The following is a 121,896-nucleotide window of genomic DNA, read 5'->3' on the forward strand; positions in this document are numbered from 1 at the left end:
TAAATGCACTTTTGATAGATGAGTCACAAATAGGGCCAAGTTGTGTACTAGCTACTGTGAAAAGAGAAAACTGATTCTCTACAAATTTCATATTGTTTAAGATTAAAAGAAAGGGGCTGAGGTTGTAGCTCAGTGGTAGAGCACTTGCCTATCAAGTGGGAGGCACTGGGTTCAATCCTTAGCACCACATTAAAATACATGAATAAAATAAAGGTATTGTGTACATCTACAACTAAAATTTAAAAAAAAAGAAATACAAAAGATTTTTTAAAAAATTAAAGGAAGCTAGGCCCAGTGGCACACATCTGCAATCCCGATGACTCATAAGGCTGAGGCAGGAGGATTTGCAAGTTTAAGGCCAGCCTGGGACATTTAGTGAAACCCTGTCTGAAAATAAAACTAAAAGGGGCTGGGGATGTAGCTCAGTGGTAGAGCATTCCTGGATTCAAGTCTCAGTACCAGTGGGGAGAAAAAAAAAGATTAAAAGAAACTATTTGTTTAGGAGAAATAGATATTTTCAAAAGCTTTCCAACATCCTTCCTGATATGAAAAAAAGAACATAGTAATATAACATATTGCTAAAAAGTAGAAAATTATCTTGATTCATGTAATCAAGCTTTTGATGCTCATTGACTGGAATTAGAGGAATAAAGTAGGAAATACTGTTGGCTCTTCATATCTTCAAGTTCCACACTCACAGAGTCAAACAACCACAGATCAAAATACTCTAAAAAAATTACACTTTTGATGAACATGTACATCTTTGTGCTATTATCCTCTAAACAATACAGTGCGACAATTATTTACATAGCAGTTACATTATATATTAGAAATAACATAGAGACGATTTAAAGTATACAAGAAGATGTATATAGGTTATATGCAAATACAATGCCATTATATATAAGGGATTTGGCATGGATTTTGTCATCCAAGGGGGAAGGGAGTCCTGAAAGTGATGCCCCTTGCAAACACAAGGGATGGCTGCATTTTATATTCATATCACATGAGTTGTTTTCCTAGGCATGTAGGTGAGTATTTCTAAAAAAGAATAGATAACAAGAGTAGGTCACACATAATTTCCCATAAGAGGATTTTATTTATTTAAAAAAACCCAGAAACTGACCCTGATGTTTAAAAATGGAATTATCAGTATGTATTTTGTATGCCAAGTTCAATGATGGTTTAACAAGAAAGTGGTGTTAAGGAGTCTCTTGCTTTCTTCATGCTCTCTTGGAGAGCCCTCATTCTCCTGGGCTCAGCATGGGCAATGCTTCCTCTGAGGGGGTTTCAACTTGGGCTGACGTATCACCTATCATGTATCATGGTCCGATATGAAGCTCCATTTCCAATTTGTCTGGGATCCAGCTATCAATGGCTTCTGAGAAAATGCTTCCCACTGGAGCTCAGAGATAGCAATTCTTGTCAGGGGAACACTAAACATTAAAACTCCCTATGATCTGAACCCCGAAATAGTCTATAATTTACATTCAACCTCTATGAAGATTGAGAAAGAGAGAGAGAATTTGTTTTTTCCAATTTTGTTGAAATACTAAGTCACATTGCTATGGACTGAATGTTTGTGTATTCCCAAAATTCACATGCAGAAGCCTAAATCCCAAAAGCAATGATATTCAGAGGCGGGGCCTCTAGGAAGTAATTAAATAGTGAGGGTAGAGACTTCATGAATGTAATAAATGCCCTCATAAGAAGAGACACAAGACAGATAACCTCTGCTTTCTGCCATGTGAGGATACAATGAGAAGCTAGCCAACTGCAAACTGGAAACAGGACCCTCATCAGATACTAGATCTGTCAGCACCTTAATCTTGGACTTCTTAGCCTCAGAAACTGTAAAAAAATAAATTTGTGTTGGTTAAGACACCATCCAGTCTATGGCATTCTGGGATAGCAGCCTGAACAGTACTGAGATACATACATAAAGTGTAATTGGTCTGGTTACTTTTGTCTACTGAAAAGATAGTGTTTTATACATGTTCTCTTTGCAGCAAATTTAAACTTAAAATTCAGTGCTTCAACTCAACAAGCATTTATTGAGCCTCCACCATGCTCAAGACATTCTATTAAAATGCTGTGGATTACACAAAGATAAGAGCACAAACAAGTGGGGGCTGGATGTACATCAGTGGTAGAGTGCCTACCTGGGTGTGATCCCCAGCACCACAAAACACACACACACACACACAATAGGGCCCAAGTTGTCTAATAGCTACACATACATATGACTTTCAGAAACAAAGTGATTTTTTAAAAAATATAAATGCTGAAAGAAATTATCAGGTCACACCATGCATGCTATGTTCAGTTTCAGAGCCTCTACATTCACATGAGGTTTTGACTCAGAAGCATGTGTTACCCTACATAAATGAATAGCATTAACTCATCTTCAGAGCTTCCCTGAAATAGCAAATCAGTTTTTTAAGCAATGTAAATCCCATCCAAATTGTAAGGAACAATGAAGTGAATATTTCTTATCAGCTGGGATCCTAGTGGATGCTCTTTAAGCTTCATAGTGGTTTTCAAGCTGGATCCTAAACCTGCATTGGATTACACACAGGTGAGACACAAGATATAAAGACATGCTTAGGTCTCATAGCTGGTTAGCCTTCAGCTGGATAACAAGTTAGTCTCTCAAGTTTTGGTTGCAACAGTATCAACATGATCTGAGAAGTCATCAGAATGCAAATCTCAAGGTCCATCCAATATCTACCAAGTAAGAAACTCTGGGCTGGGGCCCAGCAATCTGTGCTGTAAAATACTCTCCAGATGATTTTGATGGATGCTGAAGTTTTAAAGCCACTGCAATAGCATGACATGGAGAAAGATTTTAGCTGAGACATGATTTTCTGAACTCTTTCTGATGCTACTCGCATCTGAACTCTAACAGCCAATTATAGTGTGACTTCTAATCCCATATCCTTCTCTACAACTCTTGGAAGAGTTCATTTTAGCTTCTGAGAAAGAAAAAAAAACTGTTCAGTATGCCAGTTTTTATTCTTAGAACTAGGCCTGCATTGAATTATCTGAAAAGATCGCAAAGATCTTTACTATTCCACCAACACATGGGAAAATAAACCACTGACAATGTGTCAATGCCCCCCCCCTTTTTCCTTTGCTTTTGTGTGATCAAGTTATTGAAAAAAATTCATAGCTTTTGTAATCCTGAGACCTTTGGATTTACAGGAGATCTACTAAAAATGTCATAAACTCAATTTGGTAAATGAAAATAAGAATTCAACGAGGGTACAAATGCCAATGGCCCAAGTGGCTTATGATTAAAACATGACATTGGGTTTTCACGATTTTTACAGCTAATTAGAAAGATTTATCAGCATCCAAAAGAAGCCCCCTGGAGGAAACAGGGCTGTACATAGTGATTAATGATAACAAGTTTCCACTTGGAGTGGAAAACTACCGCACTCCAGTGGCTCTTGTATGGCAAGGCAAAGCACTGATACTTCTGAAGGAAAGAGGTATCAGAGATGAGGGTATGACAAGGCCATAAACGACATTCATTTGTTCACCTCTCCCAACCTCCTTCATGGACAACTCAAAGGTGATGAACTCAACAAATCTCTCTTACTGGCCTTTTATTTCCTCCTTCTACAATTCAAATCACCATGGCCTTCAAGGTTCAGGATAGTGCTTAGTTAGCTAGTGGGTGGCAGTCAGACCAGCTTGACTCTTCACTTAGTAGGTATGTGGTAAATGAAAATAAGAATCATTTTTTAGCAGGTTAGCAGGTTAATTTCTCCAAAACTCAGTTACCCCATCTGTAAAAATTAGAATAGTACTACTAACATCATAGACTTGTTTTAAGAATTCAGTGGGATAACACATGTAAGATGCTTAGTACAATGTTTAAGTAAATGCTGATTAGATGGTGCTAGTATAAGGTGATCAGTGTTCAAAGTTGGTGTATGTGTGATGAAATCACTAATCAGAATGTAACTTCTTGGAGAATAAGCAGTGGGTCTGTTTTTATAGGTAAGAAGGGAGGAAGGGTGGAAAAGGAGGGAACATTGGAGAAAACCATTCCAAACTCTCCACCAATTGGCTGATTTCTTGGAATTCTACCTATTGAGCTCCACTCCTCTATTTTAGGGTTCTGATCTCATGAGAGTCCATCTGGTTTTACAAACACTTCTCTCTTAGGATGCATGTAAGATTTGAAATCATTTTTTTAATTTAAATTTGGAGAAAGAGTACACATGAGAATACCAGGGACATGAGCAGTGACAAAAAGAAAAGAAGTCAGAGAAGAAGGTGTCTAAGCAGCCTAGCATAATTCTATAGTTCTCTGAATTCTGACAACCAGCCAAACACTGGAAACCCACTTGTCTCTTGATCCTGATATGAGAATCTCAGACAGAAAACAAACCAAAAAAAAAAAAGAAAGAAAGAAAATTCCTTGGTGCATATTTCAATTACTTGAGACACTGGTCTCTCTTTTCCTGCACTTAGCTTCTAACCAGAAAGCTCAGAAAAGAAAGTAGTCCGTGGCTACTACTTCATGTGTCATCTGTGTGTTTGGTTTTATTTTGACTCATGTTTTTGCTTTTGTGGGACCCTCTAATTAACTCAAATCATCCCCAAGGGATCAATTGGAAAATGGTCATGTCTTTAAAAATAAAGGTGTTTGGGGGGCTGGAGTTGTAGCTCAGTGGTAGAGAACTTGCCTAGAATGTGTGAAGCACTGGGTTCAATCCTCAGCACCACAAATAAATAAATTAATTAAATAAAGGTCTATAAAAAATCTTTAAAAATTAAAACATAGAGGTGATTTTAACAGGGCATTCTTTCAATTAAAAATAGTAGAAATCTCCATCTACAGAAATTAAAAATGGAGCTGGGGATGTAGTTCAGTGGTACAGTGTTTGCCTCACACGTGCAAGGCCTAGATTTGATCCCCAGCCGAAAAAGAAAAAAAAAGAAACCAAACATCCTCTCACCTTATGTTCACAACCTTCAAAAACAAAGGGAAACTGTTCTTTATAGTCTCCAATAACCACAGAAGATGATGCCTCTGAATGCTGGCAGGTCTTGGACTACAGATTCCGGAAACAGAGACACTTTGCTGGCAACAGCTAATGGAAAGTTGCCAACATGAAGCTGTTAACAAAGAGGAGTTGGAATAACATACAGCCTTGCAACTTGATGGCTATTTCCAAGTTCAGGGTTTGAACAAGGGTATAAGCAACTAAACCAGCAAGAATGCCGGGTATAATTCAATGCTGAAGTTTTCTTGTATTCTTTTAGAAGTTTACTTCATTTAAGAAAAGAAATCTAGATAGAAACCAGAGATATCCAAATGATTACTGCTTTGAGAATATTTTTCAGAAACAGTAAAAGTAAGGCATGGTAAGTATAGGGGACCCATACAAAAGGACAGTTTTGTCTCTTTGATGTCAAGAACATCGTGGCTGTTCAAAAGGAATTCCCTGTCCTGGATCATGAACCACTGAGCCCTTGATTAGCTGCTTTAGCTCACTGAGTAACATTTATAGGCCAGATCAGCTGAGTTCTCAGTCAAGTGCAGTCTTATGGGTAGTTAGGGCAAAGCAAGGGAAGGGAAGAGGGGGACTCATTTATTAGCATATTCTGAGACTTGGCATTGTTTGGAGCTCATAGAAACCCTTAATTATTTAAATTATCATGGAACCAAAATGATTGCATTTCACCAGACTCAAGGTATAAACCCTTGATACCCTAAGTTACAATGACTCTGAGTCATGCCCTTTCTTACAGTCACCTTCTTATATATCTAAGAATCCCCAAATACACTGACTCATCTGCTGAATCTGGCTCCTCTCATAGATCACAAATCCAGATGGCTCTCAAACCTAGACAAATCCCCAACTGCTGGCCCAGGGGCTGGTACCCATAGAAACCAATGCCAGACTACAGGAGGCAACATCTTCTCCCATGCCCAGCAGTTCAGCCATCAAGCAAGTCACCCTTGTTTTTCATGGTGGCCAGTGGAGCAAGTGTTCTGGCTGGCTGGGTGATGGGTCTACACCAGACCTCATTCTTGCTTCCCCACTACCCTGCCCTTGGGGCAGGTTTAACAGTTCCCCTACATTTACCCACATCTCTAGGCAACAGAATATAACATCCTGAGTGGTTATAATTCAGTCTGTGTTGTAAACTACATGTTTGTGTCTCCTTTGCTTTCCTTCCAAATCTATGTGTATAAGAGGTAGGGCCTTTGGGAAGTAATTAAAAACCTTTAAAATAAGATCATGAGGGGGGAACCCCTACAATGTTATTAGTGTCCTCACAAGAAAATTTAAGAAAACAAGATTCATCTCTTTATCTATCTGTCTATCTATCTATCTATCTATCTATCTGTCTATCTCTTGCTCTCACTCTCACTTTTGCTCTCCCTCTCCCTCTCCATGCACCCAAAGAAGTCCATGTGAGGAATATAAACTGGAAGGGGGCCCTCATCAAGAACCAACCATAAGGGCACCTTGATCTTGGGCTTCCAGACTCTAGAGCTGTGGGAAACAAAGGTTTGTTGTTTAAGTTACTTGGCCAATTTATTCTGATACAACACTCTTTCATGATCCATGAAAGGTCACAGCCAAATGTCCTGAAGCTATTATTTCCTCATAGCCAGGTCTGGGCAGGATGTGTTCTGACCCTAGAGCAAACCCAGGAAGCCCTGGCCTTGGGGCAGAGGTCAGCCTTGATCCTGACCTATGAAATGATCATAGGTCATAGTTCCTGCAGAGGATTGCCTTGTTTATCTGCTTCCACATCTGACCTGGATCATTGATCCTCCCATCTATCAAACAAGGGAAGGGGTCAAAACCTTAATCCATTTCCCTAAGAAGCTTGTTTCCATGTAAATGTAAATGGCTGAGCAAGCTGAGCAAGGTCTTCCCAACTCTTCTGAGCAATACCCAAGCCCCGCCTATCCGCAAAGTCTAAGTATCTGTCTTAGCATTTATCCTTCAATATCACACAAAAACTAATGAAATAGGTACTATTATCCTGATTGTTTTTTAATTATTTTTTTTATTTATGTATGACAGCAGAATGCATTACAATTCATATTACACATATGGAGCACATTTTTTCATATCTCTGGTTGTATACAAAGTATATTCACACCAATTTGTGTCTTCATACATGTACTTTGGATAATAATGTCAATCACATTCCACCATCATTTCTAACCCCACTGCACTAAACTCACAGTCTTGTTCCCTGATGGCCAGGCTCCACTTGGGGGACAGCTTCTGCTCCCACCCTGCTCCATGATAACAGAAGCTGTGTAGGTCTCCTCATGCTCAGGCTTGGCACACCACCAGATGAAAGAACAAGGTTATCTGGCCAATTATCTTCTCTAGCCCACATAGTCCCTTTTTTAGTAGATGGTCTTATTGAATTGAGCTATTAACAATAAAAGGAAAAACTTTCATATTGAGGTATTTATTTCTTTGCTTTAGAGCTCCTTTTCATAAGCAAATAGTTCACAGGGTTGTGATCAGAATATTGTCAGTGGTCCTTAAGCTTTAGGAACTACCCTTCCCTCTTATTTTCTTCATTGGTTCTGTCTCTGTCCTCTAGTGGAAGCAGTGACTCCATGTATCTCTCTTGATAAGGATTTCAGTAATTTTATTTAGTTAGTTGTATTTTACTTGCATTTGTACGCATGATAGTCACATGTGCTGGGGATCAAACCCAGCACCACTCACATGCAGGCAACTGCTCTACCACTGCACTAAACTCACAGTCCCTCAGCAATGAATATGAATGTTCCTATATTCAAACCCGGGCCCCATTCCTGCCTGGGTTTCAGTCTTCACTTCTAAAAAAAACCTAGTTTCTAGTATCAAGTAATGATAGCTAATAATTTTTTTAATTATCCCTGTTCCATATCAAAGTTACTAACTAAACAAACATACGACAAGCTTGCTATACAGATGGAATAGAGTTTAAAAACTATCTCTAGGAGTAACAACTTACCATCGGATTTTTAAAAGAAATATTGACCTTAGGATACAGAGAGTTAACCAGTGATTTGATGGTATCATTAGTCCACAAGTCTGGAGTCTGGAGTCCAACTCCCTTTCCCATGGATCTGGGCCTAACTTACATGATTTTTTTGACCTACAGAAATTATATTTTTTACTTAATATCTGCTCTTAAAACAGAATTTGTACTTTATGGTTTATTGACAGCTATTATCTTGTCATTAATTGTCACAGTTTGTTAAATATGCAGTTATTAAGATTATCTCTAATCTTTGATCATGACTTTTTTGGTATCTTGGAGACAAACTGATCTTTTCTAAGACTGCCTTTCCAGCTTCAAAATGCAAGTTTTTCAGACTCTATTAGCTCCTGCCTTAGTGTCCCCTGGGCAAGCACAATCCTGGAGCCCACAGCTGTGGTATTGTTTCTTTAAAATAGAGAATAGAGACAGTACTAATCTTTCTGGAACTGTTTACAAGTACATCAAGGGTGTCCACAGACCTCTGGTTTCATTAGGGTATCTGTGGACACACAGAAAGATTTTCAGAGACCCCTGGGCTGCTCTCAGACATACTAGAGGTCAAGGGTCTCAACTTTTTTCATGTGCCCACATCCACCTCTGCATCAGCACCAGCGGACAGACCCCACCACCTCCTCTCCCTCCCAGGCTCACAAGCTCACCACCTCTGACTTCTCTCTCTAAAGGCTGCCAACTGCTAACTCTTTCTAATCCCTGAGAGAAGGAGGCCAGCAGTGCAATGTTCAGAAATATAATATTAAATAATATCATCAGGCATAACCATGTCATCGTGGTTTTGTTCCCTGAGGTCCCTCCTTGGCCCACCTCCATGATCTGATCCAGCATCCCATCCCTCATTCCTCCTCCTAGATCTCTGACCTCTGTTCCTCTCTGATGAAACATTTAAGTCCTAAACTCAGAAGGCACAAATCCTCCCAGCTTTCTGCCCCAGGCTGTAAAAGCTTTTGCTCACCAATTGTTTATTTTTTCTTGGCTCAGCATAATTTCCAACATCATTAAGAATGACAACTTCTGTCCAGAGACCATTGCCAGTCAAAGTGTAGCCCATGGATCAGCAGCATCTGGCTCCACCTCGGAGCATGATGGAAACACAGACTCTCAGGCCTCACAACAGAGCCATCTGCATTTTCACAAGAGCCCCAGGGGATGTGCCTGCACATTAAAATTTGAGAAGCTCTGTTCTAGAAAATAGAAATCTGTTATAACACAAAGTTTAATTCATTCCTTTTTCAAAATCCCCAACTGTAAGGCATCTTTATAAAATCAAACAGAACTGTTACAGAAATATTTTCTTAATATAAGTTCCCCTAGATTTGTTTAATTGAAAATAAAAGCTAATACAATGTTTCTCACATTCTCGGGGGAAATTGAGTATTTCTATACCATGTTTGCATCATACAATAAGTTTTATTCTGAGTATCTAAACTTTAGCATGTTTCTATATTAATTTATGCACAAAGCCCACTGAATCTCTAATCTATTTTCAATTAAAAATAACATTTCCCTTTATTTATGTTATGGAAGTGTTTTTGTTTGTTTTCTTTGATTTGTTTTGCTGCTGTGACCAAAAGATTTGACAAGAACAGTTTTAGAGGATGAAAAAGTTCATTTTTGAGCTCATGATTTCAGAGGTCTCGGTTCATAGACAGCAAACCACATTGCTCTGAGCCAAAGGTGAGGGAGAACATCGTGGTAGAAGAGTATGAAGGAGGGCTGGGGTTGTGGCTCAGTGGTAGATTGCTTGCTTCACATATGTGAGGCACTGGGTTCAATCCTCAGCACCGCATAAAAAATAAATAAAACAAAATAGACACATTTTGTCCATCTATAACTAAAAAAATATTTTAAAAAAAGAAGAGTGTGGAGGAGGAAAGCAGCTTAGGACATGGCAATCAGTGAGCTACCTCCTCTAGCCACCCAGTTAATCCATATCAGTAGTTAGAATCTCATAATTTAAACATTCTACTTCTGAAAATCCTTGCATTGTCTAATGCATGTGCTTTGGGAGGATACCTCAAATCTATAACATAGCAGAAAGCAAACATGTTTTTATAGAAATATCAGAAAATGAATATTGTTGGAATGAAAATTTTAAAAATCAATAAAATAAAATAAACAGTCAGGGCATGTAGTTCAATAGTAGAGTGCTTGCCTAGCATTGTGAAGCCCTGAGTTTGATTCCCCTAGTACCACAAAAGCATCAACAACACCACAAATTAAAATTACCTAATGATAACTACTGTAAGACATTACAATAGTTTCATGTACATTATTATATATAATGTACTATAGAATGTGATCACATGGTACATAATGAACATATGTCCAATAAATATTTATCTATAAGAATTAATGGATGAAGAGTATTGATTATTTTGGACATTCATTTAGGCAATGTGTCATCATGACCCATTTCAAAAGGCATTATGTAATATAATAAGAGATATATATTAGTTATTCTTAGGGTTAAATTCAATGTTTTTTAACAAAGAAATATATTTGTGAAAAAGGTGTGTCAATTTTTTTTTCTACTGAAGACTGAACCCAGGGGAGATCTACCAATGAGCTAGACCCCAACCTGTTTTATTTTTTTTATCTTGAGACATAGTCTCAGTAAGTTGCTGAAGGTGGCCTCAAATTTGTCATCCCCATGCCTCAGCCTCACAAATTGCTGAATCATAGGCATGCACCACTATGAATTTTTTTTCAGCTCTATGAATAGGTAAAAGTAAAGCCTGCCAATTAAACAATATCCTTTAATCATAATTACATTGATAGGACTACGATAATGCTGTTTTCTATGTGTCTGATTGATAAATTATACATGTGTTTTTTTCTTATTCCAGGGCTAAATTTTAACTCTTTAAGGATGTCCCAAGAGCACCTGAAAGCCAAAGTCATAAGTTTAAAAACTAACTCACAAAAAAAGCCACAGTGAGGTTACGTTTGAAGTTACCATAAACTATGGACTACCCATATTCTGATGATATTAATTAATATTAGCCTTTTCACAGATATATATATATATATATATATATATATATAAACTAAGGCAAAGTAAGGGATAAAAAAATTTGAAAAGCTTTCAAATCATTTATAACTTACTGTGGAACACAACCCAAACAAGGAAACAAAATGTAAAGCTGTGGTGACTCATAAGGACACTCCTTCTTCAATAAGAATAAACTTGTGATTTCTCTACAATATGAACCATATTTACATTGCTCTTCTCAGCTAGTGTTCTTTGCTTTGAACCAATGGTAAAGGATGCTGGCTATGTTGGGCAGATGAAAATGGACTGTATGGTAAGAATATGCAATAAAACAGAAGGAAAAGCTGAATAGCCAGGTTTTGAGCAGGATGATTATCCAGAAGCTCCAGATCTAGATGGCCAATGGAACTCCCAGCTCTTGTGCTAGAGTGAGCTTTAGTTTCATAGTCAGAGAGCATCTGACTGGCCCCACTTGGGTCACATGGGAACCCCTGGCCATTGGAGGGAAGCAGATCTTGGCTGACAGCCCCACCCACCTGAAGACTTCTAACATGGATGGTGCCACTTCCAAGTGAAGAAGAAATAGTTTCTGGGCAGACAAGACAAAGAGCTGTCCACAAGAGCCACTATTTCCATAGCATTATGGCTAAACACTGGTTTAGGCAACAAGGATGTCAACATATTCAAATATCAACTTGAACTGGTCACTGATATCTGTAGTTAAAAGAAGGCACTGAATCTTAATTCATTCTGAGAATTGTCAAGCAAGAAGGAAAATAAGAAAATCTGAATTAAAAGAAGTGATTTACTGATAGGCCCAATAAATGGTTTCAGAGGAAGAAGATATTTTAGCTTAAATAAACAAACAATTAACCTTGATAACAAAAGTTTAAGAACTATGTTAATGACTTTAATCATCTTTCTTCTCTGCAAGCTGACATGTAACATATGTGGTACCATTTAATGTTTATATAAATCTGATCCAGGATCTCATTAAAGTACAGGTTCTATAATCCCAGCTATTCAGAAATCTGAGGCAGAAGCATTGCAAGTTCAAAGTCAGCCTGGGCAACTTAATGAGACCCTCTATTGAAATAAAAAAGGCTGTAGACATAGGTCAGTGGTAGAGTGACTTCCTAGCATGCATGAGGCCTTGGGTTCAGTCCCCAGTACTAAGTAAATAAGTAAATAAATACAGGTTTCAATTTGGTAGATCTGGCATGTGGCCTGAGATTCTGAATTTCTAAAAAACTTGAGGCCATTCTGCTGATCTGGTCCACAAAGGACACTTTGAATTAAGTACTAGAGGACTGAGACTCCCTACTGTGCAGATCTGTGATTGTTCTTTTACATTAAGCCATCCTTCATTCAGCCACATATTTCTCACCAGCACATCCCGTGACAAGAGGTCACTTACCTTTTGGCAGCTATTAAAAAGTGTTGGTGGGGAAGAAGCTTGAAACCATTCAATACTAGTTTTGTTGGTTTCATTTATCCAAGTGATCTTATGTCTCTGAACACAGAAACAAACAATGCTTTTGTCCTCTGATCTGAAAGCAGACAAATAGTCTATTTTGCATTTTGAGCAGCATTCTCAAAATGCTGCTACTCAGAAATCACACTGAGCCCTTCAAAGGAGGTATTGTCATCAGAGTTGGGAGAGCTCATTTCTCAATCAAAAGGAAAAAGGAGAAACTTGAAAACTAATCCATTATATGTCTGCTGGGTAGACCCCAGGCCTTGTCCTCACTACCAATAGTGACTGGCCACATCCTGTAAGCAGGGCCAACCCAGCCACTATGGATGCAGTGACATTCTTTTATCTGTCAAAGATGTGCTGAGTGATGGAGCAGCCCCGTGAATGGGCTTTTCTCTCTGGAGAGAACTTGCCTGAAGGAGAGATGGGGGACCACACCACCCCTCTGGCATTTCACTTCTCATGGTGGACAGCTTGAGTCCAAGAGCCAGTGATAAGATAAAAGTTAAAAAGGAACAGTGGATGTCAGGTTCTGAGAGGCTGTATTTTTAGAGGCTGTAGGTAACAGAGCAGCTAACCCTTAAGAGTAAACAATTCCTCAATATCTACATTTGGATTCTTGACCTAAAGTTCTGAATTTAAGAAATGTTATTAAAAATTCTGCAACCAGTCTAGGGTAGATGTACAGCATGAAGAAAGGCAGAAGAAAACAGACCTGCTCTTGAAAGAGGAAAAGTTACCGTGCGTGCTATTGAAATACATCCTCAGGGCACTTGACAGTCCTCCTCCGGTCACTTGTATAGAATGATCAAATGTGAAGGACTTGCCATGGTTACCAGAAATAGTTCTTGACCATGTTCCCATTGATTATGATTTTTCTCCCTTCCTTTTAGATAAATATTTTCCCAGAGCTATTTTTGGACATGGCCACTTGCAGGTGCATGTCAATGGACACCTTAGAGTTTTGGAAATATAGGCACTGAGAAGAGTAAGATGAATGAGCCAGAGCCCTAATCCTAGAGAAACCTATAGTCTAGACTGCAAGCTACTGGTAGTATAGCACAGTGGTCAGAGGCATCAATCTTATCAGTCAGATGTGTGTTCAAACCCCATCTCCAACACGGCTACCATTAAACTGCTTGCATCGCTTCATCTCTAAATTTCAGTTCCTTCATCTCTACAATAGATACAAGGATTCTAAAGGCATAAAATAATTTTTAGAGAATCAGCTGGGTGTGGTGGTGCACACCTGTAATCTCAGTCATGCTGATGGCTTAGACAGGAAAATGCAAGTTCAAGGACAGCCCAGGCAACTTAGCAAGATCCTGTCTTGAAATTAAAAGGGGGTGGGGCGTGCTGGGGATGTAGCTCAGTGGTAGACTACCCCTGGGTTCAATCCCCAGTACTACCAAAAAACAACCACAAAAAAATTACAAAAATTAAACATTACATAAAAGGCACAATGCCACATATTCAGTATATACTAGTAATTATTATTCCAAGTATTGCAACTAATTGAATCCCCTCACTCCCAGTCTCTGCCAATAATCGATTTTCTTACCATTCATATTTTTATTCTGTTCATGAAAGCTCTCACAGATATTTTCTTTTAGCTAAATGATACCAGCTCTGTAATGTTTTGGTAAGGTAAGGAGGAATGCCCTGAATAGTGTGATTTGCTCTTGGCTTGCAATTCCTCTAAGATCCTTCTGGGATCTAAAATCTTAGAAGTGGATAGAAATATAAAAATTCAGTAACTTAGCCAACCTACCCTCGAGTTGTTACCTGTTCATCTTTGACCATCAACAGGGAGACAGAATGTGCCAATAAAGAGAGCAAAGGTATATGGAGCTTGTTCATTCTGTGATTCATTCTCCAAAGGAGTATAAGAATAAATTCAAGATCCAAGACCTGTCTGAGGTACAGTAACAAAACCCAGAGAACTCAGTCATCTCCACGGGCTCTATCTTTTTGAAATACTACTGTGAAGACAGGGTTGCCTTGCTAAGCCCCTCAATTTTTGCCTGCCCTTTAGCAAAGATGCTCTAGTAGAAAGACTCTCAAGACAGCCAAGGTAAAAGGGAGGTAATCTCTTAGGCCATTAGGTCCTGACCTAGGACCTTTGAGTTGCACTGCTGTCAAAACACTAAAACCTTCTCCCATGCAGAGAGTGGCTTTGACTAACTTAAGTTAATGTTGTAGCTGACACACTTTCTGTATTTTCCCTAAGACTAACTGCTGCCTGGGCATTTTAAAGTAATTAGACCAAACCCATTACCAAGTTCCTGGTGTCATTGAGCTTTAAGCCTGTTTGGTTCATTGGATGAATTCTCCTAGAGTTACAATATTCAGAGCTCTGATTTATATTCAATACTCACCAAAAAGCCACAAGTTCCTTCCAGGCCTTGAGGCATACTAAGCTTAATCTCGAGATTCTTAAATAGAGCAACTCATAGAATCAGTGCTTTCCTGCAACCAGACAGTCCAACATAATTCACCAAAAAACACTCTTCAAAAAGTATCTGACTTTTCCCTAACACAGAAGATAAGTACTTCAAAGATTACCTTCAAAGATTACCTACAAAGATATAAACATTCAATTCCTGGCATCAGAAAGTCAGAAATTCAGGGTAACCATAGACAATATCAGACAACACAATTATCTATCATCTTTGCTTCTTGCCACAGAGGACTGATGGAGAAGGAGGAAGGAGAGAAGAGAGTCACAAACGCCTCCAAACCTTGGACATTCTTTCAGGAATCCTGGGGCTGGGCTTATACTGCTTCATATAGTAAAAACAATGCACAAAATAAACTTATGATTTATTGACTCTCAGAAAACAAAATAAGTCACTTAAAAAGGAAGACAACTATGGATGGCACAAGCTTAAGATTCCTTTGATAAAATTGCACCAGAATTCACAGAAGAGCACCAGTCTCTTCCTAATTACTGCACCATGCAAGACTAAATGAGCCAGACCCAGAGTTCCTATCTCACTAGGGCCAGGTGGAGGCATGCAGATGTAAGAGCCTGTGTTATCTCCGTCCCCTGCTTCCTATCTTCTGTGGATAAACAAAGGCTCCAGCCCCTGGCTATCAGGCCATTTCCCTTCACACGTGCACAATTAACCGCACATTGGGGTCTGCATTCCTTCCCCAAGTACAACTTCCTCTGAAGTAAATGACAAGCTTTGCCTCAAGGACAACTGGGGACATGGATCCTGGAGCCCATTGACTGTCTATATTTTCTCCCAACTCACATGCCTTGACCATATCTATACTCAGTTGGAAACTATTCCGTAAACCAGAAAAGAATCAAGCAGGCACAACACAAGCCTCTACTGCCCCCATAGGTGGTAGACCAGGTAGCTAAAAAAGGCCCAGAATTCTTTGCAGGTAGGCTCCTAACAGGGAACCACTTCTGGCTGTATGATTCCAGAGTTCAAGAGAGGACATGAAAACCAACAGGAAATAAATCCACGTTCTATGCTTCCTTCCCTACTGAACCAATATCCTCTAGATATCTCTGAAGTGGAAGCTTTGGAATCAAATGAAAGGGCTTCTTGGCCAAACTTGTGAATGATTCAACCCTGTGACTGAATGATTTAACTTTATTCTCTGGGGTTTCTCTTCCCTGTCTTTATAACCCTTTAGTAACAACTCTTTAAAATGTATTCATCCACGTCATCTCAACAGACTCTTAGTCCAGCTGGGCATCAGTGGTGCACACCTGTAATCCCAGTGACTTGGGAGGTTGAGGGAGAATTGCAAGTTCAAGAAAAACTGCAGCAACCTAACGAGATGCTGTCTCAAAATAAAAAATAAAAAGGTTGGTAGAGCACTCCTGATTTGAATTCCCAGTGTGGCGGGGTGAGCAGAGGATGACAAAACAGATTCTTATTCCAAAGCAGAAAGCTAAAGAAAGCTTATTTTGATGTTAGCAATAAGAAATAAGACAGATGAGTTCGGAGCTGCCCTTCTAGGATTAGATGGCTGGTTCTTCATTCTTGCTCTTGCTCTACGTGAGTATTGCAATTACAGCTTCACATATGGACTGTGTATTACTTGGCATTGAGCTAAGCCATCTATGAGAGTGGTTGTCTCAAGACATGGAGCTGGGTGGCCAAGGAAGGGGAAAGGGAGAGAGGGAAACTTTTTTTTAATCTGGAGCATACTTTTGAACTACTTTGAATTTTTAACATGCAAATTTATTGCCTGATCAAAATTTTTAAATTAAAAATTTCAAACAGACTATAGAACTTTATAGAACACAGAGGAAGCATGAAAAAGATGGCTGTAGAATTTTATGGGAGGAAATATGAATGAACATTTAAAGAAAATGGTTTGGGTGTAAAAAGAAATAGTGTATACTAAAGGAGAAAAATTTTCAATTCATTTAAGATTGAATGTAGCACCCCACCTATCCTCCACCACTCCCAGCTCACTATACCTCATCCAGAGAACAGTATATGGAAGGTGACATAGTATTGCTTTTTGTTTTTGCTTGTTTAAGTGTCAGCTTGGAATTTGGAGTACAATATTTCACAATTGAATGAAAATTAGTTTAGTCAAAGACTATGCATAGCTTTTAAGCCTTCCATTCATTTTTGTGTCTGCATTCATTGGCAGTTTGCATATACTGGACAAGCAGTAAATGGTGAAAAGGAGGCAGGGAGGAAGAGAGGGTGACAGCTAGAGGAAAGACTGACAAGTGAGGAATAGGGGTCTCCATCCTGCCTCACTCCCATCCTCACTCGAATACAAGATGGCCCACATATGGTGACTCAGAAAAGGTCGGCTGCTCTTGCCAGGTGCCTTTAAGGAGATAGAAAGAGGCGCTGGGAGTCCTAAGTCACATTTTTTCAGGGAAGACTGCGACTTGGGAGACAGCACAATGGGTCTAAAGGCAAAGCTCTGAAATAGGCATCAAGGACCATTTTTTAACTTATGACAGATTCCTTGAGGTTGATCAGTAAAACATCCTGTATGTATATTGCTACCATTTCAAAATCACGACACTTCAACAGCTCATTTGTCTTGGAGTAGAGAAGCAGCTCCCTGAGACAGTGTTTGTGTTTTTCCTTGGAGATAAGGGCAAACACGAGCTGGCAACCCACAATCTTTATTTTCATCAGCTTGCTCTTCTACAGGCCTATACTGTCAGCTCGGTGTGAAGAGCAGAATCAATAAAAATCATCTTTCTCCCTGCAGGAGGCCAACTCTCAAGACTGTTTCTTGGCTGTGGAGCAATTATCTGTCAGTCAGGGTCAGGGAAGTTTCTGCTGCATTTATCTGAGAAAGCTCTCACACGGTATAATGGGGAACCTAGGAGGACTTTAGAGATGGAGAAATGGAGGTTCCAAGATGGTAATGCTCTGCTGAAGGCAGTCTTAAGTGTATGGCAAGCCCAACTCAGAAAAGGGTCCTTAACTGGGACCTAGAATCCAGGGTGAGTCAGTCCCTAGGGCAATGGCAGACCACAACTCCCTCTCCACAGGATATCTTAAGGGTCAAGGAAATCAAGCACTTCTACAAATGACACCATTTTGATCCTTGACATCACCACAGGACAGGGAACCTCATAGGGTGTGAGCTTCGCAAAGGATCAAGTTCAGATTCTGTACCAAGGCATTTGAGTCCTTTATGATGTGCCTTCATGACTTCTCTGGCTTATTCTTCCTTTTCATCACACACATTTAGCTCCAGGCATACAACTACTTAAATTGTTGGCCAAATGAACTTGTCTACATGCTGTTCACTTGGCCTGAAATTCCTTTCTTCCACTTCACCCATTCACATCACCTGGTAACTTCCGCTTCTTCAATTGTTTCTTTGGATGTCTTCTCCCAGAAGTCTTCTTTGATCTAATCCTCTCCCTCTCCCAGAACTATACTTTAAAATGTAAGTTTTGTTATGATTCAGGTATGGTTTAACCAACAGATTAGAAGATAATTGCCATTGAAAAGATAGTCAGTTCCCAAGAGGAGGGGGCACACCATACACTTGGCCACACAGAGAAGCAGGCAGTGGGGCGAGAGGGGGGAAAATATTGGCAATAAGATTTTGTTGTGGCTTCCATAAGAGGGAACAGGTGATACAGGGCAAGCAGATTAAGCTTTAGCTGGTTTGAATAATTTCAGCAGGTTCTGAGATGTAAGGGCTGTTCCTTGGAGCCAGATACGTGGCCCTAGAGTAATTAGGCCTGGGAAATGATGGCCCATAGTATAAGTGTAGGCCTATATAAGAAAAGGTAGTGTGCAGGCTTCTTCAAACTGGCTAGCTTGCATATGAAAGACAAAGTGAGTCCCTTATTATCTCCAGGAATTGGCTGGCTTTGAGAGGGGTAGTCTCTCCAGGGGCTTTGAAGCACTAGTCCAAATGACAGAACCAGGTGGTTAATAGGTGAATTATTTTGACTACCGTGGGTAGTGGTCATGTGTGCCTCACCCACTCACTTGGGGCTTCCTATGGAAGGATGCACCACACTATTTTATTTTGTTTCTTGCCATCCTCAACTTCTAGACCATAAGCTCACTGAGGACGAGGAGTGTGTCTTATTCATCAATGAGAACAGGAAGAAAGCACAAAGGGATCTACCTGATAGGCTCAGGGTTCAGCCCTAGGTCCCAATACATGAGTGATACTCCCTGTTGCAGGACTGGGTCTCCTGCACCACTCCACCTGGGAGGAATGGATCCTTTCACCAAAAGCCTGATTCATGACACAGCAACACTTGTTTCTCTTCTCTGTGAGAAAAGGCTTAACATCATGAAGGGTCTTCTCTTTGGGTTCAGAAAGCCAGACTGGAAGCAAAATCAAGGTTCTGCTGTTTTCAAATTCTTGATCCACTTCTTCAAAACTAAGAAAGAAAACAAGCTAACAGATGCAAGATGAAAAACTACATTTTTATTCATTTATTTGGCTCCAAAAGATAAGAGTACTAAATTAAATGTCAAGGGACCTTATGACATTTCTGGCAGCATTTGTGTTGTGAAGCTTTTAACCAGTTTAATCCAAATTAGTAGGAGCTTCAGAGGCGGCTTTTGGCTGGCCCACAGCTGCAAAGAGGTTGTCACATACTCTGCCAAATGCATAAGGATATATAAAAAGAGGGGCAGAAGGAAACTGGGATTTTTTTTTTTGGCTTAATATCCTTTAATAAATGAAAACACAAATGAAACCCCAGATTTAATTAAAAATTTCCCCATATTCTGGCCTACCCTGTAATTTTTATGTTGCTGCCCCAAAGCTATTATGTAGTTACTTAAGTAGGAGAAAGGAAAGGGAAGTATTTTTAATTTTAAAGGATAAGGAGAGGAAAGGAACCCCATTTGAGTTTTTCCTTTTTCTGCACCCTGAGTCCAAACAGTGGTGGCCTGTGTATTTCTGTAGCAGGCTTTTCTTAGAGACAATTAACAATAGCTAATCCTTTTCACTTCTGACTCTATGATGTAACAGGCTCACTTTTACATAAATGGAGTACATTTACCCACACCGTGTAGGCGGGCGTACACCGCTCCAAAGTCAGTACCGTACTCAGCAGTTTCATGTATGGCAGGGGAGCAGTCCCATGCCATTTAGTGATTTTAGTATAAAATTCTTGTAATAAACTTGGCCTTGCCTGATCTGGTCTCATGAGTGTTTAGTCATGTCACTCTACCACTGACCTACGGCCCTAGTCCCAGCTTTCCAGCTTCGATCGGTATCTTCCTCCATCCCAATCACTATCACCAGAGTAACCGTCAGACCAACCCTGATATGGGTCCCCCAGTGAAAATGCTGGGATAGCTCTTCCTCCATCTCTGCCCCCCCATCACCAGAGGCATTTATTCCCTGAAAACCAGAGGTGTTCAAGAAAACCAAAGTCCTTCCTGCCACACCCTCTCACCACACTTTGTTCATTCCTCAGTCCACACTTGATACTCCAGCGACTGAACTGCATGTAGCTCCCCTACACACCATGCTCCTCGATGCGTTTGCTAGGCCACTGCCTCACCTATCCTTACCTTCCTTCCTCCCATGTCTTTCCCCAGCATAACCTGGCTAACTCCTACAAAACCCAGTTCAGGGACGGTGGTATACAGGGATTTGTTTTAATCATTCATCAAACCGTTCTTATTCTCCATGCGCTTTTCTGTATGAATAATACATTTCTTGAAAAAGTTACCAAGAACCTAAAAAGATTTAAAAAAGGCAAGTCAGGCAACACCTCCTCCGGGAGCCATAACAGGCAGGCTGGGATTGCTATCTTCATGTTCCTACAAAGCCCCCTCTATCTCATTGAATTTGGTCCAATGCTAGGATTACCCATCCATCTCTCAAACACTGAGTGTCCCAAGCCTCTTCAGGGCAGTCATGATTACTTATCTTTGGAGTGCCTAGCACATTGCTTTATTCTTTATTCTTCCTCTCCTCTTCTTCAGACTCTGCTAGGCACTCCAGAGTCAGAGATAAGTAATAAGTGTCCCCTAAAATTTCATGTGTGAGACAATGCAAGAACTTTCAGAGGTGAAACAATTAGATAGAGAGTGGATTAATCCATCTAATTAGTGCATTAATCCATTCATAGGGATTATCTGGGTGGTAACTATAGACCTGTAGGGTGTGGCTGGAGGAGGTAGGTCACCAGGGGTATGAGACGGTCATACCTAGGGGGTTTATATTTTGTCTCTCATAATTGAAGTTTTCTCTCTGCTTCTTGATTGCCATGTGCTGAGCTGTTTTCCTCCTCCACAATCTTCTTCTATGATGCTCTGCCTCATTTTGGGCCCAGAGCAATGGAGTTAGCTGACTATGGACTGAAACCTCTGAAACCATGAGCCCCAAGTAAACTTTTCCTCCTCTAAGTTGTTCTTGTTAGGTCTTTTGGTCACAGCAACATAAAAGTGGACTAAAACACATATAAATGAGGACTGATTATTTGCTAAATGAATAAATAGATAAGTAATACATATTCTATCTGTCACCTGGATTATTCATTTCCCTCCTGGTCTGACTCAAAACACTCTGTATCTCATTGCCAGAATTTCTTTCTCTTCGTCTCCTCTTTTCCTCCTTCCTCTTCTTATTTTTATTAATTGTGGTACTAGGAACTGAATCCAGAAGTGCTTTACTGCTGAGTTACATCCCCCAGCCTTTTTATGTATGTATTGATTTTTTTTTTTTTTTTTTTTTTTTTTTGAGACAGGATCTCACTAAATTGGTCAGACTGGCCTTGGACTTGTAATCCTCCTGCTCCAGCCTCCTTAGTCTCTGGGATTATAGGTGTGCACCACCACAGCTGGTTAGTGTCATCTTTTTAAAACATCATTCTTTATTCTCAAATCTGCAGTCCTACATCCTCTTTTTGTTGACTACAGTTGATAATACAAATTCCTTGGATTGGCATTCAAGGTCCTTCATAATTTGATCCCAGTCTACATTTTCCACATTCTCTCCCACCATCACATACATAATATCTTTCTCTGTGGTTAGTCTGGTGTACATTACCTCCTAACTCATATTCCCACACCTGAACTGTCCTCACAACTAGTAGCACACACACTTAATCTGGAATGTGCTTTTTTTCCTTTTCACCACCAAACAGAATTATTTTAATACTTAAAAGAATTAGTTTACTTTCTAATGGTCTAGAATAAGCATCATATCTGTGAAATCTTTATTAAATTACCTGCTCTCCAGAAAATCTCCTCCTTCCAAACTCCACTGATGCTTCTACTGCTTCCTAATCCATTCTGCCTTGTTTTGGGGCATAGGTCTCATCTCCACAAACAGACTGCAAATTCATTTGGATTACTTGAACCCATGTGTGGAACTCCTTTGTGGAGCAACCAATCACCAATAGAGAAGCCTTAGATTATTAGAGTAATACATATAACCAATTCAGAGGAACAACAGTTGCAACTAAAATAAAATAGAAGAAAAAAACTTTTTAATTTTTCTATTTTTTATTTGTTCTAATTAGTTATACATGACAGTAGAATGAATTCTGATTCATTGTACACAGATGGAGCACAACTTTTCATTTCTCTGGTTGGACATGATGTAGAGTCACACCATTCATGCAATCGTACACATGCCTAGTGTATTGATGTCCATTTCATTCCATGATCTTTAATTTTTAATACTTCTTGGAACATATAGCTAAATACAAAGAAAGAAAAAAGATAATAAATCCACTAGACTATTGATTTATCTGCTTCAATAGAAATAATAAAAGATACCTGGTAAAGAGATCCTTTTTCATCATATTACCACAAATCCCTCTTGAGTGCTAGTTTTGGGGAAGCTTCTCAGGCTGAGTCTCAAGCTATGAATCCCAACAATTAGAAGACTTAGGTACTCGACAAAGGAAAAAATATTGCACTATTCAGAGCTAATTTTGGAGCAATGTGCTGAGCCTTTTTGAGAAGGCTTTGAAAAGGACTTCCAGAGAAAATACAGAACAAATGCAGAGCAAATTTACAAAGTTCAAAAATTCCAGAAGTCTTTGGAATGGTTGCAATCCTGGGAAGTCTATCAGATACCAAGGTTGAGTGGCTTTTGCAATAAAAGCTATAGTGCTGACATACCAAATGGTCCCAAAGGCCAACCACATGACATAAATTAGTTTCAAGGGCCAAGGTAGTGTGGCTGGAGTCAACTGATCTGACTAGAATAGCAACACTGTAATCTGAGAACGTGTAGATAGCAATGATGCACAACCAATAGCTCTGGGGGCAGGAGAGAATGTGTGAGTCGGGGGAGCCTGAAGTAATCAATCTGCCAGAAACGGGAGGGAATAACACTGAGCAGTGAGGACTCCCTTCCTGCAAGGCTACTAGGTCAACTTTCAGCAGGAGTCACAAGACTGGTACCAACCGGCAGCCTCTGTATCAGAAACACAAATCCTTTACTTTGTGTCCCATCTGTAACAGTGTGTTGCCAAGTCCAGTACAATGAGGGACCAGGCAGGTGGGGCATAGTAGCTCACTAAGGGCATGCCCTTGGGAATTATGTATCTTGTCCCTATCTCCTTGCTCTCTGCTTCTAGGCTGCCATGAGCTGAGCAGCTTTCCCCTGCCATGATGTTCTGCCTCATCTCAGGCCCATAGGAATGGAGGTGGCCAACCATGGACTGAGTCCTCTGAAACCAAATTGAACTTTTCCTCCTCTAAGTTGTTCTTATTAGGTATTTTGGTTAGTCATGTAAAGATGATTAACACAGAACCCAAAACTCCAAGGGCACATCTGGCTGGAGGCTGCCCCCAATCAGCAAAATCATCAATCATAGGAAATTCCATATCTCTAAGGGAACATTACCTCATGTGGCATCTAAGATACTGGCATTATCTAAATGGGGATCTTTTTGGTTGGGAAGATCCCCTCTGGCACTTATTGAACAAAAAGTTTAAGCATATGATTGGTCAATATAGAGGGAACAATAGTACCCTGAACTGGTTCAACGGTCATACTCACAAGATCATATTAACCTTGTTTTCCTACTGTGAACCATGCCTAAGCCCAATCAGCTGAATTAGAGTGTCCTGTCCTCTTCCCCATAGGTCTGGGTAAGATGGTAAATTGGCCACCTACATCCAATAAAGCTATAAAAATTTCAGTCCCTTTCCTCCCTCAATTCCCCCAGGATTCTCATTCAGGTAGATGTGGCCTTTGATCTTCTTTTAGGACAAAGAGATTTGGGGCCCACTCCTAACAACTTCCTTAAAGAAAATGAGGTCAGGTTAAAGGAGGAGGGAGAAATGAGGGGAAAAAGGGTGCCATATGCAAGGATTAATATCTCCTTTCAGTTTTGAGTAGTATGGCAGCTGCTTGCTACTGAAAAGGAGGGGCAGGGAGGGGAGGGGAGGGGAGGGGAAAGGGGAGGAGAAGGGAAGGAAAGGGGGAGGCAAAGGGAGGGGAAGGGAAGAGAAAAGAGAAGAAAAAAAAACAAATTAACAACAAAAAAATAATAATTCCAATAATTTTGGTCCAACCAAAGCAAGATCATCTGACAATATCTATTTTAACTTTGGTAACTCCTTTTCCTTTTTTTTTTTTTTTTAAAGTTCATCTTAATCAGTAGCATCTTCCCCATTACCAAGAAATATCACCTAAGTTCTTATCTGGTTTTTTTTTTTTTTTTTTTTTTTTTTTAATTTTTTATTGTGGGTTGTTCAAAACATTACAAATTTCTTGACATATCATATTCCACACTTTGATTCTAGTGGGTTATGAACTCCCACCTTCACCCCATACACAGATTGCAGATTCAAATCAGTTACACATCCATTGATTTACAAATTGCCATACTAGTGTCTGTTGTGCTCCGCTGCCTTTCCCATCATCCACCCTCCCCCCTCCCCACCTCTCCCCTCCCCTCCCCTCCTCTCTCTCTACCCCCTCCACTGTATAACCCTGAGGGTCTCCTTCCATTACCGTGCAATTTACCTTCTCTCTCCCTTTCCCTCCCACCTCTCATCCCTGTTAAATGTTAATCTTCTTCTCCTGTTCTTCGTCCCTACTCTGTTCTTAGTTACTTTCCTTATATCAAAGAAGACATTTGGCATTTGTTTTTTAGGGATTGGCTAGCTTCACTTAGCATAATCTGCTCTAATGCCATCCATTTCCCTGTAAATTCTATGATTTTGTCATTTTTTAATGCAGAGTAATACTCCATTGTGTATAAATGCCACATTTTTTTTATCCATTCGTCTATTGAAGGGCATCTAGGTTGGTTCCACAGTCTTGCTATTGTGAACTGTGCTGCTATGAACATCGATGTAGCAGTGTCCCTGTAGCATGCTCTTTTTAGGTCTTTAGGGAATAGACCAAGAAGGGGAATAGCTGGGTCAAATGGTGGCTCCATTCCCAGCTTTCCAAGAAATCTCCATACTGCTTTCCAAATTGGCTGCACCAATCTGCAGTCCCACCAGCAATGTACAAGTGTACCCTTTTCCCCACATCCTCGCCAGCACTTGTTGTTGTTTGACTTCATAATGGCTGCCAATCTTACTGGAGTGAGATGGTATCTTAGGGTGGTTTTGATTTGCATTTCTCTGACAGCTAGAGATGTTGAGCATTTTTTCATGTACTTGTTGATTGACTGTATGTCCTCCTCTGTGAAGTGTCTGTTCAGGTCCTTGGCCCATTTGTTGATTGGGTTGTTTGTTCTCTTATTGTCTAATTTTTTGAGTTCTTTGTATACTCTGGATATTAGGGCTCTATCTGAAGTGTGAGGAGTAAAGATTTGTTCCCAGGATGTAGGCTCCCTATTTACCTCTCTTATTGTTTCTTTTGCTGAGAAAAAACTTCTTAGTTTGAGTAAGTCCCATTTGTTGATTCTAGTTATTAACTTTTGTGCTATGGGTGTCCTATTGAGGAATTTGGAGCCCGACCCCACCGACTGTAGATCGTAGCCAACTTTTTCTTCTATCAGACGGCGCGTCTCTGATTTGATATCAAGTTCCTTGATCCATTTTGAATTCACTTTTGTGCATGGCGAGAGAAAGGGATTCAGTTTCATTTTGTTGCATATGGATTTCCAGTTTTCCCAGCACCATTTGTTGAAGATGCTATCCTTCCTCCATTGCATGCTTTTAGCCCCTTTATCAAATATAAGATAGTTGTAGTTTTGTGGATTGGTTTCTGTGTCCTCTATTCTGTACCATTGGTCCACACGCCTGTTTTGGTACCAGTACCATGCTGTTTTTGTTACTATTGCTCTGTAGTATAGTTTGAAGTCTGGTATCGCTATACCGCCTGATTCACACTTCTTGCTTAGCATTGTTTTTGCTATTCTGGGTCTTTTATTTTTCCATATGAATTTCATGATTGCTTTCTCTATTTCTACAAGAAATGCCATTGGGATTTTGATTGGCATTGCATTAAACCTATAGAGAACTTTTGGTAATATCGCCATTTTGATGATGTTAGTTCTGCCTATCCATGAACAGGGTATATTTTTCCATCTTCTAAGATCTTCTTCTATTTCTCTCTTTAGGGTTCTGTAGTTTTCATTGTATAAGTCTTTCACCTCTTTTGTTAGGTTGATTCCCAAGTATTTTATTTTTTTTGAAGATATTTTGAATGGAGTGGTTGTCCTCATTTCCATTTCAGAGGATTTGTCGCTGATATACAGGAATGCCTTTGATTTATGCGTGTTGATTTTAAATCCTGCCACTTTGCTGAATTCATTTATTAGCTCTAATAGTTTCTTTGTAGAGCCTTTTGGGTCTGCTAGATATAGAATCATATCATCTGCAAATAGTGATAATTTAAGTTCTTCTTTTCCTATTTTTATGCCTTTAATTTCTTTCGTCTGTCTAATTGCTCTGGCCAGTGTTTCGAGAACTATGTTGAAGAGAAGTGGAGAGAGAGGGCATCCCTGTCTTGTTCCAGATTTTAGAGGGAATGCCTTCAGTTTTTCTCCATTCAGAATAATGCTAGCCTGAGGCTTAGCATAGATTGCTTTTACAATATTGAGGTATGTTCCTGTTATCCCTAGTTTTTCTAGAGTTTTGAACAAAAAGGGATGCTGTACTTTGTCGAATGCTTTTTCCGCATCTATCGAGATGATCATATGGTTCTTATTTTTAAGTCTATTGATGTGGTGAATAACATTTATTGATTTCCGTATATTGAACCAGCCTTGCATCCCAGGGATGAATCCTACTTGATCATGGTGTACAATTTTTTTGATATGTTTTTGTATCCGATTCGCCAGAATTTTATTGAGGATTTTTGCATCTAGGTTCATTAGAGATATTGGTCTGTAGTTTTCTTTCTTTGAAGTGTCTTTGTCTGGTTTAGGTATCAGGGTGATGTTGGCCTCATAGAATGAATTTGGAAGTTCTCCCTCCTTTTCTATTTCCTGAAGTAGCTTGAAAAGTATTGGTATTAGTTCTTCTTTAAAGGTTTTGTAAAATTCTGCTGTATACCCATCGGGACCTGGGCTTTTCTTAGTTGGTAGTCTTTTTATGGTTTCTTCTATCTCCTCAATTGATATTGGTCTGTTTAGGTTTTCTATATCCTCCTGACTCAATCTGGGCAGATCATATGACTTAAGAAATTTATCTATGCCTTCACTATCTTCTAATTTATTGGAGTATAAGGATTCAAAATAGTTTTTGATTATCTTCTGTATTTCTGAAGTGTCTGTTGTGATATTGCCTTTTTCATCCCGTATGCTAGTAATTTGAGTTCTCTCTCTTCTTCTCTTCACTAGCATCGCTAAGGGTCTGTCGATTTTGTTTATTTTTTCAAAGAACCAACTTTTAGTTTTGTCAATTTTTTCAATTGTTTCTTTTGTTTCGATTTCATTAATTTCAGCTCTGATTTTAATTATTTCTTGCCTTCTACTTCTTTTGCTGTTGTTTTGCTCTTCTTTTTCAAGGATTTTGAGATGAAGTATGAGATCATTTATTTGTTGGTTTTTTCTTTTTTTAAGGAATGAACTCCAAGCAATGAATTTTCCTCTTAGAACTGCTTTCAATGTGTCCCATAGATTCCGATATGTTGTGTCTGTGTTTTCATTTATCTCTAAGAATTTTTTAATTTCCTCCTTGATGTCTTCTATAACCCATTGATCATTCAGTAACCTATTGTTCATTCTCCAATTGATGTATGCTTTTTCCTTCCTTCTTTTATCGTTGATTTTCAGTTTCATTCCATTATGATCAGATAAGATGCATGGTAATATCTCTACTCCTTTATATTGTCTAAGAGTTGCCCTGTGACATAATATATGATCTATTTTTGAGAAGGATCCATGTGCTGCTGAGAAAAAAGTGTAACTGCTTGATGTTGGGTGGTATACTCTATATATGTCAATTAGGTCTAGGTTATTAATAGTGTTATTGAGTTCTATAGTTTCCTTATTCAACTTTTGTTTGGAAGATCTGTCCAGTGGCGAGAGAGGTGTGTTGAAGTCTCCCATGATTATGGTGTGGTGGTCTATTAGACTCTTGAACTTGAGAAGAGTTTGTTTGACGAACATAGCTGCACCATTGTTTGGGGCATAAATATTTATGATTGTTATGTCTTGTTGGTGTATGGTTCCCTTAAGCAGTATGTAGTGTCCCTCTTTGTCTCTTTTGATTAACTTTGGCTTGAAATCTATTTTATTTGATATGAGTATGGACACGCCTGCTTGTTTCCGAAGTCCATATGAGTGATATGATTTTTCCCAACCTTTCACCTTCAGCCTATGTATGTCTTTTCCTATCAAATGCGTCTCCTGTAGGCAGCATATTGTTGGGTCTTGTTTTGTGATCCATTCTACTAGCCTGTGTCTCTTAATTGGTGAGTTTAAGCCATTAACATTTAGGGTTATTATTGAGATATGGGTTGTTCTTCCAGCCATATTTGTTTATTTCTGTTACTAAACATTGTTTGTTTTCCTCTTTGATTATTCCCCCCCCCCTTTACTGTCCTACCTCCCACTGTTGGTTTTCATTGTTATTTTCCATTTCCTCTTCCTGTAATACTTTGGCGAGGATGTTTTGAAGAGATGGTTTTCTAGCTGCGAATTCTTTAAACTTTTGTTTATCGTGGAAGGTTTTAATTTCATTCTCCATCCTGAAGCTTAATTTCGCTGGATACACAATTCTTGGTTGGAACCCATTTTCTTTCAGTGTTTGAAATATGTTATTCCAGGATCTTCTAGCTTTCAGAGTCTGTGTTGAAAGATCAGCTGTTATCCTGATTGGCTTGCCCCTAAATGTGATCTGCTTCCTTTCTCTTGTAGCTTTTAAAATTCTCTCCTTATTCTGTATGTTGGGCATCTTCATTATAATGTGTCTAGGTGTGGATCTCTTATGATTTTGCACATTCGGCGTCCTGTAGGCTTCTAGGATTTGGGATTCTGTCTCATTCTTCAAGTCTGGGAAGTTTTCTTGTATTATTTCATTGAATAGACTGCTCATTCCTTTGGTTTGGAGCTCTGTACCTTCCTGTATCCCAATGACTCTTAAGTTTGGTCTCTTAATGTTATCCCATATTTCTTGGATGTTCTGCTCATGGTTTCTTAACAGTCTTGCTGAGCTGTCTATGTTCTTTTCCAGTTGAAATACTTTGTCTTCATTGTCTGATGTTCTATCTTCTAAGTGTTCTACTCTGTTGGTAGTATTCTCCATTGAGTTTTTAAGTTGGTTTATTGCTTCCTGCATTTCTAGGATTTCTGATTGCTTGTTTTTTATAACCTCTATCTCCCTGTATAGTCGATCCTTTGCTTCCTGGATTTGTTTGCGTAATTCGTTGTCGAAGTGATCTTTCATTGTCTGATTTTGCTGTTTAATGTCTTCCTTGATACTCCAGATCATCTGAAGCATGTATATCCTGAATTCTTTATCTGACATTCCATCTGCTGCAGCTGTTACCTCTTCTAAAGTTGCGTTGACCTGCATTGCTTGTGGTCCTTTCTTTCCTTGTCTTTTCATACTGCTTGCGTATCTTTCCTGCAGGTGCGGGCGGCGGCTCTGCTCTCTCCTTATTCCAATTGGGGTGTCGTGGCTACCACGCCGGCAGGTCACTGGGCCTGTTCTGGGAGCTGGTGGCGGCTCTGTTCTGCCCCTACTCCAATTGGGGTGACGTGTCTGTCGTACCAGCAGGCCACTGGGCCTGTCCCGCTGGTCGGTCGCAGATCTGCCCACCTTTCGGGCACGGGTGGAGGCTCTGCTTTGCCCCTACTCCAATTGGGGTGTCGTGACTACCCCGCCTGCAGGACGCTGGGTCTGTTCCTGGCAAGGGAGGCGACTCTGCTCTGTCACTACTCCAATTAGGGTGGTGTTTGTACCACGCCGGCAGGCTCCTGGGCCTGATCCGCCGGTCTGTTGTAGGTCTGCCTACCTTGAAGGCGCGGGCGCGGATCTGCCCTGCCCCTCCTACCACGCCTGCGGACCCCTGGGCCTGATCTGCAGGTTGATCACTGGTCTGCTCACCCTGCGGGCACGGGTGGCGGTTCCGCTCCGCCCCCACTCCAATTGGGGTCACGTGACCACCACACCGGCAGGGCCTGATCCGGGCGTGGGATAAGGATCTGCTCTGCCCCTACTCGAGTTGGGGTGACGTGTGTACCACACTGGCAGGCCACTGGGCCTGACCCGCCAGGCTGTCACAGGTCTGTTTACCTTGCAAGCGCGAAGGGCGGCTCTGCCCTGCCCCTCCTACCACGCCCATGTACTACTGGGTCGTGGGTCTGCCCACCTGGCGGGTGTGGGTGGCGGCTCCGCTCCGCCCCCTCTCCAATTGGGGTCACGCGGTCACCACGCTGGCGAGCCGCTGGGCCTGCTCCGGGGGCTGGCGGCGGCCCGGCTCCTTCCCTCTGGCTCGAGGACAAATTGAGGAGACTCGGGTGACTGAGCCTCACCCCCCTTACCAGGAGACCAACTGCTTATGTCACCGCTGGTATTGATGAAGATCTCTCCTCCACCGCTTTCTGCTGACATCAGATCTCTGCCATGTTGGTATCCTATGCGAATGGCAGCATTTCTTTCCCCTTGCCGGGCAACCCAAGCAATGGGTGAGTCCTGACCAGCCCTCAGCAGGACCCGGACCGAGACACAGTTTCCACGGGCTCCTAGCCCCGGTCCAGGGAAGTTCCGGGAGCCGGAACTCGGCCGCTCCGTGCTCGGTGTAAGCTCCTATAAGTGTAAGCTCCAAGAAGCAGTCCCCGCGGGCTCAGTTCCGGGAGCTGGAATTCGGCTTCTTGGTGCTTGGTGTTTGCTCTGATAGTAGCAGGGTCCAAGAAGCAGCCTCCGCAGGCTCCGCAGCCCTGAGCCAGGGCGGTTCCGGGACGGTTCCGGGAGCCGGAACTCGGCCGCCCCGCGCTCCGTGTTCACTCCGATAAGATCAGATTTTAAGAAGCACCCAGGCGCTGAACCCTAGCAATCTGTCTGCGAGCCACAGGCGAATTGCAGCCTGAAATTACCTGTTCTATGGCTGAATGAGCTGCGGTCAGTCAAAAACAGGTGTGGTGACGTCAGTTTACCAACATGGTGGCTGCTGGCCTCCTCTGTGGTCTGACCGGTGTGGAGAACCGAGATGGACCGCTTCCTTCCCCCGTCTCGAACCCAGAATTCAGCCCTGAGTGCGGTGCTTGCGCGTCTGGCAGAAGCTGCAGCGCTGTCTTATCTGGTTTTAATAGAAAAGTTACAGCAGTTTTCTAAGGTAGTGAGACTGACTGAAAGAATTTATCTAGAATTTTGGGGGGACATTCTCCACTAGGCCTCCTTCATCAGCACTGTAAACTCAACTTAGAGTAGTAAAAGACCAAATACTACTCAATGCCTTGCCTATTTCTTTCTACAGGGATAGCTCCCCAAAAGGCTGCGGTTCCCTAATCATAGCAAGGACCCAGTTTTAGAGGGTAGTTACTAATATCTCTAAATGAATCTAGGGTTCGCATGATAGACAGCTAGGAGGGGCTGAATCATACAGGGCCAGCCAATATATTTATATATTTTATATATATATATATATATATATATATATATATATATATATATATATAAATAATACTGAACAAGTATTATATACCTTGCCTCTTTACCTCCCTAGCAAGATGGCCTAAGCTCTACCATTCACCTAGTTTCTGCCTACAGGGGTTGTGAATTTCCTTCTTCTGGTCTTACTGTAAGTTCGTGTCCCTGCTACTATTATATAAAATAAGGCAGAACTTTCTGCTTACTCAAGATATATCTCAGTACTAACTGTTCCTGTGGATGGACCTGGAGCTAACCAGCAGATTGGAAAGGAAATTCCCATCCCCAACCCATCCCAATCAGAAAAAACAGCAACACCCCAGAGGCCACTTGGGTCTCTAAAACCTTCTTTCTGATATTTGAAATGTAATCATGGCCCCAATTATTCATTAGCATGCAATAAGGTTGAAGACCATGTAAAATCAGGTTGACCCTGAAATTTGGTCAACATGTTTGCGAGCAATTCCTATGATCTTCCTTTAAATGCTGCTAATGGTCCAGAGTCTTCATCTGCTCCCAGAGAGTCCTATCTCAGTCAGCATCCTCTCCTAATTATCAAAACTGCCAAGAGAGAAGTGTTTGAGATTTTTTTCTAATACAAGCTAACAAATTGATCTGCCAGTTTCATGGGCATCAGTAGAAGACATGAGACTCCTGAGTCACATACAAAGCATTATAGCACTAATGACACAACAAGCAGCATGATTATCAGCATAATTTCATTAGTTCTTCCTAATACCCAACACCCAGAGGAGTGCCCTAGATAGGCTCAGATGGGAGCCCACACATGTGACAGGTTCCGTACAAGGGAGAAACCTTGAGCTTAGAGAACTCAAATGTCTTTTATCAATGACCAGTAAGCACACCTTTTACTCTGGAGATTGTATGCACACAACCTCTGCTGGGGGAGGCGGGGTGGGAGAAAGGAAGATACTCTCTTCCAGGACAGCTTGCTCACTATAAAAACAAGCAACTGAGTGAGACCCTGCCTCTAAATAAAATACAAAATAGGCCTGGGGATGTGGGTCAGTGGTTAGTGCCCCTGAGTTGAAAACTTGGAACCCCAAAAAAACAAAAACAAAAACAAAACATCCTGAGTAGGACAGTCTAAGACACAGGGACTACAGTATCTCACTTAAAAAGACATACAGAAATGCAAGAGATCTACAGAGACTTGCTTCTCCACAGGCTTACATTGTAGAAAATGCAAACAAAAACAACAAAATTTTGCTGTTTGTACTGAAAGCTCTCAGACTTATGGTGAAATACTTAAGTTTACGACTTACACAAAAATATTACAGAACTCTTACAGATTTTTAGAGCTTACCAAATACCAAGTCTAACCATCTCAACCCACTTCGCCAACTTCATTAGATAAAATACTCAAGTCTGCTCTTCTTTCTTTTTTTAAATTTGACTAACTTCACACATAAGTCCACCTAATCTTCACTGCTGGATGTTAGCCAAAACAGAGTTCTTCTGATAAACCCTCAGGAGAGTCAGGGAGGCTTGATTAAAGGGGAGATTTTAAAGTCATAGATTAAAATGTCAAAGTAGATTTCTTCTGAGGCAATTCAGTTTGGCATGACAACAACATGATTATCTTAGTAAGAACTTTCAAATTCTAGAACAAAAATATACTAAGCGCATCTTAATAACCCAAGAAATAGGACTGCAGTTATGTAAGGGAAGCTGGCTTATCTTAACATTCATCTATTAAGCCCCATTTTGTTCCATGACCCAGGCTTCTTAACAGACTGCCATGACAATTAAACCTCCATCCTCCTAAGAGCCTGTCTACAATGGCCTACGAAGAAAGGGATAAGAGCCAAATTCCAGGTTGGCCTCAATTATGTCTAAATGCCAACGTGTTTTCCCACACAGTGAGACATATGAACATCCTGAAGCAGACCTCTTTTAAAGGAACAGGGTCAGGTTCCCTAGTAAGTTTTTTCACCTCAAAGGATAAACAGGAATGTGCTGTCTTTCTGATTCTATGGTAAGATAGAATCACAGATATGTTTATCATTCCATTATAATTCCGTACACCCTTAGACTGTATGTTCTCAAACCACTCTGTTTTAGAGAAGATCTCAAATGTTTTAGTAAAGTACAAACACCATCAGTCTAGTGTTATTGTGTCCATGTGTATGTCCTGGATTAAGGCACTTTTTTTGTTTAGATTACAAACCACATTACTTGATAAATATCTGAGAAAAATGGGAATGGGTGAGTTGGAAATGAAAGTAAGCTTCACTTATTCTATCATTCCAATCCTTCTAAGAAAAAAGACCCCTACAAGTGTTTGGTTTTCTAAATAGTTTATAACAGAACAAAATCATATTCTTGCAAAAAAAAGAGAGCCAAGATTCTTATTTTGGTATAATTTATTCTCTTTGGGTCAAAGAGATCAACAATAAGGTCCTCAATTTCCTTGGCAGCACCCACTGCCATTCCCACCCCTGTGCTGTGCTACATGAATGAATTCATTTATTTATGTCCTGCTTTATCTACAAAAGATTTCTTTTTTTTCTTTTTTCCCTAGAACTATTAACATCAGGTTAGTTCCACTGTGCTTTTTCAAGGGAGATTTACTAAAAAGGGATAGAAAGATCATTTTCAACAAACAAACAAAAACTTCATTTTCAATAATGAAATATTGTGCTTTATTTCATAACTCTGGGTTAAAAAAAAATGCTTCATAGTATGTCCATAATAAGATTCAGTAGTTCTAACACCAAAGGACTATGGCCTTTTACCCAAGAGACAGATTTGCTTATACTGGCATGGAGGAAACACACCTTAACATCTCATTTCCTGATGTTAAAAAGGTCAAACACTTGCTTCTTTAATCTACAGTGAATATAAAACACCTTAAAAGCTATTTTCACATGCCAAACTTTCACAGCACATTTTCTACCCAAATAAACACACACAGTATAATCCATATAGTGATATTAACTCATAATCTATTTCCTCTACCAAACCTGAAGCAAGTCTTTTTAGTATTAATTACCATTTTTCCAAAAAAAGATAGGGGATCTCAATATATGAATGAATATTCTCAAAATGGAAATTGTGGCAACATCAACTTATCTCCCAGAGCTTAAACTGTTCAACATTGCTCAATGCTTAAAGAGTTAGTCATAAGAGAATTGGTGGTAGTGAATTAACTCAAAACCGGGTCACCCTGGGCAGGAAGTGGCTGAGAAAATTTTAGCAGATTTTAAACTTATTTAAAATTAGTTGGCCACTTTGGCTAAACACACCCAAGACCACCTACTCTACCATTCCCTCCCAGCTCTCACAGCAAGAAAAGTACTCACCAGAATGGACAGGAAGGAGGCCCTTCTGATGAAACACCACCAAGGTAACTGTCTGGATTTTATGGCCATTTAATATATTCCAGAAACAAAATTATAGATTTTGTCATATTATAAACATTAAATAGGCCAGTCCACAGACCACCTAGGCTTTTTTCCCAGATTATACTGTAAATTCACAATGCAGGGCTATCTGAAATGCAGGCATCTTGCGAGGTGATATTCCTGCTATTAAGTGCATGAGGAGGAATACAGTGGTCACACATAAAACTAAAGCAATCCTGGGAATGAACTCCTGTAAATTATGTAGAAAGTATTAAGATCCTGATGCCAGAAAAGAAAGTCTCTCTTTTTAGAATGAGAGAGCTTGAGATCTATACAATAAAATCAGAATTGGTTGAAAGTGATCATGTTTTGTTTTTTTTCATTTCTGAATATCAACTTTAAAAATAATTCCACAAATTTTACTGAGTCTATTAACATTTCAGTTAAGTGAAACTGAACTTACTGATATGAAACTAAGCCTCACAATAGGAAGTTTACTTCAATTACTAATTGAAGACCTCAATTAGTATAATATTTTTTTTTTACTTTTTAAAATGTGTTATAACACAGATAATTTTTAAGAACAAAGTGACTAAAATTAATGTTGCAAATTTCCAGAACTAGTTGGACTAATATTTTTGACAATCCAAAAAAAGGGCTAAGCTAAAATCTCATATTCCAATTGAGTCAGCTACAAAATTTCATACTTACCCCCCATATAACCTCAAAAAATTTTAAATAAGATGGTTTATAACAGAAATTCTGAAAATAAATCATCCTCAAATAGTTTTAGATTTTCCCCATTGGCCACAAATCACATCCAGAAACCCAAACAAAACAATCTCTGAAATGTCTGAGATCTGCAGCTGAAATCCAGAGCTGTGAGACGAGAAAAGGAGTATGAAGAAGATAGCCTACCCTCGCTCTCTGCTTGGACAGCACTGGTTTTTTGAGCTCCTAAGCCATGTAAGTGAATATTCTGAGTTCATAAAAGTCAGCAGTAACACTAAAATAATAATAATAACATAAATAAAAATAGGCTCTGGTTAGAGAGAGGGGATCCATTTACTGCTGCCCTGCTGAGGTACATTTGACCACCAAAGGCAGGAAAGCTATTAGCATCCTGAATTAATGGGTGTAGTGGTTTTCAAACAAGATATTTCCATGATGGACACAATGTGGACTCAGCAAAGTTTCTCCTTCAAGAAAAATATAGCTTCTATTTCAAAGAGCACTGATTAGGCTTAATACCATTAGGGAACCATCAAGGATTTGTGTTGTTGTTACTGCTTTTAACCATCAGTTACTTTCTAAACCAAAAATTGAGGGTAGTTAACTTGACTGATAGTCAAGATTTAGGAATGCAGGAGCAAATCCAAGGTACAGACGAGCTTCAGATGTTCAAGGCCTTAATGCTTTGGAACCTTGTTAGGTTGTCAGGTCTAGCTGTTCTTGTGGATTTTGTCAGTAAAAATTCATTTCCCTCCTGAAAAGCACTGAACACTATTTGGTTTTAGAAATTATCAATACAGTTTATTGGTAGCAATGTAAATCAATTACAATTAAAAACCAAACTAAACAGATTTTCCAAATGAATAAATCTTAAGCACTATTAATTGCCTATAACATATCTGGCAAATATGTTTAAAAAATTCAACAATATTAATTTTCTTTGTAAATTAACTGTAAAAAACTATAACTGTTGAGTCAATCTCCATTAGTACTTGAAAGTACAAATACAAGTCAAATAAGGTTCAAAAGACCTCATAAAACAGAATAGTCTAAAATACAAAGACAATTTTTAAACTGCTTGATTTACTTCAAAGCATTTTTATACAAAATAATAATAACCACCTTAAAATAGTACATGTTTTCTGGATTGTACACGAAAGTTCACTTCCAGATGTCTTTTCTGTCAAATATTTAATCTTTCTTCATTGTCAGAATCTTAATTTTCATTCCTGGTTGGATTTTTCTTCCTTAATAATTCTTTTTGTTACTCCACTGAAATATTTATCACGGAAGGAATTATGACCTTGATATGGCAGAAAATGATCACTTAGCAGATGTGAATACTGGTCCCGGTTCTGGTTGGTAAAAAAATCCAAAATATAAAGATGTGCAAGTTATTTCTTTAGTTTGTCTGCAACCAATGCAGTCATTTACTCTAAGCAAAATCTCACTCTGACATATATTCGCATTTCTTTATTAACTGAATGAGAAATATGCAATCATTTTTTATCTGGATTATGCTTGGTTATTCAAAGTGTTTTCACTTACTTCATCTCATTTAATCTTCACAATACTCTGCACAGAGGACAAACTCTTTAATTACCCAGAGAGGACAAAGAGACTTATTCCAGTTTTCACAGTCAGAACTACAACTTTCTTCTGATTCTTAGTTCAGTATACACTGAAATCATCTGTAGGTATGGATAAGAATGAACAAACCAAGAAGCTTCTACTCAAGAGAAAGGTATGTACCAGAAGATTACTGAATGCGTATGATGTTATATAAAACTCTCGAGGGCTATGCTTGTATTCAGTATGAAATAAAGGATCCGCAGTACAGCAGATGAAGATTCAGGCTACACAAGAAATTTCTGCACTTTTAGACTTCACATATAAGTAAAGGCTAATGATCACTGGAAATATCAATCTAGGTTTTAGAATATCAAACATATTTTGGCAGAGAAAACGGGGACAGGAAGACTGGCATGAAACATTGAATCTCACACAATTTCACAACCATTACAACCCCGTGGGGGGAAAAATCTAATTAGAAATAAAATATTATTTCTCATGTACTTCTGAAAATTCATATTGAATATGCATATATTAATGTAATTTTGAGAAAAGATGTGAGGACTCAATGATAAAACATGATGCCTAATTTTCTATCCTGATTTCAGTATTAAACAGGTAGCTAAAAATAACATCTGAAATATGAGTCCTCAAAATGTTTTTGAATTTTTGCACATTCCTCTGTGAAATAATTTCATCCTTCCCTTCATATCTAAATTAAAAAAAAAAAAAAAACAATGTTGTGCCAAAACAATGATTCATTTGTTCAGAAACTATTTTTACAACACATATTTTTTTTAAATCACATAGAAATTATTAAACATTCCCAGATGTCTTGGTTCATCAAAAATAAACAGGTGGCTATTTAAATTTTAAGGCACTAAGTATGTTATAACAACAACTGCTACAAGCACGTGAAAACATGCCACTGGTTACTAACTTCAGTCTATACAAAAGAAATCAATAAATTTTATGTAGTCAACCTGTAGGCATATAACTAAAGAATACCAAATGAAAGTACAGTTTACTAATTATTTATTATGGACCCAAAACTATACTAAATGCTTTTTATGCACTATCTGACCAAATTTGTCAGCTCTAGATGATATGTACACAATCATCACCATTTTGCTGATGAGAAATTATTTAAGAGTCTAGGCCCAAGATATTATAGCTGATAAGTGGCAGAGCTCAGCTTTGAGAACAGTTCTGTTTGATTCCAGAGATTATATGCTTAACTACAATTTAATGAGGAATAAACAGGTGATGAAGTAGCTTAGCTGCCTACCAAGAAAAGCATGGGAGGATTAGGTGAACTCCAGATAGGGCAAAGGGTGGGAGGGGAAGGAAGGGGATATGGGGGTAGGAAAGACAGTGAAATGAGATGGACATCACTACCTTAAGTACATGTATGAAGACATGAATGGTGTGAATATACTTTGTGTACAACCAGAGATATGAAAAATTGTGCTCTACATGTGTAATGTGAATTGTAATGCATTCCGCTGTCATATATAACAAATCAGAATAAAAAAAGAACAGAATTAAATCTGAAGTATTATTAACTTCATTCCATTAACTAACAGAACATATTTCAAGGAGATACAAGGAGCCACAGGAATGCTCAGGGATATTATAACCCTAGGAGTACAGCTGACTCTGCAGGTCCATATCTCAGGACTGTATTCAGGACAACAGTAGTAGAAAACAATGTTCCAGCATCTATCAACTTGCTCGTTTTATCAAAGTCTGACTGAAGGAAAGGAAGTGATATGCCATCAACTGCTCCACCAGGTATTCTAAATTCTGTTCTTATGTCAAATAGGATCACTGGAAAACTCGGCCACTCTGTGAGCTACATCTGCTTAATCCAGCAGAAAGGTTTTTCCTTGGTTATATATTTAAGTTCATGCTCAGATGCCACTATCTCCATCTTCTCACAGTTCTCTGCTTCATTCTCTACCCTGTCATCACAATCAGAAACCTGGATCAAATTCCTCTTTCTCTTCACCCCAATTTTGGTCCATCCTAAAACCTTAGCTTCTATATCCTAAATATCTCCAATCCACTTGTCTCCACCCAGAATCCCTGTACTCTAGTTTAGGCCTTCCTCATCTCTCCTCTTTTTTCTCTAATTGGCCAGTTATCCTGCCTTCAGTGACTCCTTCTTCAGTCTGTTTGCCACACTGAGATCAAACCCAATTTATTAAAGCACAAATATAATATGCTACCCCTTGGTGAAAATCCAAACTTAGTTCACATTTTCCCCAACCCTCAGGCTTTCCCCTAACATTTGGCTGTTATATTCAATTACACATCAGTTTGCTGAATGACATCTCACTCAATGGCCTTTCCTGTACAAGAGGAACTAGAACAGTGAGGCAACCAAGTCCCTCCCAGCTGTGTCCTACAGTCCTCTGTTCTCCCCAAGGCTCCAATAGGCCATGCAAGATCACCTCCTGCTCAAAATACACTGTAGATGATTGATTCCATGGAATATCCTAGAGCTACAGGAGTGAAGATGAGGTAGGACAGAATCATGAGGCTCTGGGGGAATGATACAGCTCAAGTACTGACTTAGGCTGCTGGTATGCACCTCCCCAGAAGGAAGCAAGGGGACAAAAGCCAAAGCACAATTAAAGACAGTCTTCCTTCGTGGACTAAAGAGAGAACTTGGTAAAATTGCTTATCTTTGACATGAAGGAGAGAAATAGGGCAAACAACAATAAAGAACATGGAATATAAAAGATCAGAATCAGAGCCAGGAAATGAACAAATAGAAGCCTAAAAAATCCCCAAATAACAAAGCCTATGCTAATGATTATCAAGGAAACATTATACACACACACACACACACACACACACACACACACACACACACACATATATATATATATATATATATATATATATATATATATATATATATATCCCAAGATTAACTTAGAATACAGCAAAAGCAAAATAACAACTTAATAGACTATGTGTTTTGTTCAGTGCCCCAGAGACACAGTGGCAAAGACACATGTGCTACTAGAAAAGACAGGGCAGACCATTAACCTTAGAACTTCTGGGAGGAAATCTTACTTGCTCTCTCTCCCTTTCTCTCTCAGGTAGTACAAAGTATCAGAGTGAATATCTGGGTCCTGTGCTAGAATGTCATTATCTACAAGACCCACTGCCCCTAGTGTGAAGCAGGACATTCATAAAGAAACTCCTGTACAATCCAAAGGCTCCAAATCCCTTGTTCAGCCAAGGATCTGCCAGGAACCAGTCTATTATCTAGAAGCATAAGTCCTGTTTCCCAATAAGCCAAATATTCCAGGGACTTTGGCTATTATTGCCATCTGGGAAGAAAAGCTATGGTTCATAAAATGTTCCTTATGAAACGTTTAGTGTATATTTGGTTTCACACGTATCATCACATACATACTATTACACACATAAATATCATATACCTATTACCAATACACATTCAAATATACCCAGGCCGTATGAAATATATATTCGATGATGCATATAGTATACTATATTTCATACGGCCTGGGTATATTCTGAATGTGCATTGCTACCTCAATGCTGGAGGGAACAGCAAACTCAATTTGTTCTCTTGTTTCTCTTCCTGTCTTTCATCCTATCTTTAGCCCTTTGACCAAGGCTCACACTTAAGATGATGATATTCAACTCCACATATCTTTCATCACCTTTTCAAGACTTTTCTCTATTCACATTCCCTGCCCATCTCCACTAGGAATGTCTGCATTTTTTTTGTTGTTGTTGTTGTTCAATTCAGTATCTCCAAGGCAAAAGTGTCTACTTAAAAGGAGAAGAGCATCCTCAAGCAATGTAATCTTTGATGTCCTTCCTTCATCCAAGTTGGTCCCAGTATTTGACTTTCTCTAACATTTCCAAATTTGTCTATCACTATTATCAATCATAGTATCATCTATGTACCATAGAGCCTGAGTTCTACCCATTTTTAGTAAACAAGATATGTTTGATATAAAATAAAAACACACATGGAATTAGGAAATGCCACAAGAGGAAACTATGGTGATGAAAGATTAAAGATCATCTTCCCCAAATTTCTTAACTATTGGTAGTAATCAAGAATAAGTGAATAAAATATCAATACTGTTGTTTATACTATATTATCATCCTTTAACCTGAAATCAATAGTTTTTGCAGGAAAATCTGTACTACCCACAAATGGCTACATAATGGGAATATGCAGCTTTCAGACTTCTCATTTATCCTCGTAAGACAACCAGCAATTGCAAATATTGTAAGAAATATACAAGTTCTGATTCAAGGAATGAACTAATATATATATATTTGCTACAGCTACATATTTTATATACATTGATTATTAATTTTCTGTATCTCTTCATAACATTTTATCTTCTACATTTTGTAGATAGGGAAATAGAGACTGAGGACTTTTAAAGAATCTGCCACAGGTCACATAGCTAGTAAGCAGCATTGCTAGAAGTGTGGCCTAAATCAGACTTCAAAAGCTCATGCTTTTTTTTCATTACATTTTTCTTTTCTTTTCTTTTTTAGCAGAAACTACATCAAAACGATGGCTAAAGAGTTAATCCCACATGCTAGATTAGTGGGTCGTTCAAAATGAAGTTTGACATTTAGAGGACATTCCTCACTGAACAGCAACATTATGGTAGCACGTCCTTCAGATCTAAACTTTTAGACAGAACTCCTTTAACCACTGTCCCACCCAACCAATTTCCTGTCCTATCAGTACGACTAATTCTAAACATAAACCACTCTAGGAATCCTAACACACTTGCCAAAGAAACCAAAGGAAGCCTCACAAAACGCTTGATCACTTTTATGTGTACACCACCCTCTGCTGGCTGAAGTAGATAAATTCTTCTTTGTAAGATTTTTCTAATGTGGACTAAAATAAGTTTATAGCAGAGTAGACCATACATCTAACAGAAGCACTGTTTGCTTATCTTGACTGCTATAAACTTATTTCACTCTTTGCAAATTTTGACTGCTATAAACAACCAGAGTCACAGCTCCCACATGAGCAGTATGGCCTATTCCCTTAGCATTTATTTATAACATTTCATGTTTAAAGAACGATGCAGAAATATACAAATACACATTTAACTCAGTGATTCTATAGCATATCACTCATCTGTATTCAACCTAGAATTACAGTCATTCCCCAGAACATGAAAGAAAAAAATGCATGAACTAGTCTGTATTTAGGTTAATCCTTTGTTTTTACAACTAACTCTACATCAAAAACATAACATTAAAAAGAATTTAAAAGACACCCAAAAGACTGTACTTTAGTCACTTATAATATACAAATTTTAATCTAAAAGAAACAAAAGTATGTTCTGTAGTACCTTCTGTAGTACCTTCGAAACTGACACTGAACTAAAAACACTTTGGATTATACATAATAATATTTTTCTATGCGTTTCTCAAACTGAGTATCATTAACTGCTCAGACTATAAAGAAAGTAGATTCTTCATGGAGAACTCCACTGAAGTAGAACTATCTTTCTAGTTACTGCCTCCTCTCAGAAACTTGCCATTCTCTTGTATTACCTTCTCCTCAAATAAATGAATAAAGGACGGTGTTAGGTTTTCCAACTGTCAATTCAGCTGCGGTTGTGGTTTGCCTCAGGTGAGAAATGAATCCTGGGTAGACCACAGGATTAAAATGGTTCTGCCCCACTGATTTTTGAAGAATAATGTCAGGGTAATGATAAAATTCACTGTATTTCAAACAGGAAATGTCTGGATAATCATAACTACCTGTTCCTAGTCTTTCTTCAAATAGATGACTTAAATACTGCTGAATAAGATTGTTTTTATTCTAGAAGAATGCAAAATAATCACTGAACAGTTACTATTCATTCCATAAATATTTATTTAGTGGTACACTAAAGTGTCAAGGTTTGTAAGTTTACAGAGCGTATACACTGATGGGAAAGACACACATTAAGCAACAAACATCCAAACATGCATTCAGAAACTGATTGCACACTGGGATGAAAAGGGTATTATTTGGGAGCAGTGGCCAGGAAGGGACAGGAAAGGCTTCCTAAAAAAAGTGACATTTATCTGAGACCTAAATGATAAATTAAACTTACTTACAGAAAGGGAAAATATTCAGGGAGATGAATCATAATCTAAAATACTCTGAAAGAGATGAGTCCATTCTGGGAACTGAAAGGTGGCTCATGTGGTTTAGGCTCGATGCTCAAAAAGGAAGGAGGTACAAAAATGAAATTGGAGACAGAACAGAGTAGCCTGGAGATTAGATGAAGAATCTGGAATTAAATTCTAAACTTCACAGAAAGTCATTGATAAGATTTAAGCAGAGGAATTTCATTATCTACTTACATTCTGAAATATACTCTGTCCACTGTGCAGAAAATAAAGTAGAGGGAGAATCTGCAGAAGCAGGGAAGTCAGGTGGGAGGCTATTATAGCAGTTGAGGAAAGTGGCACTGTATCATTGTTCTTGGGCGAAAATACATATAAGAAATCTACCATCCACTTAACTATTCCTGAATTCTGAAAAGTCGTTCTCAACTGCTATCTCTTTCACCCTAATTACTGTCCAATCAGTCACCAATTTCTGCCACAACTACCTCTCTCCAATACTCCCAATTCCATTATGTCCTTTACAATCGCCAATTTCACCTTTCTTGGATTACAACTTCTTCATCTTTAATAACCATGCCAGGCACTTCCTCACTAGTATTACAAGTATCCTTCCACAATTCAAATCTACCTACACATTCAAGCTAGGGTAACCCTTATAAAACATGACTTTCTGTTACTATAATATCCCTCCTGGGCTTGCCATCCCTGGCCGTATAAACCTGAAACTAGTAAGCACAGTCCTTAACTGGGCATCCTGGTAGCTTTCCAGGTCATCTCTAGCTGATTCTCTTTCAAACACTCAGCATTCTAGTCTGGAGAAAGTATCCAAGGTTTACTACTCACACCTCAACCCTTCTTATGACTCTACCTTTCTTAAAATATGGCTTTCCCACCAAATTACTTACCTCTCTTGCCTCAAGTACCAACTCCTCAAGTGAGCACTTTTTTCTGTTCTCACAGGTAACTATAAGACTCAGCACAAAGGGTTGGACCCGGCAGGGTGACCATTCCTGCTGATGTACTCTAAGGATAAGGACTAAGCTTAGTGTATTTAGTCTCAACACCTGATTCAAATGGGCCCATGAACACATGAGAAGTGGTCTTAGCCATGGCTTTCCCCTAAGGGAATATATAGTCAAGGATAAGAAGGTATATAAATGCAAAAATTGTTAAAACAACATAGCTTTCTTTCCCATTTCTCACAGAACCACTTTCCAAAATTTCACCTGTCCTCAAATGGCTTACAATATGTTTACTCGCAGTCATCAAAAACTTAGTCATCAGGTATGAATTTCCTGAACTTTCTCCCCACTCCCACATTTATCCTCTACTATAAACTGCCTCCTACTTGGTTCAACTCTCAAGCCTCATCTCACATCACTTCCTACTATATTCTGACTAAGGCCAAAATTCTACCTTATGGTGTCCCTTTATTGCTTAGAGTGAATTTTAGAAACCCCAAAGTTTCAGTGAAAATACCAAGATAATCATCAGTTTATAAAATTACTGTTGTATGTAAACAATGGATCTCCTCTTCCTAGGAGAAGAAGGTGCAAGATTCTAAAGTCACTCAGCTTCTATTTTTATTAATAGGTCAGGCTTTAGTTGTCCTTTTACTCACTGACAATTATTGATAATGAGATAACGATTTCTTCTACTTCGCTTGAATTAACCTTAAGTCATTTATATTCACAAAGTGACAACAGTTTATACAAAACAGCAGTTTCACTGAAAACAGTTGAATACAAATGGCTTATGAAACATATTCCATGTTAAATGAAAACCAATGAGGCTGTCACCAACGTGAAAGCCACCAAACTGGTGGTATTCATCTCCTTTTGTCAGCAAGACTTTAGGGTTCATGAAACAGATTTAAGCTATAATACGCAGTCTTCAATAAAGTGCAAGGAAGAAGGCAAAGAGATGGAAGAGAAAAACAGCAGGTTGATTTTCTTTCTTGTAATCACCAGAGAGTAAAATGAAATGTAAATGATAGTGCTGAATATAATGGACCTCAGTTCAACTTCAGGGTAATTACCCATGTCCGGCTTTTGTTTAAAAATTCTGCTCTCCTTATCAAAGCTTTCCACTGTTCTACATCTGGTATTGGACAGTAGCTATAGAAACCACTGTGCTAAAAGTTACACAACTATAAACAGCACTGGGCCATTTCCAAACCAAGGACAAGCAGGTCAAAAGTCTGGCATCCGATACTATTAAGAGAAATCTCTAGCCTTATTAATGAGAACAAGGTGAGGTTAGAAATCTTTGACTCTATATTAGGTACTTACATTTATTTTACTCTTAAAAAAATCTACTATTCTGAAATATATTAAGTTATCTAGAGTCTATGAAAATATGTTAATACATATTAAAATCATCACATCAAGAGTTCTGGAAAAGACTAGCAATTAACTATTGCACTTTGACATCTAGCACTCAGCATAATTTCTAATTATAAAAAAAACATTGTGCATATTAATGCTTATCATGATGATACAGAAATATTAGCATATACAGAAATATTGGCATCTTTTTGGAGGGTCATGGAGTGGGAACAGGATACAAGTTCATGTTTAAATGTAAAAAAAAAACCTAGAAAAATAATTCTAATTAAAGAATCATTAAAAAAAAAAAAAAAGAAAAAAATACAAAGTGGAAAACCTGTCACTCATGTAAAACTTATAAAAGCCTCAGCAGATTAGAGTGACTCCACACTGAAATTTCTCATTTCCCTAAACCATTCATACCTTGGAGTATCTGAACCATATGTATATTTTGCAAATAATCTATGCTCAAGATTCTTTTACACTGTATTTTATTTATTTGGCAATGCTGAGGATTAAACCCAGAGTCTCATGCATGCTAGGCAAGTGCTCTACCACTGAGCTACATCCTCAGCCCCTATGTTATATTTCAAAAGCAAATTTTAACTATGATTGCCTAAAAACACAAGTGTTAGAGATAGAGTCATAGGCTTTCTCCACCTTCAGTGAATTGCTTGTTCCTGCAAGTAATCATATCTAAATAACATCATAGGTTGCAGGAACTAATTATCTTAACTGATTGCCCTTCCTTATGTTGGTAAGGAAAAGGCTTTTACTTTTTCTTGATTTACCAGAAACAGTAATTTAAAACTATTATTATGGCCATGAAGTCCAGTCTGTTTGGCAAAATCATTTAGTTCCAGGGGTATGAAAGAAAAAATGATAGATCCTTCAAGATTTAAACTCAAGAAAAAGTATCATTAGCAGCAAAAGGAAATTCATTTGGGCTAAAGTAGACCACAGTAACCTGAAAGCTGAATTCAAGCAGGCTGATATGCAGCATCACCAAGCTCCTACCCTGCTTCCATGACACTTCCAAATACCTCAAGTTAAAACACAATTTAAGGCTGGAGTTGTGGCTTGGCAGTAGAGTGCTTGCCTAGCATGTGCGAGGCCCTGGGTTCGATCCTCAACACCACATGAAAATAAGTAAAATAAAAGGTATTGTGTCTAACTACAACTAAAAAATAAATATTAAAAAACCACAATTTAATATTATAATAAATTAAATATTATCTATAAATTTAATATTAAAATTAAAATTAAATCTGTTTCCTTCTGACTTTCTATGCAAAATACTTTTTAAAAAGGTTCTCTCTCTCACACACACATCATGATTTGATGGTAATAAGTAAGAGACTGTATGAAGACCCAGACTGGGTTTACATTCAATTACTAATTACATTACTAATGTTCTTAGTGTCATCTTGACTTATTTTTCTCATCAATAAGTATCATCTACATCTTATTAAATGTATTATATAATTTAAATACTTCTACCTAATCTTTAATCTTTCATAGTTCTACTCAAAAGGAAAATGTGCACAGTGCTGGCAAGAGATAGGCAAAAATCACAAAATACTTCAGAAGCAAAAGTCAATTAGATGAAACTATCTTCAGTTCAAATTGCTGCCAAAGAAAACCCAAACTAACAACATTCATCCTAAGTTAGGATAATGTATAACGAAAACAGGCACAAGCATTATGTTAGTAAAACACCACAGTTTATGATGTACAACACTAATATTATTTTAATACCTAGCCTAATTCACATACTCATTTCTTCCACTTTGAGTCATGCAAAATCATTTTCTCAATGTCTATTCTCACCTTTCCTCATTTAAAAAAATATTATTGTGCTATTGGTTCTTTTCCCCTTTGCAGTTCCAAAAATTTTCAGTCTTTATTCAGAAACCTAAATTTTGTACACCCTCCACTCTCATTAATGCATGCAGCAGCTTCATGTTACTAGACCCTTTAATTCAACCCGAAATAAAAAATTACATGAATTTTTATCACCTGCCACTATGACCTTCCAATGTTCCTTATTTTAAATTACACTATACTTGGTGGCTATAAAAAACAATGAACACTGACTTATACAATATAATACTTGGTGGCTATAAAAAACAATGAACACTGACTTATACAATATAATAATTTTAATCTAAATTAATATCTATATAATATATAGAATTAAATTTACCTTGACTTCAGTATTTCTCAAATGACTACAAGAATAAGGTAGCATGTAAGGTAAACAAGTCATAAAAAAAGACGGGGGTGCTCATAATGGCCCATTTAATTCAATGGCAATTAAAAGTAATTGTACTTCAACAAACATCTATTATAGAGAAGACTATAAAAGTTGCATAAATTTTTTAAAAAGACCTCAAAAGAGTCTTGAAAAGGGCTACTCTGGGTACTATTTCATCTGCCCAAGTAGATTCTGGCAGAAGGGTTGAGAGAATATTGTTTTTAGGAGACTTTCACTGAAGACATAACTATCATACTTATATCCTGAGCTTTTCTAGACAACTTTGGAGATCAGTACTTTTATCTGATGAATTTTATATGAAAAAAATTTTTTTACAGCATAACCACTGTGACCACCACCATATATAGCAGCATTCAGTACATGCAAGAGGGGAAATAAATTCCAATAAAACATTCTGCCATGTCCCCATGAGAAACATGAGTTTAAGGGGAAAAAAAGACTCTCTTTAAAAGAAATCAGCAACATGATGTTCACAAATATTTATCTTTTGTCTATTTACTTATTTTTATGGATGGGGATTAAATCTACCAGCATCAACCAGGAGCTATATCTCCAGATTCTAAAATATTTATCTTTTAATCTTGGTATATTCTAAAGAGAAGAATATGTTTTGGTAGAAAAGCAACATAATGTAGAAAAAAAAAGTATCAAATTTCAAGTGCACAGAGTATTTGGGGTCTTAATTTTGCACTTAACTATTTAAGTGTCTGGGATAGGCTTAGGCTACTTCATCTTCTCTGAAATGGGGAAAATAATAAGCTCAAAGTGACACAATAAAAGTGTCACGTTTCATTCATTTAGCTTCTAGGATATATCAGTTAAGAAGAATGACAACAAACAAGATCTTATCAGGCACCTTCATAATTTTAACAATGATTCTCAAGAATTTTCTTCTTCACTTATGTACATATATAAATACACCACAGTGACATCATGTATAATCACAAGACTGGGATCCAAATTAGAATAAAATGTACTCCATGTCTGTGTAAATGTTTCAAAATATACTCTACTGTCGAGTAACCAAAAAGAACAAATAATAATAATAATACTGATAACAGCAATTTTTAATAACAAAAAATAATTTCTTCCTTCACTGCTTATATAAAATAAGAAAACTACTGCCAATAATAAAGTTGTATACAATATCCATATTCTTTAAGTAACTTTTATAATTTATGTCTACATTTTAAATGAGAGAAAGGGATAATACTCTATAACAACATATTAAGTGGGCCAAAAGTTATACTGAAGTTAAAATTAACAAGTGATAAATTAAAAATGAAGAGACACAATACACAAAAGTGTAAAAGTCTACAATTAATAGTCTTCCATTGCCAAAATCAACAATGTTGAGAAAGTCTGAGAATAATTTGTTAGATACATGTGAGAACTGTTTGACAATTTCATGTCATCACTTACATTACAAAGAACTGGGATCTTGCTGCAATTATATACACTCCTCTCTACACAAACAGAAGGTAGAAATGAAGTAATTAAAAATCAAACATGATTAATTTAATATGACAAAGTATTTTCAGATATAATAAACTCCTTAGTTAAAATTCACTGACTAAATTTGATGTCATAATGTGAAGATCATTTCAAAACATTGAGTATTAGGCTTTTCCTTATTTTTAAAATGCAATTTCAAAATGACAAAAGTAAAATGATAAAAGGAAACCAAACAAAACTAATGCTGCCTTTATAGGTTTAAAAATACTAAAGGGGAATGGCCTTATTTATCAATTTAATATAGAACAAAAAAATCTCAAAGGCCTAAAATACTTGAGTTTGAGATACATTGCTTGAGGAAATATTATCAATCTGGGGGAAAATATTAGACTTAAAAAAATTAAACTCAGTCAAAAGAAAGCAAATATAAAATTAGCCCACAATGAATATTAATTTTTAAATTTTCATTAGCATAGAAATGTCTGATTTACTATTTCCTTTATTAATTATTAAAGAATCTCCTCCATATCTGTCTTATTCTTTGGAACACTATACGTATATGCCACTATAGAATCTAAAAGTAATTATTCTGCTTTTTCTGAGTACTGCTCATGTACCTTGCACATAAATGTTATTTACTGTTATTACTAACTCAAATGATTTACATTGAATGCTATGATTTCTAACAGCTGTAATATTGCTATTTGAATTATCAAATGCCTCACTTTCTTCTAAATATCAGAATCAAGTATAAAGTAGCTGACTGGAAAAAGAGAAAAAAAGCATACTCTTAACATACAACAGAAGCCTCTTATTCTGTGTGATCAACACTGATAATGGCATAACTTATATCCCCCCCCATAAAATTCACATGTTGAAGCCCTAATCCTCAATGTGACTACATTTAGAGTTGGGGGTCTTTAAGGAGGTAATTATGGCTAATAGAGTACAGAAGGATATGGCTTTATCCAATAGAATTGGTGTCTTTGTAAGAAGAAAGGCAAGAGGGAGGACTGCCCAGAAGATAGGCCATGTGAGGGCATGCAAAAGGGAGGACATCTGCAAGCCAGGAAGAGATGTCTCATCAGAAAACAAACTGCCAACACACTGATCTTTGAACTTCCAGCTTCCAGAACTATGAAAAAATAAATCTGTAATTTAGGCACACACATTTGCTTTGTAAATATATAAACATCTTAATTTAACTTTAAAAAGTGTATATTGATTTTTAAATCTTTTTGATATAAAGTAGGCCTATAAAGATTTCCAATTTGACTTCTATAAGATGATACTGGAACCTAAAGATTCTTTCAAAGCAATCTGGGTCCAGTAATCACTATTTTCCAACACTTTCCCAATTTGTGTTTTTTTTTTTTTAGCAACTAACTTTATCCTGTCTTCTAAAGCACTCAATTTAGTTTTTATAAAAATGACAATTTTAGAGGATCCAACATGGCGGCGAGAGGGGAGGCAGCGCTTTCAGTACCTCCTCAACAACGGGGTCAGAGAGACGCATGGATACGCTTAGATTCGACCTGCTGAGAAACTCCTAGCAAAATTCCACTAAAGAGAGATCGGCCGGGAATCGGTAGGATTTTTGGAGGTGACAGTCTGCGCTAGATGAGTGAATCTCTGCCACGCAGCGCAGAGGTCCAGACCCGCCAGCCGCTGCCCGAGCGACTCCGCGACTGTCGGCTGCCTGCACGCGGCCCCCGCGTCAGGGCGGATAGCCTCCGAGGCGCAGCGCAGCAGGAGCGGTGCAGGGACTCTAGGAAGAGGTCTCTCGCCAAGCCTTCATGAAATAGCAAACCGGGAGCTGAAACCAACCAGAGACAGACCAGTCCCACCCCTCCCTTCAGACACAGGCAAGGAGCCTGGGGCCCGCCATAGCAGAGTGGTGACATCACCAGAGTTCCGCCGACAGAATTCCTTCCCAGCGGAATCCACATTAGCAGGTGTGTGACTCCCACCCCCTCCAGATACAAGCAGCCAGGAAACCACCAGGGGCGTGTCTGTAGGGAAGCAGAGGGGATTCCAGATCCCCACCTCCCCTTAATACCAGCGGCGACACCCAAGATCTTAGCCGCTAGTTTCTGGGGGCGTGCCCACCAAAGGGGTCCTGAAAAATTAAACTGTTGGTTCCCAGATCACCCCACCACAGCACTGGAGCTTAGATGAATGACAGAGAGGGTGTTCATCGTTCGGGATATAGGACACGCGGTGGGGCTGCAAGTGTAATCAGATCCTTGGGGAACCGCCTCTGGTGAACAGGACCTGGCTGGCTGGCTGGGAGGAGGAACAGGGGGAGGGGCCAGATAAGTGAAAGGACTAACAGGATTGAGAGACTCCCAGGAACCACCGTACAGGGATTTCTGTCAGCACATAGGGGGCAGAAGATCGGCTCAGAGGGCACAGCTCCGCCTATTGGAAGAGAAGAAAATGGGATTCAGCCATTGAACAGGGGATGCCAGCATGGCAGAGATCTGATGTCATCGGAGAGCGGCCGAGGAGAAAACTTCATCGGTGCCAGCGGCGACGGAAACAGTTGGTCCCCTGGTAGGGAGGGTGAGTCACAGATACCCGAGTCTCTCTCGCTTTGTCGTCGAGCCAGAGGGGAGGAGCGGGGCCGCCGCCCGCGCCCGCAAGGTAGGCAGACCTGCGACCAACCTGCAGATCAGGCCCAGCAGTCTGCAGGCGTGGTAGGAGGGGCAGGGCAGAGCCACCACCCGCGCCGGCAAGGTAAGCAGACCTGCGACAGACTGGCGCGGATCAGGCCGGCCTGCCAGCGTGGTACACACTTCACCCCAACTGGAGTAGGGGCAGAGCAGAGCCTTCGCCCGCGCCCAGATCAGGCCCAGCGGCCCGCCTGTGTGGTGGTCAAGTGACCCCAATTGGAGTGGGGGCGGAGCGGAACTGACACCCGTGCCCGCAAGGGGGGCAGACCTGCGACCAACCTGCAGATCAGGCCTAGCGGTCCCCGGGCGTGGTAGGAGGGGCAGGGCAGAGCCTTCACCCCCACCTGCAAGGTAGGCAGACCTGCGACAGAACGGCGGATCAGGCCCAGGGGTCCGCGGGCGTGGTAGACACCTCACACCAATTGGAGGAGGGACAGAGCAGAGCCCCCGCCCGCACCTGCAAGGGAGACTTTTCAACTATACAAGAGCAATATAAATATATAGGGGGGGAAAATTTTCAAAAACACAACAGTTTCACCAAGAAGAAAGAAACGCAAGCAGTATGAAAAGACAAGGAAAGAAAGGACTACAAGCAATGCAGGTCAGCTCAACTTTAGAAGACGTAACAGCTGCAGCAGATGGAATGTCAGATAAAGAATTCAGGATATATATGCTTCAGATGATCTGGAGTATCAAGGAAGAAATTAGACAGCAAAATCAGACAATGAAAGATCACTTCGACAAGGAATTACACAAACAAATCCAGGAAGCAAAGGATCAACTATACAGGGAGATAGAGGTTATAAAAAACAAACAAACAGAAATCCTAGAAATGCAGGAAGCAATAAACCAACTTAAAAACTCAATTGAGAATACTACCAGCAGAGTAGAACACTTACAAGATAGAATATCAGACAATGAAGACAAAGTATTTCAACTTGAAAAGAACATAGACAGCTCAGCAAGACTGTTAAGAAACCATGAGCAGAACATCCAAGAAATATGGGACAACATCAAGAGACCAAATTTAAGAGTCATTGGGATACAGGAAGGGACAGAGTTTCAAACCAAAGGAATGAGCAATCTATTCAATGAAATAATACGAGAAAACTTCCCAGACTTGAAGAATGAGACAGAATCCCAAATCCTAGAAGCCTACAGGACGCCGAATGTGCAAAATCATAAGAGACCCACACCTAGACACATTATAATGAAGATGCCCAACATACAGAATAAGGAGAGAATTTTAAAAGCTACAAGAGAAAGGAAGCAGATCACATTTAGGGGTAAGCCAATCAGGATAACAGCTGATCTTTCAACACAGACTCTGAAAGCTAGAAGATCCTGGAATAACATATTTCAAACACTGAAAGAAAATGGGTTCCAACCAAGAATTGTGTTTCCAGCGAAATTAAGCTTCAAGATGGAAGATGAAATTAAAACCTTCCACGATAAACAAAAGTTAAAAGAATTTGCAGCTAGAAAACCATCTCTTCTAAACATCCTTGGCAAAACATTACAGGAAGAGGAAATGGAAAATAACAATGAAAACCAACAGTGGGAGGTAGGACAGTAAAGGGGGGAAAAATAATCAAAGAGGAAAACAAACCATGTTTAGTAACATAAATAAACAAATATGGCTGGAAGAACAACCCATATCTCAATAATAACCCTAAATGTTAATGGCTTAAACTCACCAATTAAGAGACACAGGCTAGTAGAATGGATCTCAAAACAAGACCCAACAATATGCTGCCTACAGGAGACGCATTTGATAGGAAAAGACATACATAGGCTGAAGGTGAAAGGTTGGGATAAATCATATCACTCATATGGACTTCGGAAACAAGCAGGAGTGTCCATACTCATATCAAATAAAATAGATTTCAAGCCAAAGTTAATCAAAAGGGATAAAGAGGGACACTACATACTGCTTAAGGGAACCATACACCAACAAGACATAACAATCATAAATATATATGCCCCAAACAATGGTGCAGCTATGTTCATCAAACAAACTCTTCTCAAGTTCAAGAGTCTAATAGACCACCATACAATAATCATGGGAGACTTCAACACACCTCTCTCGCCACTGGACAGATCTTCCAAACAAAAGTTGAATAAGGAAACTATAGAACTCAATAACACAATTAATAACCTAGACTTAATTGACATATATAGAATATACCACCCAACATCAAGCAGTTACACTTTTTTCTCAGCAGCACATGGATCCTTCTCAAAAATAGATCATATATTATGTCACAGGGAAACTCTTAGACAATATAAAGGAGTAGAGATAATACCATGCATCCTATCTGATCATAATGGAATGAAACTGAAAATCAACGATAAAAGAAGGAAGGAAAAAGCATACATCACTTGGAGAATGAACAATAGGTTACTGAATGATCAATGGGTTATAGAAGACATCAAGGAGGAAATTAAAAAATTCTTAGAGATTAATGAAAACACAGACACAACATATCGGAATCTATGGGACACATTGAAAGCAGTTCTAAGAGGAAAATTCATTGCTTGGAGTTCATTCCTTAAAAAAAGAAAAAACCAACAAATAAATGATCTCATACTTCATCTCAAAATCCTTGAAAAAGAAGAGCAAAACAACAGCAAAAGAAGTAGAAGGCAAGAAATAATTAAAATCAGAGCTGAAATTAATGAAATCGAAACAAAAGAAACAATTGAAAAAATTGACAAAACTAAAAGTTGGTTCTTTGAAAAAATAAACAAAATCGACAGACCCTTAGCCATGCTAGCAAAGAGAAGAAGAGAGAGAACTCAAATTAATAGCATACGGGATGAAAAAGGCAATATCACAACAGACACTTCAGAAATACAGAAGATAATCAAAAATTATTTTGAATCCTTATATTCCAATAAATTAGAAGATAGTGAAGGCATAGATAAATTTCTGAAGTCATATGATCTGCCCAGATTGAGTCAGGAGGATATAGACAACCTAAACAGACCAATATCAATCGAGGAAATAGAAGAAACCATCAAAAGACTACCAACTAAGAAAAGCCCAGGACCGGATGGGTATACAGCAGAATTTTACAAAACCTTTAAAGAGGAACTAATACCAATACTTTTCAAGCTACTTCAGGAAATAGAAAAAGAGCGAGAACTTCCAAATTCATTCTACGAGGCCAACATCACCCTGTTACCTAAACCAGACAAAGACACTTCAAAGAAAGAAAACTTCAGACCAATATCTCTAATGAACCTAGATGCAAAAATCCTCAATAAAATTCTGGCGAATCGGATACAAAAACATATCAAAAAAATTGTGCACCATGATCAAGTAGGATTCATCCCTGGGATGCAAGGCTGGTTCAATATACGGAAATCAATAAATGTTATTCACCACATCAATAGACTTAAAAATAAGAACCATATGATCATCTCGATAGATGCGGAAAAAGCATTCGACAAAGTACAGCATCCCTTTATGTTCAAAACTCTAGAAAAACTAGGGATAACAGGAACATACATCAATATTGTAAAAGCAATCTATGCTAAGCCTCAGGCTAGCATCATTCTGAATGGAGAAAAATTGAAGGCATTCCCTCTAAAATCTGGAACAAGACAGGGATGCCCTCTCTCACCACTTCTGTTCAACATAGTTCTCGAAACACTGGCCAGAGCAATTAGACAGACGAAAGAAATTAAAGGCATCAAAATAGGAAAAGAAGAACTTAAATTATCACTATTTGCAGATGATATGATTCTATACCTAGCAGACCCAAAACGGTCTACAAAGAAACTATTAGAGCTAATAAATGAATTCAGCAAAGTGGCAGGATATAAAATCAACACGCATAAATCAAAGGCATTCCTGTATATCAGCGACAAATCCTCTGAAATGGAAATGAGGACAACCACTCCATTCACAATATCTTCAAAAAAAATAAAATACTTGGGAATCAACCTAACAAAAGAGGTGAAAGACTTATACAATGAAAACTACAGAACCCGAAAGAGAGAAATAGAAGAAGATCTTAGAAGATGGAAAAATATACCCTGTTCATGGATAGGCAGAACTAACATCATCAAAATGGCGATATTACCAAAAGTTCTCTATAGGTTTAATGCAATGCCAATCAAAATCCCAATGGCATTTCTTGTAGAAATAGAGAAAGCAATCATGAAATTCATATGGAAAAATAAAAGACCCAGAATAGCAAAAACAACTCTAAGCAGGAAGTGTGAATCAGGTGGTATAGCGATACCAGACTTCAAACTATACTACAGAGCAATAGTAACAAAAACAGCATGGTACTGGTACCAAAACAGGCGGGTGGACCAATGGTACAGAATAGAGGACACAGAAACCAATCCACAAAACTACAACTACCTTATATTTGATAAAGGGGCTAAAAGCATGCAATGGAGGAAGGATAGCATCTTCAACAAATGGTGCTGGGAAAACTGGAAATCCATATGCAACAAAATGAAACTGAATCCCTTTCTCTCGCCATGCACAAAAGTGAATTCAAAATGGATCAAGGAGCTTGATATCAAATCAGAGACACGCCGTCTGATAGAAGAAAAAGTTGGCTACGATCTACAGTCGGTGGGGTCGGGCTCCAAATTCCTCAATAGGACACCCATAGCACAAAAGTTAATAACTAGAATCAACAAATGGGACTTACTCAAACTAAAAAGTTTTTTCTCAGCAAAAGAAACAATAAGAGAGGTAAATAGAGAGCCTACATCCTGGGAACAAATCTTTACTCCTCACACTTCAGATAGAGCCCTAATATCCAGAGTATACAAAGAACTCAAAAAATTAGACAATAAGAGAACAAACAACCCAATCAACAAATGGGCCAAGGACCTGAACAGACACTTCTCAGAGGAGGACATACAGTCAATCAACAAGTACATGAAAAAATGCTCACCATCTCTAGCAGTCAGAGAAATGCAAATCAAAACCACCCTAAGATACCATCTCACTCCAGTAAGATTGGCAGCCATTAGGAAGTCAAACAACAACAAGTGCTGGCGAGGATGTGGGGAAAAGGGTACACTTGTACATTGCTGGTGGGACTACAAATTGGTGCAGCCAATTTGGAAAGCAGTATGGAGATTTCTTGGAAAGCTGGGAATGGAGCCACCATTTGACCCAGCTATTCCCCTTCTTGGTCTATTCCCTAAAGACCTAAAAAGAGCATGCTACAGGGACACTGCTACATCGATGTCATAGCAGCTCAATTCACAATAGCAAGACTGTGGAACCAACCCAGATGCCCTTCAATAGACGAATGGATTAAAAAAATGTGGCATTTATAAAACAATGGAGTATTACTCTGCATTAAAAAATGACAAAATCATAGAATTTGCAGGGAAATGGATGGCACTAGAGCAGATTATGCTAAGTGAAGCTAGCCAATCCCTAAAAAACAAATGCCAAATGTCTTCTTTGATATAAGGAGAGTAACTAAGAACAGAGTAGGGACGAAGAGCATGAGAAGAAGATTAACATTAAACAGAGATGAGAGGTGGGAGGGAAAGGGAGAGAAAAGGGAAATTGCATGGAAATGGAAGGAGACCCTCAGGGTTATACAAAAGAACATACAAGAGGAAATGAGGGGAAAGGGAAAAATAATACAAGGGGGAGAAATGAAGGTCAGTAGAGGGGGTAGAGAGAGAAGAGGGGTGGGGAGGGGAGGGGAGGGGGGATAGCAGAGGATAGGAAAGGTAGCAGAACATGACAGTCACTAGTATGGCAATATGTAAATCAATGGATGTGTAATTGATGTGATTCTGCAATCTGTATATGGGCTAAAAATGGGAGTTCATAACCCACTTGAAGCAAAGTGTGAAAGATGATATATCAAGAACTATGTAATGTTTTGAACAACCAACAATAAAAAAAAATAAAAAAATGACAATTTTATTCTTATATTCCTATTTCACTAGTCTAAGTATTTCACTAGATTATGTAATTACTATAACAAATCTATTTGGAATTAACAGCTCTGGGAACACAACTGGCTCTTTGTAAACAGACCATTCAATTAGTAGGAACAAAAGCATATGGATACTGTAGAGATGAAGCAACTCATCAGCTCAAAGCATTCAACACATTACAGGGCATCAGGCAATGGGTTTTAGAGCAGCAGTGGTCGATCAACTGACTTTAAAATGTGTAGTAAGAAAAGAGGCTCTAATGTCCAGCCAAATAAATGCTGGTATTTAAAACTGTCATTTTGAAAGACTGTCACTGTGCCAAACAATATGGAAACTACTTCTAGAATTTCTGATATACAATGTTCTAAATGTTTAATGGTAAATCATTATCCTTGGAACATGATTTAATTTTCAAAAAAACTTAATAATTAAGTAAACTGTCTGATATAAAATTTCAGCAGCAAAGTCCAAATTTTTAAAAAGGCAAAGCAATAGTATAAAGCAAAATAACTATTTAATATGAATGTATTTCTTTAAAGGTAAACAAAAAAGATAAATTTTAAGAACATGCTAAATAATTATGACATTAATGAAATGAGTACAAAGACACCATCTCAAGTATGTCATTTGAATATAAACTTCTAGTATTTTTACTTTAAAAACTACTATCATACACACTCATTTTGATCACATTACATATATCTATATGTCTACGCATGTAAACATGTATATGAATGTATGTACTCGGGCTGGGGATGTGGCTCAAGTGGTAGCATGCTCGCCTGGCATGCGTGCGGCCCGGGTTCTATCCTCAGCACCACATACAAAGATGTGTGTCCGCCAATAACTAAAAAAAATAAATATTAAAATTCTCTCTCTTTCTCACTAAAAAAAAAAAAAAAAAAAAAGAATGTATGTACTCATAGACACACATATCAACCACTTCCATATATGTATATCTTATTTTTCTGAAAAGCTTTGATATTGAAGCCTAATTACTGAGGATAATTATGTCATACTAGAAATTGTGAACATTATTCAGTCATAAAAACAAAATATTCTGCATACAAAAAAATCACTGAAATATTTTGCATACAAAAGTGACATAATAAATGCAGCGTTTTCAGAAAATTTATTTAAGAATGAGGTGTGAAGGACAGAGATCATTTGGGAGGAGTTGGTCAGCATAAACCAAGTGTATAGAACTAAGTGTAAGGACAGTAAGTGGAAATAAGGACAGAAATAAGAATGACTTAAAATAACATACATTAACAGCACTTTACAAATAATAGTTTTCACTACTATAAAAGATCCTTAAGATGTAAATTAAATGAAAATAAAGATAGAGATGGGTATGACAAATATTCAGACACCACCATCCTGCACTTCTGCTGACTCTGCCAACACAAAGCAAAGGTGGGTTCATTCATCTAGACTGTTGTCAATCCAGAGAAGTGAAGCCCAAAAAGCATTTATAGATCTAAACTAAGCTCCATTATGAGGCATTACTCATATCAATTCTGATCTGGATAGAAAATAACATGTTTTGTTCTTTCTCAAGGTTACATGAGTTGTGTATATGAGAGACAGAAAGAGAGAAGAGGAGGAGGAGGAGGAGGATGAAGAGGAGGAAAGAAGGGAGGAGGAAAGAAGGGAGGAGGAGAGGGAATGAATATAAACACTGAGCCTTAACAAATTAGGCCTTACTTTCTTCCTCACATAAACAAATATCTTCTCTTTATTATAGTCTGCAATTAAATAGGTTCTACTTTTGCAACAAGGATGTCTAATAAAGCTTGAGAATTTAGGGTCAACTTCTATTACTCTTCTATTCAATTTCTATATTCTACTCCTACTCTCTAACCCAAACCAAATGACACAAATCTCTCTCTCTCTTTTTTTTTTTTAAAGAGAGAGAGAGGGGGGAGAGAGAGAGAGAGAGAATTTTTTAATATTTATTTTTCAGTTTTTATGTGGTGCTGAGGATCGAACCTAGCACCCTGCACATGTTACCACTTGAGCCATATCCCCAGCCCTGACACAAATCTCTTTAATCTCTTCCTGAACTCATCAGGGAAACTCAAGGACTAACATTTACAAATTCTACTATGGAAAAGCAACTTTAAAAATTCTAGTTTTGATTCCTCCAAAATTTATTTTAAAAATACTCCAGCAATTTACCTCAAATTTCTTCACCTTTTCCATTGTGATCAAGCGCCTTGATGTGTGACTAGAAAGCTTCTGCTCACAGTTGCTGATGAGTTTCAGGCAAGGGTGCCAGGGTACCATCTCTTCAGTGTACCTGAAGAAAGAATAGCTAACTAGTATGAACTCACATGTGCAATCCACACAGGATCATCATGGGGGTATAACCAGTGTGGTGAGGGAGGTCTTTCCTCTACATGAGGTACCATTTTATTCCACATATGCTAACTGTCCACAGAATCCATAAATAGCCTACCTGTATTTCAACAGCAAAGTATTTAAATATTACCACATCAAAAAAATGCAGTTTATTTTTTACCCCTTGAAAAGAAAATGAGAAAGGATATAAGTACGTTTTTTAAAGAGCACCAAACATTTAAATCACAAATATTATTTCATACTAAATGATCCCACAATAGTAGGTCTTACAGAGAGATGTACATCCTACAGTCCCCAGACATTCATGACATACTGACTGGTTTGGAGACTTTTATAAATTACCAAAATATAAAGTGCACTATGGCATATACTTTCCCCTATAAAATGAAATGCACCTGCAAAATTACAATGACATCTTGAGATCTATGTTAAATTTGTAAATACTAGACTAAAGTTATTTATACAATTATTCAAATAAACTAAGCACGTAGATTATATCAGTCATCTGGTCACATTAACTAGGAAATAATACTGAAGCCATGACAATGGGTGGTGGAGACTGTGCTCTTCAATACATGTACCACATGAAAGATGCAATAGTTTGTGACCTGGTATCTCGCAGGTTGTTGGTACCAATCTTGGCAGAGGAAACAGGTGACAAATATGGAACAAAGTTCTGAAGCAGAATGTAGAATAAAAGCAGGGAAGAAACTCACCAGGTATGAGCATCTTTAGAACACTGATTAACAGATTTTTTTTTTTCCTTTGCAAATCTTTACGCCTTTCTGGATAGTCTCTACACACATTTATTATAGGTAACCTTAATGCTCTGATCCAAAATGAGAAAGGTACTGACTAAAAACCAAGATCTTAGCTAACTATTCTAATGTGTCAACACCGCCTTCACCATCACTCTTTCTGACTTTGCCAGATCTCTGACCTTCAACAAGCTCTCCCTTATTACCTCAACCAAATGCTCAGAACCTTCACCACCCACTTACCAAGCAACATTCATACCGCAACTTCACTTTATTATCAGTAGGAGCAATTCTCTTGAAGTCATTCTCTGACTCTTTCCTTAGAGCTTTACAAGAAGTTATAACCATTTCAGTTTCACTTCATATAAAAATTCTTTAATATTCTCTAAATAGTCAGAAATGTACTTCTTATAGAAGTACATCTCTCTGTAAGGCCTGCTGTTGTGGGATCATTTAGTATGAAATCATATAACTACAATTAAAAATGTCTTGCCAAATCTGATGAGGGAATTTTATTAGGCTTCTTAGTCATCATTTTTAATTTTTTAATTTTTAATTGAACTTGGGCAAACAGCCACAGTTTCACTCAGTAGCTTAGTGACTCCTATTATCACTTCCAGCACACATGAGCCAACCTTATGCCCTGTCTTAAATGAACAGAACACAGATGTTCAGGATCATTTGAAAGTAGTCAAAATTCTTAATAAACCCCAAAACACCAATAGATTATAGTGATATCATATAGTAAAGTCTCTTTGAATGGTAAGTATCGACCACAGAGTACAGAGGAAGGATAGATTATTTCGGCTGAGAAGCAATAGAAAAGTGTCAAAGAAGGGGTGACAATTAAGCCTCATCTTGGAAGATGACTAGAATTTTACTAGCAGAGGAAAGAAAGGCCATAACAGAATAAGCTAAGATGAAAATATAAAGATTGTGACAATGGTAAAATATCTTATATACTGGATTAGGGAGAGTCTAGACAAGAGGAAAAATAGCAAAAGTTTGCAAGTTTTAATTTCTTTACTAGAATTAAAATCATCAAACAATGAAAAAAATCTTTATAATTAGTTCTGACAACTTTTCAAATGCAACTGAGCTTTTAGGTAGTATTTTGTTTTTATTATATCTAACTGAATTTTCAAAATGCCCTGTTTCAATAATACCTTAACTTAATCATAATATGTACTTCTTAATTTTGAACTTGAGTCATATAACAGGATTTGATTAAGTAAGTTAATTCTACAGCAGGACTAAAAGTCCACATTCACCATACTAGAAACAAAAAACTCTTAAAACCAATCTATGCTAAGTTAAAATTTTTGTACTTAGTCTAATAAAAAACTATATTTTCAATAGAAGATAAATAGACTAATTCTAAACTGTTTAATTTAGAAGCAAGAATATTATTTAAAACCTATAGATGACTTTGGTCTTAAATTCTTGCTACTGTGTTATTTTACCAAAAAAAAAAAAAAAAGAAGAAGATTTTTGGATTATATATACTACAAAAGTAAAAATGGTTCATTTTTCTAGCATAAACTCAAGATAAACTACGATCACTGTAAGCTAGCAATTAATAAAAATAATTTGTTGAAAAGATCCTTTAAGACTTAAGGGGAGAAGAAACAATAGAGGTCTAGTAACGAACATTAGAGGATCTAGAAATAATGCTCCAGATTCAGATAAGAGAAATAAACGCCACATGGTCTTCCCATGTGTGCTAGCCACACACCTGGAAAAAGTCTATCTATCTCTCAACATAATCTTCCCATGTCTGCTAGCCACACACCTGGAGAAAGTCTATCCCTCAACATAAAATCTAAGGCAAAAAAAGAATCAATTAAAATATGTCTCCCATGTTTATTTCTAAAACATTCCTTTGCTTATGTGTTTGAACATATCCTTTTGTGCAAAATTGTTAAAATTTTAGAAAAGTCACTAAAAAAATATCTAGTGTCAAACTGGTCTTTACAAATAACATTTAAAGTACCTACAAATTTAACTTTTCTAAAGGAATAAAAGAACTTCAAAAGAAATTCTTAATCACATAAAATTTCAATTATATTTAAATAAAAAACTACAAAGAGTGGACAATCAGGTATGCTAGAACATAAGGATGTGTACAAAAACAAATAAGGAAACTTTTAAAGTACAGAAGAGCCAGCCCACAGAGATTCCCACTAGTTAAATCTGGGACAACTGGAGCAACAAAATAAATAATAATAAGTGATAATTCAATGAAAAATACAGGAATACATGACTCTATGCTACTTCAAATAAAATCATAAACAAATGAGAGAGAAGGAAAGGGACAACTCTCCTTTATAGAATGCCAATGTACAAATGCAGAAAAAAATGATGGAATGCAAGTCATCATTTGACAACCACCATATTTGTGGGTATAAAAAATGGGTTTGTCAACTGAGCAGGGTCTGATAAAGTACAAGATATTTTTGTAATCTTTGGAAATTCTAACCAAAGAAAACTACCACTTTGAATTGAGACCTAATAGACAACAACATGACCAGATGGTCAAAGTTAACATCACAAGGCAGACTATATGCCCCATGATGTGCTGCACAAAGAACATTTTCTGTATTATTCCTAGTACGAAAGCATTACTTCAGTCTTTTCATAGAGGAAACATGTATCCTGCTTGAGGGTCAACCCTCAGAATATGAATCACATACTCTATAATTAAACTGTTGAAAACACAAAAAATAAAGAAAAATTGAAAAATATTCCAGACTGGAAGAGACTGAAAAGATAATGTAGAAAAATGTAGCATATTTTCCTGTATGGATTGAAATTGGTAAAATGTGAATCCATGAATATGACAAGCAACTGTTATCAATGCAGATTTTCAAACTTCTATAGCTGACGGTGGTAGCCAAAAATACTAGTTTCTAAAAAATACAATGGAGTAAGTACAGGTGATAAGGCATTATGCCTGCAGCTTTACAAATGTGTCAAAAGAGACTAATGATATGGGTATGTGCAGGAATAGAAGGTAAGGGTAAACAATGGCTAATATTTTGAAAATCTGAATGAAGGTAGAGATGGGAGTTTTATATTTATATTTGATACTTTTTTGTAAGTTTGAAGTTACTTCAAAATATTTTTTATTTTTTTTAATTTTAGCTCTGCAACTTAAAATAAAAAGCAGGTGGCTTGCTTCTATTATGGTCTCAAGAGGAAGAGCTGTGGAAAAGGAGACAGGAAACAAATATTTCAAGCAGCATTTTGGCAAAAGGAAGAGGAAAACAAAAGCAGTAGCTAGAGGACCCCTATAATATGGACAGAAAAGGTGTATTTGTTGTTGTTGTTGTTTATGTTAAATATAAACAAGGCTTTAAATATATGCATAACTTTTTTTAGACCTTTGCTTTAAAAAATATTTATTACATTTAAGGTAATCATAAGAGACAGTATTTATGAAAGTTAGCATTCTTTAACACATGAATATCTCAGCTAAATTGCTGAAAATTACTATGTGCAGACTGCTAAAATAGCTACCGTATAGCTATGATACACTAGACACTGAGGTAACTATGGTGTAAAACAGGCATTGGCAACTTTTTCCTGTGAAGGGCCAGAAAATAAATCATTTCAGTTTTGTGGACTACATATATTTTGTCACATATTCATTTCTGTGCACGTTTAACAATCCTTTTTAAGTGAAAAAACCAGTCTCAGCTCAAGAACCTTACCAAAACAGACCGAGAACCATATCTGGCCCATAGGCTATGGTCTGCCCACCCCAAATATAAAAAGGTCAAAACAATCCAATCAATAATAGGAAAGGGATTATTTTTCATACTTATGTAGGTAAACAAAAGCTATCAATACATATTAAATAAAAGATACCTTGAATAAAATTAAAGGTAAGGGGAAAATTATGTTAGATATGCAAACATTTTAAGAAAAACAAAATTAAAATTACATACTCTGGTGTATACACTGGTAACCAATAGACTAGTCTTCCACCTAATACGAGGGTCTCAGCTGCAAAGTTCAACAGGTCAAAAAACATATCACTCAAGTGATAACTCAAGGAAACAGGAACATGGCTTTCTGGACTATATAAAGAAAACAAAATTTCAAAATCAGTGAAAATTTTAAGACTACTGAAATTAACTAAAGAGAAGAAGCATGCTTCTCAAAGTAATAACTCCTCATATTTAAATTTCACTTACCACTTCTCTATCCCCCTTGGTACTTCTTTCTGTGAACCTGTTCTTCTTGTAGATTCTCTGATACCATATGGAGCTAGAGAGAAAATAAGTAATAGTGAACAAATCACCAATGAAGGGCAAATAGATACAATGTGCCTCCAAATGTGACACCAGAGGATACAACATCGCCTACGCACTATTCCAACTGAGAATAACTAACATAAAAAGTTGACTGTATTTTCAAAAATGTCTATGTCATAAAAGACATAGTAAGGCCATGAAAGTATCAGAAATAAAGGAAACCCCAAAGATATCATTACTAAATCCAATAACTGACTCTGGAGTGGTTCTTATACTCAAGAGAAAAAATATGCTGTAAAGGATATTAATAAATCAACTAACAAAATTGGATGACAATCTGTAGATTAAAGTATTGTATCAGTATACTGAAACTGAGAACTCTTTAGCTTTCTAAGACACTCCTTATTCTTAGGAAATATACACTAATGCACAGAGGTAAAGGACCACAATGTACACAACTTATTCTCAAGTTCATTAAAAAAAATTAATATACATACATAGTGGTGAAGCAAATAAATTGTTAATAAAAAGCCCAAATTTTCATAAAATATATTAACTCTGACATTGTTTTTTCCTTTGTTCTTTTTAGTTATACATGACAGTAGAGTATTACACCAACACTGTAATGCCTTGATAGTTTTTCTTTTATTAGAATTGAAGCCATCTAAGTTATTAAAAAACTAAACAGGGCTGAGACGGTTCTTGACTTTTCCACTATTTATAGATTACTGCCAAATACTATTTAAAAAGGTAGATCTAGTCTTAGATAGACAACCTAAAAATCCTAAGATTTCACAAGGCATAGAAAATAAGTTCTCATTCATATTTCTGAAACTTATTTCACAGAACCCCAAATTTATTCTAAGTCTAGAAAGGAGATACCAGTGAAAAGGACAAGACAAAACCTAAGAGGCTTGCAATATGTGACACCTGAAACTCTCTTCTCTGAGATTTGCTACAACGACTCTAAACAACATTTTAGTATGCTAACAACCAATTAATTAATTAGTCAATATAAAAACAAATGTCTCAAAAAACAATATGCTGAAGGGAAAAACAGGTGGTAAGTTATTATATTTGTTTAAAAAAAAAAACAGAAAACCCATAGTTACTTAGTTCAATTATAATCATAATTAGTTCAATTATAATTATTACATTAATAATTTTCTCCTTTCCTATGTGAACAAATTGGGAGAAGGAGTACTACTTGTACAAGTTGGCATTCTGTGTCTATGATGACACATTTTGTACTTTACAGGGAAATGACTAGACAACTAATCCCACTACTATTTTTGTATAAAAATAAACTTACGGTCAGTGATAATGGCATCAAAATATGTGCCCTTCCTCCAGGAAGGTTTAGATGCATCTGAAACCAGTACATCAAGGTAATATTTCTCTAGACCATACTGACGAAGATTGGCTCTGATATTTTCATCTGGTCCTCTCCATTTCTGGTTTTTCCGACTAGCCTTTCCTTAAAGAAAAAAGAAAAAAAAAAGAAAGAAAAGAAAGGTAGAAAGTATTAGATAAAACAGAACATTCTTATTTCCTGTTGTTTAGCTAAAAGTCACGTTTTAACTCATCTAAACCCACACTTAACTTATATAAAATTTGCTTTGATTTAAAACCTTCATTTTCTTTTTTTCCAGTCAAGCAACCACATATTCATACTAGCTTAACTGCTATGAGTTATGAGGAATTTTATTTTTTAATTTATTTTTTATTTGTTCTTTTTAGATACACATGACAATAGAGTATACTTTAACATATTATAAATACAAGGACTATAACTTAGGATCCCATTCTTGTGGCTGTACATGATGTAGAGTTTCACTAGTTGTATATTCATATATGAACACAGGAAAGTTACATCCAATTCATTCTACTGTCTTTCCTATTCTCGTTTCTCCCTCTTCCCTTCATTCCCATTTGCCTAATCCAATGAACTTCTCGCCCCCACAATACACCCACCCTTATTGTGTGTTAGCATCCACATATTAGAGAGAACATGTGGTCTTTAGTATTGAGGGATTGGCTTATTTCACTAGCCACAATAGTCTCCACTTCTATCCATTTACCAGCAAATGCCATAATTTCATCTTCTTTATGGTTGAGTAATATTCCATTGTATATATGTACCGTACTTTTTTTAATCCATACATTTGTTAAAGGGCACCTAGGTTGGCTCCATAGCTTAGCTAGCATAGACTGAGCTGCTATAAACATTGATGTGCTGTGTCACTGTAGTATGCTCATTTTAAGTCCTTGGGATATATATCGCAGAGTGGGATAACTTGGTCAAATGGTGGTCCCATCACAAGTTTTGAGGAATCTCCATACTGCTTTCCAGAATGGTTACACCAATTGTAGTCCCACCAACAATATATGAGTGAACCTTTGCCCCACATCTTGTCAACATTTATTGTTACTTGTATTCTTTTTTTTTTTTTTAAGTTATTTTGTTTATTTATTTTTATGTGGTGCTGAGGATTGAACCCAGGGCCACACACGTGCTTCACAAGTGCTCTACTGCTGAGCCACAACCTCAGTCCCATTCCTTCTATTCTTGATACTTGCCATTCTGATTGGCGTTAGATAGAATCTCAGTGTGGTTTTAATTTGCATTTCTCTAATTGCTAGAGATGTTAAACTTTTTTTCATATATTTGTTGACTAGTCATATTTCTTCTTCTGTGAAATGCCTGTTTAGTTTCTTTGCTGGTTTATTGATTGGGTTATTTGTGGGGTTTTTTGGTGCTAAGTTTTTTGAGTTCTTTGTATATCTTGGAGATTAATGCTCTATCCAAGGTGCAAGTGGCAAAGATTTTCTTCTATTCTGCAGATTCTATCTCACATTTTTGATTGTTCCCTTTGCTATGAAGAAGCTTTTTAGTTTAAAATCATCCCATATATTGAATTTTGCAAGTAAACCATTATCTTTATTTCAATTTGTTATTAAAAATATATTTTGAACAATAAAACACACTGATATCTAACAGAACTCCAAGTAAAACTGCCTTAACACACTCATTAAACACTTGCCAATTATGAAGCATTTACTGGTAAAAACAGAGTTGACTAGAACATGGCCATTTCCTCCAGCAGTAAATAGTCCCACATAGAGATAGTGCTGAACAGATAAATGAAACAGAAATGAAGAAAGCTAACTTGGGAAATGCAGCAACTGTGGCCATGGAGGCTAAATGCAGACATAGCTGATGAAAAGTCAAAGTGGGAGTTGAGGGAGGGCCAAAAAAGTTCAAAAGTTTCTAGTTTAGGAGACCTAAGTGTATGGTGATCCCAGTGATTAAGATCAGAGAAACTAGAAGGTAAAACAAGCTTAAGTGGAAAGTTTGAGATACATAACCATGATAAACCTGAGATACTTACAGAACCTTCAGAAAGAGATATTCTGCTAAAAGAGATAATCAGCAGGTAGCTGAAGGTCAGAACACATGCATTTGGGAGATATCCGTACATGTTGCTGCGTTCATGAAAATGAATGACTTTTTTTGTTGGCCTAGGTGCCAGTCACATTGAAGTTTGCTCTAAAATTACTCTTAAATATTTATACATGGTTCTATGTGATCTAAAATTCACAATAAAAACAAAACAAAAAAATAAAAAAGAGAATGACATAACTCAGAACAACATGCAGTGTAATATGAGCAGGGGTCAAAGATAGATGCCTGGAGAGAGGCAATATGTAAACAGAGATCAAAGAAAATTGCAACATCTTAAGGAGACTGAGATAAAACAGTCAAAAAAAAAAAAAAAAAAAAAAAGTCAAACCACAGAGTGAGACCACTATCTAGGAAACCAAGGAAGGTTTGTGAGGGTCAACACTGCCAAACACTGTTAGTTTTGTGGCCTCACTAAGCATTTCCAGCAGATTTGTGGACATCGAAGCTGAAAAACAAGTGCTAAAGAAAGAGTAAGAAGAGTAAGAAATGAGGAAAAGGAGACAGCAAGCAAATACTAGTATTTCAGTAGATTTTGGCAAAACCCCCAACAGGATTGATAGGAAAGGTTTTGCACTTTTAAAGTAGGAGAAACTTGAAAATATTTTAGAATACAGTCTAAGATGAGAAAAATAAAGTTTAGAGGATATAAAATAGCACTACCTTTGATAAGATCTGAGGAAACAATATTCCAGGTAGAATGACTATCACAGAAATTTTAAAATCTTAAAAAATAAAAATTCAAATAAATTATATAGGACAATATCCTTAAAGCAGGCACAATGCTTCTACTGAAAGCAAACTGGATACTTTTTAGCATTTTGTTTATTCTAATATAATGCAGACAAAGAATATACTTTTCTGGTTAGCCCCTTTATGTAAACCATTTAAAAATAAAACTCATTTTTCTTCCTCATAAATATTACTAAATTTCTTAGAGTCAAGGTAGGAAAAAAGACAGGACATCAGTACAATACATCAATTGCTTCAGTAAAAGAAAAGAAAGCATAATAAAATCTCACCTATACAACGACTTATAGCAAATAGGAATAACCAAAAGGAAGAAGTGTTTTAAGAGCTGATTTAAGTTACCATAGTGAAATACAAACATAAAGATCAATACTTTCAAAATTATGAATAAAATTTAACATTTGTAATACTATTTAGCTATAAGAAAACACTTTTTCAATTTGATTCAATTCCATCAAAATACACATCATCAGTGAAGCTTTTAAAACTTAATGCATTATCCAAAACTGCTGGATGTGGTGGCACACACCTGTAATTCTAGTGACTCAGGAGGCTGAAGCAGTTGGATTGCAAGTTCAAAGCCAGCCTCTGCAACTCAGTGAGGCCCTAAACAACGTAGTGAAACCCTGTCTCAAAAAAAAGGCAAGGGGGGTGCTGAGGACATGGCTTAGTGGTTAAGTGCCCTTGGGTTCAATCCCTGGTACCAAAAAAAAAATTTCCAAAACTGCCCCAAAAGTAAATCAGATTCTTATCTCAAGTTACTCTCACTTAAAGGTAGAATCTTTAAAGTTACTGTCCCCTAAGTGTTTCAAAGATGCATTGGTCAGTTATGAAAGTTAAAATTTACATGATACTTCAAAAATTAGGTATTAAATACTAATCCAGTATATACTCAATATATGATTACTGAATAAATGGATAGTTACAATCTTAAATAATATAAACTATATATATTTTCATAATATGTATTTATGGATTACAAAATCGCTATTTCCTCTTTTTCTCTCTTAAACTTCAAGCTCATGAATCTATAGTTTGCCTACTTTTTTTTAACCTCTTTTATTAAGACTACAAATACCTCTGGGGAGAGGTATTTTTCTTATTCATCTCTGTGTTCCTCCAAATCATTATGCACATACTCTTATCACTTTGTAAAAAATAGATATTCGATGAGGTCTTACTTGTAAAAAGTATAATTATATTGCAATTTTGTATTTTAAACATAAAAAGTCATATAAGTCTATTTTATTATTATTTGAAAGGCACATTTGGTTCAACAACAAAGACTGTGACACTGTCTGTAAGTTCTACTCACCCAAGCCATGAACTGTATTATAGTCTATGTCTGTCCCATATACATATGCACCAAAATGAGCAGATGCTATCAGGAGGCCACCTGAAAAATCACACAATTATGATCTGTTAAGCAGGAAGTCCCAGACTATTCTTTCTCTCCCTACTTAATGTGATCCAGAATTTTACAAATTAGCCACAGGCAGAGTACCCTGTAATGATACTGATCCTGTCCTATTTTGCAAGACACAGAACTGGGGTGCAGGTGGGGGAGACAATATCTTTTGTGGTCAAAATAACGAATATTTAGACATTTTTTTCTTATTTTAAGAAGTTTATACAGAAATGACTTGCTTCTTTATTTAAAATGAGTATGTACAGCTGCTTACACAAAGAGTTAAAAATACATAAATTCTGATAATTGGATTTTAATCTCACTAAAGTCAGAGTTTCAAACAACTAAAGGAAACATAATGCATATGTAAGACATTCATTCCTACAAAATGTAATCTATATCCTATTTTAAAATATTGTTACACCTGCAACTAATCAAGTAATTAGCTCTTGGTTTAAACTATTAATTTCTAGGTAACTATTATCAAACATAAAACAATTAATACAATTATTTTTCTGTTTAGTTAAAGTTATGACCAAAGTAAGAATAAATGCCCTAATAAATTTGATAAGACTACATTTTGATAGATGTTATCAGCTCAAAAAAGAAAAATCCTAATAATGATTTTTTTTCAAGTGAAACTTTAAAAAAAGAGAGAATAATAGTATTTTGGAATCCTTGAAGAAAAAATTAAATTTTTATAATTATATTTTCATTAAGCTTCACATTTTTATTCAAATTAAAATGCTTTTAGTTCTTGTTCAAGTCCTAATTAGCTATAATATAGAAAGTTCTGTCAGTCAAGCTGAAATCAGAAATATATTCTTAAGACTAAAAAATATGCACAGACTTGGCAGAGAAAAAAGCTAGGGTTCTTATATCCTTTTGAAATCAATCTTTAAAATTAAGATGGGTAGTGCCTCCAGAGGGTCAAGATCTACAAAGTAATAGTGTTCCTCCCATATCCATTTAAAACACAGTCTGATAACATTACTTAAAAATATTCTGCTCAGGAAAATATTATACCTGACTAATCCCTATTGGAGCCTTTGAAGAAGAGAAGTGGAAGGGATTCAAAGTACAGCAAAACCTATGGCTTCTCACACTAACTGCTGAAAGCATTTGTGTAAGAGGTAAGGCAAAAAGGAGCTCATAATTCTTAGTCTAGAAATGGAGCAGGCCATACTTAGGAAAGGTACTGTATGTGATGACCTGGAATACTCACAAAGTCACTTCACCCAAATCATGAGGAATTACTACAATTCTGCCAATTAAGGCAGATACTCACCTAGAAGAACTAGTTGTCAAGGGGAACAGAAAAGCTTTCCTGTGCTTCCTTAACAGAACCTTATCCATTTGGTTAGAATGAGTTTTGAGAAGACTCAATTTACAGTACACTGCTGAAAGGAGATGAATAATCTGTTAGACTACATCTGTTAGTTAACTCTGTGCCTTTTAAGCTTTTAGTTTTTAAAAATAAAATCATAATAAATTGGTTTCTCTGAACTGGTTACTCTTCATTCACTGCTAATCATCTAGTTCTAGTGGTTCTTTCCTTAACTTGAAGCATTTTTGCATTTAGTTATACCTTGGTTGGAATTTTCTTGGAGGCTTTTTGGTGAAAAAAGAGGCACTTAAAAAGAAGGGTGAAGTGTTGAGAATATAGGTAACATGACTCACCCACTTCTTTTTATGCTATTTGAAATAAAATTACTGCATAATTAGTCTAGAATAGCAAGTTGGTGTTTTAATTTCTCATTACAATAACCACTGTAATTTCAATTTCTCAAAACAGTAGCCCCTTTAAGGTTAGGGTAATATCTTACAAGTAAAAAAATATAATAAGTAGAATTTATTCCATGATAAAGAAACTAATTCAAGATTGGCATTTTTAGAGAGCTAAATGGAAAGCTTTGCTGGGCTTTGCTTTTGCTAAGAGAAAAAGAGAAAAGCTGGTAATACTGCATCTATTTGACCTTAAAAAAAAAAATAAATAAAAAACTACTTAAATAAACTTGCAAAAGAATACTGCTAAAAACAGAAATTCTACTAGACAAAAATCTATAAGACTCAGAAAAAGGAGACTACAAGAATTATGGGAAAATGGGAAATAGAGAATATTACAAAGATGTATAAAGATCCATTCTCTCACTCTCCAAACTTCTCTTTTCCTCCCCATAGTCTCCTCCCAGGACTGAAAGAGTCAGTTTCCTAACACCTAGAATCCATGCCTCTCTTTTCCAGTGACAAAATTTCTAACAGAGCTATCCTTACACCTAGCAGTCATCTGAAGAGTAGACAAGGCCAAGGATGCTGAATCATAACTAGAAGAACTGACTCATTTGAGAAGAGAGGATGAGAAAGAATCATAGTTATGACTTCAGAGCTCTATGGTACCTTCAGCAATCAGCAGACACTTGCACCAACTATTATAATTATGAATAAAGAATTAACATTTATTATTTTTAAACCCCAATTCCTTAGCTCACTGCAATCATTGTAAACTATAAATATTTTGAAAATTAGTCAAAGAGAAAGTGAATTCATGGTCAAGTTACTCATCATCACCATTTACTATTAGCTATATGTAACATCTTTCACCAAAAAGGCATCTAAGTTCGTAATAAAATAACAATGATAAACATTACAATTCACTCAATGTCTACCATGTGTCAGGTTAACAACCTAAGAATATTGTATATACTTAATCATCACAATATATTACTATTATCAATTTATACAAATAATGAGCTGCAACTCAGACAAGATTCTTGCTCAAAGTCATCCAGTAATTGGTAGATATATTAAAGCTCACTCTACATGCTCTTTAAAAAAAAAAAAAAAAATACCATACTACCTCCTTTGAGGTCAACACTAATTAGAGTAAGTATATATTGGTTTATATTACATTAACTTATTGCTATCATTTGCATGTGAAACACCCCTAAAGGCCCATATGTTAAAGTCTTGGTCCCAAGGGTGGTGCTACTGAGAAGTAGTGTAACTTTTAGGAGGTGAAGCTTAGTGATTTAAAGTCCTTAAATCCTTGAGGGTGTTCTCTGGGGCTAGAACCTAGGCCCCTTCCTCTTCTGCTCCAGGCTGTGAGAAGAGCAGTTTGCTCTGCCATGTGCTCCATGCCATTACCATCCAATACTTCCACCAGAAGTCTAATAGCAATGGGTTTGTTCAATCATGGAATGAAATCTCTAAAACTATGAGCCAAAATAAATCTTTTTTCTTCATAAGTTAATTATCTCAGGTAGTTTATTATAGTGACAAAAAGCTTACTAACACACTTACCAGTTAAACAAAAGAAAAATTTTATCACTAAACAAATTAAATAACATAAGAAAATCTGCATACTCAGTAAAAATTGCATACCATTTACAAGCCTTGTAGCATATCACAGGCAGGGCTTTGCTAATCACTCTGTTGGCTATACTCATTCATATCAGATTATATCCTAACTACTGAGAACTAACCCAGTGGCATGTGTCTTCATTTGGACAATTCTTACACAATGTAAGAAAAATTACTAAAACAAGAATTGACGTGTTTGCTAAAATAGAAAGGAAAGTATATTTCTGCAGCTTTTAATGCAATTCTAAACAACAGTAGCAAACTGTCTAAAAGAAAAAGGCATTTAGGCAGGAAAAAGATTTATAATCTTAAGAAAATCACAAGTTAGGAGTAGTTTTTGAAAAATCCATTTGGGAAACTATATAAATTTCAATTATGTTCCTTTAAAATAGAAAACAGATTACGTAAACTTAACTGTATAAAAAAAAGTTAAAGAAAGGAAACCAAAGGTAGAAACATCATCAAATATTTTGTGAAAGCTAAGGCTACAGAGGAGGGCACAGAGCTATTTATTATTCTAATCCTTCAGAAGGTACTACCCATCAATGAGGCAAAAGGCCCAAGAGAGAGGACAAAATGTGCTTAAGAACTCTCTGGTCACAATTTTTGGTTATGATCAATTTCAAAACAAAAGTACCAAAACTGACTTATTTCCTAAAACTACATTCAAACTACAAACACAAGCTATGAAATTATATTTTAGCAGCATCTTTGTAAAGAACCTCTTTTCATTTTATATTAATTCTTCTAGATGAATAGTCAGAGGATATACTAGGGATATAGATATACTATTCACTGTAAGGAGCTGCTCTAAAGCAAACACAGCACATGTCCTTGCTCCTCACTACACTAAAGGCAGTCAACATCTTGACCACAGTGATATTAGCACACTATAATATACCCAGCTTCACCTATATCAAGAGAAGGAAATTTTACATGCAGTGACAATTATTTTTTTAACTCTATGGTCTCATCTATGATATATGTCTGTACAAAACTTATTTTGTACATGTATTCATTTCAAAAAATTCTTCACAAACATTTTTAAAGTCCAAGAACAGATTAAGGATTTATAATAAAGAGTTTAACATTTGGAAAACAAGATAAATCAGATCAATTCCTCAGATCATACAAGGAAATAAACTCTAAAAGAACCAAAGATATAAAAGAAAAAAAAATAAGACTACAGAGGAAAACAGAGAAATGTCCCTGTAATATGAATATAGGGAAAGTGTTTTCATGGTAAATAGCATTTACAAGCAAACTCACAAGATAAATTAGAAGCTGGGAGAAAATATTTGCAACATATATCATGAATAATGGGGTGGGGGCTGGGTGTGTGTTGCACTAATGTCTAACAAAGGACCTTTAAAAATAAAGGGCAAGGTCAGGCATGATAGTGCATGCCTTTAATTCCAGTAGCGGAGGCTAAGGCAGAAGGATGGTGAGTTCAAAGCCAACTTCAGCAACTTAGCAAGGCCCTAAGCAACTCAGTGAGACCCTGTCTCTAATAAAATACAAAAAGGGGCTGGGGATGTGGCTCAGTGATTATGTACCCCGGGTTCAATTCCCAGTACCAAAAAAAGAAGAATGGCAAAAACAACCCAAAATTCTGTACAAAAAGAGGCAAAAGACATGAAGCCAATTCCAAAAAAAGTAATGTAAATGGCTCTGTAAATGGAAAAGTTGTTAGATTTCTCTCTAATAAAGGAAATAAATTAATGCTACACTAAGAAACCATTTTTAACCTAACCAGCTGGCAAACCTTCAAGTTCAACTGGTGAGACTGTGGGAGAACAAGGACTCTCTTATGTTGTTGACAGGAATCCAGACTGTATAATGGAGAGGAATTTAGCAACATCTAACAAAACTACCTAGGCTTCCACTCTTCAACCCAGCAATCTTATGTCTAGGAATTTGTCCTAGCTCCATTAGCTCAACATTGCAAAGGTTATTCATTGAAAACATTAGTTTTAAACAAAACACTAAAAAATACCAACATCCAAGAATAAGAAATTATCATAGTACATACATCTATGGAATACAACTATAAAAAAGAATGAAGACAATCTCCATGAACTGACATGAAGTAATTTCCAGGAAATACTGTTAATGACGAAAGCAAAGTTAGAAACAACATATACAGTATGCTACCTTTTGTGGAAGAAAGCAGAATGAGAAAATGTCCCTATATCAGGTTAGCACTAGAAAAAGAAAAAACAGGAAGAATGAACTAGGAAACAATGAAGTTGGAACATGATGGCACATGCCTATGATCCCAGCTATTTACGAAGCTGGGGCAGGAGAATTTCAAGTGTGAGGTCAGCCTCAGCAACTTGGTGAGAACCTGCTCAAAAGAGAAATATTCTGGGAACTGATATATGTAGCTCAGTGGTTTAATCTCCTATACCAAATGTGGTACAAACAAAGTTGGTTACTAATGTGGGATTCAGGGAGCAGGATGGAAGGAATGGATATGAAAGAGATTTGACACTTTTCTGGGTACATTTTATTGTGTAGTTCTGACTTTAAGGAAGTAGGGGGTGGGGATAAAAATCTAAAACTGAAGGCAAACTAGAACAAATGAATGCAAGTAAATTTTAAATGAAGGAGAAAATTAAGCAAGCATAGTATTTGAGTTTGTTGTTCAACAGACAGGGTGGAGAACTGAAAACATATCTTGAACTCCTTTAAGTAAGATTCCCTTTCTTTCTTTTTCTTTCTTTCCTTTTTTAGTGACATGAATGAAGCAATTTCAAAACTATTTTAATTACAGAAATGAGCAAAAGAGCAAATGTGTTGATCTTGATAAAAATAAAGGTTCTCAATGTGGAAGAAGGGACACATAAAAATATGAAATGGAGTAGGCAAAAGAGAAATCCATGAAGATCAACTGGAATATGATAGTATAAACACAAGTATAAATCACAATTTCTAACACGTATCTGTGTGTAGGCGTACATATGTTCACACACTGTGGGGAAGTATATGTGTGTCTTTTTGCATATGCACCTAAATGCATAATATGTTTCCTAGTTTGTCCTCTGAATAGGTCTAGAACTCAGATCTTGGTCTCTAATACCATCTCCTCACTCAAAGAAACAAGTGTTCCTTAGAGAAATGACTTGATACTAAGGCCAGAATGGCCATAATATAAGCCAAAAATTAATAAAGGGCTTCAAAGGAGGAGGAAAAAAATTAGAAACATATGAACATGTTACAAACATTCAATGTGAAAAGGCTAGGCAAATATGGGACAATTTGAACAACAACAACAAAATAATTAAGGACTGCCATGTATTATAGACCACCAGAGGCAAACAAACAAACAAAAAAAGGTGTGGGGGACCTATTCATTCACATTATTAATAGGTAAGTAAATAGAAAGAAAAGAAGAAAGGGTTGCTGCTTACAGCAGAATAATGAGAGTTGACTAGTGGCTATAGAAGGATTGGTGGAGCTGAAGGAGTGCTGGTTCATCCCTTTGCAACCATCAGAGCACAGACTGTTTTGACAAGAATCATATCAACAGACACCAAACCTGACAACCTTATAGATGTGAGAGGACATTTTCATAGGGAGAACAGTTACAGGGTCTTAATGTGTCTCCCTACAGATTGCTTATTAACTTCAAGGGGAAAAAAAAACATAATCATCATGCAGTGGAAAAAACAAACACCATACTGATCAAAATTAACATTACTAATGAGAGACAGAAAGCCATCATGTATATACCCTGAGGAGGACAGACACCACTGATGTAGTAATCCCACTGGGAATGTATAACCTGAATCTAATCATGAAGAAGCATCAATCAACTCAAAATGAGGAATGTTCTAGAGGAAAATAACCAAGGGAGGAGGAATACCATTCTTCAAAGGTGTGAATTTATAATAATACAAAAAAGAAAGGCTTGGAGGATTGAAGACATAGCTCAATGTTAAAGCATTTGTCTAGCATGTACAAGGCTGTGGATCCATTCCCACACCACAAAAAAAAAAAAAAAAAGTCTAGCTATGTTCCAAATCAAAGAGATAAAAGAAATATTGATAATAAAATACAATACTTGATTCTAGACTGGAAAGGGAAAAAGGATGCCCTAAGAAACATTGTTAGTGGAAAATGAATGTTATTGTATTAATACTATATTTAATAATATCAAAAACAATGGTGGTTATATAAGTAAAGATATTCTTTATTCTTAAGAAATACAACTTAAAGTATGTGGTGAGGAAGAATGTGTCATATGCAATTTTGAAATGATGCAGAAAAAATATTCTGTATATATACATAAATAGAACAAGTGATAAAGCAAAAGAGGTTTAATGTTAACAATGACTTAAGCAGGGTTAGAATATGTGAGGATTCTTTGTTCCACTCTTATTCTTGTGACCTTTCCAAATATATGTGTGTGTGTATTGTAATGTTGAGGGTAGAATACAGGGAGACAATGGCAGACTAGAAGAGAATTCACTAGCAAATTAATTCAGCAACAACATTAAAAAATCTTTTTGTTTATTTTGGTAGTGCGGACTAAACCCACGGGAGCTTTGCCACTAAGCTACATCCCCAGTTTTTTTTATTTTTATTCTGAGACAGAGTTTTGCTAGGTTGCCAAAACTGGCCTTGAACTTACAATCCCCCTGACTCAACCTCCTGAGTCACTGGGATTACAGGTATGCACCAGCACGCCTAGTCAAAACTCTTCCCATCAGCTAGAATATCTGACCAGATACTATTTCTAACACATATGATCACACTCCTTAAGTTGGTATATAATAAGAACTAACTGGGAACCTAATGCACAAAGAGGCAAGTCTATGGTAGTGGTTCAGAGAATGAGTTCTAGAATCAGAGTGCTTGAGTTTGAATCCTGTCAAACTTACACACTGTATAACCTTGGCCAAGTCATTTAATCTATCTGTGCCATAAATTCCTGAAAAAGACTTTTAAAGTGTCTCCATATTTTTGTAAGAAGTAAAACATTAACATTAGAGTGCAGGGTATCATACATACCCGACACATATACTATTCAACAATGTTAACTTTGCATCATCACCACTCACATGGAAAACTGGCTACGTGGAGAGACTCCAACTACAAACTGAACCACAATGGGGTGAGCCAGACAAAATTAAATACGAGTACTCCCTGGGTACAGGCAACATCAATCAAAAACAATCTGAAGCAAGAAAAACCCTTCTGAGTCAGATGAAGTACACACTTAGTTTTAGGACTTCCACACAAAATTAATTAGAGGTACCCTAATCAAGTATAGGCAGAACCCAGGTCATCGGCATAGCAGCCAGTCTCTAGTCTGCTGATATTTAATCACTTTTATATTCACATTTATAAATTCTCCAAAACCAAATCAAAGACAAAATTCATTAACTATTTTTCTCCAACCAAATATATGGTTCTCACCAGGCACGGTGGCGCACACCTGTAATCCCAGCAGCTTGGAAGGCTGAGGCAGGAGGATCATGAGTTCAAAGACAGTCTCAGCAAAAGCAAGACACTAAGCAATTCAGTGAGACCAAATCTCTAAATCAAATACAAAATAGGGCTGGGCACAAATCTCTGGTACCCAAAACAAAAAACAAAACAAAACAAAAAAATATATGGTTCTCTTTTAGAACATGAACTTTTTTTTTTTTTAATTGTGTCATTCAAGTCTTTTTCCTCCAAGAGCTTTCTTGTTTTTAAAGGAAAAAAAGAAAAAGACTGTCTTGGTACAACATAAGATAGTACAAATTTTCTGCTGTAAAAAAATTAGATAATGCTCCCCTCTAGTGGCTTACTTGGAATAAAGCCCATAAAATTCTATCAGCACCATCTTTGAAGTAGCAAAGGTATTAAATACTATTACAAATATAAAGTTGTCTTTTAGCTACTACCCAATGAAAAAGTATTATTCTGTCCATTTAATCTCTCATCAAAAATACTACTATGACCTTTACTACTACAAACAAGCAGTATCTCTACATTAGCTTAACAGTTAAATAAAAATACCTGTTCCAACAAATGGATCAAAGACAATATCATTTTCTTTCACTTTTCCATGGTTTGCCATGATGAATGATAAACCAGCATCCATGCTTGTATTTCCAATAAAGTGTCTCTTTTTGACACTATATGACTCAATTAGCTCTCTCTGTCCATCTGCAATCTAAATCAGAGATATTTTTCAAATTAGTAAAACTATAGAGAAGAGATTTAAGATTTCAGATAATCACAAAAAACCACAGCATCCTGTTGATGAGAACTTTCCACTTAACTACTGCTCTAAATTCATTCTTTTAAAATGTTTTTGAGGTAGTTCTGGACAAATATCTTTCCCTTTACTATGTCTTTTCAAACCAAATATGAATTGAATTTGAACATAATTATTCCAAGAATTGGTGCTGATAAGCTTTCCCCATTTCTTTTTCTCCTAAATAACAATAATCTATAACATTAGTCTCAGCTTCCACTTACCCACGTACAGCCCCAGGGAAGTGAGCTGAAGTGTTCTAAGTAATCCATTTCTCTTAAGAATTAAGGCCTGGATTTAAGAGTTCCATAAATGAGATCCACAACTATTACAGTACTCTGCCTTCCTTCTACATTAGTAAAAAAGCAGTTGTTCAAATTTTCTGGTAAATTTTGTTTTAATGTCACTAGGCACACCACTGTCATCCTAGGTCACATATCTAATAAGCCTCTTGAACCTCAGAAATCTCTGGAGAAATGCATTGCATTTTTTGTATAAAGGCATTACCTTTTTTTTTTTTTTTTTTTTTGGTGGAGCTGGAGATTAAATTCAAGTCCTTATGCATGCTAAACAAGTCACTCTGCCACTGACCTATAACCTCAACCCATATTCAGCTTTTAAAAGAAACAAAATAAGATAGAAAGAATACTTGCTTACCCATCTACCAAAATAAATATTATATGGATTCTCAGGGATGCAATTAGGGTCCAAACCATAATCCTCCAAAATAGAGAATATATGTTGTGGTTTCTTTAAGTTCACTTTTCCTTTAAAGGGCAGAAATTCAAGTGCCTAAAAAATATAAGCAACTGTAATGTTCTATAAAATTTTCCAAGGGAAAATAGTACTTAACTAATAATATCTACCATGTAAGTCTGATGTCAGCAATTAAATAAGATAAAATGTGAAAATCCTTAGCAAAATTGTGGTACAAAACAAACAAAACACTTGACATTAGCTGTTCCTATATATCAACAATGACTAGATTAGATTAATACTCTAGGGGTTTTATTTTGCTAAATTCACTTACATCTATTCGTTTGACTTTTTCTTCTTGTGTCAATGTTTTATTAAATGTGTGAATCTTTATTTTATATGTAGAGTCTGAATGCAGAAATGGAACCTAAAATAAGCAGATAATTTTTTAAGACATTAGTAATACAAAATGTATATATATGCTTATATAAAAATCACATTTCACTACTCACCATCTTCTCCACAGGGTAATTTTTAAGAGAACTATACAACTCCTCAGGAGATCTTCCATGACCCCATAGTTCAAATATAGACCTAGGGAATAAATGATTGGTACTAACCTCAGTAAAGAATTTAGTTCACACAGTAATATTTAAGTTATTTTACTAATTCTTTACACTCACTCTTTAACAATTATTGTCTGTGTGTTCTAAGCTACAAACAACAAATACATGTTCTGGAAACAAATATAGCGTAAGTCCAAATCACACAAAAAAGTTGAACCTAATAGAGTTGGGTGGAAATTTAATATAATTTAGGATTTATCCAAGTTTTCATCTTTTTATATGCTAGGATTGAATCCAGGGCTTTGCACAGGTTAGCATTCACTCTACCAATTGAGCTACATCCCTGGCACCCCATCATTTTATTTTTATGCTAGATCAAATGATGCAGTAAAATCATTTAAGATATTTTGGTCAAATGGATGAGAAGTTGCAGAAAATCCAAGTTTTCCCAATGTCTTCTCCATAAAACAAAAAGGACTATATACAAATGTTGCTATTAGCATTTGGCTGTGATTTGGTAATATCTATTAACAAAGCTACTCAAAATGTTAAGATTTAACAATGTAGATATCTTTAGGTTTGCTACAGTTTTTATCTTATTTTGTGTGATCAATATAGTCTAAGCTAAAAATAAATAATTAAAACCCATTTTCAATCACTTTTCTACTACAGAAAATTCTGAATTTAAGTTAGTTTTTGGGGGCTTTTTGGTACCGGGGATTGAACTCAGAGGCACTCAACAATGAACCACACCCTCAGTCCTGTTTTGTATTTTATTTAAAGACAAGGTCTCACCGAATTGCTTAGTGCCTTGCGTTTGCTGAGACTGGCTTTGAACTCCCAATCCTCCTAAGAACCGCTGGGATTACAGGCATGCACCACTGCACCTGGCTTAAGTTAGTTTTGAATTTATGCTTATAAGTCTATTTTCATTCTGCTACGAGATTGTAAATACTATCCTTTAAAAATGAATTCCTCCTTTTCATTCTATTGAATTTATACAGAAAAAAACTCTATTCTTACTACTCTTACTTAATAATCTCTTTAATATTTACTTCAGCCATGCAAATTGTGGAAGAAATAAACTGAAAAAGTATTATGTAATATTATTTAATATTACATTAATTTTACCAATCATCAAATATAAGCATCAGATGATATCAGTTTTAAAAGAAGTGCACAAATTCTTAGTACTCAGGTATTTGTTTTAAATTGAATAAGCCTCATATTTGGAATTCAAACACTTCAGCCAAAAATTTTGAGATTATCAGGTAAAGTAATAAGTTATTCAAAGAGTATTTTTTAGTTATGTTCTCATTTTAGAGTCATTTTTATTTAATAAACAAGACTCACTAACAAATTTCAGCTTAAGGGATTAGACTTTTAGGGCTGCAGGTAGATCTCAACGGGAGGAAGTTCACTAAATAAGGGGTTGTAGCCAATTCAATGACAACAGAAATTACATATCACACTATGAAGCATTGCTAACGATGTTAATAAAATGATATATGAATAATCTTAATTGCATTGCATTAATAAACATAATTTCTAAGAGAAAGGTTTTCAACAACCTGTCAAAATATTCAAGAAAAAAACAACTGAGAAAAACTAAAAAGTGTCAATAAAAAAACTTTTTAAGAAAAAAATGCAAGAAAAGAAAAGAGTAGATGTCAATGACAAAATCTAGAAACTCAGGATAATTTATTAATTTATACCAATATACTTCATTAATTTATATCAATATATGATCATCAAACTGTTTTTTCTTTAACAAATAAAACAGTAAAACATGTTTTAGGGCAGTCCCCACATTTTGTTACATTACACTTTACCAGTCTGCTCAATCCAACTAAAAATCACCTGTATGAAAAGCATTTTTTGGCCAGGAGTGTTGGTGCATGCCTATAATCCCAGCTATTCAGAGAGGCTGAGGCAGGAGGATCAAGGACGTAGATGTAGATGAGTGACAGAGACCTCTGGGTTCAATCTCCAAATACAGGGGAGAAAAAAAAAATCACTTTCTGAAATTTTAATACTCTGGTTATACTTAAATGTGGCATCTATCCTACATAAGAATGTAGCATTTATACCTCATACTATACTCCCAGTTAATACAGCACTTTAAAGAAAAATGGTTCTAAGCAAGAGTTTCTCCATTTCTCCATTGAGAATCTTCCAACTTTTAATTTCAGCAGATAATTCTGTTCCCACACCGCCACCCAGTGGTAAATGCATGTTAACTACAAGATAAACCAAGCTCCTGCCACAACCAGTCCTACTTTCTACCAAAATAGAAGAGGGCAGTTAAGTATGGGATACACTCATGCAGGATAACATGGTAAGTTTTTCTTACTTGGCACACACTGTCCGTTTCATTAAGTTTCTTGCAATATCTTCAGAGGGAAGACTAAGAATCCAAAATGGTGACTGAAATAAATAATAATACACAAGTTATTTCTAAGTAGCCACCAACACCTGGTTCGCTTTTATTCAAGAAGTCAACAGGAGAAATTTCTATTTGCTGCTTTCACTTAAGAATACCTGACCTGACTGTATAGAAAAATGATCCAATGAATGAAAATATCAAATTAAATTTAAACTTATTTAACTTTAAGGTTAATTTTGTATTTGCCTTAATGTAGCTTGACTAAAAGAATCAATGCACATTATACTACAGAATACAATCTTGGAAATTTTTATCTTTGCTTATCATTTCTTATAGTACAGCTATTTTATTTTTAACTTATAAGTAATGTATTTCTTAATACTAAATGATCTCTTTTTCTAAGTAGCTATGGTTATCTGAGAGGTAGATGAGGGCCCTGTGAAACAACTATGATAGATAATCATGGGGAACATTATTATTACCATTAAGTTGTACTGTTTTATTATATTGTCTAGGAGGAAAAAAAAAAAAAAGGTCCGAGTCAATCAGGAGTTTCTCAATCCCCTATCTCAATACCCAAGATTACAGGAAATATCTTCTCAAACAGCCCCTTGCCAGAATATTGCCAAACACAGCAGTGTCCTGACCTCATTCATCACTCTCCTTTCACTTTGCCTCAATAACTGAAAGTAAATAAGGAATATAACTCCAATACCATGGAACTTTTAATTTAAGTTCTCTCATCTTTTGCAAGAAATCCTCCCTGACATTAGCAGTCTATCTTCTTCCAGTATTTACACTATCCTACAGAAAAATTCAAAATAATCCAAATAGAAAAACAGATCATTAGTATTAATTCTATTAAAAAAAATTTTAAAGCAATCTAAATTAAATTAAATGGTTATGTAAATTATGGTATAGTGCAATTACATTGGTGATAAAGGCTAAGAACAACACATACCTATATTAATATTGTCAAATAAAAAAGGTTATAGAAGTTCATGGTAAGTAATATTACAACTGAGGAGGATAAAGGATATGAAAAAGACTGGAAGGTCACATCCCCAATTATAAGTCATGACAAGGTGAAAGAACTATAAATGATTTTTCTTTTCTTTTTCTGTTTTTCCAAACCTCTTTAAAATACTGATAAACTATAAATACAAAATAAAAGCTTATAAATTCACAATCGTATACAGTATAAAATTTCAAATTTTAAAATTATGCCAAATATAAACCTACAGTTCATTTAAATTGTAATTCTGAATACATTTCATCAACAGAATATAGTCCTTTCTTAAATGAAAGAACAGATATACATTATGGTGCAAGTGTTGAATTAAAAATTAAATTTGGGACTGGGAATGTAGTTCAGTGGTAGATGACTTGCCTAACATGTATGATACGCTGGGTTCAATCCCCTGCACCAAAAAATGAAAATAAAAAATAAAAATTTAAAACTGTAAGTACATCTGTTACTTTCCAAAGCCATAATCTTCCCCTAAATATCCTTTTTATTTCATTTTCTCTAGGAACAGATACAAATAACCACATAAATATAAATTTAAGCTTTGTAGTTCTCTTCAAACCCAAGATTCTATTTATATATACATTACATATGGTCTAATGAAAATTCTCCTTACCTTCCCATAAGTTTCATGACTGCTGATGAACTGACCTCCAAAAAGTGAAAGCAAAGATTTTATTTCCTGCATTGAAAATATTATAGAGAGAATATATTTCAAACAGGAAACTCAAAGTCTTCTAAGAGAAACAAACCTAATATGATTAAAAAAGAAAAAGAATGGAGTGATATCTACCCAAGGCATTTAAGTTTCAACATCAGACAATTCCAACTCAGGGTATTGAAACTTTATAGTCACAACCATGGTTAAGTAATTTCAGAGAATTTTAGACAACAGAATTGCCAAGTATGATCAGAGAATGTCCCGATTTTAAAAGGGGGCAGGGAGGCAAAAACAAATAACAGACACTATAGATTGGTAAATTTAACAATACCTCATAAAAATAAAATGAATAATTAAAAACATGATTTGAGGATATTTGGAAAATAACTACAGAGCATCAACATGGATTCATTAAGCACATTAAATTAACCTCTTCTACCTGGATTAAATTATAGCACTAGAAAGAGAACTAACATAACAGGCATGTTAAAAGCATCATGCGTACAAAGTTGAAATCACTTCCAATAGTTTGTGTATTCTGTGAAGTACACACTTTGTATTGATAAACGACGACTATACAAAATTTATGACCTGTACCACTAACAACTACTATCTACAAATTCTACCTACTGAAAGCAGGTAAAATCTTGTATAGGTCCTATGGAGCAGGTAACCTAAAGAAGGAGAAATGTCCCCACTACTGGTTGCTGACAATCCCCTTTCCTCCCAACCAGAAGAAAGAACCTTTAACACCAAGCCTTCAGTGAGCGTCAGCCATCACCAGGGAATGCATACCCACATCACCAAGTTCCTCATTCCAAGATCCAAAAGAATGGGAGGTTTAAGCAACTAATACCATTTCTATTTTTCTTTTGTCTCTGCATCAAATAATTTCTTATATTAGAAGGAGGTGAATTCAGTACAAAAATATGGATAGAGCACAACCTAAAACAAACTACCAGTAAATCAGTAAAGGAAGCCCAAAGGTTATTTAGCAACATGAGTAACACAAATTGGAATCGTAGACATTATGAGACTCAGGACTAAGACAGACTACAGTTTGATTTCAGATCTTCCACATACTAGCTATGTGGTTTTATATATGAAATTTAACTTCTTTTACATCCAGTTCCCTTGGGTGTAAAATAGGAATCAGAGTTATCTCATGAAGTTAGACGATCTATATATAGAGAAGCACAGACTCTTAGGGTATATTAAGGGAATCTAGATAATGATGACCTCAACACTATAACTGAAATTCAGCAGCTCAGGAAGTTAAGCAAGTCTAACACAATTATAACAATCAGAAGAAAAAAATGAACTTATAGATTAGGTTACTTGGTCTTACATGATTGTTGTTCCTTCTGTATTAAAGTATTTTGGGAATCAGCTTTACAATTAAAACATCCAAATATAACCAAGTCAAAATTTGCTGCTCCTAGAATCATTGCTAAAAAACAGTGATAGGCTAAAATATAAAGGTCTTAAGAGTTGGAAACAAAATGGATGCAGTGAAACACACCTGTAATCCCACGAACTTGAGGCTGAGACAGGAGGATCACAAATTCAAGGCTAGTCTCAGCAACTTAGCAAGGTCCTTAGTGAGATACTGTCTCAGAATAAAAAACTTTAAAAAAGGGATGGGGATGTGGCTCAGTGGTAAATTGACTCTGGATTCAATTCCCAGTACCAAAAAAAGAGATAGAACGAGAGATGCAAAAAAGAAAGTGAAGAATTATCAGAAGTTTTATAGCATAGCATTAGCTCTAATACCCAAAACTTAAATAACCACTTAAAACTGAGGGTAAATGTGATAAATCATTTACCCTCAGTTTTAAGTGGTTATTTAAGTTTCAAATTTATAAGCACATTGTTTATAAATTCAGCATGATCAAGACAGGTGAGATTCACATGATTAGCTTCAGGTACCATTCTTTCTTCTGAAGGGACATCTAATGGATTTTGTTTACATGCTCCTGATATTGTAGCATGACACATCAGTTTTATGCTTCCTTCTTCTGCCATTGCAAATATAATCCTAATACAATATTTACAATCTATGTCCTATGAACTGTGGACAGAGCCATCTGTGTTGTGGTATTTTTTAATTCTCAGGCCTATACCTTTTCAGAATCCTTGATTTTATGGAACTAAGTTCTTTTATTTATACCTTCTGTCTCATTGTTTCCAAATATAACTCTCATTGTATTTTTTTTTCCTGTATTATTTTCCTTTGGATGAGAATATAGATAAGGATAAGGTCTCATCTCAAATCCTGTTTTTTTCCTTAATGGTATGATACCAGCATGCCAGATACTGGCAACCTGATGGTTTGTGCTTGTTTTCTACTCAAATCTTGAAGTTCTCTCTCTCTCTTTTTCCCCCCCACCTTTGGTATTGAATCCAGAGTCAATTTACCACTAAGCCACATCCCCATCCCTTTTTCCACTCAAACCAGATCATTTATTTAAGTTGCTTACTTTTTCATCCATTTAGGTTTGCTTCAGAACCAGTAATAAAATCCAAGTCGCTTGAACTTAACTTTTAGTATAAGGCAGCAAAAAAATTAAAATTGGCCCTCACTCTATATGAGAGGTAGAACTGGACTACACTTAGATTCCTAATCTCTCATTTTAATTCATAAAGGCAGCTACTTCTTGTAGCTTCTTATTTAGCAATTCTAATGAAGTAGATAGGTCCACAAGTGTAGAATGAGATCCACAAGTGTAGAATGTCCCATTATTACCTTCCCTAGAAGGTACCTTATTTCATTTAATTCAACATTATGGAGCAAATTGTATGTGCAAGGCACTAGGTAAGGTAAATATCTATTTATCCTAAAGGAGTTTAGGGTTTAATGGAATTAATGAAACATTTAACCCCACAATTGAAGTGTGAAGTGTTCTTAAAGAAGTAAAAGCAAGGCCGTGTGTGGTGGTGCGCACCTATAATCTCAGCGGCTCAGGAAGCTGATGCAGGAGCATCAACAGTTCAAAGCCAGCCTCAGCAAAAGCAAGGCTAAATCAATGGCAGAGGACAACCTCTTCCAGGAAAGGTAAACTAGATAATTCAGATTAAGTCTCTTGATATGAAAAACTGAAAAAGCTGAATATCTACTGAAGGCCCAGAGAGCAAACCAGAATCACCAAACCAAGACTGAAGAGAAATTTCAAGAAAGAACAAAGACAGGGATTTCAAGGAAGAACCACTTTTCCCTAAAACATTTACCAACTTCAAAAACAAATGTCAAGGCAAAAATCCCTCTGATAGCCTAATGGAGCTAGAAGGACAAAAGGAGTACAGGGCTGCCCATGGGGAAGAAAGGAGACTTGACAAACAAACCACCTGATTTTTACTAGGATCCCATACTCTAGGAGCATGAATGAAACAGAATGTAAACAGAGCTTAATATCTATTACGGTTTAGATATGGTCATCCTCCTACCTAAAAGTTCATGTGAGACAATGCAAGAATGTTCAGAGATGAAATTAGATTATAAAAGTTGTAACCTAATTAGTGGATTAATCCACTGACATGGATTAACTAGGCAGTAACTGCAGGCAGGTAGGGTGTGGATGGGGAATAAGTCACTGGGGGCCGTGACTTTGGGGTTTATATTTTTTCCCTGGTAAACAGAGCTCTCTCTGCTTATTGGTTCTCATGCCCTGAGCTGTTTTCCTCTCCCATGCCTTTCTGCCTTTGTGTTCTGCCTTAGGAGGGGTCCAGCTATGCAGTAGGTCATCTGTGGATTGAGACTTCTGAAACCATGCGCCAAAATAAACTTTTCCTCCTCTAAGTTGTTCCTGTCAGGTATTTTGGTCACAGTGACACAAAGCTCATTAAAACAATATCTGAAAATTAGTTAAAGTGACTCTGGACTCCTAATGCTTTTTTCTATGTGTTCCATCCTTTTTTAAGAGAATGTACTATGGACTGGGTTGTGGCTCAGTGGTAGAGCACTTACCTACCATATGGGAGGCCCTGGGTTCGATCCTCAGTACCACATAAAAATAAATAAATTAAAATAAAGGTATTGTATCCATCTACAACTAAAAAATATTTTAAAAAGAAAGAGAGAGACTGTATTATCATCCTAGTTCTCAAAGTATTTCTTCGAATAAATTTTCAAAGATAGCATCTGGCACATATTTAAAAAATAATCTAGCACATATATCTGAAGAAGAAACAGAAACTTTATAAACAACAGAAACAGACCCACAGTGCCCCTTTATGAGTCACATACTTTAACTACTAAGCATTCTATATTGAAGGGGATAAAGAAGAGTCATCCCCTGGCAGAGGATGTTGTAGATGTTAAAAATAATCAAGCAAAAAATATAAACCTAAAATAAGTAAATATGCAGGTAAATCTAAATGAGTACTGATTATATAAAATCCAGAGATTAAATTATAGGAGAGGAAAGACCCAAACCAGACAGAAGGAACACAGAGAGCAAAAACCAAAGCAGGAAAATGGAGGATATCCTTCAGGGAATGACAGGGAGTCAGTTTGGGTGGGATTAAGGACTGGGAACAATGTGAGAAAGCCAACAAGAAAGCTAGGCAGTGCCAGACCATTGGAATTTTAACCTTAAGAAAAAGGGGGCATAAAACAGAACTGAGCTTATGAAACATTAAATTGGCACCAGGGTAAGACAGTAACTAATAAGAAGATAAAGGGAAGATGCTGGGAGCCATTAGCCAAGTAAGTATGACAATTTCCTTGCCAGCGTACCCCATGTTGCAGTGACATTGAATGTACTTAACCTTGCTCAAGGACCAAGGCAGATTAGGGTGTTCCCGGTTTTAAGATAATCTTGTTTAGGGCGTTCCCAGTTTAGGTTCCAGGTTTAAGGTTTAAGATTATTCCTGCTGGGAATAGGGCGTATCCTGCTGCCTGAGTTCCCCTTGAGTTCTCAGGGATTCAGACAGTATATTTTGGAGATAGAAGCCCAGTGGAGGTGGATTTGGGCAGAGAACGTGGATTTGGGCAGAGAACGTGGATTTCCCCAGAACGTGATTGTAGACGGCTGGTGTGAGTTCGGGAATAAAGAGTTGCTGTTTGAATCTACAAGCTGTGTGGTGGCTCATGATTGTGTGCCCAGCCAGACTGCGGCATTTGTGCCCAGCCAGACTGCGGCAGGAAGAAACAAGTAAAATCAGCAAGTACTAGGGATGCTATTCTTAACACCACAGCCTAACCCCTCCATTCCCACCACACTGCCTTACTTTAGGTACTTATTCTAGTTCCTCTCTAGTATCCTCTAAATGGTATTTTTGTCTGGTATTACAGAATTATCTCTAATAAAACAAAAATGATCTTGTCATATCCTCTCAAAAAGAAAAAAAAAAGTCAATGTACCCCTCAATCTAAAATAAAAATTCAAACACCCTGGAATAGTTTCAAACACTCCAAAATCTGGACGCTACCCCACCTCTCTAGCTTCAATGTCCCCTACCTTCATCCTGTCTCCAATAACCAACTATGTTTCTATACCTTGCATGTGCTTCTCTTTTTCAGGGAAATGGGCTTTCCAATCCTCTTCACTAACACAGTATCTCCTTTATAATTTAAGACCTTCCTTTTAAATATAAATGTGCATTTTCAAGTTTCCTAAAGGAATTCAGTATTTCCTAATACTGAATCAGTGCTACAATCTTCCTGTATAATTCCCAAGGCCAATAAGTTGAACACTAATTGAGAAAATCAAAGAATCTTGGCACAATTGAAAACACACAATCTTACCAGGCATGGTGGCACACACCTGTTATCCTAGCTACTTGGGAAGCTGAGGCAGAAGTATCAAGTTCCAGGCCAGCCTCAGCAACTTAAGAAGACCCTGTCTCAAAAACAACAACAAAAGGGTTGGAGATTTAGTTTAGGTAGAAAACTTCTGGGTTCAATCCCCAGGACCAGAAAAGAAAATGATAGAAAACAAAAATACACCATCTACACCTTCGGTGGCTTGCTGATTTTTCAGCCTTGCTCCAACACCTGTGATCTTCTCTACTAAACTTTGTCCTTGTTACCTCCCTCAAAAACTATTTACAATTTCACTATTTTTCATTTTTCCCATTCAACTGCTGATGCCTTATGTCTGAGAAAATAACTCAGATTTATTCACTTCCTAGAAAACAGACCTCCAGGCAATTTCCACCCCAACTCTCCTTTGCTCAATCTCCCTTTCTACTGAAAGGTGAATTTTTCTCCCACTGTGTCCTTATATCCATCCTCCCCTTCCCTTCAGCCTATAATTATGCTCAAACTCAATCTCTCTTTAAAGGGAGTGTTCCTTTGACCAGAGTCAACCAATCTCTTTAAAACTTTCCTTTCTTACGCTCTACTTAAGAGCAGTTCAGCCTATTTTCCTTTCCTTATTTTCCAGTGATTTCTAAATCAAGCAATTGGCTTTTCCCACTAAAAATCTAAACAGAATATTCACCTCTAACCTTCTGAGAGTGTAACTGAACATTTTTCATTACTTTCTAATCAAAAAACACATTCACTGACACTATTAATTTATCCCTGCTTTCTAAAACTTTACCCTCTGGATGTCTGTGGTCTCACACCCTTCTTATCTGACATTTGCAATACATCTCAATAGCAATGGGTCCAAGAATCTGTACTTGGCTCACCACTCTTTTGACCCTATACTTGTAGTAATTTTATCCTCTCTTCTAGTTTGCATATGCAGAAGACTCAAATATTTATCATCAGTCTGGAGATCCCTATTATGCTCTATGCATACTCATATCCACTACCTACTGACCAACCTACTGTATACTAGTGAAGCAAATTCAGTGTAACTGAAACTTAAATCTTATCATCTGCCTGTGTACTTACTTTAAATGGAGACATGCCTACATCCATCCCAGGAGTCATCCTCAACTTGCCCTTCTCCCCCTAACAATCTAGCTCTGATGATCTTATCACCTAAATGCTTTACCAGTCTATCCCATCTTCTTAACACTCTTACTAGGTCAGGCCTTCTTTTTTTTTTTTTTTTAATTTTACTTATTTTATTCATTTTAGTTATTGATGGACCTTTATTTTTTTATCTATATGTGGTGCTGAGAATTGAACCCAGTGCCTCACACATTCGAGGAAAACACTCTACCACTGAGCCACAACCCCAGCCCCAGGCCATCTTAATTTACAAGACTACTCCAACTAACTCTTTTTTTTTTTTTTTTTAATTTTTTTTATTGGTTCCAACTAACTCTTAACTAATCTCTGATTCCAGTCTTATTTCCCTCAAATCCATCCTCCATTTTGCTGTCAAAGTTATTTTTTAAAAAAGTAATTCTGCCCTTCAATAAACTATTCTTCCAACCCCCAACATATTCAAGGCTTTGTATTTTCTGATCCCTCTCTACCACTTCTGGTCACTTATCACTCTCTGCCAAATATTTGGTGATCTAGTAGTAGCTAACAATTTGTAATACTAATGTATTTATTTCTCTCCCTGGTCCAGCTAACTACTAGTAGCCCTATAGTTCAAGTGTTATTCCCATGGACATCCTCTTAAAAGCCAACATCTCCCCAACCCCCGTCCCTCAGGTAGATGAGATTCCCCTTCTATATTCTCTCATATTTCCCTGTGCATCCCTCTCACTGCACCTGCTAACCTAATTCTATGCTTATGTGTCTGCTCAGCCCTTAGCCTAAAAAAGTAAGCCCCTTGAGGGCAGAGGCTGTTATCAAGATATTAGGTAGGAAGTAGCTAGCAATGAACAGTGAAATTGCATGGTGAGGTCATAAAGTGTTCTTTTTTACTTTAGGGTCCTTCTTTAAACTATCTTAAGAAATCAAATGGTGACAGTTAATCTGTAGAAAATAAACAAAAGCAAGAGAACTATTTGTAAAACATGTCAAGAGAAAAGGATTAATAGGACCCTTGACAGGGTTCACCGAGGTTGATGTGAAGTTAGGCATTATGGCTACAAGCGTCCAATTGTCTGGGAAGGAAGATTCCTTTAGCAACGCAAGTGCACTAAGGCAACTTCTGACCAGCTATTGACCCCAGTGCCCACATTAACAAAGAATTGACTTATAGATTGAAGTCCCCCTAAATATGACAGCCACATGACAATTCTGGTGAGGACCAAATAAGGTTAAAAACTCCACCACCCAAGTGGAAGGAATTGAACATTTGATTGGCGAAGGTTGCTGAAGGAGGACCCCACTTTTCAAGTCAACCACAAAACAGCAATAAATTTAGGGAGAGCATTGACTCTGTCATTCTCTGCTCAGAGTCGGACCACTCGCTTTCTTGAGAGGGTTCTTTACCTGAACCTCATTTTGCTTTTACATTACTTTGACCTCACTTTCACTTATAATAATAAGTTCTCCTGCATGACTTTTGGTGTCTGGCTTTAAATCTTCTTTCTCCCAAACACAAGGACGGAGGTTCGGAGTTTCAGCTCTCTGCTTTCCTGTGGCAATGATATCTCAGTGTCCAGCATATTGGATTGCAGCCATTCCAAAAAGGTTTCTTGAATACATTAAAAAAAAAAAATCTCCCCAACTTCTCCATCATCTAACAGCAACTACTAATCCCTTCACCACGCTTGAACCTCATATTCTGTACGTAAAACACACACCGAGCACTCCTCTTGGATATCTCTATCCTCCGCTACTCAAATAAGCTCCAGGAGAAAGAGGCCCCATCATTTTCGCCTGCCTAATTCTGGTACCTGGAGCACGTGCAGAATGAATGAAAAGGCTCAGCAACACCGAGAGGACTTCTCTCTCACATACCCTCCTCCAAGGACTAACAGAACTTCTTTCACCCTTCGCAAAGCTCAGCCCCCAGCCCAGGGACCCAAGGATTGGGGACCAGCAGTCCCCTGAATCGGTGCGTGCGTTGAAGGTGCGGGGAGCCTCCACCCACAACCAGACCCCACCGCTCAGTCCTCTCCCGTCGGGAATTGTGAAGGGCGCTGCGAGCTCACCGGGAGGCGGAATTCCAGGTGCTCCTGAGCCATAAGCAGCAGATACCTGTTCAGAGTGCACCGCAGCGCCATTGCGGCTGCTCTCCATGCGCCTGCGCGGCCTGCTTGGCCCCGCCCCCTACCCCTCAAAGAGCGTTTCCCCGAGGCGGAGCCTGGGCGGCCGGAAGCGGAAGTTCAACAGGGCGCGCGCTGTGCTGACAGTTTTCACGCCTGGCGTCCGCACTCTGCAGCTGTTGGAGCGGCTTAAGTCTGGTGGGGGCCCAAGTACAAGTAGCTGGTGCAAGGAGAAGCGTTGTTTCCTGGAACAGATTCTGATAAATCGAGGCCGAGGTCATGAGTCCAAAACACCCATGCATCTCTGTCAGGCTGAGCATCTAACACTTGAAAAGGGATTGGGTATCAGAGATCCAATGGGAAGGAGAAAAAGTTAATGTGTTAAGATTTTTGCAATTAGAAAAAAATAAAAGTATTTTGTACCGACTTATATAGGAATTATGGGAATGTCAAATTTCTTGATGTGCCAGAGGGGTCTCTGGTATCATTCGTTAATGAATATGGTTCATGAAAGGAGAGAAATAATAGTGGTTGCTCCGTAGAAACAAGAATGCAAGTTGAAATTCTGAGGCACCAATTCAGACTTGAGCAACTGGAGTTTTTTGATTTAAGAATGACTCAACACCTGGAAGTCAAATTTCCAACAAGCAAAATCTCCAGAGATGGACAAAAGTAAATCCTGTTCTATGGTCTAACGACTCCCCAGAAGAAACATGAAGCCCTAGTTTGCAAACTATGTCCTCTAATTTGCTAGGAAGCAGATTATGCGCAAAGAAAAATGTGAGAAGGAAAACTGGGGATTCAGCCTTCTTTCCTGGCCATCATAAACCCTAATGCTGTCACAATTCAAACACGGTCGTCAAGGGCTATACATTCATAAACATGATAGCTGCCTAATTGAACTAAGCTGGAAGACAACTCTCTCCACATCTTATTAGGTGACTGAAATACCAAGTTTTTCCCAAAGAAGCCTAACCCAAGGCCTACCGGAATTTCCTCTCTGGGCCACTCCTTTGTTTAATTATTTTAAGTTTTCATTTTTTTACTCCTCTCCAAACAAAGGGCAAAGCAAGACAGTGATTATTAACTCCACTGCTCAAGAAGCTTCAGCTTTGCAGCTTAGGTGGACTTTTCATGATTTTAAATAGATTAATAGATTTAATCTTTGAAATGGACCCCATTTATTATTTCCCTTGGGCATAACTTGTAAACCAGTAGTAGTACAACATCACAGCGCATTTGCCTCATATGAGCCAGGTCTTTCATTTCCCCATTCTCTCTTCTTCCTTCCCCTTTCCTTCCTTCCTAAAATACAACCAAGTTTGATTTCTGAATTAAAAGGCCTTTTGGCAAGTAATTCACAAACATTACATTCTTGCTTAAGGTAGGTATGCAGCTCACCTTCTAGATGCTTTTTAAGCACATATTGTTTTAAGCATAATTCCCAGTACTCTCCATCTTTTAATCCTAACTGCTTCCCAGGAGTAGAAAAATTATATAGTGTTGGGGCTCAGATGAGAATACACCAAAATGAAGGCCTCGGAACAAAATTTCCTACTCTGTCTTCTGCTCCACTTTTCCCCTACAAGACAAGCCATAAAAACTAGAATTCCTCTTCCCCATGGGGAATAATAGAAACTAGAACTCTTTCACTCCAAAGCAAGCCCATAAAGCCAAAAAATACTAATCTTCCCCCACCTGTCTTTGAGTGGACCATAAAGAAATTCTTCCGCCTACCTTGTCTGACATTTCAGAAGGGGTCTTGCCCGCCCCATCAGGGTGGAAGGAGTGCTGCACAGGGGCCAAAACAGTTAAATAGGCCTTCCTGTGTTCCCCCACTGTCTCTATTAAATCACACCTTTCTTGTCTAATCCTATTACTCCATGGCTGCTTTCTCTTCATAGAACCTAAGGGCTCTATGGATCTTTGAGTCTTCATTCTTAAGGCTCTTGTGTCACTTAAAAGTTATGATTGAACCAATCTGCATCAATTTTTCTATTAAGCACCCACTGTCAGTCCCTTTCAGTAACTCTTCATGAAGCCTTTCCTTTTATCCTATAGTAGTCTGTAGATCATCCCTAATCCCTTTTAGGGATTTTCTTGGACAGTCTACTATATAACAGCAGAGTCAAATGTAGTGTTTTACTCAATCCTATAGAGCACAGGTTCTCAAAATTGGCTGCATATTGTGATTACCTAAAGAGTTTTTTTAAATACTGAGGCCTGGAATCTAACTCAAGATTCAAATTTAATTTGATTAGAGTGCAGTCTGGAAATAAAGTTTTAAAGTTCCTGAGTTGATTTTAATGTGCAATCAAATTGGAGAATCACTTACAGCAGTAGTTCTCAAAGTGTGGTTCTAGGACAGGCAGCATCAGTATCACCTGGAAACCATTTAGAAATGCTGTCCCACTCCCAAACCTGCTGAATCGGAAATTTTGGAGGTGGGGCCTAGCAGTTTGTTTTTTAAAAAATCCACCAAAAGGTGCTGAATAATGCTAAGGTTTAAGGATAACTTCTTGGGGGAGGAGATGGATGGATGAGCTTTGAGTCTCTAGAGGCCCAGGCATCGAAGACTAATGTTTTGTTGTTTCCTTATCCACCTCTGGGGAGACAATTCAAATGATAAATTTGCAAAATTGTCACCGTCACAAATATTTTTCTCAGAGGAAGATGTATCAAGAAGGAAGTATTCCTCTTTGGCCAACTAAATTGAGAATTAGTCTTGAATCTCCTTAGCTATGAAAATATCTAGAATAATCACTTAATATGTGATTTCCTGTGGGCCAGGAATGTTGTATAGAACCTAAGCCCTTAGAGAAAGAACAAATCTAATAATGTCAAGAACTATGATACTTTCCCATAGCCCTGTAAGTTTCAATATTAAACTCTTTTAAAAATCTCTGATATGAATTAATTCTTTGGAAACTCAAAAGAAGTCTCACACTTGAGTTATATTGATAATGATACTGCCATTAAAGATATCAGTCCAGAAAGATCAGCTGACATCTAGATTATAATCTTCTGGATTGAAATTTGCCTAAAATTATGGTCTTCAGTCACTTTGGTTAGTTATGGAAATATGTGAAGGCATTCAGAGATTAAATTACATTTACTGACAAGTCACATCAATCATTCACTAGAATAAGGCAATGGAGTTACAAAGATAAGGTTAAAAAATAAAATAAGCCCCCAACTCCAAGAGCTCAAAATCCAGTGATGAGAGCCCATTCTATCTTGACTAGGTTGCATAAAATGTCCATGCTAGGGTTGAAGCAGAAGAAACAATATTGCTACAGTTGGGGATGGGAGGCAACAGAGAAGACTTCACAGAGAAAGTAATATGTGAGCCAGATGAACATATTTACAAAGATGTGATCAGTTTAGTAATATACTGTTACAACTAAAAATGTTAAAACTGTTGGTTGTTATAACAACTGTTGTCACTAAAAATGGATGGTACACTAGGATACAAGTGTGAGAAATACAGATAAAAAAGCTGAAACATTACCTTGAGGGTAGATGATGAGGTTAATTTAGTGATTTAAAATTTTTTACTTGGTGCTTATGATTGAACCTAGGGCCTCATGCATATTAGGCAAGGGCAGTACCAATGAGCTATGTCTCCCAGCCCCAGTTTAGTAATTTAGGCGGTAATTTAGAAAGAACTCTGTTAGGCAGACAGTGACTAGAGGCAGGGAGCCCAGTCAGGAGATTCTAGCAATAGTCAAGACAAGAAAGTATGAATATCTGAAAAGACAGACACTGAGCATTAAGAGGATTGAAATGATTTTTGCTTTAGGATTTCTTCAAGGTTACACCCTGGTTCTAAAACTTTTGGTATAAATCTCAAGGTAAAGTGTTTAGGAGCCTGAGGAAACATGGCATGTGTTCTAGTTAGTAGAGCAATGAATTAAGAATAGACTGCAGAGTTGGGCAAGGATAAAAGTAGGGAGATTATAATAAAGAAGTTTCTGCTGTAATCTAAAGAAAGGATAACTTGGTCAAGATGAAAATAGTACAAGTGGTAAGAAGTGGTAAAATTATGAATATAATTTGAAAATATTGCCAATAGATTTGCTAATGTTAGATATGAATGTGAAAGACAAGTAAAACATGGCTCCAAGATTTTGACTTCAGCAACCCAAAAGACTGGAGTTGCCATTGATAAAGACAGAACAGATGAATGTGTTGGGGGTGGGGGAAATTTGAAGCTTGAGGTGCATATTTTAATACCAACTTAGTTAAGTCATATGTGGTTTAGGGTTCAGTTTAATCAGTGCATGATTGTTGGTTGTGTTCCATCTCTCCCTATGAGATTTTAAATAACTAATCATATATCTGATTCTCCTTAATTAGAAGTGGATAAGACATTTTCATTAAATTAACTTAAGTTGAATTAGAGATATGGTTATTGCATTTATTTTAGTAGAATAAACAGGTACCAGCTTCATTTTGGTAACTTGGGAGTACCTGTACCTAGTACATACTGAAAATTTAATGAAACTTGTGTTTTGTAGAGGACTTTTTGACATCAAAACCTAGAAATATTTGAGTGTTGCAATAACAAAGATTGTGCTCTGACCTTCAATTCTTCGTATGAAACAAGAGTAACCTCTTGTGCACTGTTATCAGCCAATTTATCAAACACCATTTGAACATGTTTTTAGTATTATTAAGAGTCCACAGAGGGACTGGGGTTGTGGCTCAAAAGTAGAGCGCCACCTAGCACGTGCAAGACCATGGGTTTGATCCTCAGCACCACATAAAGTAAAATAAAAATTGTGTCCACCTATAACTAAAGAAAATATATTTAAAAAAAGAGTCTACAGAGGCAAAACTTGACACAGTATTTTTCTATTTTTTATTTCATTTTCTTGTAAGTAAGCACAGTTTGAAGTAGTTCATTATAATAATTTTATTATAACGTTGCTTTGAATTAATGTTTATAGACAGGTAAGGAGTTAAATGCTCAGACTACCCTCTCTCCCCAAAAAAGGCTAAGTTAATTTTATTTGTAGTCATTTGATTATTAATTTTACCAAGTAAAGAGAACCTCTATTAAAAATGTATTGCCAAAGGTTTTCCAACAAAGAAAATTTACGCAAGGTTGTAAAGCTATATAAATGGAGTCACTTGGCTATTCATATTTTTGGAGATCCATAAAGCATTTTAGAATTCCTTAAATATCTGTCATGTCATTGTCATAATAATCTCATGTATATCATTGCCAGTTCACATAATAAAACATTCAAAGCCTGCACATGTTAAAATTTCTTCCCTGAAGCTAATCATATTTTATAACTGATTTATAGAAGCTTGTAACTATTATTATAAATGCTCAGCTATTTCACAAAACAATACTGACAAACATACAATTTTGGGAACCCATAATCCCTGCAAATCCCACTTTCCACCTTCAGCAAATAAGCTGAAATTAGAACATTCATGCCAATTGTAAATTAATAGTGAATGTAAACGTCATGAAAAACAATATGTGGTTTTCTCAGTCTAAAATCCACTGTCTACCTTCCAAAGAATGAGTCTTGAATACTCATTTTTACTACTACCTGTTCTCAGAAGTGGTTGCCCCTCCACAGCCTCTTCTCGAAACCTCATGACATCCAACACACCAAATTCTACTGATTTTTGTCAGGCTCCTATATAAGCAATTAAAGGCAGACTGTCCTTTCTCGTTTCTTTATTCCCTGATCCTGGCAGTGTCTGATACATGGAAAATGCCCAATAAATGTTTGCTAAATAAATTAATGAACAAACTTAACAAAATTGACTCCAGATGTTATAACTAAGCATTGTAATAGGTATTTTATTACTTAAAACTATGATTAATATGCCAAAACAAGGAGTGAAAACTAGTAATCCAGCAATACATTAATGTTTATATTCATTTCTTTTCATGTACATGGTATCAATAGTCACTAGGGATTATCTTTCAGTGCCTATTTCATTTTTTCATTCACATTCACTAATGTGACCATAGATTAGCACCAAAGACCATTCCTAAGGAAACATGCTTTGTGAAATGATATACAATAATATTAACATCATTATTCAAATAAAATTTCTCATATAAGCCTTTCTCTTTCTATTTTCAAATCAGGTCCTTTTTATAATACAAGTAGGTTTAACCACTTTTTATTCTAATTCTCCTTTGGTACAAAAAGCATGACATAAAAAGCAACAGTTTCTGCCAGTTTTAATACAATATTTTATGCTTCTTCCTCTTTTATGTTCTTATAGGTATTCTACTATAGTGGATTGTTATATAACAAATTGCTTATTATTGTAAATCCCTGTTAGAAATCACATTATATTAGCTCCCCGCCATCTGAGGTTTTTACTTTCCACAGTTTCAGTCACCCACTGTCAACAGTAGTCTGAAATTTTTAAATAAAAATTCCAGAAATACATACCTCATACATTTTAAATTGTCAGCCATTTTGAGTAGCATGATAATAAAATCTCATACTGTCCTGCTCCATCCAACCTGGGATGCAAATCATCCATGCAGTACACAATGCATGGATGATTAGTCACTGTTAGTCACTTAATAACAATCTCAGTTATCAGACTCTCCTAGTTTCACAGTATTCAAGTAATCTTTATTTTACTTAATAATGGCCCCAAGGACAATAGTGATTCTGTGATTATATTAAAACATATTGTTACAATTATTCTATTTTATTATTAGTTATGTTAACTCTTAATTTGCTTAATAATTTACATTTTATCACAGATATGTATGTATAGGAAAATAATAATAATATATATGGTTTGGTTCTACCTTGGGTTTCAGGTACCCAGTGAGGGTCTTGGAACATATTATTTAAAATTTGAGTAAAAAGTAACACATACATAAGTGTTTCCTCCTCAAGCAGAGATTACTGTGTAGTATGGTATTCTTTATTTTGAAAATTTATGCAGAATGATTAAGAAATAGCTAATTTCTTTTTCTCCCTCATACTAATAAACGTTTCAATAAATTACTTTCTATATCAGTTTAATCTTCATAAATAAATCACTATTAAGACTACTGAGAAATGAAATTACTTGAGCTTTTTAAAAAATACAGAGCCCTTGATTAATAATTTGATTTTAAAGGAATTTTATCTATAGTATTTGATGCACAAAATCCTTAGACAACCATTACAACAGAAAAAGTCAGTGACAAAAGTATTCACATAATTATATCATAGACCTTAGAAAACAGACGCTCAGAAAAGATTTTAAGGCTACTCAGCAACAGCCTCTGGTAAAACCCAACAAACCTTAAAATTGCAATTAGAAATCAAAATATTAGTTCATACTGAGCCAAGATTAGGAAAGTCTTCCATTGTTGGTATTTTCATATTCTTAGTTTTTCAATCAAATAATCAGTCTGTAATTGAAAAAGAAACACAAAAATGTTTTTATTCCAGATATCATATCAGATAATTTTCTTGACAATCCTATTATAATAAGCCATACCATTCAGAAACACTTGTAATCCCAGTGGCTCAGGAGGCTGAGGTAGGAGGATCAACAGTTCAATGCCAGCCTCAGCAACTTAGTAAGGCCCTGAGCAATTCAGCAAGAGCCTGTCTCTAAATAAAATATATTAAACGGCTGGTGATGTGGTTAAGCGCCACTGGTTCAATCCCTGGTACCAAAAAAAAAAAAAAAAAAAAAAAAAGCCATACCAGAAAAGCAAGGTATTATATAGTCTCTTTCTAAAAATGTCTCTCAAAAAAAAAAAAAAAAAAAAACTAATAATGTTATAAACTATAGTAAAGGTATTCTTCATTATATACAAATAGGCAGATTTTATAAACTATATTATATATTCATTAAAAAGCATCAATAAGAAATGGAAAATAAAGTTTTAAAAAATAATGTGGAAAAAAAAAAATAATGTGGATATGAAAGAAACTTAAATGTTATTACTAAGAGAAAGAAGTCAATCTGAAAAGGCTATGTACTGTGTGATTCCAACTATAAGACCTTATGAAAAGGCAAAACTATGGTAATATTTAAAAAAAAATCAATGGTTGTCAGTGAATCAAGGGGATGAATAGGCAGAGAATAGAAAATTCTGAATGATATTACATTAGTGAGAAAATGTCATACATCTGTCAAAACCCACAGAATGTAGAACATCAAGAGTGAACCCTAAAGTAAACTTTGAGTAATAATGATAGATCATGTTGGTTCACTCATTATAATAAATGAACCACTGTGATGGGAATGTGATTGGGGAAAATTGCGCATATGTGCAAGCACAGGGTATATGGGAACTCTGTATTTTGCATTCAATTTTACTGACAACCTAAACCTGCTCTAAAAAATAAAGTCTATTTTTGAAAGTAAACTAAAGTTACATCATTTCAGAGAGCCTTTCTCAATCTTCCTTCATAATCTGGAACACTTTATATAAGATATTTTAGAATAAACTCTAATATATTTATCTTTTTTTATGTCTCATAATATACTACTGAGAATACAGATTAAAGAATTTAGATTCCCAGGATAAACCATTAACAGATCTTAAAATTTTGTTTATTCATGTTTGCCAACTAAAAACTTTCATGAAAGAAAATACATTCTATTATTAAGCTATACTCCCCACTCCCAAAATGTGGTTTAATTAAATTTTTACCACAAATCAAAATCTTATAGACAAGTAGAAACAGAGATAGGAAGGAAGGAAGGAAGGAAGAGAGGAAAGAAGGGAGGGAAGAAGGGAATCCATTTGTAAAATTTATTAAAGGTTATATGATTTTTAGAGACAACAAGTGCTGCCCTGTTGAACACGCAACTTTATTTCAAGTACACACACAAACACACACACACACACACACAAACACACACAATCTTAAATATACTAAATAAAATCATCTGGATATGTTGAAGAGAGAGATATGTTTGAAATTTGAAGTTTCTAGAAATCTGAGGCTTTTTAATTTCTTCTGCACTATTAGAATACTATCATTCACTGACTAATGGCAAATAAATACTATTTGATTATTCAGATACAGTAACGGTCAGTCATCTTATGATAATGGACACAAAAAACAAGAGTCTGGTAAATTACTGGTCAAGTATCCCAGAGAGATCAGAGTCTACTGGTCAAGTATCCCAGAGAGACCAGAGTCTAAGGAAACTGTCAGACCACCAGCCTAGAAATAACTGGATTTTTTTCTTTTACTTATTGACTCAGCAAACATGATTCTGCAAATATTTTAGGCTGCAAGCTTCAACCACAGATCAGGTAGTTAACACTAGTACTAAAGTCCTTTTCTTAGTAGTTTTCTATGGAGTTTAAACTGAAAATCAAAAATTACAAAAACTGGGGCTGGGGTTGTAGCTCAGTGGTAAAACAGTTGCCTAGCAAGTGTGAGGCACTGGGTTCAATCCTTAGCACCACATAAAAAAACAGATACCTCACAGAAGATGATATACAATCAATAATCAATCAACAAATATATGAAAAAATGTTCATTATCTCTAGCAATTAGAGAATGCAAATCAAAATTACTCTAAGATTTCATCTCACTCCAGTCAGAATGGCAGCTATTAAGAATACAAACAATAAGTGTTGGCGAGGTTGTGGGGGAAAAGGCACACTCATGCGTTGCTAGTGGGACTGCAAAACGGTACAATCAATATGGAAAGCAGTATGGAGATTCCTTGGAAAAATGGGAATGAACCACTATTTGACCCAGCTATCCCACTCCTCAGTTTATATTCAAAGGACTTAAAAACAGCATACTATAGAGACACAGCCACATCAATGTTTATAGCAGCACAATTCACAATAGCTAAACTGTGGAACCAACCTAGATGCCCTTCAGCAGATGATTGGATTAAAAATGTGGCACATATACACAATGGAATATTACTTAGCAATAAAAGAGAATAAAATCATGGCATTTGCAGGTAAACAGATGAAGATAATGCTAAGTGTAGTTAGCCAATCCCAAAAAAACAAATGCTGAATGTTTTCTCTGATATAAGGATTCATAGTAGGGTAGGGAGGGGGAGCATGGGAGGAATAGACAAACTTTAGATAGGGCAGAGGGGTGGAAGGGGAAGGGAGGGGACATGGGGTTAGAAATGATGTTGGAATGCGATGGACATCATCATCCAAAGTACATGTATGAAGACACGAATTGGTGTGATATACTTTGTATACAACCAGAGATAATGAAAAATTTGTGCTCTATATGTGTAATATGTATTGTAATGCATTCCACTGTCATTTATAAATTTAAAAAATTAATAATAAAAAAATTTCTACAATGGACATGATTTTGTAATTGTAAAGTAGACATTACTATTAAATATGTATAACCTTTGACATGTTTTAAAAATAATAAAATAGGAGCTCCAGTGGTACAATCGGTTAGCACACGGTACTTCTAAAAATAATAAAATAAATGAATAAAATAAAGTTAAAAAATCTTTACAGATATTATAAAAACTTGCCCAGCATGGTGGTGGCACATGTTTTTAATTCCAGCTACTTGGGAACCTGAGATAGGAAAATTCCAAATTCAGCCTAGGCAACTTAACAAGACCTTGTCTCAAAATAAAAAAATAAAAAGGGCTGGGGACATAACTCAGTGAAACACTGCTTCCCTAGCATGCACAAAGCCCTGGGTTTGATCTCCAGTAACCACATCCAAACGCACACAAAACTACAAAAAATCGGTTTCTATACTGATGTTAATTATAGTAGAAACAGTACCTAACTTAGTTACTGAGTACTATCTGCAAGGTACTATTTATTTATTGGCAATACTAGCAATTGAATCCAGAGCCTAACAAATGCTAGGCAAACGTTCTACCAATGACCTTACTCTCAGCCTTACAAAGTACTGATTTAAGTGCTTTATACAGAAATCATCTCATCATCTCTTTTATTAACCCTAAGGACAGATAATACAGAACTTAAACCTGGGCTGTGGACGTTACTCAGTGGTATAATACTTGTATAGCGCACACCAGGCCCTAGGTTCAACATCAGCAAAAGAAAAAAAAAGTAATCTGTACCTGATTCCTCAAGTAAGCAATGGAGCCAGAATTTGTATTCAAATCTGACTCCAAAGTCTAAATTCTTAATGACTTGCTTTTCTATATCATATACCCCACTTGCAATGGAGAGATTGGCCATAGCTTCTCTCCCTATAGACCTAATGACTACAAAATCCCCCAAAGTAAAAATATTACTTTGAATATATACAAAGCAGTTTGTTAAAACAGGTGTTCAAGCTACTGCAAGCTATAAGTGCCTAATCTTGCAAGAAAAGCTTCAACAAAAGGACAAATATTTTAAATATGCTTGCATATTCTTGATACAATAACACTTACTGTGATAAACCAATAGGAATTTATTCTATAAACCAACTTGGATAAGAAGCCAAACTGACTGACTGGTGCCAGAACATGAAGGTGCAAGTGGGAAATGGAACAGAATGGTGGCACATGGAAACCCATCCTAAAACAGAGAAGAAAGAAATGATTGACAAATCAGCTCTACAATAATTAAAAACAATTTATAGGTTAAATGACATATAAAAGATATACAAAATACATTACCTAAAGTAGAAAGAATACCACTCACATTATCTCTTTTAGTATATTTCTTTACACACTTCATAGTATTCACATAGTTCCTCTTCTTTTCATGTTCAAGTTCATAGTAATAAACTCTTTAACAAGGAAGGGCTTAATAGCACATTATATCTCAGAATAACCTTTATAAATTCTGAGCTGACATTACTCCTTATCAGTTCAGTCCTTATAACATTAAGTTTGAATTCTAAGATATGTTCCTGTAATGAATCTAATAAAGTTTTTGGGCACACAAGTAGTAGTGTTACTTTATTCCAAGGTATAACCAGTAGATGGCATGCTTTCTCCTGTAATAAAGTACTCAGGCATTTCTTTGCGAACCAATATTTCAAAAGTTATATCAATCATATCATCTTGTTAAAAAAAAAAAAAAAAACTTTGATCACCTAAATTTAATACTAAAAATAAGTCAGATGATAATTATTCATAAGTATGATTTAACCTCTTAAAAATCCATTTTCAATTTCACTTTAAAGATGGGTAAGCAAAGATTAAAAGCTTAAGAGCTGAGCACAATGGTTCATGCCTATAGCCCCAGCTAGTTGGGAGGCAGAGGAAGAAGGATCACATGATCCCAGGAGTTTGAGACCAGCCTGGGCAACACAGCCAGACTCTTTCTCAAAAAAAAAAAAAAGGTTAAGACTCTTCCCAAGGCCACAAAATTAAAATATGGTGGAGCTAGGAGTAAATTTCAGGGATCTTGACTCCTTATCCAGTATTATTTTTTCTAATAAGCAGTTCCAAAACTGAGAAAGGAACATGTTTCTTCAGGCCAGAAGATCTTAAATACCATATGTTACTTGTCATTACCACATTAGGATAATGCTTAACAGTTTTCAGAGGATCTCCATACACATAATCTCATTAGTATACAAGTAGGTAGAGCAGTATTATTGTGGATAACTAAAATGACTTGTCTAAAATGACACAGCTAGTACAAGTACAGTACACTTGGATAGTATTAGAATTCTGAATTCTGGTTCAGAAGTGTTAGAAAAGTATCTCTACTATACCTTGCCTTGGTACTGCCTACATCACACAGGACAAAGTCAGAAATCTTTTTAAAAAGAATACTATCATTTAAATTAATTGAAACAGTTAATTGAACACTATGTGGTTTTGCTCAGATTGGCAAATGCCAGAGTTCAAATTAGCAGGCAATAAATCCAATTTAATTTCATGCCAGAAGTCTAATAATGTATTCTTTATCATTTTTTAATTTTAATTTGTTATATATGATAATAGAATGCATTACAATTCATATTACACATATAGAGTACAATTTTTCGTATTTCTGGTTGTACAGAGTTAATAATGTCTTTTTAAATCACAAAAAAATAAAGATTGGTCTAATAAAATTCATTTTATACACATTTTTATAGAAATCCCAAACAGAATAAAGAAAAAAAGGACTCATAACTATTTTAACTACCCATTGTTTATATATATTTGTCTGTCTAAACTATTAAGTGGATATTTTTGGAAGATATTAAGACATGAGAGGAAGAAGTTTTATCAAATTTTTATTATATGAACTATATTTCTCACTTTCAGGAAAAAATGTATTTAAGCCAAAATTCTGTAACTGCTGTTCCCTTTTTCATGAAAAATAACATGTCAGAAAAATCAATAATGCAAAATGTTAGTTTCTATCTGATGTATACATACCTCATATTTGAAAAGTCAGTGAAATTGTTATTTTTAAGAATGGTCTTTCCAACAGTTACCATGTTTTCCACTATAAAACAGGAAAGAAACATTAGACTATAGGAGACGTTAAGTTCACTAAATTGTTATTAATCTTAAGTTTTGGGGTTCTGGTCAAAAGTCACGTCAAATGGGGAAACATTTAGAGACACATTCAATAGCTTTAAGTCACCAAAAAATCTGTTCATCGACAACCGAAATGAATATTCAAATTGAGCTCTAGTGCATTATCATTATCACAAAATATTACACACATAAGCTGGCTTTGGAAAGCAGTTGAGAGATATTATCAAGTGGCTATTTAGAACATTATAGTGATGCCTATTTTAATAAAGAGAATAGGTAATTATACAGAAATTGAATTAAGAAAAAAGATAGCATGTTCACCACAGCATTATCCACAATATGCAAAATACAGAATTAACCTAAGTGTCCACCATCAGATGAATGGATAAAGAAAATATCACATATATGTATATATGTATATATACACACACAATAAAATGATATTGAGCTTTAAAAAGAAAGAAATTCTGGCATGTGACAACATGGATGAGCTTAGAGGACATCTTGCTCAGTAAAATAAGCAAGGTACAGAAAGCTGAATAGTGTATGATCTCACTTAAATATCAAATCTAAAAAAGCTAAACTCATAGAAACAGAGTAGAATGGCGGTTATTAGGGGCTGGAGGCGGGGTAGGGTTGGGAGATGTTGGTCAAACAACACAAAACCTCAATTAAAAGAAGTAAGTTCATACAACATGATGAGAATGTACTGTTATCCTTAAAAATGATAGTAGATTTTAAGTTTTCTCATCACCAAAAAATGGCATATGAGTTAATGTATATGTTAATTAGCTCAATTTACTCATTTCATAATGTATACATATTTTAAGACATCATCTTATATAAAATAAACATGTACATTTTTGTCAATTCAAAAACAAATTTTTTAAAAGACAGAAAAACCAAATTTGTCTTTAAGCCCAAATTAGAAATAAGATATCCCTTCAAGTGATCCTAGTCTTTACTAGTTAAACATTTATATAATGATTTTGACTTCCAATTTCTATGTCATATCATTTTTCATCTTTTTTTTTTTTAATGGCCTAAAGTGGGAAAAAGAAGTCTCCCTATTAGAAAAATGTTGGTAGCCTGGGTCTTCAAAGTATAATGGGAAACCTTAAGCCTATACATACTATAACCATGCATCTAAAAGGGGAAGAAGTAAGAGATTCAACAAAGGACAGCTGTTATATTGAGGCTTACTAAACTGCTAATATTTACTTCTCTAAATCAGGCTTGCACTGGGAGACTACCAGTTTCTTACATTTTAAATGAATTGATATAATGCCTGTATTAAGCAAGGCCTGGTAATTAAAGGATGTGTATTATAACCTCTCTAAAGCAACCACTAAATAAAGAAATATAAAAACTAGTAAATATGGGGGGGGGAGGGCTGGGGTTATGGCTCAGTGGTAGAGCACTTGCCTAGCATGTATAAGGAACTGGGTTTAATTCTCAGCACCACATATAAATAAAAGAATAAAATAAAAGTCCATCAACATCTAAAAAAGGAATATTTTTTAAAAAGCAGTGAACATGACAACAGATAAATTAAAGAGAAATATGAAAAAGCAAAAGTGAAAAATAAGATATAAAGCAACATATAACAAATGGGACAAATGGCACAATAGTAGAGCTAAACCCAATGATATCAATGGTTACACTAAAAGTCAATGGGCTAAACATTCCAATTAAGAGATTTTATATTTTAACAAAATACAAGATTCAACCATATTTGTTTTCAAGTATTAAAATATAAATATGCATTTGGTTGAAAGTAGAAAATAATACGCAATGCAAACAGTAAATAATAAAGTAGAAACAGCTAAATTATCACACAAAATAGACTCAAAGAATATTTCCATAAAGAGATATTTTATAATTTAAATAATCAACTTATTGAGAAGATATGACAATCCTAATTATATATTTACATAAAATCAAATTCTTCAAAATACATGAAATAAAATCTGCTATCTGTATTTCATTGCTATATACTCTTTATTATTTCATTTTTTATACTTATTTTGGGTTGATTTGCTTGCCTCTTTCTAACATCTGAAAGTGGTAACTGAAGTCATTGGTTTTAAACTTCCTTTTCTAATATGAGCATTTAAAGCATAAACTTTCTCCTAGGTACCACTTTACCAGCACCCCACAAATTCTAACATGTTGTATTTTTATGACCAATCCACTCAAAATTATTTCTTCTTTGACATATTTAGGAATTACTTAGAAGTGTGCAATATAAGTATGTGTGTGTGTGTGTGTGTGTGTATATATATATATATATATATATATATATATATATATATTTGGAAATATTTAGAAATATGTTCTTTAATTTATAAATATTTAGTCCAGGTTTTGTTATTTCTACAATTTAATTTCATTATCTTCAGATGACATTTTATTAAACTTCAAGCATTTGCAATATGAAAATATTTTACGGATTAGAATATACTGTACTGTGGTGAATGTGAATATGTGCTCTTCAAGAAATGTGTATTCTGCAGCTAAGTGGTATTCTATAAATGTCAGTAATGGTCACTAGACTTGATAGTATTACTGAGCTCCTCCATATGCTTAATACTTCTCTACCTTTACAGATTATATAAAAAAATTAATCACTACTGTTAAGATTTCAATATGGAAATATTCAAATATATATAAAAGTAGAGAGAAAAACATAGTGAAATCCCAAATACCCACCAGCTGCTTAAAAATTGGTAACATTTGATATGCAACAGTTATAAAACTAGTTACAACAGCAGCTTCTATTTTCCCAAACCTACCTCTACCTTAAAAATAAATAGAAAAGTTCCAAAAATTCTAAAGAAAATATAATGTCTAAGAAACTATCACAAGAATGAAATGGAAACTTTTAATACCAAAGAAATACTAGAATGTTTCAATTTCAGGTAAATTTAGGTTAAATCTGCAGGGTACAGAGGCACATGCCTCTAATCCCAGCGACTCGTGATGGTGAGGGAGAAGGATCACAAGTACAAATTACAGAGACCCTGTCTCAAATTCTAAAAAAATAAAATAAAAAAGGACTGGCAGGCACAGTGGCACACAACTGTAATCCCAGCAGCTAGGGAGGCTGAGGCAAGAGGATCTCAAATTCAAAGCCAGTCTCAACAACTTAGTGAGGCCTTGAGTAACTTAACAAGACCCTGTCTCAAAAAACAAAAAAATAAAAAAGGGCTGGGGATGTGGATCAGTGGTTAAGTGCTCCAAATTCAATCCCCAGTACCAAAAAAAAAAAAAAACAAAAAAACGGGCAGGGGACTGGGGATGTAGCTCAGTAGCAAAGCACCAAGCACCCCTGGGTTCAATTCCCAGTACCAAATAAGTAAATAAATGAAGTTAAATCTGATCTTTATAAGCTCAACTGCTATCTTCTGGTATAAACCTGTATGTTTCTCAAAAGTACTAAAAGAACTTCAAATACTAAAAATCTTTGTAGTATCCAGAAACAACAATTTAAAAACTGGCAAGTCTAGCCTAAATTAACTATATCCACATCAAAATTTCCATTTATCTATCTATCTTGTAGGGTACCTTACAGTATTAACCAAACTAATCCCAAACCCTGATGACAAAATCTACAAATTACATTTTGAAGTGAACTTAGGAATGTTTTAGGAAATGATAGCTGACGAGTCACAGAAGGTACAAGTTAGAAAATACAGAATAATTCTGTAAGAAGCAAAATTCAGAATCTCCTTTTCAGAAACTAAGTTCATCACTCAAATCTCATAATTAAATTATTGCTAATTCATCTACATTAGTGATTGATCTTAATGGAGTATAAACCTGATCTTACTATGAGACAATATGCCATATTGTAACTTGTTTAATTTTTTTCACAGCACTTTCCATTTGCAGAGTCAAGAAATGCCAACATTTTTAAAAATTCAAAGAGAAACATTATCTTTGAAAAAATTTAAATATTAAATAACATGATGTGTTTGCTTCAAGTCACCTCTGGGATGTTAATACATGAAAAAATGACCACAAGTTAATAAATACTGAAGCTAAGTGATGAATACATGGGAATTATACAGTTCTCTCTATTTTTATATACAGTTGAAATTTTTTATAATAAAAAGTTCCAAACAGTCATAATGGACCCTTTTCATCCTAGCTAGATATATTTTTTTTATTGGTTGTTCAAAACATTACAAAGCTCTTGACATATCATATTTCATACATTAGATTCAAGTGGGTTATGAACTCCCATTTTTACCCCAAATACAGATTGCAGAATCACATCGGTTACACATCCACATTTTTACATAATGCCATATTAGTAACTGTTGTATTCTGCTACCATTCCTATCCTCTACTATCCCCCCTCCCCTCCCCTCCCATCTTCTCTCTCTACCCCATCTACTGTAATTCATTTCTCTCCTTGTTTTTTTCCCATTCCCCTCACAACCTCTTATATGTAATTTTGTGTAACAATGAGGGTCTCCTTCCATTTCCATCTAGCTAGATATTTTAATTGTCACTACCATTGCTGATATCAATTCAAGATGATAAACCTATGAATAACAGTGCCATCATCTTACCCAATTCTATTTGTTCTCTCTTTAGATCATTGCAATTTCTAATATGCTTCTTTGGCACTACAAGATAATGATGAGGTGCTGCTGGTTTTATATCTTTGAAGCAAACAAGGTCTTCATTCTAAAGTGAAAAAAAAAGTATTTGTTAGTGAAATTTAGAAAATAATTTCCTAACACTATTCTGGCATAACTTAAACGTCATAAACCTCTGAAAGGAAAATGGTATGCATGCTACAAAAAAAAAAAAGCCATACTGAGCAATTTTATGATTATGTACTAAGTATATAAAAACAAGCATAACTTCTGACATGAGATGATCATTTATTCCAAATAAAAAGCCTTAAAATTTCGGCTTTTACAAGAGAAAAATCTATCTTTCTTACAAAACTTTAATCAATCTTAGATTTTAAAAAATCAGTATCAATAAGCAGAGTTTCCTCAGTAAAATTTCCCAAATGCACAGTTGCTCATTATTCTCCATTCCAAAAGCCCAAATTCATTGAAAAAATTCAATTTGAATGAGGGTCTCAAATTCAAGTCAGTAATCTCATTATTATCCTAATATGGCAAACACGATAACTATACCAGTTTATCTATTTTTTTTATTATGGTTTTGCTGTCTAGTGATAAATTTAAATATTGATATACATGGATTATTTTATAAAGGGATAAGGTAAAGGATCACAATGTTCTTGTTTAAAGTTTTCCATTTTTTCTTTCAGCTAAGAAACAAGTAGTACTGGCCATCAAATCTTGCAACACAAAATTGCCATACTAACATAGCCCAGATTAGTTGATCATAGTTGATAACACAATTTCATATTTTTATTTCCCCTCAATTATGACATTGATTTTTAAAAATTCAGAGGCAATTCCTTCTGGTTCAGAATACATCCTGATTAGAATTAGAATTACTGAATTACTGAATTAATTAGAATTACTGAATTCTGCCTCAAAGCAGGAGTAACATTTTTTGGATTAATAAAACTAGAAAATGTCAGTCTAAAGGATATCAGCAGAAAAAAACATTCCTATATATACCTGCTGTTTCATACTCCATGACTCAGCTATATGACCAGAATACTCAGTTCTTTGTCCATCTCCCAAACCTCTATTTTGAAATATTTTATGTATTATTACATATAATTTGTTTTCCTAATTCTAATTTTAAAAAAACAACAACTACTACCATCAACATATCTGTGATCAGCACCAGGAATAGAAAAAAGTCCTATCAAAAGCAAAGAAATTTAATGACATTAGTGATTAAATTAGATTTCCACCAAGATTTCAAACATATTGAAATTGGCTCTCTGATGTCATACTCTCTCTCATTGCTACTATCGGTTGAGCCACTATTTGGATCTCTATTTTAAGACTATACTTCTATTCCAAAGATATGCTGCCAAAAAATATGAAATTATATAAGTAAAAAATTATTCTTTGCAGTGAGATTTATGATGAGAGAATGAAAATAACAGGAAGATCCATAATTCAACTAGAACAGTGGCTGAATAAATTGTGATAAATCCATATAATGAAGTATTATTTGGTTATAAAAAGGAACAATAATAATCTCTATATACTCATGCAACTATTTCTATGATATATTCCTAATATTTTAAAACTAGCAAGGAGCCTACAGAACGGGAGAAAATTTTTGCCATTTGCATTAGACCAGAGACCCTAAACCTACTAGAAGAAAATGTAGGCCCAAATCTCCATCATTTGGCTCAGGAACCAAATTCCTCAACAAGATTCTGAAAGCACAAGAAGTAAAATCAAGAATAAATAAATGGGATTGTATCAAACTAAAAAGCTTCTTCATAGCAAAGGTAAATCAAAAACATGAAGAGAGAGCCTACAGAATGGAAGAAAATCTTTGCCACCTATACACCTCAGATACAGCATTAATCGCCAGGATATATAAAGAATTAAAAAAAATTAATACCAAAAAACAAATAACTAATCAATAAACAGGCAAAGGAACTGAAGAGACACTTCACAGAAGTGAAGAAATTTGAATGGTCAATAAGTAGATGAAAAAAGGTTCAACATCTTTAGCAATTAGAGAAATGCAAATTAAAACTACATTGAGGGGGGGCTGGTGATGTAGCTCAAGCAGTAGCGCGCTCGCCTGGCATACGTGCGGCCCAGGTTTGATCCTCAGCACCACATACAAACAAAGATGTTGTGTCCGCCGAAAAACTAAAAAATAAATATTAAAAAATTCTCTTTCTCTCTCTCTCTCTTTAAGAAAAAAAAAAAAAAAAAAACTACATTGAGATTTCATCTCACCCCAGTCAGAATGGCAATTCTCAAGAATACAAGTAACAATAAATGTTGGCCAGGATGTGGGGGAAAAGGTACACTCATACACTGCTGGTGGGACTGCAAATTTGCAAATTGGTGCAACCGGACTAGACAGGGGTAGTGAGAGGAAGGGATGGGGGTGGGAATGAGAAAAACAGTATAATGAATCAGACGTAAATTTCCTATGTTAACATATGAATACACAACTGGAGTAAACTCCACATCATGTGCAACCACTGGAATGGGAAATTATACACTATGAATGTATGACATGTGAAAATATATTCTATTGCCATCTATAACTAAAAAGAACAAATAACAAAAATAAAACTAGCAAGAAGCATAGGAAGATTATCTTGTGAAAGATTCTGCAGTGATGTTCTGGATGTTATTTTTGGAGACTGTTCTACTAGAATCCACTCCTCTAGACCTTCCAATGATTTTTTTCTAGCAGTAATTCCATACATTAAGTCTATTTCTGTTTAAAATAGCTAGAATAGCTTTTCTTTCCACAAACTATGCCCTGATACCTAAAGCAAATAAAAAGTAATAACATTTGGAAGAACATTTGAATACCATGTCATCTAAGGTTTTAGAACAACTTTGAATATCAAAGATGGAGGAGTTATATTAATACTAAAATTTCCTCAGTATGAGCTCAAACATGATGAAACCTAATCCAGTACTGTTTAACCATTTTCCCATTATTGCCACTCTAGGATCCTTTTAAGACATTCATAGGATTTTAATACCATAGATATATCATTTATCTGTTTATGCAGTCTATGCAAATCTGTGCATAGATTCTGTGCATAGGATTTTCCTGTATAAGAAGAGTAACATATTTCCCCCACCACAACAAAAACCAATTTTTACCCCCTTGGGAATAGATAAAATCCCTGATGAGAATGCATGATTTAACCTTTGATTAGTCCAATTCTGCAGAACATGGTAAGAAAACATTGTATAGAAGTCTATGTGGTAAGGAATCTTTAGCTTCTGCTGGATAGTCTCCCAGACTAAAGTCTACATGATGTTGGTAACTTACCAACAAATCAAGTGATCTCTGTATATATAAATTATTAGTATACCCCACTTCATATGAACCCAATAACTTCTAGATGTTTATAATGAATATAACATGAATACACTGTAAATATATTATATACATATAGTGAAAAACATACAAATTAAATACTAGGTAATTAGTTCCTTTGTGTGTTGGGACAGGGCACTGGGAAGTGAAATCAGGGCCTTTCTCCTAAGCCCCAACTCCTCCTGTTTGCCAAATTTCTGTGAAAGCTGACTATATTTGATATTCACACTCCCCTCAGATTCTTCTCAATCAACTGAAACTGCCTTCTGTCTCACCACTGCACTTCAGTTGCTCTCCTACCTATGTCTCAATTCCTCTGGAAATTCCTCCCTTAGCTCTCAAACCTGGGTTAGATGCCCCTCCCACAAGCTTACAAAATACTGTAAAACCACCTGACCACCGCACAGGGCACTGTAATTGGCTGCCACCTCTGTATGCATTCCACCCTTTAAATTATAAAACCTACAGGCAGACTGTCCTTTTATCTTGTCCACCACTGACTCCAAAACCACCTCTCAGTGCAGCGAATTAAAGAATGATCACTACGCAATCTTGGGAGCTTATTTCCTCAAAAGATTTTTTTTTAACAAGTAGAACAGGTTGTATACGGTGTATACCATATATCTCAGAAAATATCTGAGCAAAGTCAGTCTGAAAATTGCCACATATCCCAACTGATATCCCTTCAGTAGAAATCAGAGACTATTAAGTATTAAGTTGGACTTCAGACCCACTGCCCTCAACCCCAGCCGATTTTCAGCTAATCTAACATTTTGGCATTATCTGTTTTCTACTAGATTTCTCGTCGGTGTTGGTTATGAAGAGTGCTCAGAATTTAAGATCTCTAATTAGAAAGGAGGAAAAAAGAATTCCTGTAATAAAAACAAAGGTCCCCAAATGCTCTTTTATGCCAAGAATCTCGCTACCTGCAGCTCTATCATTACTTTTTCTCCCCTGGGAACTGTGTCTTGTTGGAGACACTCCGGGGGTCTCCCGAGAGAAGTCAGGGTCCTTCACACAACACCCTGCCTTCCCCAGCCGGTCCACACAGCCGCTCTGCCTCCCGAGCTCTGCACGGTGATCCGGATCCTCCCCACCTGGTCCACACCGGCTAGGCCTCCCTCCCGGAGCTCCGAGGGGCGGTCGGACGTCCACCCACCTCACAGGGCAGGAGTTCGGTGCTGGTCTCCTGTTGCCTCGCAATCCGACAGAACAAGCAATTGCTGTCGTAGTCCCCGGAGTCTAGGGACTCTGCGGCGACCTTGGAGGTTTTATCTGATTTACTGTCAGAGGCGGAAGGCACTTCGCCGATCACCTGCCCCTCCGCCATGGTACCTGTTTCGGCCGCCAAGAACCCCGGCTTCTCCAAGAATACTGCGCCGGCGCGGGCCCGCCTCCCGCACCTCCTCGGTTTAACCTCAAGGCGTCGCCCTTCGACCGGCTTTGGGTCAGGCAAGAAGTGGGACGCATGCGCTGATCCAGACTGACGGAAGAATGAGGACTAAGCGATCAACATTGGGCCTTGAAGCCAGTTGCCACTAGGGAGCGAGCGAGGACGTTAGAGGGTCGCCCCGCCTGCTGCCCCTCGTTGGTAATGACGTACCACGTCCGCCGAGACGCAGGAGCGCGCCGTGCGTCGTAGTGACATCACCGGGCGCGGAATCTTAGGGCCAAAAGGAGCGTGTCGTGTCCATGATAGCAGCCTGTCGTATGGTGTCCCAATAACGGATTACGCCGCCGGGTTTTTGTTATTGTTGTTGTTTTGTTTTTCTTGTATTTCTTTTTTAATTAAAAAATGAAAGGTCTAAAGGCTTGATTTTAAGAATTCGTAGGTTTTAGGAGAATGAGCAAATTTTCTGGATCCTTGTTTTAGCACAAATCATGTTCAGCGGTTTTTGTACCCTTCCTTGCTCAAAGTGAACTTAATATCCCTGTTTACTTTTTGTTGTTAACAGCAACCTAGATCGAAATGTCGGTCTTTGTTACTTTACAGTCCTTATACAATAAAGGCGAAGTCCTGTTGTTCGATACCCCAAAATACTCCAGAATTTCACTGCTAATGCCTCGTTATGCCACGTTGAGAGCACTGCCAACGCTGCTGCAATACCTTGTGTTACTTCTTGACTTCTTGCTGTTCAAACAACCTTTCAGTAACAACCATGCCTAAAGTAAAAGCACTAGTTCTTTAATTCGGTATTCAAGGTGGATTATAATTTCGCCTCATCTTTTCTTTTTATGCTTCTTCTCATTTGCTGTGCACCTAAAATGTGCCAGTTGTTTTCCTAATCGTCAAAACATGGTTGTTTTTTATAGTCCACACTCCAGGGATAAGGAAACAAACTCAAGACTTCTACAGCACAACACACACAATTGAGTTCACGTAAAGGTTTTGTTATTCTCACTTAGCCTACCCCAGGACCCTGCCTGGATCCCAGGCACCCACATAAAAATATAGGCGAATGATGGTAAAAAGGAAAAATGAATTGTGATGCAGTTTGATTAAAATGGGGAGAAGCACCTAGTTTGCTTGCTTCTTTGTCTTTCCCACAGAAGCAGTTGCAATTGATAGACACAAAAGCCAGGTTATGCTCACATGTAGATTTTAGCTAGGCTGTACTTTGCCAGAGTATATATCATCCTTAATTTCCGTGGTGTCAGTCCTCAGCAGGAGAAAGTTGTTATTCTCATTATGAGGAAGTTCAGAGATTTAAAACTTTAATTTGAAAAGGAACTGTTTCAAATCCTAGAGAAAAACAAGCCATCAGGAAATTGCCATTAATTTCAGGGGGAGTCCCTTACAGTTTGTCTTCACTCCAGAACCCATCAGCCTTTTTGAACACACAACTCCAATGCATAATAGGGGCTGGGGTTGTGGCTCAGCGGTAGAGCACTTGCCTAGCACATGTGAGGTGCTGGGTTTGATCCTCAGCACCACATAACCATATATAAATAATTAAATAAAGGTATTGTGTCCAATCACAACTAAAAAATATATTTAAAAAAAAGAAATATATAATAAATGAATAATTCAGTAATGTTTTTTAGTTGAATTCATGTTGTCATCAAAAAACAAATGTATATAAAGCATATATATGTGTATAAATAATATATATATATGGGGTAGTTGTAAGCATTCAAGATATTTTTTATTTCTCTTTCTGTGGCCAGTTGAATGGCCCTTTCACAGCCCCTCAGCAGTCAAGGCAGAGTTCGGAATCAGAGCATCATACTTTGCCAAATTTAAGGATTTACATTTTCCATATCTACTACACTTTCACATCACTCTTTTATTTGCACTGTTCCCACTGAAATAACCTTGTTTCTATCTCTTCACATTCAAATTCCACACAAATTCCAAGCCACTCCTCAAATATCTTTTTCATGAAATTTTCTTTGATTAACCAAAGCAAAATAAGCACTTCCTCTTGTGAATTAATCTAGTAGAATTTTAATACTTCTCTTGTAGAACTTTGTATCCTATAGCTATTTATGTATATATATTTTTTCCCTAGTAGAAATTAGGTTCTTTGACAACAGGAACAGTTGTCTTTGAAAATCCCATAGTACATAATACAATATTTTGCTTAATAGTTGATGAACAAAATGATTAGGAGCAAGATCAGTGCATGAGAGTGTCCAGATTTTGCAGTGTATAAAAACACAACAAATAAGAGTATGCTAATTCATATCATCCATCTATATTAAATTTTATAAAATCATAGACCAACCTGGAGATTCCAAGCACCCTAGTCAAGTTCTAAAGCAGTGAAGAAAATCCTCCTACAAACCTATATTGAGTACAAATGGCCACACATGCAACTTAGACCACTCGCCTGCATACTGACACACACCCCTGCTCCAGTTGCTTCTGTTCTGACTGCACTCCTAGTGACACCTGAGATTGCTTTCCTAGCCCTTTAAAAAGCTTTCTTCCAGTTCCCCATATTTTAACTGATAAAGTTACCTACCATGAAACTGGGAGAACAACACAGCATATTTGAAAATTATGTAGATGATGTATCTTGGTGTGGGCACAGGCAAAATGTAGGCACTTGTGTGTACACAGTCATGGCTGGGTTCTCAATAACTCCCTTGGATATAACCATTCAGGTTGTTAGACAATATACTAACTTTAACTCTACTTGAGAGAGATTGCTATTTTATAATGTACACTTTTGTCTGTAGAAACAGGTTATTTCTCTTTCTGGGCTGAAGTGTGAAAGTTACTTACCTTTCTGTGTTCACGCTTTTTGTTTCTTCATCTATCAATTGAGGACAACAATGATGATTGTTTACATTTTGCATGTAGAAAGGCCCATCAAAATACCTTGTTTGAAAATAATTTAGGATGTGGATGCAAGTATCATTACTGTTATCAGTAATACACACCTGTTAAGAGCCAACTCTGAACTTCATTTTTTCCACTGCTGGCTGATACATTTGTCTGCTTCTCTTTGCAAGGAAACTCCTCAAAAAAATTGTCCATACTCTTCCCAATTCCAGCCTCTTATTCTTTCTCACACTGCTTCCTCTTAGACTTTCACTACCCCCACTACATTCAGACTACTACTGTCAAGATAACCAATAACCTTCACATCTAATGGTCACTTCTCAGTCCTAATTTTGCAGCAACAGTTGGTCATTTGCTCTTCCTTGATAAACCTTTCTTCTCTGGGATTCCAGGTTACTAAACTTTCTTGGCTTTCCACCTACCTGGTTGGTACTTCCTTCTTATTCTCTTTTGCTGATTCCTCTTCTTCCAAACTTCTACCATCATTGGTGGGCTTTGATTCTAGGTTCTCTTCTTTTTAGCTGCACTCACTTCCTTGGTCTCCTCATGCACTCTATGGCTTTCAACTTAATATATTTTCCAATGAATCCCAGATTTGAATCTGTGTTATAGATGCTTCCCGGAACTCCAGACTTGAATACCCAACTGCTTACTCAGTCACCCCATAAATATCTAACAGATGTTATAAACATGTCTGAAACTGAACTCCTATGAGGCTCTCCTCTCCACTGCCCCCTCCAAAGCCTGCTAACATCTCAGTTGAAAGACACTCTGTTCTGT

General features: G+C 36.6%; 2 protein-coding genes across 7 annotated transcripts; both read right to left on the reverse strand.

Moving 5' to 3' along the window:
• Positions 1–34,617: 34,617 nt before the first annotated feature.
• Positions 34,618–95,525, reverse strand: Trmt11 (tRNA methyltransferase 11 homolog). 6 transcript variants are annotated; one of them, XM_058583718.1, is made up of 14 exons: positions 95,379–95,525; positions 92,189–92,263; positions 86,379–86,444; positions 84,703–84,776; positions 82,296–82,377; positions 82,118–82,210; positions 81,745–81,879; positions 80,847–81,003; positions 71,382–71,462; positions 67,166–67,330; positions 65,794–65,866; positions 65,545–65,676; positions 60,654–60,774; positions 34,618–37,430 (listed from the first exon to the last, which is right to left on the reverse strand). In XM_058583718.1, the coding sequence occupies exons 4-14, from the start codon at positions 84,723–84,725 to the stop codon at positions 37,299–37,301; spliced, it is 1,194 nt and encodes a 397-aa protein (XP_058439701.1). In that variant the 5' UTR covers positions 84,726–84,776; positions 86,379–86,444; positions 92,189–92,263; positions 95,379–95,525; the 3' UTR covers positions 34,618–37,298. The 6 variants fall into 6 exon arrangements, with proteins under 6 accessions (XP_058439701.1, XP_058439702.1, XP_046314621.1 ...); XM_058583719.1 differs by having other exon boundaries at positions 92,170–92,263; XM_046458665.1 differs by lacking the exon at positions 92,189–92,263 and having other exon boundaries at positions 95,379–95,507.
• Positions 95,526–100,273: 4,748 nt separating this feature from the next.
• Positions 100,274–118,473, reverse strand: Hint3 (histidine triad nucleotide binding protein 3). The gene is made up of 6 exons (XM_046458676.2): positions 118,429–118,473; positions 117,985–118,326; positions 113,420–113,537; positions 108,735–108,804; positions 106,803–106,929; positions 100,274–102,831 (listed from the first exon to the last, which is right to left on the reverse strand). Exons 1-6 carry the CDS (start codon positions 118,471–118,473, stop codon positions 102,799–102,801), a joined length of 735 nt encoding a protein of 244 aa, XP_046314632.2. The 3' UTR covers positions 100,274–102,798.
• Between the last annotated feature and the right edge of the window lie 3,423 nt (positions 118,474–121,896).

Source organism: Marmota monax, unplaced genomic scaffold (assembly GCF_021218885.2).
Source record: "Marmota monax isolate L192 unplaced genomic scaffold, Marmota_monax_Labrador192_F-V1.1 WCK01_AAM20220418_F8-fsc00198, whole genome shotgun sequence".
NCBI lineage: Eukaryota > Metazoa > Chordata > Mammalia > Rodentia > Sciuridae > Marmota > Marmota monax.

Excerpts from the sequence above, each read along its gene's own strand:
- Trmt11 (XM_046458665.1), bottom strand. The coding sequence starts at position 95,450 with ATGGCGCTGCGGTGCACTCTGAACAGGTATCTGCTGCTTATGGCTCAG. Across the intron at positions 82,378-84,702 it reads AAACGGACAGTGTGTGCCAA|GTCTATATTTGAACTATGGG; the intron begins GTAAGAAAAACT and ends TTTATTCCCTAG. Across the intron at positions 65,677-65,793 it reads CCAAGGGGGATAGAGAAGTG|TCCAGAAAGCCATGTTCCTG; the intron begins GTAAGTGAAATT and ends TTCTTTATATAG.
- Hint3 (XM_046458676.2), bottom strand. The coding sequence starts at position 118,473 with ATGTCACTACGACGCACGGCGCGCTCCTGCGTCTCGGCGGACGTG. Across the intron at positions 118,327-118,428 it reads CCTGCGTCTCGGCGGACGTG|TCCTCATTCTTCCGTCAGTC; the intron begins GTACGTCATTAC and ends TTGATCGCTTAG. Across the intron at positions 106,930-108,734 it reads ACTGACTTTTCAAATATGAG|GATGGGTTTCCATGTGCCAC; the intron begins GTATGTATACAT and ends TCTCTGTTTTAG.